The 144,179-nt window shown below is 45.1% G+C and overlaps 1 protein-coding gene across 4 annotated transcripts; it reads left to right on the top strand.

Annotated features, from left to right (window-relative positions):
* Positions 1 to 52,363: 52,363 nt before the first annotated feature.
* SLC16A1 (solute carrier family 16 member 1) lies at positions 52,364 to 107,924 on the top strand. 4 transcript variants are annotated; one of them, XM_033919402.1, is made up of 5 exons: positions 52,364 to 52,477; positions 80,470 to 80,725; positions 98,086 to 98,229; positions 101,470 to 102,324; positions 106,890 to 107,167. In XM_033919402.1, exons 2-5 carry the CDS (start codon positions 80,509 to 80,511, stop codon positions 107,165 to 107,167), a joined length of 1,494 nt encoding a protein of 497 aa, XP_033775293.1. In that variant the 5' UTR covers positions 52,364 to 52,477; positions 80,470 to 80,508. The 4 variants fall into 4 exon arrangements, with proteins under 4 accessions (XP_033775293.1, XP_033775295.1, XP_033775296.1 ...); XM_033919404.1 differs by lacking the exon at positions 52,364 to 52,477 and adding an exon at positions 70,385 to 70,516; XM_033919405.1 differs by lacking the exon at positions 52,364 to 52,477 and adding an exon at positions 77,156 to 77,345.
* The last annotated feature ends 36,255 nt before the right edge of the window (positions 107,925 to 144,179 follow it).

Raw genomic sequence — 144,179 nt, 5'->3', positions numbered from 1 at the left:
TGGTATTAGGGTTTGAGGAATTCCAAGAAAGAGGGATAAAGGGAGGGAGGATACCATATAGGATTTTGAAAGTTAAACGGGCACATTTATAGTGTTATAGTATAGTATATATTCTATCCTGTTCCTTGCCCATTTTTGTCTAGGAACTAAATGGTAAACTGCATATAATGAACTGTAATAATCAAAAACTGTTCCTGCTTCCCTCCTCCAATTGCAAACTGGCTGACTGATTATACTCCTGAATTACATCCTGGAGGTGGATGTTTGCCTGCTTCTGAAGTAATGCACATTTTGAGATTCATTTTCAGTGAAAGGCCCTTATAATTCTTTATCCTGCCTTGGCCCACATCATATTTCCCACTAATTTGTGCTGGTGTGATAGCAACTGGCAGGTCTCTCCTGTAAAAGCAAACTATTAGTGTTAATTGGTTTAATTTACCTTCAAAAATCACTCAAATATGCTTGTTTTACAAGACTGCCAGAAAACCCATCAGTCCTCCTTTCTCGATTTCATAAAGGCTTCTGTTTTAACTGCAGCGCTATTAAGTGTATTTAATGACCGGCCACAGTGAGGTTTTTTTAAATTGTGAATTGAAATATAATTCACAGCAAACATAGGCCCTCTTTTACTAAACCATGTTAAACATTAATGTACACCTAGGGCAGTGGTCTCAAACTCGTGGCCCGGGGGCCAGATGCGGCCCGCCAGGTACTATTTTGAGGCCCTCGATATTTTTATCACAATCACAAAAGTAAAATAAAACAGTTTCTTGATTGTATGTCTCTTTAGCTATAAATGACAATATTATTATTAAGACTTAGCCAAAAGGAAAGATTTATAAACTATAAAGAGTTTTACCTCATGCAAAATTGTCATTTCTTTAATAAGACATTAACTATATTTTTTCTGCGGCCCTCCAAGTATCGACAAATCCAAAATGTGGCCCTGCAAAGGGTTTGAGTTGGAGACCACTGCCTTAACTGTATCCATGACATCCTGTTTGTCTTTGGGAAGCAGAGCTGAGATTGTGATGTCATAATGCCTCATTCCACCAATAAGAGCCAACCTCATCGGTGATGTCACAATGGCTTGATTGTCCTGTTCTCCCCTCTGCCCTCCAACCCAGCCAGCAGATTAACTGTTCCCCTTAACTCAGTTATCTCAAAATCACGGCCTGGGAGCCACATGCAGCCTGTCAGATACTATTTTGAGGCCCTCGGTATGTTTATCATAATCACAAAAATAAAATAAGTCTCTTTAGCCAATCATGACAATATTATTATTAAAACTTAGCCAAAAGGAAAGATATATAAACTATAAAGAGTTTTACCTCATGCAAAATTGTCATTTCTTTAATAAGACATTAACTATATTTTTTCTGCGGCCCTCCAAGTACTTACAAATCCAAAATTTGGCCCTGCAAAGGGTTTAAGTTTGAGACCACTGACCTAGGGTTACCAGTTTTTCCAAATGGAAAATCCCACCCATGGCCCCACCCCCAGGCCCGCCCAATGCGCCACCCCCTTTGACCTGCACGAGCAACAAGTGCCTCAGACTTTTATATTTGAAAAATTTCCAGGGATCATGGGCCTTCATATTGCATATTGTTTATAGATGTCTTTATTTATTTAATTCTGTTTATAGTCTGCACGATCTAGAAATCCTCGGTAGATCACACTTAATACATACATAATCATGATAACATCTTAGATTGGTGCGTTAGAGCCTTAACGCGTGGAATAACGCGCACTAAAATGCCATGCTTGCTAGCCGCTACCGCCTCCTCTTGAGCAGGCGATAGTTTTTCGGGTAGCGCACGCTAATCCAGTGTGTGCGCTAAAAAACGTTATACCGCTATACGCTTTGTAAAAGGAGCCCTTAATCATTATTAATGGACTCTAACTTACAAAAAAAGTACATGAACCTGTTGAAACCACATTGTTTTAAATTCTTTTTTAAACGTCTCCACATTCTGTATCACTCTTAAGTTTAATGATAAGGAATTCCAAAGTGGACCTACAATGCTAAAAATGGCAGAGTGATATTCGAACACAAAATTGAGGGGACCTCCAACGGGGCCACCTTGGCTGATCTCATTGCCCTGGGTGGCTGGTAAATGTGTAAGCTTGCAGAGATAATTATAGAGACATTATTACCAAAAATAATATCTTGAATCTAATTCTCTGTAATTAGCCTCAGAACAAAAGTTTAATTGCTGCTAATTTATTATTCAGTATCCAATTTAGCAAAATCGTTAATTCTTGAATACATAATCCATTTACTAATGTAAAAAAAAAAAACAACCCACAGAGAAGGAACTGTAAATATGTCTGCTAGCAAAATCTTCACTGGATTAACTAGACAGTTCTCATAATGTTTCAGTCTGATAATAAACCCATATCTACATGTTAAGAAGAAAGTGACAGGAGCAGAAGTTGGAGTCCTTTTTACTAAAGGGCATTAAGCCCTTTATTTATTTATTTAAAACTAGTCTTATAGCCCGTTACATTAACGGGTGCTAGAATATATGTGTGTGTGTCTCTCTTTATTTCTTTCTCTCTCTCTGTCTCGCTTTCTTTCTTTCTGTCTTTCTTTTTCCTTGGCTGTCCATCACCACCCCTTGCCTGCTCCCCCTGTCCATTCTCCCTTCCTTTTACCTCCCCTGTGTCCACCACCACCCCTTCACTGCTCTCCTTATGCAGCAGCAGCCCTTCTCCCTTTGTTTTACCTCCCCCTGTCCAGCAGCACCTTCTTTCTCCCCCTATTTAAAATATTTCTAATCTGCTTAAATTAAGCCACTCACAATATCACATTCATAATATCATTAGACAAAACTCCATAGATCAGGCTTTACAAAGCCACACTTAAAATTCTAGCCCTGTACAAAGAAATCCAAATTCTACACAAGCTTTTTTTTCTATATCAGGTTCTTCCATCTCACTTCTAGGCATATATTACTAATATCAATTAAAAGCCTGGACAAAGAAATATGTTTTAAGCAATTTCCTGAACTGTAAAACATTTTCACAGAATCGTATCACTCCAGGTATCTCATTCCATAAAACTGGACCTGCAACTGAGAAACAGGATTTTCTGGTATTGGCATATTTCACTTTGTCCCTTTTTTGTACATCTAATAACATATAATTTTCCAATCTTAATGTTACCCGGTCTATACATTATCAGACATTTTCTCAAATAGTCAGGTATAGTTTTGTAAATCCCTTGTTGAATTATTTTCAAAATTTTATATTGTATTCAAAATAGTTTCAAGTTTATTTAAAATGTCATATTCCGCCCAATCAGCCTTCTAGGCGGTGTACACTGTCTTAAAAACATATATGAGATAACAATACATCATTTAAAACAATAATAGTTATTAAGAACAATTTAAAAACAAACAGACTTTCCTGCTTGCCGCCCTTCCCTGCAGCACGAGTCTGTGGTTTCAACCCGCTTTAAACCCACGGGCTCACAAGTAAAAAAGCACGGACAGGAAACGCATGCACAGACCATCTACAGGCAAAGTAGATGGTCTGCGCATGTGTTGGGATCGCTCTCCAGCGATCCGTGTCATCGGTGAGGGACGTGCCTCCGATCGCCCCCATTTGCATGAGGGCATGTTGTGGATCAGTCGGCCTGCCTCAGATCGCCCAAAGATCAGTGGGCTTGGTGAATCTCTAGCCCGAAGTATTAAGTGACTTGCCCAGAGTCACAAGGAGTTGCAGTGGGAATCGAATTCACGTCAGCATGCTCTAACCACTAGGCCACTCAGAAAGGAGGCGGTTTCCTATATATGGCTGCCCTGGATTGGCACAGATCACTTTCCTTTGGCCTAATACCAATTTGTCCACAGGTATACAAGGTCAGGAAAGATGTGTCTGATCTTTCATATGTAAATATTGATAGTTAATGAGTTATAGCATGTAAAATTAGTGTAGACAGGAGAGCAGGAGCTGTCATGCATTTTGAAAGAGGAAATTAGCTTCTGTACAGTATTTTAATGCCAAATCATTGCATGGCAGAGTAACCTAATTAGGTTTAAATGAGTTTCCCCTATTTACAGGTTCCTGTTTGAAATCTCAGTTTATTAAATAAAGTAGACACGTACAGTGGAAGGTAAAACTCAGACTCTGGTGAATAAAGATTTGTATCATAGGCAGAGGAGAAACCATTTAACATGGTCAAACATCAATAAAAGTTTTCCAAAGGAGGGGAAAGTTCCCCAAACAACTGTCAAAATCATATCATTAAGCTTCACTTTAGTATGACTTATTCAGACCGGTCCCAAGTTTGAGAAGTGCTTTTTCATCCTTTCAATTAGGGATGTATATTTTAAATTTATGAATACTGTAAAATGTTTACAGTTCTCTACCTATAGTCCTGCGTGTGTGTGTGTGTGGGGAGGGGGGGTCGGTTTTGAACTTTCACTGTCACATTTTCATTATTAAGGGACAGGAAAGCTGTGCAGGACTCCAGGGAACTTGCCTGTTCCTAACATTTGAAAACACAATCCTGAAGCACTGCCCCCTACTGGCAGCAATGCAGTCGGAGGACTTCTGTTTAGCTTAGAGCAGGGGTGTCAAAGTCCCTCCTTGAGGGCCACAATCCAGTCGGGTTTTCAGGATTTCCCCAATGAATATGCATAAGATCTATTAGCATACAATGAAAGCAGTGCATGCAAATAGATCTCATGCATATTCATTGGGGAAATCCTGAAAACCCGACTGGATTGCGGCCCTCGAGGAGGGACTGTGACACCCCTGGCTTAGAGGGAACAGTGGTGGTGTGGGTGTGCTCTGCTGTTTCTGATTATTATTCTCTGAGCCCCATCCGTTCTTTCTACTTCCAGCAACATGAAGGTGTTTCATGGAGAGATTTCACATAACTGAACCAACTACTAGTTGACCAGTTCTCTTACATTAACTCATTTTAGGTCCCTCCCCTCTCTCAAATTTTCTGTCTTACCTGTCAAAGCAGGGGTAGGAAACTCTGGTCCTCGAGAGCCATATTCCAATTGGGTTTTCAGGATTTCCCCAATGAATATGCATTGAAAGCAGTGCATGCACATAGATCTCATGCATATTCATTGGGGGAATCCTGAAAACCCGACTGGAATAGGGCTCTCAAGGACCGGAGTTCCCTACCCCTGTGTCAAAGCATCTTGTTGTCTGACTTTATGCTTTAGTACAGTGGTTCCCAACCCTGTCCTGGAGGAATACCAGGCCAATTGGGCTTTCAGGCTAGCCCTAATGAATATGCATGAAGCAAATTTGCATGCCTATCACTTCCATCATATGCAAATCTCTCTCATGCATATTCATTAGGGCTAGCCTGAAAACCCGATTGGCCTGGTGTTCCTCCAGGACAGGGTTGGGAATCACTGCTTTAGTAGACCCCCAAAAGTGGCTTATTAACTGAGCTAACGAGGAGCTTGATAATTAAAACACAGTAGCAAGCTAAAGGGAGTGGCAAGAGGCCAGCTTGGCCAGAAAAACTGAATATGCTGCAGGGTTGAACTGTTGCTATGGCGCCAGCTGTGCTGTCCATCATGTTAATAAGGTGAAGGCATTAAGTATTCTGAGAGAAGGACATGCCCCAGCCCCTACGTAATTAATAGGACAGTTGCACTTCATTTACTACAAAAGAAGAAGCCTGAAACTTAACTATGGTACGTGGGTACTGGGAGTCGATTCTGCTTGGCCATAGCTATGCAGAACCTAGGAAGAGTGTGCAAGCAAAGATGCTGAGTCATGGCAATGGGCATGCGCACTGCTGAGCCGTCACTTCCAGAGCTGACTCTTTGCCTGGAATAAGTTGATCTGCTCCTCATCAACGAGGAGAGGGTCTCGCACTAATCTACAAAAGCTTCTTTGAAATCACCTTAACAGTCTCGTCAATCCATCCTGAACTGGAATGCATGACATGTAAATTAGAAGACATATACCCTAACCATGTAGGAGCTCTACTGGTATATCACCCCCCCCCACACACACACACACCCAGGGCCTCAGACACATGCCACAGAACTACAAGAAATTATATCAAACCTTACCTACCAATAGAAACATGGCGGTAGATAAAGACCAAATGGCCCATCCAAGCTGCCCATCCACTATCCCCTCCTCTCCCTAAAACAATCCATGTGTGTCCCCCCCCATTTAGACACAGTCTTTGTCTCCACCACCTCTGTTGGAAAATTATTCCATGCATCTACTACCCTTTCTGCACAAAAGTATTTTCTTAGATTACTCATGAGCCTATCACCTCTTCACCTCATTCTATGCCCTCTCACTCTGGAGTCTCAGTTGAGACTTGCCTCATGCATATTTTTACAGAAACTTGCAAAAAGACTAACAAAAAGGCAAAAATGGTCAAGGGTTCCAAGAGTGGTAGAAGAACAGCAAACACCACAAAAAGTTAAATAAACAACTAGCGTTGAATAAACAAACGCTTAAATGTGAATAACTTAAAGAATTTTGTGAAATTTAGGTACCCTCGGTGTGAGGGGTCAGCGACGGGAGCAATGCTCCAACGCTTCACGCAACAAGGTGGCGCCTAGAAGACCACCACCTACACACCATCATAGGGTACCTATGTGTGTTTTAAATCAAAATAACACTACCACCATCAAAAACAGTGTAAAATAAACACAGGTGAAATCGGTTACAACCACCACTCTGGGAACCCCCCAGCCAACTCCCCAAAAGTAAAAACAGCACAACTTAGCTTCAATAAATCTTCATCCGATGTCCAGGGGAAGTAGGACAGGGCAGATGGAACGCCACAGAACTAGGTTCATGCATATTTATGCCACATAGGTATTGAAACGTCTCTATCATATCTCCTCTCTCCCACCTTTCCTCCATAATATACATATTGAGATCTTTAAGTCTGTCCCCGTATGCCACACTAGTGTGAATCCTGAGATTTCAGCTGTGCCACGGCACACTGGGAAGGAGGAGAAGCGCTGGCTGACTGCCTACAGGACATGCAGTGAGGGGAACGTCCTGTAGGCAATCAGCTGATGCCAGCGCCTCTCCTCTCTGGCCCTCTTCCCTGCTGGCACTCTCCACCGGCGTCTCATGGCCTGTCTGGAGGGCCTACGCGCATACGTGGACGTTAACATGATGACATCACACGTGCACATGACATCATCACAGTAATGTCCGCACACTTTGGCTCGAGAAAGTCTGCGGGACACTGATATAGAGTATAGACCAACAAGCCAACACAGTGGAGAAGATGTTGGTGTGCAAATTTATTCAACAAATCCTAAAATCTCGTGCGACGGCTAGACACGCACGTATTTCGGCCTGTGGCCTGCCTCAGGAGCCTTTATTGAATCAACCAGATGCGAGTGATGTAATCTGGCTTGATACGCAACATGGCAATGCGGACTTCTGAAACGCACAAACCGCACATCCAAAAGAATGAAACCGACCACCAACCATTTTAGTTGCCTTCCGCTGGACCAATACCATCCTGTTTACATCTTTTTTCAAGGTGCTGTCTCCAGAATTTAACACAATATTCTAAATGAGGTCTCACTAGAGTCTTATACAGGTGCATCAATATCTCCTATTTTCTACTGGTCATACCTCTCCCTATGCACCCAAGCATCCTTCTAGCTTTCGCCGTCATCTTTTCAACCTGTTTGGCCATCTTTCCATTGCAAATGCAAGCAGTGTCTCACTTCCGGTTCACCACACAATTGTTTCCCACGTACTCACCTTTATAGGACCCCCAGGGACCCCTGAAGAAGACTTTTTGTCGAAACGCGGACCGTGTTGGGTCCTGTATCCCTAGCGGACTAGGTCCTTTAAGGCTCTTATGTGGATGATTTACTTTTATGTGGATGAAATTATTTTATGTGGATGATTTCAGTGGACCTTTGGAACTTTGACACTTTCAAATAAAGTCCATTTAGGAACATCGTCACTTCAGAGGTTTTTTTTTTGTTTTCTCTGGATTTTCTTCTTTGTGGATATTTCGGGGTCAATTCCTTTTGTTTTTTGGTCTAAAATTCAAGGCAAATATATTGCAAGCAGTGTCTCACTTCCGGCTCACCACACAATTGTTTCCCACGTATTCACCTTTATAGAGACCCCTGAAGAAGACTTTTTGTCGAAACGCAGACCGTGTTGGGTCCTGTATCCCTAGCGGACTAGGTCCTTTAAGGCTCTTATGTGGATGGAATTATTTTATGTGGATGATTTTAGTGTACCTTTGGAACTTTGATACTTTCAAATAAAGTCCATTTGGGAACATCGTCACTCCACAGAGTTTTTTTGGTTTTCTCTGGCCATCTTAAAAACATCACCTACTATCACACCCAAATCACATTCCTCTTTTGTGCATGAAAGTTCTTCACCCCCTAAACTGTACTGTTCTTTCAGGTTTCTGTAGCCCAAATGCATGACCTTGAATTTCTTAGCATTAAATCTTAGCTTCCAAATTTCAGACCATTCCTCAAGCTTCACTAGGTCCTTACCCCTCTCCCCAGCAGCAACTCTGCGCAGGGATGGGCCATGCCGCATACAGCGACTCACACATTGCATGCGGCCAGCCCACAAGCCTTCCTCTGAGGTGAATTGTTTAGGGGAGGGGGCAAACTTTCAAGGGGGTGGGTGGTGTTGGCAGGAGGGACTTGGCATCCCTCCTGCCGGTGAACTTTTTTTTTTTTGGGGGGGGGGATTCGTGGGATGTCGGCAGGAGGGACTTGGCTCACTTTTATTACATACAAGGGAGTGCTGAAAAGTTCTCAACATAACCAGCCAACTTCCTAAATTCTGAGCATTATTTTGTCACTGTAGCTGAAAAGAGTACTATCTTATTTTGTTAAGTGCCAACTTGCGGAAACAAAATTCTGTGATTTTGACAATGTTTCTGATCATTGATTGAACCATACCCAAGTCAGTCTCTTCTTGGTTGGGCTGAGAACTTTTAAGCACCTCCTCCTAGAGTGTGAAGACTTTCAGGCTCTGGTAGCCAGAGCTGAGATTGTGATGTCATAATGCCTCATTCCACCAATAAGAGTCAACCTCATCAGTGATGTCACAATGGCTTGATTGTCCTATACTTGGTTCACTTTTATTATATTCTAGGGGGTGCTGAAAAGTTCTCAACCCAACCAACCAACTTTGTAAATTCTGAGCGTTATTTTACCACTGTAGCTGAAAAAAGTGTTATCTTATTTTGCTAAGTGTCAATTTGCAGAAATAAAATTCCATGTTTTGACATTGTTTCAGAGCATTGATTGAACCAAATTCACGTCATTCTCTTCTTGGTTGGGCTGAGAACTTTTCAGCACCCCCTCACAGCAACATTCCAGAACTAGTATTGTGATGTCATAAAGCCTCATTCCACCAATAAGAGCCAACCTCATCAGTGATGTCACAATGGCTTGATTGTCCTATACTTGGCTCACTTTTCTTACATACTAGATGGTGCTGAAAAGTTCTCAACCCAACCAACCAACTTCGTAAATTCTGAGCGCTCTTTTGCCACTGTAGCTGAAAAGAGTGTTATCTTATTTTGCTAAGTGCCAATTTGTAGAAACAAAATGCTCTGGTTTTTAACATTGTTTCAGACCATTGATTGAGCCATTTCCAAGTCAGTCTCTTCTTGGTTGGGCTGAGAACTTTTCGGCACCCTCTCGTACAGAGTTGACCCAATTTTGGTAATCCTTCTCTATATCCCTCTAGAGATGCAGTACACCAAACCTCACTAGGACCAAATGGAAAACAGAGAATTGTCCTTAACACTTTCTCTTGAATTTGTATAATATTTTATAAAACATCAGTTCCATTTGATGTCGGGCCAAACTGTTCTCCTATTAACTTTATTTATGGTTGATTTTGGCACTAAGCCAAGTATTCCAGGATGTTGAACAAGAAGTGGGATCAGATGTAGCATCTTTTGTATTCACTGCTGTTAGGCTTTTGTGATAAGGTTTCCGTATATACCTCCTGTAGTAAAAAATCTGTTTATTTCATATTCTTAACATGCAGATTAACAGATAATTCCAAAAGTGTGTGCAAGAGACTGAAATCAATGGCAAAACAATGGTCAGACTGTCTGAGTGCCGCCAAGATCATATTCCATAGTTTCTAACTACAATAAAAGGCCTCCAGGGAGGAAAACATTGTGGTCATTGAGAAAACTCTTGTTATGGGAAAGCCCCTCGTTAAGGTATGCTAAGCCCAGATTCTAACATCTTTAGTAAAAGGGATCTTTAATGCTTTTGCATCGGGACAATTTATCTGGTAAAATTAAAACTCAGAAATCTTATTTATAAATAGTTTTCTTGCGTGAGATGTACTATCAGCTCCTAACTCCCACTCACCGTGAAAGTACCTATGTCCATCCTATCATTCTCTTTGCAAGAAACTCCCTGACCCCGGTATGTCTTGTCTGTCTGACTAAATTAGATTGTAAGCTCTTCAGAGCAGGGGCCATCTATTACAAGTCAAATGTACAGTGCTGCATACGCCTTTCAGCACTTTTAAGAACATAAGAACATAAGAAGTTGCCTTCGCTGAGGCAGACCATAGGTCCGTCCTGCCCAGCGGTCCGCTCCCGCGGCGGCCCATCAGGCCCATTGCCTGAGCAATGGTCTATACCTATCTATACCCCTCAATCCCTTTTTCTTCTAGGAATCTATCCAAACCTTCTTTGAAACCATTTAATGTGTTCTTGTCTACAACAGCCTCTGGAAGCGCGTTCCATGTATCCACCACCCTCTGAGTGAAAAAGAACTTCCTAGCGTTTGTTCTAAACCTGTCCCCTTTCAATTTCTCCGAGTGCCCCCTTGTGCTCGTGGTGCCCCTTAATTTGAAAAATCTGTCCCTGTCTACTTTTTCTATGCCCTTCAGGATCTTGAAGGTTTCTATCATGTCTCCTCTAAGTCTTCGCTTCTCCAGGGAGAAAAGTCCCAACTGCTTCAAGAATGTTAAATAGTAGATTTATACCAAGAGTTTATTCTTGTTTTAATGATGTGACTGTACATCCTATATTTTGTCTCTATATATTTATATTCTTAGGTATGCTTTATAATGATTTTAACTTTATTGTAATGATTCATATGTTTTTCACTACATTGCAGTGCTGTTTTAGATTCTGCTGTTTATAAATATTCAAATATCTTTAAAACAGCAGAGGATTGCAAGGATTTGCAGAAGGATCTTGGGAAACTAAGAGACCGAATATCAAAACGGCAGATGAAATTTAGGGCCCTTTTTACAAAGCCACAATAGCATTTCTACCTCACAAATGTACTGAAGCCCCTAGGAATTGAATGGGGGAAGCACTGCGGCTTAGTTAAACTATTAATATGTGTTATTCCCCTTATAGATCAATATAAAGGTCGTCTTTTCCTTATAATGACTGGGATAGCCATCCAGATGTTCACTCGAAACTGGAAGAACTTCTTTAAAGTTTGTTCAAATTGTATTGGACTGATTGAGGTCTGTATTTCAGTATTTCCTTCACTGTGCTGTATGATATAAATTGAAAAGTTAAATAAAAATAAAATAAAATAGTGAAACTTAGAGCTCCTTTTACCTAGGTGCGCTAGTGTTCTTAGCGCGCGCAGGAAATTACCGCGCGCTTCACCGCACGCTACGTTTCTAGAACTAATGCCAGCTCAATGCTGGCATTAATGTCTAGCGCGGGGGACAATGTAGAGCACGCTATTCCGTGAGTTAAAGGCCTAGCGCACCATAGTAAAAGGAGCCAATAGATTTTTTTGCACTTAATTTTGAAAGAGTTGTTGATTGGTTTTCACTTTATGGTGTTGTGTTTGCTTTAGTTCTTCAGTGACGACCGTGTTCTTGAAGCTATTATGAACATTCTGATTGAATCAGTGCTAATTCCGTTCTCTTGCACTTCCGGGTCGTCTCCAAAAGGAACAGGAAATGAAACAAGACAAAAAAACTGGATGTGGTCAAAAGATTGTAAACTTTTATCTGGAAGGGCCTGTGAAAGGCATGTGAGGTGTTCAAGGAGTGCAACCAAACAAGTTCTCTGCAAAAAGCCTTTGGCTAGATTCCCTGAGTACTTCCCAAGAAAATTGCTCAGTAATTCTAGGATACTGACCTTGAACCACCTCAACATGTCTCCCAGAGCCAAATATTTTACCTTATATGTTTACAGGGATTCATTTATGAGTTTTGGAAGTTATAGTCCTCTAGCTGTGAAATGGAACAATTGTATGAATGGACCACTCAGTGTGAACAGCTGATCCAGTATTCCTGGATGGGCATCCATTTCCCTGGAACGGAAAATGGTTGCCTTGGTTACCCTAGTATCGTTCCCAGCTGTTGTTTTAACTACTACACTTACTGCCAAAAGTCAATGGAGTGATTCCACTGGCTAAAACATTAGACTTTCATTCAGGGCATGAGTTTGAAATGTCCCATCTGCGTGATCTTGGAAAAGTCGCTATTTCCCCAGATCTCCAGATGTTGAATTTTTGACATGTTTTGGACATCTAGAAGTGGGTAGTAACATTTATGCCCTGATTATGATTAGAATTGGCATATATGCACATATAGAATTATCACAATTCTATCTATGCACTATTCTGTAAATATGTTCATATCATACATGTAGAGTGGCATAATAAAAAAAAAAATGTCTAAGTCCGTTTTGGGCCTAGAGTGCTTGTCGCTGGCGTTAGTTTTTTCGTGTAGCACGGGGGGTTAGCGTGCGCTAATCTGCAGCGCACGCTAATCACTGCGCTATACGAAAAAACTAACGCCAGCTCAATGGAAGCGTTAGTGTCTAGCACGCACGGCAATCTAGCGCGCGCTCCAAGCTTAGAAAAAGGAGCCCATAAAGAGCTGGTATTTACTTGTGAATACCAGACTGCGTGTTAGCCCAAACAATACATCTCATGCATATGCATTTTCATTGTAGAAATACATGCAAATCAGGTCACTGCCTGACTTAGTTCAATCCTGGACAGTCTATTCCAGGGATCTCAAAGTCCCTCCTTGAGGACCACAATCCAGTCGGGTTTTCAGGATTTCCCCAATGAATATGCATTGAAAGCAGTGCATGCACATAGATATCATGCATATTCATTGGGGAAATCCTGAAACCCCGACTGAATTGCGGCCCTCAAGGAGGGACTTTGAGATCCCTGCTCTAATCCATCTCTGGGTCTGCAGTCCTGGCTATTCTAGCAAAACTGGAACTACAGATCCAGTTATGGGGCAAAGCCAGAACTGGATCAGCTTATCAAAGCTGACCTGGGGCCAAGTTATGATATTCATAGAGCGATCAAAGGAATCAACCATGGCTTGCTGAAAACAGCACCTATAGAATTTCTATCATCGGAGTTGTCCGCCATATCATTTTTCCCCTGTAGAAATGAAGCCTGGCAGACTGTGGTTCCTCCTCTCTTGGGATTTTCTTTGCCAGGTTTGACAGAATGTTTAAACAGGAGGAGGAAGGTTCATATCTGCACTTGCTTGTCTGAAGTGAAAGGAGATGGAGAAGTGACAGCAAATATCTGTTTACTGGAAACTGATGCCCACTTTTCTTCTGGGGCTTTGTGGTGAATCGGTGGATGGAAACAAAAATAAATAATTAAAACCTCTCCGTCAAAACAGAAACTGGTTTTCTACGCCTGCTGTAGCACTTGTTGGAGAAACATTCAATGGTTAGAAACATAGAAAAAGACGGCAGATAAGGGCCGCGGCCCATCCAGTCTGCCCACCCTAATGACCCTCCCCTATTTAACTCTGTGCAGAGATCCTACGTGACGATCCCATTTCTTCTTAAAATCAGGCACGCTGCTTGCCTCAATCACCTGAGGTGGAAGTCTATTCTAGCGATCAACCACTTTCGGTGAAAAAGTACTTCCTGGTGTCGCCGTGCAATTTCCCGCCCCTGATTTTCCATGGATGTCCTCTTCACTCAGGAAACGGTTCTAGCGTCTATGACAGGGGTTCTCAGCCCAGTCCCTGCGGCACACCCAGCCAGTCAGGTTTTAGGGATATTCATAATAAATATGCATTAGATAGATTTGCGTGCATTGTCTCCAGTGTAAGCCATTCGATCTCATGCAACCTGACTGTGGCTATTCTGCGGTATATTTCCTTTCAAGGAAGCTCTTTTAGATCTATTGATAGGTAAGATCAGTGACGTGGCGAGGGTGAGAGGTGCCTGTGGTGGAGAGGCACCGCTCCCCTGCCCTTATCTCCGCCCCCCCCCGCACCCCCTTTCTCTTCCTACCTCTAGTCGTTCACTGCCCCATGTAACAACTTCAGTATGCTCCTCGCGACCCCGTCGGCTCTCCCTCCGAAGTCACTTCCTAAGTGCGGCACCTGGAAGTGACATCAGCGGGAGAACTGACGTAGTTGCAAGGAACCCGTTGAAGTTGTTGCTCACAGAGGTAACCAGAGGTACGGGGGAAGGGAGGGAGAGGTGCGCGCGCGGCAAGGGGAGGCACAGGATGAGGCGGAGAGGAGGGTGGGTGCCGACGCCCCCACCAACATGGCACCCGGGGAGGACCGCCTCCCCCTCCCCCCCCTGTAGCTTAAAATTCAGCTTAGAAAATGTGAAGGGAATATTGTCCTGAAATGTGCAAAACTTGTGCCTCCCTGAAAGCTCCCTTTTAGGAGGAGAGAGGGATTAGAATTCCCTACTTGATCGCTAGAACTATCAATCACTAAGTCTGTACTTTGTTTATTCCATTCAATCTGTAACATTTCTAATCATTGTAAACCGCATAGAACTTCATGGTCCTGCGGTATATAAACTGATATTATTATTACTTAAGAGTATTTTCTGGAGGAAAATGACAGAAAATTAGTGACATTCCGTAGTCAAATAAGCAAGGAGATGCTTCTTTGAAGAAGGTAAGTGGAAGAAATCTGTATTTGATTCCTGCCTGGCTGAAGTTGTTTTAACAAGACCAGGGAGGAGAACTTGAAGTGGTAAAGCCAAAAGAAGAGGGTTCTTTGCCTGAGGAGAAGGGGCAGGAAAGGAGAAGGAATTTAGTATTACCACTCACATTTAGCAGGGAAGGAGAAAAGGATAAGGAAGATATTTTGGTGGTGGGGGAAGGCGGACCAAATTAACATTAGAACCTGTAACATTGGAGGAGGGTTGTACTGCCCACCCTACACTACTCCTTCTGAGCACTCTAGAGAGGAAGGGATATAAAAGGAATTAAATCAATAAAACCTCTTTCTTCTACTATCTCATGGCTAACCAGTCTCGTTTCCTGCTCCTGTGGAAAAACCTCTCTCAGCCCATTTGATATATACCAGAGTGGTTTACGTAGCTTAAAAAATAAGGAGAAAATAGAGAGGAGCTCCATTTGCAAATAGTAAAACAAGGAAGTAAGACCATCCCAATGTCCAGTGACCGAGATTCCCCAGTGGCAAAGGATGAAGAGAAAGTTAAGGGCCAAAGGCATCCCAGAATAGGAAGGTTTTAAAAGATCTTTCTAAATGGAGCTGTAAGGGAAGTGCATTCCATAGGGTTGGACTGATGATACTGAAAGCTTTTGATTGACTTTAATCAAAACATAACCATTGAATGAAGAGATAACTAACTTAATGGATTGGGAGGATCTCGAGGTTCTGGAGGGAATGCAAAGGATCCGGTGTCAAGTCATACATTATCCTCTCTCATTAGTTTAGGGAATGTAGCTTTTCAGCTTGCAGGTAGAATATAAGAAAGGAAAGAAAATACAGTAGACTCTCAGCAAACCAGCACCCATGGAGATTGCTAGATGCCAGATAAATGTAGCGTCTGGTTGCTTGAGAGTTGCTATTAAAATTAGGCCTAACTACGGTAATACAGTACTCCCCTGAAATTTGCGGGGATTCCATTCCAGGAACACCCGTGAATTAAAAAAAACTGCAAATGTGGTTTTTCGCCTGTCAAAAGGCAGGGGAAGCAGGAGAGGGCAGCTGGAGCGCCGGCGGGTGAAGAAAATCACTCGTGGTCTGCTCCGACCGCCTCTTCCTGTAGTAAAGTCGGGCTACACCAATCAGGAACTGTTTTGACACGCAGATCCTGACTGGTGTAGCCCGACTTTTCTACAGGAAGAGACGGTCGGACCGTGTATATCCTATACCAAGAGTTGGCAATTCCAGTCCTCGAGAGCCGGAGCCAGGTCAGGTTTTCAGGATAACCACAATGAATATGTACGAGATGGATTTGCATGCACTGCCTCCTTGAGATGCAAATCTATCTCATGCATATTTATTGTGGATAGCCTGAAAACCTGACCTGGCTCCGGCTCTCGAGGACCAGAATTGCCTACCCCTGTCCTATACTATGCCATACCATAAACTGTTTCAGACAAACTACTTGGCATGTGGTAGCCAAAGCATGGACGTACTCAGATGTGGTGTGCCAAGTTTACACTTAAATTTCTGCCAGAAATTGATTTCATTTTTATTTAAAGAATTATAATATTTCTTAGATTTTTTTTTCTGGTTAATTGAGTTCCAGTTGACAGAGAATCTACTGTAAAACATAAAAACAAATCTTGCTAATTGATCAGGACAGTACTCCTGCAGAACTAAATCAGTGTCCAACCATCCCTTTTGTCTTTGATGGCATTGCGCTCTTCAGTGCCCCTGAATAGTTTTCCAAACCGTAATTTTGCAATCTTCAGGCTTCTGGAATGTTCTACTGAACCAACATCCAAGCTATGCAGAGGTACTGGAGTGCTTTAGCGTCACCTGTTAGGTCTCTTTCAAAGACATTTCTTATGCTAGTCTGAAGGTCCTAACTGAGGGTATATAGGTGCAGCTTCTTTAGCTGAACTAACAGAGATCCCTGTGCCTTGTGTCTGCTCCGTAGAGTAGAGGGATCCTCCTCGACAGTCGTGTTCTGTATATGCTGGTCTCCTGAGCTGTTCTGGAAAATTATTGTGGAGCTTAATGAACTGTTAGACATGAACATAACATCTGGTTATAAAGACCAGTCATCCTTGAAGAATTCTCCGTTTCTTGGCTGAAGACAGTGAAACATGTCTCCAGCAAATATGTTACACCGTAGAGAATGTGGAAACTGGGTTTTAATATTATGTGGCTGGAATAAAGTTTGTTCTAATTAAAAATCTATAGTCAGTGTTTTGTCAAGAGTGATCAAGAAAATGCATGCAAGGCTGAATGATCTTTTGTGTTTTAAATTGATCTGCTGAGACCTAGTCTGCAAACTTGCCTGACAAAAAACAGTCCTTGCAGGAGAATCTACAAAGGCTATTTATTCTGAAGATCTATCTATGAAGAAACGAGATATTGCTTTCCTTGTGACAAGCTGGTTATGTATGTGTATATGTAGTGGCGTAGTAAGGGTTCCCGGTGTCCCTCCCCCACACTCCCCTGCCCCCACCTGCCAAGCGTGCACGCCCCCTTCACTTTCCCCATACCTTTTTAACTTCTCTGGCATGAGCAGCATGCCCACATCAGTTTCCGCTCGCCCTTTGACGTCACTTCCTAGGTGCGGGTCCCAGAAGTGATGTCAGAGAGAGCGCCGATTCCGATGCGGCAGAAACCTCGCGCTGGGGAAGTAAAAAAGATACGGGGGAAGGCAAAGGGAGAACACGGCAAGGAGAGGAGTGGGGACAGAGAGGAGGAGAGGTGCCGCGCCCTTAAGAAGACCGCGCTGGGGGGAGGACCGCATCCTCCTTACTATGCTACTGTGTGCATGGCTGTGGGTGAGGATGGGGGAGGCCATTTGGGATTTGAAGATATCTACAATACATATGCATGAGATAAATTTGCATATATTGCCTCCCTTGCATGAGAATTTATCTCATGTATCTTCATTGCAGATATCTTGAAAATCTGACTGGCTGGGGGGTCCCCAGTCCAAGCTTGGGAACCACTCACTGCTATAGAGGAGTAGCCTAATGGTTGATTGTGATCCCGGGAAACTGGGCTCAATTCCTACGGCAGCTCCTTGTGACCCTGGGCGAGCCACTTAACCTTCAATTGCCCCAGGTCCAAAAATAATACCACCTTAGATTATGAGTTCACCAAAGACAGAGGAAGTTCCTGCGTATGATGTGTATGGCGCCATGTACTTTTAGTAGTGCTATAGAAATTAGTAGTAGCATTCCGCCTATCCTCATACCCTCACAGGAACAGGAAGTGATGTCAGAGGGAGAGCTGAGGCTGGCGTGAGCAGCATGTTTGAGATGCTGCTCACTGCAGGCAATCGTTTGTAGATGTACGCTGTGGGGACACGTGCAGCGGGGAAGGGGCAGCTGGGCACCACCGCTCCGGGTGCTGCTTTCCCTCACTGTGCTGCTGTGTGGTATTTGTTGCCAATTGGTTATGTTTCGCATGCAACTGGCCCTATTCTATTACTGCGAGCCCAATTGCGCACCTAGCTTTGTGCACCATTTATAGATTAAAACTGAATCAAATGATAGAAAGGAGTATGTGGCAGTTCCCTATTAAAGAGGAAAGTGCACAAAGCACCTGTATTGCCCCCACTCAAGGAGCCAAAGGTGGGATGGTCCTCCTAATATAGAATTTATGAGCTCCCAATTTCTAAGTTTACACTCCAGTGGCTTAGATCCCAGTGGCATGGTCCCCCCCTGGGCGCCAGCTCCCCTCCTCCTCTTCCCACTCCTCCCCTCGCCACACACACGCCCCCTTCCCCTATACCTCTACTGTTCATCACCATGAGCAACAACTTCAGCATGCTCCTTGCGACTGCATGGTCTCTCTCACTGACGTCACTTCCTGACGCTGCGCTTAGGAAGCGATGTCAGAGGGAGAGCTGAAGTTCTTGCTCGTGGGGATGAACAACTAGAGCAAGGCTGCCCAAGTCCGGTCCTCGAGATCTACTGGCAGGCCAGGCTTTCAGGATATCCCCAATGAATAGGCATGAGAGAGAGATTTGCATACCAAGAAGGTAGTGCATGCAAATCTCTCTCATGCATATTCATTGTGGATATCCTGAAAACCTGGCCTGCCAGTAGATCTCGAGGACCGGACTTGGGCAGCCCTGAACTAGAGGTACAGAGGAAGAGAAGGGAAGGGGGCACATGTGCGGCAGGGGGGTTGAAGATGAGGATGGGGGATGAGTGCCACTGCAGGTACCTACTTAGAAAGACAATAGATACGCATGTGCAAGAGGGAACTTTGTGGCGTTTCTCCTTATGAAAAGTTTGACTTCTGGCATCACAGATCTAACTAACTTCAACGATTAACATTCTTACCAACAAAAATACTGAATTGGTCAAGGGCGGCATCCAGAAACTGCACCTTGTGAGTTAGAAGAAACTGTGTCTGTAGACTAAAGATCGCCCGAAGCTACATTTTCCTTACACCTGCTCCAAGTTGACATATAAAACATAAGACAATATTTGCAGTAATAGAAAAATCACTGAGCAGTAAAATTGTCTGGATCCTGCCCAGCTTTACTTGTTACCAATCGTCAAGAGAGAGATTTCCTTGCCATGCAGGTAAAGCTTCCGGAAGAGGTGCTAATCCCCTTTATTCACGCTTAATTGACCGGTCTCCGGATGCTGCTAGAAAAAAGGTATATCTTCATGGATACTTTCTAAAGTTTATAAACCTCATTAGTGTCGGCTGCATGAAAACAAACTTTCTTCCATACAGACGAGTGACACGCTGAGATTGATAGGGCAATTTTCTTCCTTAACTCATGTAGTATAAATAGTCATACTCATCTCAGTCTACGCGGGTGGGGACAGCACTCCGACATAGAAACTATGTTTCGCCCTAATCGGGCTTTATCAAGGAAAGTCCCCCTATAAAGTGCAAACAGCAATTCAAGAAGCAATAAATATACTTTTAAATAACTCAATAGCATTTTATAAAACCTTAACAAGTATAAATAGATAAATAAATAAATACCTTATGCCATACAGCTCATGCTCCCCGCGCTAAATTGTTCAGTCAGCTAGGGAACATGGCGGGACGAATGAGCATTATGTCATCATCACATGATCTGTCTGAAAGAATATAAATTGAGAGAACGCAGCAGCCATGTTCCCTAGCTGACTGAACAATTTAGGGCGGGGAGCATGAGCTGTATGGCATAAGGTATTTATTTATTTATTTATCTATTTATACTTGTTAAGGTTTTATAAAATGCTATTGAGTTATTTAAAAGTATATTTATTGCTTCTTGAATTGCTGTTTGCACTTTATAGGGGGACTTTCCTTGATAAAGCCCGATTAGGGCGAAACATAGTTTCTATGTCGGAGTGCTGTCCCCACCCGCGTAGACTGAGATGAGTATGACTATTTACACTACATGAGTTAAGGAAGAAAATTGCCCTATCAATCTCAGCGTGTCACTCGTCTGTATGGAAGAAAGTTTGTTTTCATGCAGCCGACACTAATGAGGTTTATAAACTTTAGAAAGTATCCATGAAGATAAACCTTTAGAGACCATATATACTAATAATATTTATTGAAACACTGGGTCTCTTGACATACTATTTGGAGTTATTTGGCCTGTGCTAGAAAAAAGGGTCATTATTGCCTTGACGTAGGGCAGCCACAGAACCAGAAGAATTGTTCTTGTTATACATTTCAGGCCGCTGTATTTGTGGGATGACTTACTTCTTCCAACAGCAACTGGGATGTTCGGACGATGATACTGAGCCTACTTATGGATTTATTGGGATTTATTAATCGCCTTTATGAAAAGATTCGCTCAAAGCGGAGTACAGCAGGTATAATTCAACATAAACTTACAATTTTGTGAACAGCATAACTAGTAAAAAGACCAAATATATACATTCATGCAATGAGAACCTCTTCTGATATGCTGCGGTAAGGTTTCTACTGTGGCCCAGAGCGCTAAATGCTCTGATGCTGATCTGACGCTCATAGGAATTACAGTCAAACTTCGGTTTGCAAGTAACACGGTTTGCAAGTGTTTTGCAAGATGAGCAAAACACTCTTGCAAATCGTGCCTTGCAAACCAAGCGTTGATTCGATTTGTGAGCCCCCACCCCCGAGAACTGCCATCACCCGCCAGCCCAAACCCTTACCGCGATCTGGCACCGACACGCAGCACCAACCCACAGGAAGCTTGCCGCTGATCTCTGCTGGGCCTTGAGCATCTGCGCACTCTCAAGGCCTTCTGGCTCTCGCTCTCTCCGAGATTCTAATGAGGTTCTCGGACAGAGCGGCCCCGTGAAGTATTTTGTGCGTCCAACATTGGTCTCCCTACCTAAAAAAGGATATAAAACTGCTGGAGAGGGTGCAGAGACGAGCAACAAAACTGGTGAAGGGTATGGAGAAACTGGAATACGAGGACAGACTTATAACACTAGGATTGTTCTCCCTTGAGAAAAGGAGATTGCGTGGGGATATGATCGAGACCTTCAAAATACTGAAAGGAATCGACAAAATAGAGCAGAGAAGATTATTTACATTGTCCAATTTGACACGGACTAGAGGACATGTAATGAAGCTAAGGGGGGACAGGTTCAGGACTAATGCCAGGAAGTTCTGCTTCACTCAGAGAGTGGTTGACACCTGGAATGCCCTCCCAGAGGAGATTATGACGGAATCGACCGTCCTAGGCTTCAAGAGCAAACTAGATGCATATCTCCTTAAGAGAGGCATATAAGGATATGGTGGACTATAAATTACTCCAGGTGTACACCTGGCAGGGCCTCCGCGTGTGCGGATCGCCGGACTTGATGGACCGAAGGTCTGATCCGGAGATGGCAGTTCTTATGTTTCTTATGTTTCTTATGTGCGGCCCCAGTCAAGGGCGATGCAGTGTTTTCCTCTGCTGCCCCCGGGTGTTTACCGTCTTGCCAGTTCCCTCCTCTGTCTTGCTGCAGCATTTGCGCGGCCCCAGAAACATTTTTTTGGGCCAACGTGGCCCAGGGAAGCCAAAAGGTTGGACACCCCTGGTGTCTATGAAAGCACCTTGTATATTTTAACCAATCAGAGGAAATCTTTTTTCACTCAGAGAATAGTTAAGCAATCTCCCAGGAGTGGTGGAGATAATAAAACTATAACAGAGTTCATGAAAGCTTAAGATAAGCCCAGAGAATTGCATGAGGTAAGCTGGTGCTCCCTGATTCATAGGTGGGGAAAGTGACTTGTACCAGGCAAAGAGCGTTTAATGGCTGGGCAGCTGCTCAGTTCTGGAATGTCAATACAGAGAAACTCTATCCAGGCCTGCCTCAGTTCTGAGTGTGAAGATGTCTTGGCTCAGGAGTTGAGTTATTTTTGTATGAAATCTAAACCAATCGTGATGGGGGGGGGGGAGAGAAAAAAAATAAAGACCCACAGCTTCCGTTTCCAGTTATCTCAATTTGCAGCCCGCATTATAAATCTTCCTTTTTGCTAATGACACTTTCTGTCTCTTGATTAGTTGTTGGGAGGGGGGGGGGGGGCTTTTTCATAGCTGACCAGTCCTTCAGCGAGGGGTGGTTATAAATCACTTTCAGAGGCAGCGACTCTGATTTGATGAAAAGCAGGAGCACTTCAGTTTCTGCCCTGACTAATGAGAAAGCCTTCTAATGTCACGTCTCCTTGACTGAAGATCATCGTGGAAGGTCGTTAATCAAAGACTCTTTACTTACTGTATCCCCATCTGTGGTTGTTTCATGAGTCCTGGTAATCTAGTCACCAGCTACAGTGCTGGAAGGTTCAAATTAAGGCAACATCATCCATTGTGGAGTATTGAAAAAAACCCCAACGATGAAATGGCATCCGTCTACGTACGTGACGGGGTGAAATCTCAAGGACATTCTCTGTATTGATCTTGGGTTCCATCTCTGTGCCCCTAATCTACAATCCTGAAGCAATCTGTGGAACAAATCCATGACATAAAGCGATGGGCTCATTTTCCCAACAATCTGACCTTTTAATTTAATTTCCTAAAGCAGTGATATAGCCTGTCTTGCTTGAAGAACAATTCCTTCAGAATAAACACTGAATTGACTTGAAGTCCCAGCTTCAACAGAAGATCCCTTTTAAACAATGTTTTAACTCAATACAAACCTCGTTCCAAAATAACTCACCTAATAGACCCACCCCGATCTCTTCTAATTAAAAGCAATGATCCCCTTATTATCCACCCGCCTCACCATTTCTCAACACCTTCACCACCCTAACGTCCCCTCGTCTTCAGTGCCATCACTTCCATTTCTCAACCTAACCACAAAAGGGAAAAACTTTTATGACAATTTTAAACCTATTTTATACAGATGCACTATAGAAGCCTTGAAAAGAGGAGACTGAGAGGGGACCTGATCGAAACATTCAAGATAATGAAGGGAATAGACTTAGTAGATAAGGACAGGTTGTTCACCCTCTCCAAGGTAGGAAGAACGAGAGGGCACTCTTTAAAGTTGAAAGGGGACAGATTCCGTACGAACGTAAGGAAGTTCTTCTTCACCTAGAGAGTGGTAGAAAACTGGAACGCTCTTCCGGAGTCTGTCATAGGGGGAAACACCCTCCAGGGATTCAAGACAAAGTTGGACAAGTTCCTGCCGAACCAGAACATACACAGGTGAGGTTGGACTCATTTAGAGCACAGGTCTTTGACCTTATTTTAGGAGCTGTATTTCAGACATCCGAAACCCAGCATTTAGATGTCCACATTGAATGGATGTTCAAATGCCAATTTTAATAAAACCAAGATATGGACGTCCAGAACAGCAGTACATGCTAATAGCGTGTTTTGGGTGGGACAAGGTAGGGGCCAAACTCAGAAGGGGAAGGGAGATTTATGACCAAAAAGATGGATGTTGCTCTTTAGACCTGGCATCCAGCACATCTACCCAGCGCTGGTATCTGTCCTCCTCTCTCTCCCCCCCGCTCTTTCCCACTCCTCCCCGCACCATGCACACGCCTTCACTCGTACCTCTCTTTCTTCGCTGGCGCAAGCAGCAACTCCATCCTGCTGTTCACACCAGCATTGTCTCTCCCTCTGATGCGGGCAGCAAGTTGGCGATGTAATATTAATATCTTGCATAACCTTTGTTCATAATATAGTTATTTATCGCTGTTCTATGCACTATGTTTTGTAAAGTGGCTTTCTTGGAAAAATGACACCGAAATCAAATCAATTAAATTAATTAGAGTTGATTTTGTGAGCCAACTTCAGCCTAATGCAATTCTGAACCAGTTTAACCTGTCTTACCAAAATCCAAGCAAACTGTGACTTGCCTGGTCTGTTCCCTCCAAGTTTGATGAGCTGGGGGGTGGGGGTGATTCAGGGTTAGATACTCAAATGCCCTCTTGTTACTGAAAGACTGCAGGTAAAAGTCACCGAGTTTAGGCATGCAGAGGACGGACACAAAGCAGTTTGTTTTATGAACCTTCTTCCCATATAAAATGCTGATTTACACATAAAAAAGGTCGGTTATGAAATTATACCAGGCCCAAAAGTATGTGTGATATAAGAGGGGAGGAGTTAAGGCAGCGTACATTGTCCAAAATATTTTTATATATTTATTTTAAAATTTTATATACTGCCTAAAGTCATTCAAAATAAATAATAACAATACAACGTATACTCATAAACGCTCCTACATCCTCCACTATGAACAGACTCATTTCGTTCACATAAATACATTGTCCTTTAACTAAATCTTCATGAGTTTTTTAAAGTATCACAGAAATACACTGACAAACAATGGAGTCTTCAAAAGTTTATCATAACTGACCTGTCATTGAGTTCCAAAATGTCATCCCTACTATCAAGAACATGATATATACTTTATAATGAAGACCACGTATCATTTTAGTAGCCTTCCTCTGGACCGACTCCATCCTTTTTATATCTTTTTGAAGGTGCGGCCTCCAGAATTGTACACAATATTCTAAATGAGGTCTCACCGGAGTCTTATACAGAGGCATCAATACCTCCTTTTTCCTACTGGCCATACCTCTCCCTATGCACCCAGGCATCTTTCTAGCTTTCACCATCACCTTTTCAACCTGTTTGGCCACCTTAAGATCATCACAGACTATCACACCCAAGTCCCACTCCTCTTTTGTGCACAAAAGTTCTTCACTCTGTAAACTGTACCGTTCCTTCAGGTTTTTGCACCCCCAAAAAGCATGATTTTGCAAGTCTTAGCATTAAATTTTAGCTGCTAAATTTCAGTCTAGTCCTCAAGCTTTATTACAGGGGTGCCCACACTTTTTGGGCTTGCGAGCTACTTTTAAAATGACCAAGTCAAAATGATCTACCAACAATAAAAATGCTAAACATATATATATTTATTTATTTATTTATTTATATATACATATATACACACCGAGTGTACTTTGTATTTATGTTCAAATATTTTTTTATTATACAGCCCCCCTCCCCTGAAGGCCTGACCCCCCCCCCCGAAGGTCTGCACATTCCCCCTCAAAGGTTGACTCCCCCCCTGAAGGCCTGCACTACCCCTTGAAGGACTGCACCCCCCCCCCAAAGGCCTACCCTCCCCACATCCATTTACCTAATTCCAGCAGAGAGCAGTCTGCAGAGAGGATTGCTGGTACTTTAGCGATCCTTGCAGGTTGCCATAGGCCTCAGGAGCTGTCTTCCCTCTGCCCCAAGCCTTTCTCTGACTTAGAGGAGGGGCAGGACCACGGCAGAGGGAAGACAGCTCCTGAGGCCTATGGCAACCTGTAAGAATTGCTAAAGTACCACCTGCCACCGGCCGTCTCCCATTCGTCCCCTTTGGAGATCCCCACAGGAATAAGGAAGTTAAATTAATAGAATACTTAGGCACAGAAAAACAAAGAAATACCTCCAAGAACTGCCCCATAAGAACTGCCTGTCACAATGCTCATTAGTTGAACTGAATAAAAGACAAGTGGATTTAGAAGGGGGACGATCCGCCCGGGTGCACGGCTTGGAGGGGTGCACAGCCAGCCAGGTCCGGGTCATCCTGCCTTTCTTTTCCCCCGGTCCGCGCTCGGGGCTTGCACCTGCCTGGTCCTGTGCCGACGCTCGAATGGTGCCGTCAACTCCCGCGAGTCTCGCAATAACCAACAGCACCATTCGGGCGGCGGGTGTGAGCCCCGTGCGCAGACCGGTGGAAAGGAAGGGCAGGAGGACCCGGACGGCTGTGCATCCCTCCAAGCCGTACATCCGGGGCGGGGGCGGGGGCGGACCGCCCCACCTCGGTACGCCACTGATTGGGAGGCCGATTTTGGGGTTTTTAAAATTGTATATCGGGCAGCATTAGGCCTCGCTCTTACCTCAATCATTACAGGCGCTTCTATTTCTTGTGATGCGCTGAACTCCGTCCCCCACCGACCTTCACCCCGCCCTTCCAGCACTCTGATTGGCCAGCGTTCTTTAAGAGGCGAGCCAGTCAGGAGGGGAAAAAAAGAGAAGGGAAGAAGGGAACCTGCTGTGCGATCGACTGGGGTCTCCTGAGCGAACGACCTGTCGATCGCGATCGACGCGTTGGGCACCCCTGCTTTATTAGGTCCTTCCTCATGCTTTCCACACCTTCAGGGGTGTCTATGCTATTGCAGGCCTACATTAGAGGTTTTCTGACTCCTATCTGCGGAGATGTGTACTGATGCTTAAGCTTGCCCAAGGCCACTTCTGGGCAAAACCACACCCGGGTTCCAACTTGGGCATGCTTAAGTGTACCTGCGTGTCTCCTTAGATGCACCACAGATGCCCTCCTCGCAGGCATCCTTCCTCAGCAGCAAATTTCTAAAAATGTGCATCCCGATGCCTTCTGGGACGCACAGTTCGAGAATCAGCTCCTAAGATTCCAGTTTCTGCAGTCATGGTTATTTACACCATCCATTGACATGGCGTAAATGGGCGTGTCTACATGTTCATGCATAATTGCCCACTTATGCTAGTTTTATATAATGGCAATTTTGTGCATAATCAATGATATAGAATTCGCGCATAGAGTGCAGCATCCTAGTGTCTAAATTTGGCGATCTTCTCAGATTGGCTCCGTAAGAGTCTTTCTGTCCATTTGGTTATTACTGAGCAGGCTCACTTGCAACGCCAACCTATAGACTTGAAAAAGAAACACTGAACTTAATGGCAAAACCTGAGTCTGCAATAATGATTTGGAGATTTAATTGAACAGTAAAGATTATGATTCAGTTTGAAAACATTTTACAGACACTGCAAAACTCCAGACAAGAACTGGACGAAGGCTAAACTCATCCACCTTGAAAATGAGTCAAACTGTGCTAGCCCTACTCAATATGACTCTTAATTCGCCAGTGCGTATTCTAAATCCTTACAATAATATCATCTGGGCATGGTAAGAAGTCACACAAAGCTGCGTCCGGTTGTGGTTTGTTTGGAATATTAATTTGTCTCCGGGGTCTTTTGTGTTTGAAAGATCTGAAAGTGTTTCAGAGAAATACCTACTTCAGCTCCCACTGCCCATTTGTATACATCAAGCAATATGTTTGTAAATGTATGGCCTACTGCATGTTTCTCTGCATTTTGAGAGCAGCGTGCCTTGCATTGAAGTTTCCAATTGTTCTACTAGATATGGGTTACTGAGCTGGCTTCCTGTGTTCAGTGATGTACCTGGGCCTCACTGATTTTCAATTGTTTTAGCTCCCCTGCTGCTAAAGGCAAACACAGGAAAGCCAATGAAGAGGAAATCAGCATGAAAGCTTGACGCAACAAAACCTGATATGCTAAAAGTCAGAGCCCCCCCACCGCCCCTGCCCACATCACAGGTCCTGAATGAGAAAAGAATTGGGCGGGTGGCACGTACCAGAACAAGCTCATGCAATGCAGAGATGCCAAGGGGTACCCATTCTAAAGAGTGAGATTTACAACCATGATGGAAGAGACAGTGGTGGAACTAGAAGAGATTTTTTTGGAAGGGCCTGTGGTTAACATGGGTGGGCAATAGCCAGTGCAGATTTGCAGCTACTCCCATTCTCAGAGATGCTAAGGGTGAACCATTCCAAAAAGTAAGATTATACCACACTAAGGAGTGTGATTGAAGGCCAAAAAGCAAGATTTTTCAGATGATACTTCAAGAGTATAAATTACATTACATTACATTAGAGATTTCTATTCCGCCATTGCCTTGCGGTTCAAGGCGGATTACAAAAGAATTACAAAAAATGTATTACAAGAAGAAGATATCTGATAATTTCTAGAGGAGATAAAGAGTAGATGAGGTTGCTTTGGGGAATCGGGAAGGTTTTGGGAAGTGGGAAGGAGCTAGCGGTATTAAGTCGTTTGCAGGAATTTCTTGAAAAGTAGAGTCTTTATTTCTTTTCTGAATGTTTTGTAGTCTGGGGCCATAATCAGAGATTGATTTAATTGTAGTATTGCTTTACATATGAATCAAGGATGATATTGGCTTTTCTTTGGAGCCTCTGAAAGAATACAGACAAAGTGGGGAGCGATTTGGGTACATTTTTTGAGCTGAAAATTGTCTTCCACCCAGTAAGTAAAAGTATGTACTTTGGTTTCAGATCACATGTACTTGCATTAAAGGGAAGAAAGGACAGGACAAGAGGAAACAGTAGGCAAGAAGGTGTGATCAGTTGTCTTCTACTGGTTACCATTTGGTTTACTACGCTACAAGAATGGAATTTAAGACCAATGAGTTAGACTTTCTCCATGAAGAGTCAGGTGTATACAGGTACTTGTACTTTCCTCTGCTCCAAAACAATTCCTTCAGTTTGGCCTCAGTCAAGTTCCATCCTATGGCAACATCTCTTGCCCTCAATCAATTCGACACTCCACTTAGTAAGCCTTCTTAACCATTCTCAGCAACTTGACCCCTCTGCCCTCAATCACACCTCTCCAGAAAACGTGGAAGGCCATTTTCAAAAAGGATGTCTAAACGTGACTTGGATGTTTCCCTCAAGACGTCCAAAGTTAGGGGTAGAAAAATAGCCATTTTCGAAATGGCTGGATGTCCAAAAATGTATTTTTTGAAAATCATCTGCTTGGACGTCTTGGCTGCCTGGACCACAGAACTATCCAAGTTGAAAACATCCAAATTTAGACCATTTGGAAGTGAAAGGGAGCCAGCATTGTCAATGGGCTTGCCACATGGACATGTCAATAGAGCAATGGAGCACCTTAGAAGACACTGCTGTCAACTTCACATTAAGGGTGCCATGTGTACAACTCACCATAGCCCCCTTATAATTTATGCTGATCCCTCCAAACACCCCCAAAACCTTCTATACCCACCTGTCTACACCACAATAGCCCTTATGGCTGCAGGTGGCACTTATATGGCAGTATAGTAGGGTTTTGGTGGGCTCATACTTTCCACCATAAATGTAGTGATTAGAGGGGCTTATGGGTCTGAGTCCTCCTCTCTATGGCTCATTAACCCATCCACTAGGCTACTTAAAACATTTGTGTGATGCTCTACTAACCTTTCCCATACTAGAGATAGGTATATACTGTTTCATTCATATTTTGGGATGGGGGGGTGGGAGGGGGTTAGTGACCACTGGGGGAGTGGTTGTGGTGGTGGGGGGATCATTACTTAATCTCTCCAGTGGTCATCTGGGTACCTTTTTGGCACTTAGACACTTTTAAACAGGTGTAATATAGAACATCTAAGTTCTGCCCATGACATTTTGTGAAAGGGTCGATTATAGGTGCAAGACGTCCAAGTTTAAGCACGCCCAAAACCTGTCCATAATACACCTTCCAACATGCCCCCTGGATCTTTGGACGCACAGCAACTTGAACATCTCATAAGACATCCAGAAAGATGGTTTTGAAAATTGGCACTTGGATGTCCCAGCAATTAGAGACTTGGGAGTACTGGTCAACAAGTCATTGAAGCCGTCCGTGCAATGCGGCGACAGCGAAAAGAGCGACAGAACGCTAGGAATGATTAAGAAGGGGATCACGAACAGATTGGAGAAGGTTATCATGCCGCTGTACCGGGCCATGGTATGCCCTCACCTGGAATACTGCGTCCAGCACTGGTCACCATACTTGAAGAAGGACATAGTACTACTGGAAAGGGTCCAGAGAAGAGCGACTAAAATGGTTAAGGGGCTGGAGGAGTTGCCGTACAGTGAGATATTAGAGAAACTGGGCCTCTTCTCCCTTGAAAAGAGGAGAATGAGAGAGGACATGATTGAAACATTTAAGATAATGAAGGGAATAGACTTAGTAGATAAAGACAGGTTGTTCACACTCTCCAAGGTAGAGAGAACGAGAGGGCACTCTCTAAAGTTATGTACAAACATAAGGAAGTTCTTCTTCACCCAGAGAGTGGTGGAAAACTGGAATACTCTTACGGAGGTTGTTATAGGGGAAAACACCCTCCAGGGATTCAAGACAAAGTTGGACAAGTTCCTGCTGAACAAGAACGTGCACAGGTAGGGCTAGTCTCAGTTAGGGCGCTGGTCTTTGACCTATGGGCCGCCGTGTGAGCAGACTGCTGGGCACAATGGACCACTGGTCTGACCCAGCAGTGGCAATTCTTATGTTCTTACAAGTCATACAAGTGCTGACTTATGACGGTTTTTGGATGTCCTTATTTTTTATTTATGAGCCCCATAGTCACATAGGAAATGTCGGCAGATAAAGACCTGCAAGATTTATCCAGTCTGCCCAACAAGATGTCTACAATTGTATCTGGCACTCTGGACAGGTTCCACTTCTTCATGATTAAACATTGGCATCATTAATAGGGCAGTCAGCAACTGGCCTCGTCAACCTCATATGGGCAGTTATAGGATAGTCTTGTCTTCCCCTCCTCCACTGCCAACTAGTATCATTTATTCACTAATATCAACTTTATGATCCTTCCTCTATGGAGACATACAGCACCTACAATCATAGTATATGCTTTGAATGTGAGAGATTAACGGGCATTTTCAATATGAAGTCTAAATCCAATTTTCGACATTTTGGGAAAAACGTTCAAAAATCAAGTAGAGAAAAAGGCCATTTTCAAACCAGAAAATCGACCAACTTTTTGTTAAGAAAATGGCCATTTGCTAGAGCTAGACGTTTTGAGGTTAGCGAGTCTATCTTATAGGAATGTGAGGGAGTGAGGAGCACTCAATCACTGATATTGCAATTACACCACTACATAGCAAGGGGTGCTAGCTCCCAGAATGGAAGAGTAAGACATCTTAGACTAGGTGTGAGCAACCCTGCTGAATCATGGGGGCGAGACTCAGGCAAGGAGGAGCTCGTGTGCCCTAGAGTGGAGTCAGTCAGAGAGACCCCGCAGGAAGGAAATCCCAGAGAGGGGCTCAGAGACTAAAGGTCTCAGAGAGCAAGGGACTTCCAGAGAGAAGCTTGGAAACTAGAGGTCTCCAGAAGGAAAAATTTTCCCTAGCTGTGGGCTGAGGGGAAACAGGGTGAGCAGAGTGGCCATTAAGTGATTGTGAGAAAGGCTGGCAAGGTGAGACATTTGTAATCTGCTTGGCTAAGGTAAGCCACCCTTATTATGATAATTCTATATGTATTTTGTTCTGGAGTTTGGCTGGGACCAGACTGTGGCACTTGACTAAAGAGAGACTGTTTGCCTTTTTTGAAATGAGACACTTCTTTCCTTTTTTCTGGGCTCAGTTTATGAACTAATAAAGAGCTTTGTTGCACCTGTTATGTGTGTCAGTCCTGAATTCTTCGAGACCTGACATTACCAGATCCACCCACAAACTCAAACTATCTTTCCCCTCATTAAAAGGCATCATGTATGCAGGTAAATTAGGGCAATCCCTTTTCTTCAAATTCACTGAGATTTGGAATAACCTCCCTGCCCCGCTGCGGAACCTAGACTCATTCCAATTATTCTGAAAGCATTTGAAAACCTGGCTTTTCTCCAAAACGTAAAGCTATCTATTGAAAATGTAAAGCTAGCTATCCTCTTCATAACCTTTAATTTCTTATTATGTCCTTCCCTCATTTATTGAATTACCTGTAAACCGTGCCGAGCTCTATCTTTATGGAGATGATGCGGTATACAAACTTAAGGTTTAGTCTAGTTTAATTTCTCTTCCTCTCTCTCTCTCTCTCTTTTTCTCTCTCTTCCTCTCTCTCTCTCTCTTTTTCTCTCTCTTCCTTTTCTTTCTCTCTTCCTCTCTTTTTTCTCTTTCTCTTCCTCTCTCTCTTTTTTCTCTCTCTCTTCCTCTCTTTTTTCTTTCTCTCTTCCTCTCTTCATTCCTCTCTCTCCTTTTCTCTCTCTCTCTCTTTTTCTCTCTCTCTTCTTTTTCTTTCTCTCTTCCTCTCTTTTTTTTCTCTTTCTCTCTCCCTTCCTCTCTTTTTTTCTTTTTTTCTCTCTCTCTTCCTCTCTCTCTCCTTTTTTTCTCTCTTTCTCTCTCTCTCTCTTCTTTTTTTTCTCTCTTTCTCATTAAAAGGCGTCATGTTTGCAGGTAAATTAGGGAAATCCCTTTTCTTCAAATTCACCGAGATTTGGAATAACCTCCCTGCCCCGCTGCGGTACCTAGACTCATTCCAATTATTCTGAAAGCATTTAAAAACCTGGCTTTTCTCCAAAACGTAAAGCTATCTATTGAAAATGTAAAGCTAGCTCTCCTCTTCATAACCTCTAATTTCTTATTATGTCCTTCCCTCATTTATTGAATTACCTGTAAACCGTGCCGAGCTCTATCTTTATGGAGATGATGCGGTATACAAACTTAAGGTTTACTTTAGTTTAGTTTAGTCAGTCTGTGTACACTGGCTTAACTACAAAATCTGCTCAGAATGCACAAAACAAGCCGTTAAGGTGTATGGGAGCCATCATTCAAGTTTCAAGTTTATTTTTGATTTGATAAATCGCTTATTTACATTTACTAAGCGAGAGGCAGTGCATGCAAATAGATTTCATGCATATTCATTGGGGAAATCCTGAAACCCAACTGGATTGCGGCCCTCGTTGCCCACCCCTGCTCTGACCACTGCACCACTCTTTGATAGCAGCTGTGGTGACAGGATGGTTAGGATAGTCTGGAGTGGGCTTCAGTGGCACCTCCAGCAGTTGAGAACCTAAAGACAGTAACAGACGGACTTCTATGGTCTATTGCCCATAAATATTACTGTATAATGAGTGTGACTATTGGCAGACTGGATGGACCATTCAGATCTTTATCTGCTGTCATTTACTATGTTTTTGCCATTAGACTCTCGAAGTCTGTCTGGCATTGGTCTTACTTCCCAGAATCTGGAGCCGCCATCAAAGCTCACTCCAGCTATGAGGTCATTTCTGTCTTGTTTTAATTTGATTCTATTCTTTTTCTAAATAGTATTACTCTGTGTTTATCTCACGCATTCTTGAATCCCGTCATCGTTTTTGTCTTCATAGCATCCCCTGGGAAGGCATTCCAGGCATCCACCACCCTTTCTGAGAAACAGTGTTTCCTGGCATTTCTCCTGTCTCCCATTGTGAAACCTCAACTCACAACCTCCAGTTCTGTCATTTCCCTGCATTCAAAAAATATTAATTTCCACTTTAATACCTTTAAATGTCTGTATCATATCATCTCCCTCTGGACTCAATAATCCCTTTACAGCCGTTAACTCCCCCTTCCCATATAAACATCTATGCTCCCTATAGGATTCCTGCTGCTCTGAGGCCTCTTTTTCATTTTTGCATGGGGGAATCCTGCAGCTGCTCAGTGCAAATGTTAAGGCCCTTAGCCAATAGGGAGATAATGGATGCTGCAGATGGGCCATTTGGTCTTTATCTGCCATCATGTTTCTATGTTTCTATAACTATAAAGCTCTATGACCTCACAATGCAGGTATAAAGAGCCTTAGCCTATAGGAAGAGGAGATGCAAATGTTAAGAGTCTTAGCCAATAGGGAGAGGAGGAGATACAGGATGCTCTGGATGGGCCATTTGGCCTTTATCTGTCATATTTCTATAACCATAAAGCTCTATGACCTCACAATGCAGGTGTAAAGAGCCTTAGCCTATAGGAAGAGGAGATGCAAATGTTAAGAGCCATAGCCAATAGGGAGAGGAGGAGATAGTGGATGCTCTGGATGGGCCATTTGGCCTTTATCTGCCATCATGTTTCTATAACCATAAAGCTGTATGACCTCACAATGCAGGTGTAAAGAGCCTTAGCCTATAGGAAGAGGAGATGCAAATGTTAAGAGCCATAGCCAATAGGGAGAGGAGGAGAAAGTGGATGCTCTGGATGGGCCATTTGGCCTTTATCTGCCATCATGTATCTATAACCATAAAGCTCTATGACCTCACAATGCAGGTGTAAAGAGCCTTAGCCTATAGGAAGAGGAGATGCAAATGTTAAGAGCCTTAGCCAATAGGGAGAAGAGGAGATAGTGGATGCTCTGGATGGGCCATTTGGCCTTTATCTGCCATCATGTTTCTATGTTTCTCTGTTTCTAAGTTAGGCAGTGAACATCCAATTAAGTGCAATTTATGTCATTTAAAAGATGCTGATTTTCAATTATTGGTGACAATTAAGTCAATTAAACAATTAAGTTAGACGCCTACATTGACTAGGTGTGCCGATGTAGGTGCCTAACTTTATGTGGAATATATAGAATTTGCATGTTAGTGCCCACAGGTTGTTCACCCTCTCCAAGGCAGAGAGAACGAGAGGGCACTCTAAAATTGAAAGGGGATAGATTCCATACAAAAGTGAGGAAGTTGTTCTTCACCCAGAGAGTGGTGGAAAACTGGAACGCTCTTCCGGAGTCTGTCATAGGGGAAAACACCCTCCAGGGATTCAAGACAAAGTTAGACAAGTTCCTGCTGAACCGGAACATACGCAGGTAGGGCTAGTCTCAGTTAGGGCGCTGGTCTTTGACCAGAGGGGTGCCGCATGAGCAGACTGCTGGGCACGACGGACCATTGTCTGACCTAGCAGCGGCAATTCTTATGTTCTTACAGTTACCCAGTTCCAGGAAGAAAATTTAAAGCCATTCCTAGATTTCAAACAAGCTCATCTTAGCACATTATGGGATCCACAACACTGATTTCAATAGACCAGGGGACTAGAAAGCCTACACTGCTTTGGGATGTAAGTTTAAGACCAGGCAATGGCATAGGGAGGGTGAGAGGCGCCCCTCCCCTGTCCTCATCTCAAGCTCCCCTCTCCTTTCCCGATCCCGCCTGCCATGCGCGACTCCCCCCTTCTCATCCCTCATCCCTCTAGCTGAAGTTATTACTCATGGCGGTCAACAAGGTGCTGCTCGTGATGCTAGAAGTGACATCAGTGGGAGAGCCGACGGGGTCACAAAGAGCACATTGTTGACCGCCACAACCAACAACTTTAACCAGAGGTACGGGGGGGGGGGGGGAAGGGAAGGGGGTGCGAGCATGGAGAGGAGGAATGGGAAGAGGCGGGAGGGCAAAGAGGCCATCGCCCCCACCAGCATGGCACTCAGGGTGGACCACCCCCCTTGCCGCACCACTGAAACCAGGACTGGCCAAAAAGTCTCCCTCCTGGAACTGGGTAACGTGGCAACACTGCACTAGTCCAGTCACGGCAGCAACAGTCCTGGGCTGAGGACCATGAACCGGACGCTTACAATCGTGGACCCTTCAGAAAACCGGGACACCGCCTCGATTATGCTAAAAGGCAATGTTTGACCTTTGAAATCAAAATAATAAAATATTTTGAAACCTGCCAGACAGGACTTAAAAAAGATCTTGGTTTTATATCGCATTGCAAACCATAAAACCATTACAAACCATAAAATGATACTGTTTTATCACCCTCTTATCACCTATCCACCTTTCCCTGTCTCTCACCCTCCAAGCTCTCCCTGTTTCTCACTTTACCCAACCCTTCCCTCTTCCTGCGAGACTGCCATTGGAGTTCTTTCATGTTTCTCTTATATATACTGATATTCGTCAACATTTGCTTATTTCTGATCCGAAGAAGGGTTACCTTTAAAAGGGAATTAAAAAAAAATACATTCTTAGTCCAATAAAAAAAGGTATCAACCTATTTTCATGTACCTTTAAAAGTGGACTAACATGACCATTATACCATTTTACTCAATCCTGAACTGGAAATCGGGTCACTAGGAGGGAGACTTTTTGGCCACTCCTAGTTTTTAAACTCACGTCCCAGAGAAAACAGTGCTGCGGCTCCCATAATGCATCAGGATGATATTAGCAGAAATCCAGGGCCGGCTTAAAATCTCCCTCTCGGAACTGGAAAACCTGGAAGTTCTGCTTAATGCAGGGGTGTCAAAGTCCCTCCTCAAGGGCTGCAGTCCAGTCGGGTTTTCAGGATTTCCCCAATGATATGCATGAGATCTATTTGCATGCACTGCTTTCATTGTATGCTAATAGATCTCATGCATATTCATTGGGGAAATCCTGAAAACCTGACTGGATTGCGGCCCTCGAGGAGAGACTTTGACACCCCTGGCTTAATGGAATTTTTGCTGGATGTCTTCACAACTCCACAAACTTCGTAACTGGTTACCTAAGAGTAAATAATTCTGAATTCTTACTGGAAAGCTTGAAAGCATCTGAAGCCACATTTACACCTTTCGCTCTAGAGCAGGGATAGGCAATTCTGGTCCTCGAGAGCCACAGGCAGTTCAGGTTTTCAGGATATCCACAATAAATATGCACGAGATAGATTTGCATCTCAAGGAGGCTGTGCATGCAAATCCATCTCATACATATTCATTGTGGATATCCTGAAAATCTGACCTGCCTGTGGCTCTCGAGGACCGGAATTGCCTACCCCTGCTCTAGGGTCTAGAATTCAGGGGTCTCAAAGTCCCTCCTTGAGGGCCGCAATCCAGTCGGGTTTTCAGGATTTCCCCAATGAATATGCATGAGATCTATGTGCATGCACTGCTTTCAATGCATATTCAAGGAGGGACTTTGAGATCCCTGGCTCTAGATTGAGCTTGACTTTTCTTTTGTTTATCTATTCAAGGCCTGGATAGTTATGACAGCTTGGCAAGGATTCATTAAAAACCATCTTGTTTTAAATTGCAGAGTGCAGCGAGTGTGTTTGGACGGGGCAGAGTCTGGCGTCTTTCAAATGAAATAATCCTGGATACAGTTCCAGGAGGCAGATTTTAAGCCACTAAATTCAGGGCTCCAAATGCCACACTGCCTCCTGGAACTGGGTAAATTGGTAACTGTCTATGGAGGAAATGCCTCTCCCTACATTACCAACCCACTCATGTTGACTTTGGTTTGGCCCTGGAATTTTATTTGGCTCAGAGCTGGACTGCGGGATTTAAGACTGTGCTAGTGAAGGGTTTTCTGTATACAGTAAATCTCCCTTCTAGCTGAGCTCCTATGCAGTCAGGCCTGTTCCAGATAAACTTTTAACCAGTTCCATTACTTTTCCTGCTGCAGTTCAGGGCACTTGAAAAATATTTTTTTTTTCCTGGTCACTTTCCCTCTTCCTAGATGGCAGAGGTAAGATGTTTTTGTCTCTGAGCTCTGTTCTGTCATTCCACCACCTATGAAGGTTTATTTGTTCCCAATAAACCGGGAAAATGTAATCTTTTACTATGTCAAAACAGCAAAACAAAAAATAGAACTGGCAAAATACGTTATCTCATATATGCCGAAGAGCATATTAGTGAATTCGTTATCATATACTGTATACTGGGGCAAAAATTGAACGTGTGCAATGATCGAGACTCAAAATACAGACTTTATATAGTCCGGGCTTGACCCAAAGTTTGGTCTGACATTTCCAGCTGTTCCAGGTTTATTTGTTCCTACATAAAAGTTCACTTACAAAACCTGTAATCTGGCAGGACTTTCAAGTTTCAAGTTTATTTTTATTTTTGTAGTTCAAACATTGTATATATTTTATATAATTGACAAAGGAAATCAAAAGATCTATCTATATTGTACATTATGAATCAGTATACATTGTTCACAGCTACAACAGAGAACAATGAGAACATAAACAGTACTTAGAAAGAAAATAAATGAATGGATTCCAAGAAAAAGGAAAGATTGTATCCAAATGGAATATCAAGGATTACAGTTGACCCCTCTTCTACGAAACTGCTCTAGAAGTTTCTAGCGCGGAGAGCCGCGCTGAATGTGCTGTGTTGCTTCCGACGCTCATAGGAACTCTATGAGCGTCGAAACAGCACCGGCCATTCAGCGCGGCTCTCTGCACTAAAAACCACTAGCGCAGTTTCGTAGAAGGGGTTCAGTTATTAGCAGAACGGTCCACTAGTTTCCATATTTTTCAAGTTTAATCTTATTTTGTATACCTTGGGCTATGCCTTCATGACAGTTTATAAGGATAAATGTCAGGGGACCTTTTACTAAAGCTTAGCGCAGTAACGCGGTGGGCACTGGAGGATTAAGTGACTTGCCCAGGGTCACAGGGAGCAGCACCGGGATTTGATCTCCCAACCTCTGGGTGCAGAGGCAGCAGCTCTACCAGTGAACCACACCTTCAGTCTGTCCCAGTATAGCAATTCTTATGTGAGCCGAGTATAGGACAATCAAGCCTTTGTGACATCACTGATGAGGTTGGCTCTTGGGCATTGGTGGAATGAGGCATTATGACATCACAATCTCAGCTCTGGAATGTTGCTACTCTTTGGGTTTCTGCCAGGTACTTGGGACCTGGTTTGGCCACTGTTGGAAACAGGACTTGATGAAAAGGAAAAGGAATGTGGTCTTGTATACTGCCTTTTTGCTGCTTTTGACATTCAAAGTAGAGAATGACATGGTGACATAATTCATCACCGTTCCAACTCCCCCATCTTCTTTGTAAGCTTTTAGAGTTTTGAGAGCAATTCTTGGAGCTTTATTTTTCTACATGAATTTGGTTAGTTATTTTTAATGATCTGTGTATATAAAATGATTTAGGCCATAAACCTGGTAACATCATTAGAATATAATTAATTTGGGTTATTAGGATCATTTGATTGTTTCAGCTCTGTTCCACCTTAATATAGGAAGTGGAGACCATTTTGAATTGCATTTTCTATTATGTTTTCAGTTCTTATCATATTTTTTTTTAATTGGGATTTATTAAGTCCCTTTTCACGAAGAGATTCACCCAAAGTGATTTAAAATACATTGATTACATTACATTAGTGATTTCTATTCCGCCATTACCTTGCGGTTCAAGGCGGATTACAAAAGAAGTGATCTGGCCATTTCCAGAGGAATTGAAGAGTAGAGCGGGTTGCTTCAGAGAGCTGGGATGAGTCTTGTGGTGTTAGTTTGTCTTCAAGGATTTCTTGAATAGCAGGGTTTTTATTTCTTTTCTGAACGATTTGTAGTCTGGGGTCGTTATCAGTAAATTGGAGAGTTGGTAGTAGTTTTGCTGCTTGTGTGGTTAGAAGGCCATCGTACAGTTTTTTTCGTTTGACGCCTCTGATTGGGGGATGCGTGAACGGTTTGTGGGTTAGCGCTGTGTTTTGAACTGCCTACTATCTGAATAATCAGGTCTTCTTTAAGTATTTTCCCCATTTGCCCTAGCAAGCTCACAATTTAACTGAGGTAAGAACATAAGAACATAAGAAGTTGCCTCCACTGGGTCCATCCTGCCCAGCGGTCTGCTCCCGCGGCGGCCCATCAGGTCTGCGACCTGTGAAGTGGTTATTGACCACTTCCATAACCTACCTCAAGTTCTATCTGTACCCCTCTATCCCCTTATCCTCCAGGAACCTATCCAAACTTTTCTTGAACCCCTGTACAGAGTTCTGGCTTATCACCTCCTCCGGAAGCTTGTTCCATGTGTCCACCACCCTCTGGGTAAAAAAGAACTTCCTAGCATTTGTTCTAAACCTGTCCCCTTTCAATTTCTCCGAGTGACCCCTAGTGCTTGTGGCTCCCCACAGTTTGAAGAATCTGTTCTTATTCACTTTCTCTATGCCCTTTAGGATTTTGAAGGTTTCTATCATGTCCCCTCTAAGTCTCCTCTTCTCCAGAGAGAACAGCCCCAGCGTCTTTAACCTGTCAGCGTAGGAGAAATTTTCCATACCTTTTATCAGTTTAGTCGCCCTCCTCTGCACTCCCTCGAGTACCGCCATGTCCTTCTTGAGGTACGGCGACCAGTATTGAACACAGTACTCCAGGTGCGGGCGCACCATTGCGCGATACAGCGGCATGATGACTTCCTTCGTCCTGGTTGTGATACCCTTTTTGATGATGCCCAGCATTCTGTTTGCTTTCTTTGAGGCTGTCGCACATTGCGCCGATGGTTTCAGTGATGTGTCAACCATCACCCCCAGATCCCTTTCAAGGTTACTCACCCCTAGCCGTGTTCCCCCCATTTTGTAGCTGAACATCGGGTTCTTTTTCCCTACATGCATGACTTTGCATTTCTCTACGTTAAAACTCATTTGCCACTTATTTGCCCAGTCTTCCAGTCTCGTTAGGTCCCTTTGCAGGTTTTCACAGTCTTCCGTGTTCCTAACCCTGCTGCAGAGTTTGGTGTCATCAGCAAATTTGATAACCTCACATTTTGTCCCCGTCTCCAGATCGTCAATAAATATATTGAACAATAGAGGTCCCAGCACCGACCCTAGGGCAATGGAGGTTAAGTGACTTGCCCAGAGTCAGAGGGAACTGGCTGGGTACTGAGGCAGCAGCTCTAACCACCAGGTCACTCCTCCCCTCTGATGTGGGTCTTTATTAACAATGGGTTCTTTTAACGTGGGACTTTCCTGTGCACTAAGCCCATTTCTAGTGCAGCGATACTGAAGACTTTTTAAATTATTTTCTTTCAGGTCATGTGCTAATGTCTTCTGACCCTGGTCCTGAAAATACAGAAAATCCATGAGGGTCACAAACGGATTAAGTTTTCAGCATATCTCTAATGAATATACATGACAGAAATGTGCATACATTACATACCACCTCCATTGTATTCACATCTGTCTCATACATATTCACTAGGGCAGGGGTAGGCAATTCCGGTCCTCGAGAGCCAGAGCCAGGTCAGGTTTTCAGGATATCCACAATGAATATGTATGACATGGATTTGCATGCGTTGCCTCCTTGAGATGCAAATCTATCTCATGCATATTTATTGTGGAGATCCTGAAAACCTGACCTGGCTCTCGAGGACCGGAATTGCCTACCCCTGCAGTAGGGATATCCTAAAAACTTGCCCCTCTTGTGAAAATCACTGTGTTAAACATACAAAATAATTCAACAGGACAGGAGAGGCTTCTGCTCAATGAAATCACCCTGAGTGAGTTGGGAGCGGATATTCAGTTACACTTAACTGGACAGTGCTGCTGACAATGCATACTGACTTGCGGCAGAATTTACTGCTTTGAGCCAGGTGGTCCAGAGCAGAGCCTGGATGCAGCGGGGCGTTATGCAAGAACTGGCAATATGGCGTGCCAGCATCCAGGACAGCATAAAGGGCAGTCCTAGCTTTGCTCAGGTAACTATGGGGGATGCTGCACCAAATATATCAGCTGGACCATAGGAGCCAGCTCAGTGAGTGCCAGTGGGTGCTGAGAACCCCCAGTATTAGGTAACCTCCTTCACTGTGTCCAGGGAGAGGTAATTTGTATTGTGTTGGCATCCCAATCATTTTGATGTTGGCATTTATGGGATCTACCCACAAAGCTTCTGAGAACTCAAATTTTTTATAGACCTTTTAGTTAAAATGCTGTATTTTTATTACTAATATTTTGGATTTCACTGACTGTCCAGTTGTTTCTCTTTTATTTAAACTGCCTAGAAGTCTTTTGATTGTGGCGGTATAGAAAAATAAAGTTATGTTATGTAAACATTCAGATAGTCAGTGTCAATGCTGGTGTTTTAAAACTCCTAGAGCAGAGGTGTCAAAGTCCCTCCTCGAGGGCCGCAATCCAGTTGAGTTTTCAGGATTTCCCCAATGAATATGCATGAGATCTATTTGCATGCATTGCTTTCATTGTATGCTAATAGATCTCATGCATAGTTATAGACCTGCACTTGCCTTGAAGACTTGCTGGTAATAATTGAGTTTAAAATCCTGATGGGCCATGAAGCTGAATGATAACCCAATTTACAAGTGACAAGAAGGATTACAGTCCATTCTCGTTATCCATGCATTCACATTGTGCAAATTTGCATATCCACGGTTGCATCAAATGCAACCAATATTCCCCCTTCATGCCACTGTTTTCGAGTATTCGCAGATCGGTGCTCACAAAACCAGCTTTCTTTGCTTTCACTTTCAACTCATGGCCAGGCTTTGCTTCCAGATAGGGCCCCCATGTGTCCGGAGAGTGAATTACAGGTACTTCAAGTGTCCTATGCAGGAACCTAACCTTATTCTCCCAATAGGATTCACTGTTCAATTTCTGTGATTTTGAGGTGCAACATATACTGCTGGAACCTAACCTATTTTTCCCATAGACCAAGGGTGTCAAAGTCCCTCCTCGAGGGTTGCAATCCAGTCGGGTTTTCAGAATTTCTCTAATGAATATGCATGAGATCTATTAGCATACAATGAAAGAAGGCATGCAAATAGATCTCATGCATATTCATTGGGAAAATCCTGAAAACCCAACTGAATTGCGGCCCTCCAGGAGGGACTTTGACACCCCTGCCATAGACTCAGCATTTCATTATTTGTGATTTTGTGGTTCACGAACATTTTCGCAAACCATACTACCGTGAATAACATGAATGGACTGCTTGCTATTTTATTGTTTTAATATATTCAAAGCACAAAAGTAATAACAAAACACAGCAGTTCTCAACCCAGTCCTGGAGAGACACTTTGCCAGTCAGGTTTTCAGGATACCCACATTAAATATGCAAGTAATAGATTTGCATAGCATGGAGGCGGTGCATGCAAATTAGAATCGCTGTACTGATACAGACCGAAGGTCCATCAAGCTCAGTATCCTGTTTCCAACAATGGCCAACACAGGTCCCAAGTACCTGGCAGAAACTCAAATAGCAGCAACATTGCAGAGCTGAGACTGTGATGTCATAATGCCTCATTCCACCAATGCCTATGAGCCAACCTCATCAGTGATGTCACAGTGGCTTGACTATCCTATACTTGGTTCATATAAGAACATAAGAATTACTATACTGGGACAGGCTGAAGGTCCATCAAGCCCAGTATCCTGTTTCCAACAGTGGCCAACCCAGATCCCAAGCACCCAGCTAGATCCCAAGTAGAAAAATAGATTTTATGCTGCTTATCCTAGGAATAAGCAGTGGATTTCCCCAAGCCATCTCAATAATGGCCTATGGGCTTCTCTTTTAGGAAACTATCCAAACCTTTGTTAAACCCCGCTAAGCTAACTGATTTCACCACATTCTCCGGCAACAATTTCCGAGAGTTTGATTGTGTGAAGAAATATTTTCTCTGGTTTGTTTTAAATCTTCTATTTACTGTGTTTCCCCCAAAATAAGACAGTGTCTTAAATTAATTTTGGGTCCAAAAAATGCGCTAGGGCTTATTTTCGGGGATGTCTTATTTTTTTCATGTACAACAATCATCTCTCTCTTCTTTTCCTCTACCTCAATTCTTACTCTTTCCTTTCTCCCCCACCCCATGTGCAGCATCATTCCTCCCCTCTCACCCATACCCTTATGCAGCAGAACCTCACCGACCCTCCCACCGTGAGACTGATATAGCTCCACTCCAAGGCCTCCTAAAGAAGCAGGGGTGGGGGGTTACTGAATTGACGAGTCCAATTTTTTTCAGCAAATCAGGCAGCACTGGTGTCAGGGACGGAGTCGGGGAGTGTCTGGGTGGCTTCGGGGATCGATCCGAGGCAACATGGCTTTACGAAAGTTAAATCGTGCCAAACGAACCTGATTGAATTTTTTTGATTGGGTGACCGGAGAGCTGGATCGAGGACATATGCTTTTGGGTCGTTATCTGCCGTCATCTACCATGTTACTATCTTAACTAGGGTTTATTTTTGGGGTAGGGCTTATATTAGGAGCATCTTTAAAAACCATGCTAGGGCTTATTTTCGGAGAAACAGGGTAGTAGCTTCATCACATGTCCCTTAGTCCTAGTATTTTTGGAAAGAGTGAACAAGTGATTCGCATCGACCCTTTCCACTCCACTCATTATTTTATAGACCTCTATCATATCCCCTCTGAGCCGTCTCTTCTCTAAGCTGAAGAGCCCTAGTCGCTTTAGCCTTTCCTCATAGGGAAGTCATCCCATCACTTTTATCATTTTTGTCGCCCTTCTGTGTACCTTTTTAAATTCTGCTATATCTTTTTTGAGATATGGCGACCAGAACAGCACACAGTATTCAAGGTGTGGCCGTACCATAGAGCGATACAAGGGCATTATAACCTTTTCCTCTTTGTTTTCCATTCCTTTCCTGATTCCTATTTGCTTTCTTAGCTGAAGCACATTAAACAGAGTTCAATGTATCCTCAACAATGACACCTAGACCCTTTTCCTGGGCAGTGACTCCTAACACAGAACCCGGCATCACGTGGCTATACTTTGGTTCCTCTTTCTCACATGCATCACTTTGCACTTGCTCACATTAGACGTCATCTGCCTTAGATAAATAACATTCAATGTGTTTTTATACTGAGTAGGATCGTGGGTTTTGCCTACTAAGCATGACTAAGGAGTTAGAGCTAGTATCGCACTTAGCCAGCGCTCGCTCTCTTTGAAGACATTCACAGCAAATAAAATGCTTGCATCATTCTTGCAAAAATACTCAAAGGACACAGTTTCTTTCCTGCTAGATCATACCCCAGTGTCTGTGCAATATTTTCCAAATTTGTTCTTTTGAGGTATAGTGTTTTATGATTAAATAGGTCCAGTTTTGAATCTTCTTTAGCAGCTGTCAAGATATTATTATTATTATTTTTTTTTTTTTACCATAAAATCATCCATTCTGCTCTCTTTCTGTTATTTTTTTTGTTGTTGTTGTTGTTGCAAAAGGTTTCTAGAACTGGGTTTTCATGCCACAGATATTACAATACAATAAGCTTACGGTCATGTTTGTAAAGCAGCATCACCCGGAGTTCGTAAAAAGCCAGTGGCTTAACCACATCACCTCTGATTCAGAGACTGGGGAAAACAAACATTTTGCAAGATTTTGTATCTGTTACTCCAAAATGATAAAGACAAGCCCAATCCTTGTTGAGTGGAGCAGTGGTTAAAGCTTGAGGTTGTGGGTTCAAACCCATGCTGCTCCTTGTGACCCTGGGCAAGTCACTTAATCCCCCCATTGCCCCAGGTACATTAGATAGATTGCGAGCCCACCAGGACAGACAGGGAAAAATACTTGAGTACCTGAATAAATCTATGTAAACCGTTCTGAGCTCCCCCGGGAGAATGAATAGAATACTGAATAAATAACTAGTGTGGAGCGTTTCAGCCTCTGATAACCAGAGCTAGCATTGTGACGTCATAATGCCTCATTCCACCAATAAGAGACAAGCTCATCAGTGACGTCACAATGGCTTGATTGTCCTACACTTGGCTCATTTTTACTACATTTTCATTTCTAGAGTGGCGCAGTGGTTAAAGCTACAGCCTCAGCGCCCTGAGGTTGTGGGTTGAAACCGACGCTGATCCTTGTGACCCTGGGCAAGTCACTTAATCCCCCATTGCCCCAGGCACATTAGAGAGATTGTGAAACAGGGGAAAATGCTCGAGTACCTGAATAAATTCATATAAACCGTTCTGAGCTCCTCTGGGAGAACTCTATAGATGACTGAATAAATAAATAGTGTGAAAAGTTTCAGCCTCTGATAACCAGAGCTGGTATTGTGACGTCATAATGCCTCATTCCACCAATAAGAGCCAACCTCATCAGTGATGTCACAATGGCTTGATTGTCCTTTACTTGGCTCACTTTTACCACATTTTGATTTCTAGAGTGGGGTAGTGGTTAAAGCTTCAGCCTCAGCACCCTGAAGTTGTGGGTTCAAATCCACACTGCTCCTTGTGACCCTGGGCAAGTCACTTAATCCCCCCATTGCCCCAGGTACATTAGATAGATTGTGAGCCCACAGGGACAGACAGGGAAAAATGCTTTAGTGCCTGGATAAATTCATGTAAACCGTTCTGAGCTCCCCTGGGAGAACGGTATAGAAATAAAATAAATAAATAAATATTACAGCAAACAGTAAAAACGAAGACTCAAATATAGAAAATATACCGGTATGTATTATTTATTAATTAAAATATGGTTAACCAGTCAAATTATACAACCCATGCAAACATACCAAAATCATAAAGGGGCTCTTTTACTAATCTGCGCTAGCAAATGGGCTTTGCGTGCCCTTATGCGGGTCTTTCCCATGCGCTAAGCTCATTTCTAGCGCAGATGTAAAATGGTTGAACTTCTGGCCATACTTCACAGTCACTTCAAGAAATAAACACGGGGCACTTACTGACTCCTATTTAGAAGGCGCTAAGAGCTCCCGCGTCGTCTGCATTATTCAGTTAATGCGTGCTGTCAGTGTGCCATCTGGATAGCGCTTCCGTGCCCATTCTCAGTCCTAGACCCATGCCCTCTCCAAAAACGTATGGTGCTCGTAATTGTGCGTGGAAATGTGGACATGCACCCAATTTAATTGATGAACGAGCCAACTAGCGCTAATAATGTGGCATTACTAATCACTGGCACTAATTTTCATTAATTAAAATTTGCACGTGCATCTTTAGGCGTTGGGATCCGCTTATAAACTTTACATGCAGATCAGAGGGAGGAGCGTGGGCGGATCAGGGGTTGTTCCTGGAATTTGCGCGCAGTCTCTCCAATTTTATTTCCTTCTTCAGTCTCAGCTCTTCTTTATCTGAACATTTCCTTCCTCAGTCTGTCCAATTGCAGCTCTCTTGCCCTTTGGGAGGGGGGGGGGGGGTGTTAAAGAGTGCTCCATAGTTGTTCCTATGTAGCATTTCTTGACCCCTAGCAGTAGCCTTTTGGTACTGCTACTTGGGATCAAGCTGAGCTGGTGGGAAATGGGGCAAAGGGAAATCTGATTTAGGGTATGGGGTCTCCTGCTCCGTTTTCCCGACAAACCTGCGACTCCAGCAGCGTGTGCAGCACTCTACACACGCTGCTTCGGGGCCTTCTACTGCCCTGATTTAGTCTGGCACGTCCCTGATGACATCATCAGAGACGCGGCAGAGCAAATCAGGGCAGTAGAAGGCCCCGAAGCAGCGTGTGTAGAGTGCTGCACACGCTGCTTGAAATCGGCATTTGGAGTCGGGACCGCGAAGAAAGTAGCATCTGGAGTCTTTTTTCTGCGCTTCCCTTCCCGCCCCTTGAGGTGTTGCCACGGCTCCTCTCGATCCCCGCCAGCGTCGGTAGCCTTCTCCGACGCTGGTGCGGCTTGTGAGAGGAGCCGACAGGAGAGCAGGATGTCCAGCGCTGGGGTCCAGTCCTTCCGGCGAGTGTAGGTAGGTGCTGGGGATTCGCGCATGCGCACTCCTGCAGCCACAGATCTACTGATCATGGAAGCACACCGATAGGAGTGCACATGCGCGGCTAGCGTTTTATTATATAGGATTCCACGGAATCCTACTGCATCAGTTCTCTTGCTGTGAACCGCCTGGAACTTCTAGTTGGGCGGCATATAAGAACATAAATTATTATTATTATTTTACAAAACCGCGCAAGAGGTTTTTAGCGCTGGCCAACGTGCTGAACGCTCTGTGCTACACCGACGCTCATAGGAACTCTATGACCGTTGGAGCAGTGCAGACCATTCAGTGCGCCAGCTGGCACTAAAAACCTGTTGCGCGGTTTTGTAAAAAAAAAAAAAAAAAAAGGGGGGGGTAATTAAAAAGGCCCCCAAATCAAAACAATACTAAGGAAAACAAAAGTTCAACAGAAGATGTCAGCTGTGCTGAAGGCCTGAATAATTCGCTGCACTGTTCCCGCTGAGCTGAGCAGGAGTCCTCCAACTGCGTTGTGGACAGTGGGGGGCAGTGGTGCGTCAACGTTTGGTTTTCAATCACTAGGGTCAAGCAGGTTCCCTGGAGTCCTGCAGAGCTTCCCTGTCCCTCACTATTGAAAATGTGATAGTGAAACAGCGCCCCCCCACTGGCAGGACTATAGGTGAAGATTAAGAATGTCCACTCAGAGGGAAGTGATTAGCCGCACCTTCCATTTTTTCTCCCTAAAAAAGACAGGTAAGGATAACAGATGATAGAAAGTGGAGATCTCTAGAAAGACTATTCCACATTTTTGGAGCAGCATTTTTATTAACATGGTACTAAGCTATTTTTGTTTTATCTTATTCTCTTTTCAGTTTTTGTTTCATTCAGGACATTCTAGATCTGCCCTCAGACACACCCAGCCAATGTGCATGCGCCGTATCTAGCGTATGCAAATCTTTCTCATGCATAGTCACTGTGGCCTGCGGGAGGAGTGGCCTAGTGGTTAGAGCTGCTGCCTCCAAATCCTGAATTTGTGACTTCAATCTCAGCCAGTGGTGCAGTAAGGGGGGGGTGCTCCGCCCCGGGTGCTGTCTTGGTGGGGGTGCTCATTCCCCACCCCCCCATTACCTTGCAAGCGCGTCCCTTCTCTTCCCCGTACTTCTTTAACCAGTGTTGGCTGTTCCTCTGATGTCACTTCCTGGACTCACGCCTAGGAAGTGATGTCAAAGGAAGAGCCGATGCTGGCGTGAGCAGCTGATTGGGGGTTGCTGCTTGTGCCAGGAGCATTAAAGAGGTACAGCAGAAGGGAAGGATTGCACGCGCGTGGCAGGAGGCGGTGGGGAAGGAATGGATGGGGATGAGGGCGGGGGAGGGGCCTTAAAACCCTGCATTGCCGCAGGAACCACAGTTCGATCATGAATCTGCCAGGGCAGATAGGGAAAATACTTCACAGTACCTGATTACTATTTAATGCATTGAAAACTTCTTTGGGTGAATTTGTTCATGAAAAAAATAGAGTTAATCAATCCCAATAATACATTTCTTGAAAACCTGGCTGCCTGTGTGTCCTGAGGATAGGTCTGAGAACTGCTACTTGACACTGTACTTTGTAAACTGTCCAACTTGGAAGAAGGTTGGTATGCTAATGAATATATTTTGTTTATAGCTATAAGCTGCTTAATGCCTTGCCACTGGCAGAATGTCAAATTAATTAATCACAGGGAATCCTTCAGTTTGAACAGTCTCGGGAAACCCTGGACTGATGCACCTGTTCCCTTCGACGCAGAGCTCGGTGGTCACTCCTAGCTTCCCGTCGCATTTCACTGACGTGCCCCCGAGTACCAAAACTTTGTGCTAAAGAAATCCTTGGCCAGTTGAGGGGTATTCACGGAGAGCCTCAAGGGCCACAAACAGATCAGGTTTGCAGAGATTCCTGATAGGACTTTCTAACTGTCCCACCTTTAAGCTGTGCTATATTTGGAAATGTAACGTGACCTTTTGGGGAATTCTGCACCACAGATGTTTCACAGCGACACAGTAAGTGACGGCAGATGAACACCCGTCCAGTCAGCCCAAGAAGGTCAAGTCTCCACCATGCCATACAGGCAGCCAGATATGATGGAGATAAGTGGTTATAACCAAGTTTCCAGGCAGTGGCGTAATAATGGCAGAGGGGCGGTCTGCCCCAGGTGCCTTCTTGGTAGGAGTGCGACACCTGCTTCCTCTCTGCTCCCGCTCCTTCCCCCATACCTCTGTAACATTCGTGGCGTGAGGAGCACCCCCCAACCTAATGTTTCACCTGCGTTGGCTCTTTTTCTGACATCACTTCCTGGACCCGCACCTAGGAAGAGACGACAGAGGCAGAGCCCACACAGGCGCGACAGCAGGTTGGGGGTTGTGGCTCATGCCAGAAATGTTACAGTTGTGGCAGGGGGGGGGAAGCATGTAATAATAATAATTTATTTATATACCACAAAACTGTGAAGTTCTATGCGGTTTACATCATTTAAAATACAATAGAATTGATGAGAATTAGAAAGTTAAAACCGATGAGTAAAAAACTCTAAAAGATCTGATTATTGCACAATAAAATTTTACAAATTAACTATCTAAATATTTCAAAAACAGATGTGTTTTTAAATGTTTTCTAAATTCCCCATAAATTTCAGTAAGCTGCTGCCTGGTATGAAAGAAGAAGCTGGTGATGTTTTTGAAGTTTACATCAAAATTCAAACGTGAGCTTCTTTTATGTCTATTAGTTGTAAAAGAAAAAAAGCTCATTTATGTATTTGGGGGTCAAACCAAATAGAGCCTTAAAACAAATGCAACCGAGTTTGAATTTCACATTCACCTCCACCGGTAACCAATGCAACGCCTGGTAAAGGGGTGTCACGTGGACATATTTCTTTAACCCCAAAATCAGCCTGACCGCTGCATTTTGCAATCGTTGCATGAATTGGCAACATTGCAGTAGTCAAGTTGGCTTGATATAAGAGATTGCACCAAAACTCTAAATGATGAAACATCAAAGTACGCCTTAATGGACCGGAGCTTCCAGAGAGTGGAGGGCAGCGGAGGGGTGCCACCTCTCACCCTCACTCCGCCAATGTTCAACGTACCAGTCAAGATATCTTCCCCTCCCCCCTGAGCCCAACAGCACTCACTCGCAGCAATAAAGCGATCTTTGGCGCTGGAGTTGCCGAATCTTCTTTCACTCTGTTGCCATTTGTGGGACAGAGACCACAGAAGTCGTTCTGGCATCGGCCTTGGTTCCCCCAGTGCTGGAGTTGCCGAATCTTCTTTTATGGTCTTTCCCCATTTGCGGGGACACAGACTAGAGAATGACACGGTGACAAAATTCATCACCTTCCCCGTCCCCGCGGGAAACACAGACCACAGAAATTTCACACATGTGTATTTGTTAGTGCCTGCACACTCCCTAGGGAAGGACTGAACATTATCCACCAGATTCTATATGTGATGGTGACATTTTGGCACAGGTCCAAGCTGCATGCGCAAACAATGGTTTAATGAGCTGTTCACTATCAATTAAGTGATCTTAATCAATTATTGAAGTGAATCAGCACAAATTTGGTCTTCAATAACACCGGGCACTTAAATCCCTTAGCACACCACCTTAGGCCGCCACGTTCTACCCCCTAGCCACACTCTTTTTCACCCCTAGCCCTGCCTCTAGCCCCGCCCCCGTAAAATCTCATCTTTGTTTCCCGACCTCCAGGCCACATCTGGAGGGTTTCCACAGATGTGTGTGACATCATCCATGCGTGCTCAGAGGCCCTCCAGACGTGGCCGGGAGGTCGGGGCTTTCCAAAACCCGGATAAACTATCAGGCCCCCAGGCAGTCCTCTAAAACAATGGTTCCCAACCCTGTCCTGGAGGACCACCAGGCCAATCGGGTTTTCAGGCTAGCCCTAATGAATATGCATGGAGCAGATTTGCATGCCTGTCACGTCCATTATATGCAAAGCTCTCTCATGCAAATTCATTAGGGCTAGCCCGAAAACCCGATTGGCCTGGTGGTCCTCCAGGACAGGGTTGGGAGCCACTGCTCGAAAAAGATGGAGCAGGTAGGGCTAGAGAAATAATTAATAGCAGCAGTAATCTTTATCTGCAGTCCCTTTGCGCCAGGGGTCTCAAAGTCCCTCCTCGAGGGCCGCAATCCAGTCGGGTTTTCAGGATTTCCCCAATGAATATGCATGAGATCTATGTGCATGCGCTGCTTTCAGTGCATATTCATTGGGGAAATCCTGAAAACCCGACTGGATTGCGGCCCTCAAGGAGGGACTTTGAGATCCCTGCTTTGCACACCTCATTATTTGCATAGGAGCGGATCATATTTGTGCTGCACAATTTTTGTGTTGCATTCCTCTAATCCCTGCATTTTTTTTTGCATGGAAGGAAAGCGAAAGGGACTGGGACTTGATATAGCGCCTTTCTGTGATTACAATCAAAGTGGTTTACATATTATATACAGGCACCTCATTTTTTTTTTTATATACCTGGGGCAATTGAGGGTTAAGAGACTTGCCCAGAATCCCAATTACATTGTGTTGCATTGCTTTGTGCCTTGCCTTACTGTATGACAACAGAGACGATTTGAGCTGCATCCGTCAGTAGATAACTTATTGCATCTCGCCCTCTCCAATTTGCAAACCTCAGTGCACTGGATTATTTGCACAGCAAGTCGATCAAGCAGCATCCAATTGTGCCATGCTTTATTTGCATTCTGCCCTGGGTTGTTTACTTGGCAATAGAGCCTTGCATGATTTGCATGCGAGTACTAATGCATCCTTCTGTTCCCTGCATTATTTGCACACTAGTCGATCGTGCAGCATTTTAATGATGTTGCATCGCATCGTGCTCTGTGTTATTTGAATGGATGCATCACACGCTTTCTGATGCATCCCTCAGTGGCCTAAGGCATTTGCACTGCAACGTGCCCTGCAATTTTTTTTTTTTTTTTTTGCATGGCAGTGTTGCAGCCCGGTGTTGCACCGCTGCATTTGCGATGCGGTGTTGCACGGCGGTAGATGACGCCTGGCCCCGTCAGTAGCCGCTTTGTGTCTGGCAACCCCTCGGCGGGGCTCGAATCCGCCTAGCCCGACCTCCTTCCGGGGCGGACCGCGCAGACTCCCGGGCTGATAAGCTCCCCACCACCAAAGTTTGAAGGCAGTGAGGAGGCGCGCGAGCCCGGCAGAGGAGCCCGGGAGGTGGGGGGGACAGCGGCAGCTCGAGCCACGTGAGTACCGGAGGGGGGGGGGGGAGGCGATCAGATACTCCACCGGGGATTGCCGCAGCGCTGCTACAGCCGCGAGAGTCCCGGGCACCGGATCGGTGCCTCCACGTGTTCCTTTCGTTAGAAGAGGTGGGGGCGCGAGATCCCCCCCCAGTAACGTGGTGCTGGGGTGGACTGGGAATCGCGGGTGGTGGTGGGGGGGGGGGGGCGATCATAGGCTGGTTTAAAAAAAATTGTCCTTGATGCCCTTCTCGAGCGTTTCCTCGCCGTTTCAATCACTAATTCGTGTCGTTTCGTTTCGTTTCGTTGGAACTTTGGGAAACTTTCTGCAGGCTCGATCTCGGGATGTCCGCTCAGTGCAGGCATTTTCACCAAACCACCTGGATGGTCTCCTTGACCCCCCCTCCCCCCCGATCTGTGACCTTTTGCTGCTGCCACGTTTTTGTGAGTCTGGGCTGTCTCGTTGCCAGCTATTTCTGTACTTGCTTGATCCAGGGAACGTGACCAGCCTCCAGACAAGCGGGGCACCTTTCACACCCTCCGGTTTGGGGGGCTACTGAAACCCAAAGAATGCAAAGTCACCCACACAAGGACAAACAGAGGCTGCGTGACTTACTGCATGGTTTATATGACTCACTTTGGGCCTTAAGCTAGTCATGTTTCTCACCTATCTTCTCTCAATTCCAGCCAGTCACCCCATTGTTGTCTATTCAAATTTTTTTTGTGTTCACATTAGTAGTACTTTTCTATGTTAGGATGAGTACTATTATGAGAATTTTTTTTTTTTTTACTGTATTAATCACATACCCCCAGATTCTATATAAGGTACCCAAATTTGGGCACATGCAGTGGGTACAAATTAATTGGCTAACAAGCTTTATCAGTAAATAAATAGTCTGCCCATTCAGTCTGTGATGGGCAGACTGGATGGATTATTTGGCTTTTGTCTGCTCTCATGTTTTTATAATCATAAAGCTCTATGACCTCACAATGCAGGTGTAAAGAGCATTAGCCTATAGGAATAGGAGATGCAATTGTTAAGAGCCTTAGCCAATGAGGAGAGGAGGAGATAGTGGATACTCTGGATGGGCCATTTGGCCTTTATCTGCCATCATGTTTCTATAACCATAAAGCTCTATGACCTCACAATGCAGTTGTAAGAGCCTTAGCCTATAGGAAGAGGAGATGCAAATGTTAAGAGTCTTAGCCAATAGGGAGAGGAGGAGATAGAGGATGCTGTGGATGGGCCATTTGACCTTTATCTGTCATAATATTTCTATAACCATAAAGCTCTATGACCTCATAATGCAGGTGTAAAGAGCCTTAGCCTATAGGAAGAGGAGATGCAAATGTTAAGAGCCTTAGCCAATAGGGAGAGGAGGATATAGTGGATGCTCTGGATGGACCATTTGACATTTATCTGCCATCATGTTTCTATAATATACAGCTCTATGACCTCACAATGCAGGTGTAAAGAGCCTTAGCCTATAGGAAGAGGAGATGCAAATGCTAAGAGCCTTAGCCAATAGGGAGAGGAGGAGATAGTGGATGCTGAAGATAGACACACTGGATTTGGCCTTTATCTGCTGTCATGTTTCTATGTTTCTAGTGCTAACAACCAGATGATGTTAACTAGCACTTATTAAAATTGTCAAGCCATTTTATAAGCTAAGAATGGTGTTGAACAGGTAGATGTTTATCGCTTGTTTACTCTTTCCAAAAATAGAAGGACTACGGGGCATGTGATGAAGCTATTAAGTAGTAGATTTAAAAACAAACAGGAGAAAATATTTCTTCACTCAATGTGTAATTAAAATCTGGAATTCATTGCCAGAGAATGTGGTGAAAGCAGTTAACTTAGCAGGGTTTAAAAAAGGTTTGCATAATTTCCTAAAAGAAAAGTCCATAAACCATTATTAAGAGGGACTTGGGGAAATCCATGACTTATTCCTAGGATAAGCAGCATAAAATCTGTTTTACTCTTTGGGATCTTGCCAGGTACTTGTGACCTGAGTTGGCCACTGTTGCTGGGCTTGATGAGCCTTTGATTTGCCCCAGTATGGCAGCTCTTATGGATGCCCAAACTCAACCAACAGGAACAGCCCTCTTGAGATTACATGCTAAGCAATATAAGTGTCAGATTTATAGAACAGCGCCTAGCACCTGCGCCCATAAAGTGCCAATTTATGGCATAGGTGCAGCTATTCTGTAAACGTAACGCATAATTTGGCACTTGGACTTTAGGGGTGCCTTATAGAATTGTCTTTTTAAATGTTGAGCTTCTGTGTGTGTGTGCTTGTGTTTTTATAATGGTTGCAGCATGCAAAAAAGAATTGGGTAGGTCCTCTCCAGCTGTGCACAGCTGTGGCCTGTTGAGGCATGGTACGATGTCAAATTAAAAGATAGAAGCCAGACTTCCTTATGGGCCCTGTTTCAGCAATAAACAGGTGAGCACAAGCTAAGTGAGTGGCCTTCAGGAGAATCTGTAACTTCAAAGAACTAGTTTGTCACAATACCTGTTTGAGATTCGTTTTCCTCCTCCCTGTATCCAGCTCACCCCATTTAGAAACATAGAAACATAGAAGATGATGGCAGAAAAGGGCTACAGCCCATCAAGTCTGCCCACTCTGCTTACCCACCCCCTGTCTATGCCCTAATGACCCAATTTCCTTATCTTGACCCTCGTAGGGATCCCACATGGGTATCCCATTTCTTCTTAAAGTCTGGCACGCTGTCTGCCTCGATCACCTGCACTGGAAGCTTGTTCCAATGATCAACCACTCTCTCTGTGAAGAAATACTTTCTGGTGTCTGCAGCAGCCACTCTCTCCTCCTCTCCCTATTGGCTAAGGCTCTTAACATTTGCATCTCCTCTTCCTATAGGCTAAGGCTCTTTACACCTGCATTGTGATGTCATAGAACTTTCTCATTATAGAAACATAGAAACATAGAAGCTGACGGCAGAAAAGGGCTACAGCCCATCAAGTCTGCCCACTCTGCTTACCCACCCCCTGTCTATGCCCCAATGACCCAATTTCCTTATCTTGACCCTCATAGGGATCCCACATGGGTATCCCATTTGTTCTTAAAGTCTGGCACGCTGTCTGCCTCGATCACCTGCACTGGAAGCTTGTTCCAATGATCAACCACTCTCTCTGTGAAGAAATACTTTCTGGTGTCGCCATGAAATTTTCCGCCCCTGAGTTTGAGCGGGTGCCCTCTTGTGGCCGAGGGTCCCTTGAGAAAGAAAATATCATCTTCCACTTCGACACGTCCCGTCAGGTACTTAAATGTTTCGATCATGTCTCCCCTCTTCCTACGTTCCTCAAGAGTGTAGAGCTGCAATTTGTTCAGTGATTTTAGTGATTGATTATGCTCCATTTTCTTGTTTCTTGGAGTGCAATTCCCAAACTTTGTGTCATGATCCCAAATGGGGGTCACAAAATCTTCATCTGAGGGGGTGGGGATTCACAACTTCGTCTATACCAAAAAAATAAAAGACAGAACAACAACCTCATTGACCCACCCACGGCAACTGGGCTGAACGGGAGCCGGGTATTAGTCTGGAGCAGTGGCACCGCAGGAAGGAAACGTAGTACCAGAACTGAGGTAGGGGATGGGGGTCATTGGAGAAAAGATCAAGAAGTTCTGGCTTGGATGATCTGTGCAGAAGTGGTTGCCCCTGCCCTGGCTGCTGCCAGGAGGGGTTAGGGACCGGTCTCTTTCTTGGTTTTTAATTCACCTGCTCCCTTCTCTCTATTAGGAAAGAGGTTCAGGGGATGTGTCCTTCAGCCGAGGTTGAGCACACCCAATAGAGCAGGAAGTGACAAGACAGGACCAGTTTAGAGAGTCCCTTAAAAGTCAGAAGAGAGCAGAGTGCTTGAAAGTGGGAATTTTTTTTTTTTTGTGGGGGGGTGTCCTCAGAGCCTGGGTCTTTGAATATTTACTCTACGCTGTATCTGTTTCCAGCTGTTTTGAATCTGCCAAGGTTAAAAGGTTGCATCTGTTGTCCTGTTATCTGAGGATGGTCCAAGCAGCAGACTTGTGTAGTTACACAACCAACATTCAAAGTGGTTTACACACGGGTACTCCAGCATTTTCCCTATCTGTCCCAGTGGGCTCTTGATTTATCTAATGTACCTGGGGGCAATGGAGAATTAAGCGACTTGCCCAGGGTCACAGGGAGCAGTGTGGAATTTGAACCCACAACCTCAGGTAGCTCTAACCACCGCACCACACTCTCATCACTGAGGAATTAAACAATTTGACGTGTCTGTATACAAATGCTGTAAGAGGAGATTTAGAGTATATAGCACTGAATGATGAGGTAGATATAAGCATCTCAGACCTGGTAGAAGTTGGACAATCAATGGGACACTGTGTTACCTGGGTACAAATTATATCACAAAAGTAGAGTAGATCAGATTGGAGGAAGGGTTGCGCTATATGTTAAAAAGGGAATTGAATGAAACAAAATAATCATTCTGCACGACACAGATAGCAGTGTGGAATCCATTGGGATAGAAATTCCATGTGTGAAGGGAAGGAATTTATGGATAGGGTTATACTACCGTCCCCTGGGACAGAATGAGCAGTTCAGAGATTAGGAGAGCTGGAGTATAATAATGACTGATTTCAACTACCCCAACATTGACTAGATAAATGTTACATCAGGGAGTGCTAGGGAGGTAAAATTCCTAGACGTCATAAGTGACTGCTTCTTGGAGCAACTGGTCCAGGAACCGACAAGAGGGGGAGCTATTTCAGATTTGGTCCTTAGTGGAATGCAGGACAAAGTACAGGAGGTAACTGAAACAGTGATCATAACATGATCAAATTTGAGCTGATAACTGGAGTGACATTGCTAAAGAAATCTACTGTAGCAGCATTTAATTTTCGCAAGGGTGCCTATGATAAAATGAGGAAAATGGTTAAAAAGAAGCTAAAAGGGTCTGTGGCAAGGGTCAGAAGTATAAACCAGGCGTGGATGTTATTTAAAAATACCATCGTGGAAGCTCAGACCAGATATATTCCACTTGTTAAAAAAGGAGGAAGGAAGAGGAAATGAGAGCCAGCGTGGTTAAAAGGTGAAGTGAAAGAGGCTATTACAGCCAAGAAAAAACTTCCTTTAAAGAATGGAAATATGATCTCAATGAAGAAAATAAGAAGAAACATAAGCACTGGCAAGTTAGATGCAAAGCATTGGTAAAGAAATCTAAACAAGAATATGAAGAACAACTTGCCAAAGAGGCAAAAACTCATAGTAACAATTTTTTTGGGTACATCAAATGCAGAAAACATAGGAGGGAATCAGTGAGACCGTTGGATGATCAAGGAGTAAAAGATGTGCTCGGGGAGGATAAGGCCGTAGCGAAGAGACTGCATTATTTGCTTCGGTCTTTACGGAAGAGGATGTGAGAAATCTCCCTGAACCGGAAGTAGTTTTCAAGAGTGATGAATCAGAGGAATTGAAAGACATCTCGGTGAATCTGGAAGATGTACTAAGCCAAATCGACAAGTTAAAGAGTGATAAATCACCTGCACTGGACGGTATACATCCCAGGGTACTGAAAGAACCCAAACAAGAAATTGCGGATCTGTTTTTAGTGATCTGTAACCTGCTAAAATCATCTGTAGTACCTGAAGATTGGAGAGTGGCTAATGTTACGCTGATTTTTTAAAAAGGTTCCAGGGGAGATCTGAGGAATTACAGACTGGTAAGCTTGACCTCAGTGCCAGGCAAAATAATGGAAACAAATAAAAATAAAATTGTGGAACGACAGAGTCAGCACGGGTTCAGCTGAGGGAGGTCCACAACTATGGAGATGGTGCGGTATACAAACCCAAGGTTTAGTTTAGTTTAGTTTAGTCTTGCCTCACCAATTTTTTTGACGTCTTTGAAGGAATGAATAAACGTGGATAAAGGTGAGTCGGTCTAGATTTTCAGAAAGCTTTTGACAAAGTTCTTCATGAGAGGCTCCTGAGAAAATTAAAGAGTCATGGGATAGGTGGCAGAGTTCAGTTATGGATTAGGAATTGATTATTGGATAGAAACAGAGGGTAAGATTAAATGGCCATTTTTCTCAATGGAGGAGAGTAAATAGTGGTATGATGCAGGGATCTGTATCGGGACTGGTGCTATTTAACTTATTTATAAATGATCCGGACGTTGGAAAAACAATGCGCGGCGGCAGTGAAGAACGCGAATAGAATGCTAGGCATGATAAAGAAGGGAATCATGAGTAGATCGGAGAAAATTATAATGCCGCTTTATAGAGCGATGGTTAGACCACACTTGGAATACTGCGTCCAGCATTGATCTCCATATCTAAAGAAGGATATCAAACTGCTAGAGAGGGTGCAGAGACGAGCAGCAAAGCTGGTGAAAGGTATGGAGAACCTGGATTACGAGGAAAGACTTAAGAGACTGGGGTTGTTCTCCCTTGAGAAAAGGAGACTGCGAGGAGATATGATCGAGACTTTCAAAATACTGAAAGGAATCGACACAATAGAGCAGGAAAAAACATTATTTACAATGTCCAATGTGGCACGGACAAGAGGACATGGACTGAAACTAAGGGGGGACAAATTCAAGACAAATATCAGGAAATTCTGCTTCACGCAACGAGTGGTGGACACCAGGAATGCTCTCCCAGAAGAGGTAATTGCGGAATCCACCGTTCTAGGATTTAAGGGTAAGTTAGATGTACATCTCCTTATGAGAGGCATAAAGTGACATGGGTAAGGGTAATCTAGATGCACTTCTCTTTTCGAGAAGCTTAGAGCGATATGGGGACCAAAACTATGCCAGGGTACACCTGGCGGGGCCTACGCATGTGCGGATCGCCGGACTTGATGGACCTAGGGTCTGTTCCGGAGATGGCAATTCTTATGTTCTTATGAATGAAGTCATTCAATTTGCAGATGATACTAAACCGTTCAGGGTTGTTAAAATGCATATGGCATGTGAAAAACTGCAGGAAGACCTTAGGAAATTGGAAGATTGGGTGTCCAAATGGCAGATCAAATTTAATGTGGACAAGTGCATATTAGGAAGAACAAATCATAGTTACCAGATACTAGGGTCCACCTTGGGGGGGTCAGTGCTCAAGAAAAAGATCTAGGTGTCATCATGGACAATATGCTGAAACCTTCCGCTCAATGTGCGGCAGTGGCCAACCCCCCCCCCCCCTCAAGATGCTAGGAATTATTAGAAAAGGGATGGTAAACAAGACTAAGAACGTTATAATGCCTCTGTGTCACTCAATGGTGCGACCTAACCTTGAGTATTGCGTTCAGTTCTGGTTTCCTTATCTTAAAAAAGATATAGCGGCACTAGAAAAGGTCCAAAGAAGAACAACCGAGATGAAAAAGGGAATGGAAATCCTCTTGTATGAGGAAAGATTAAATAGGTTTGGGCTCTTCAGCTTGGAAAAGAGACAGCTGAGGGGGGAACATAAGAGTTGCCGCTGCTGGGTCAGACCAGTGGTCCATCGTGCCCAGCAGTCCACTCCCGCGGCGGCCCTTAGGTTAAATACCAGTGCCCTAACTGAATCTAGCCTAACCTGCGTACGTTCTGATTCAGCAGGAACTTGTCCAACTTTGTCTTGAATCCCTGGAGGGTGTTTTCCCCTATGACAGACTCCGGAAGAGCGTTCCAGTTTTCTACCACTCTCTGGGTGAAGAACTTCCTTACATTTGTACAGAATCTGTCCCCTTTTAACTTTAGAGAGTGCCCTCTCGTTCTCTCGACCTTGGAGAGGGTGAACAAACTGTCTTTATCTACTAAGTCTATTCCCTTCATTATCTTGAATGTTTCGATCATGTCCCCTCTCAGTCTCCTCTTTTCAAGGGAGAAGAGGCCCAGTTTCTCTAATCTCTCACTGTACGGCAACTCCTCCAGCCCCTTAACCATTTTAGTCGCTCTTCTCTGGACCCTTTCGAGTAGTACTGTGTCCTTCTTCAAGTACGGCAACCAGTGGGGGCGTACCATGGCCCGGTTAACGGCGTGATAACCTTCTCCGATCAGTTTGTGATGATCCCCTTCTTAATCATTGAGCATTTTGTTTGCCCTTTTCGCCGCTGCCTCACATTGCGTGGATGGCTTCATCGACTTGTCAACCAGTACTTCCAAGTCTCTTTCCTGGGGGGGGGGGGGGTCTCTCCGAGTACTGCGCCAGACATCTTGTATTCGTGTATAAGATTTTTTTTACCAACATGCATCACCTTACACTTATCCACGTTAAACCTCATTTGCCATGTCGCGGCCCATTTCTCAAGCGTGTTTAGGTCACGTTGCAGGTCTTCGCAATCCTTCTGTGTCTTCACTACTCTGAATAATTTCGTATCGTCTGCAAATTTTATCACCTTGCTCGTCGTACCAATTTCCAGGTTGTTTATAAATATGTTGAAGAGCATGGATCCAAGCACCGAACCCTAAGGCACTCCACTCGTGATGCTTTTCCAGTCCGAGTGGAGATATGATTGAAATCTACAAAATCCTGAGTGGTGTAGAATGGGCACAAATGGATTGATTTTTTTTTACATTCGATGAAGTTACAGAATAATACTTTTAAAACCAATAGGAGGTAATATTTTTTTCACTCAGAGAATAGTTAAGCTCTGGAATGTGTTGCCAAAGGATGTGGTAAGAGTGGTTAATGTAGTTGGCATAAAAAAAAAAGGTTTGGAAAGGTTCCTGGAGGAAAAGTCCATAGTCAGCTGTTGAGATAGACATGAGGGAAGCCACTGCTTGCCGTGGATTGGTGGCATGGAATTCTGCTACTATTTGGGTCTTTGCTGATACTTGTGATTTGGATTGGCCTCTGTGAAGACAGGATAGATGGAGCATTGGTCTGACCCAGCAGTAACTTGTTCTTATGATTTGCTGCTAGGGGCTGTGTACATCTCTGTGAAATATTTCACCCCAAAAAGTCAAAGTGCTGGGAGACACAGGAACTTTTAACTGTAACAGAACCTCTAGAATATTTTTCCATACATCAAGGAATCCTCAATTTATGTAAACATAGTTATTATATATATTTATAGAAACAGAGTCTACAATTTCTTGAGCTTCTGAAGAGAGCTCAAAGAACCCAGTTTCGCAATCACTGCAGGCAAACCCTCTCCCTCAGACTTTGGCTGGTTCTGGTACAACATTTTCTATCCTATCCTGTCAGCTAAGACATATATTTCTAAACCTAGTCGGTGCTAAAGATAATCTGATCGATATGTCCCACAGAAAGACATGTCCTCTGCCTCATTCTTACAACATTTTAATTATTTTTAGTGAGCTGAACTTGTTTTTCTGCATTTTTTTACTTCTGTTCCTGAAGTTGCTCACTCTGGTTTGTAGATATCAGGAAATAGACTTTAGACTTCGCTGTGGATTGTCGGAACCTGTGTTGTTCAGATTGGAGCTTTGATTGGGTGCTTCCTTAGATTGATGACCCGGTATATAAAGTTAAGCTTTGTGTTTGGAGTGGAGAGGGATATTTTTTTTTCTTTTATGTGTGGGTATTAATATCTATTTGCTTATCAGAAACACTTTTCAGGGACAGGTGGGTGCCTTAAATGTAACCTTCCCCGTACCACTGGAGTTCGCAGGCAATGTGGTGAAAGTTTGGCAGACTTGACTGTTTCAGGAGTGGTACCTAGGACCCTGAGGCTCACGGAGAAGCCATGTGACCGAACCCAGTGCTACCAAACTACTCCTTCACTTATAATTCTCTGGGGATGGCATTTGATGTAGCGGGACATGTCAGGATAGGAGTTAGGGGCAGGATGGGAGGATGGCCTTCTAATTTCAACCTTTTGACGATTCCTTTTTTGCTTAGACTGCACCTGAAAGCCACATGTTAATCTGCCTTTAGTTTTCTGATTAATCTGATCAAATTTAAAACACCTTATATACTCAGATTTTTGGGCCAAAACATTGGCCTAAAAACGTGGGTCTTTGTTTATATTTGAGTCCACACTTGAATGTAAGCCTCTCTCCAACTTTCGTATAAAAAATCTCTTATATCTGGCATCCCAAGTCCTCTAAATATTCCTCACACTTTTACCTCTAACCCTTTGTTGTAGTTCCTTCCTATTTCATCTACTGTAAACCGCGCCGAGCTCTACAAACGTGGAGATGATGCGGTATAGATTAGATTAGATTACTTCTCTAACTAACTAAAAAAAAAGGTAAATTTAAACCTACTAAGGGTCTCTGACTGTGGGGAACAGAGTTGCGGGTCCGGGGCAGGCCCAAAATTCGAGGCAGGCATCTGATTCCTCCCATTGGCGACTGGGGCTGCGGTCCATGCTGTTTGCTGGCTGCCGGGAAGAAGGGGGAGTCAGGAGTCGGAGGCGCATCTGGATTGCGATGAGCCCTACCTTCGGTCCCGTTCCCGCTAAACCGGCTGGCAATGAAGAACCAGACGCCTCGGGGTGGGGGGGGGGGTCTTCCCTCTTGCCAAGTCACTCAGTCTCAATCCCGCCCCCTTCCTGATTTTGAGGGGTTTTTAAACAGGCTGCTCAAGATGAACAGAAAAATAAAATCGCCAGATAACAAAGGTGGACGATGGTTTTTATTTACAATTTAGGGACTGAAATATTGCCAACTTTGAAAATTTACATCTGTTGTATTTATGTTTTGGACTGTTCCGGAAGAAATACATTGCTCTCTATTTCTCTTCTGGTGTACTGTGTGCAGAGTCTGGCATATTAGGGTTTTGTTTGCGTACAATAGTACTTTTAGGGCTCCTTTTACGAAGGTGCGCTAGCGTTTTTAGCGCACGCACATGATTAGTGCACGCCAGCCGAAAAACTACTGCCTGCAGGGCACGCTAAAACCGCCAGCGCACCTTTGTAAAAGGGTTTGTATTTAAAAAAGGGGGTTTTTTCTTCCCCTGTGTGACTGAGGCCAGGTGTTCTGGTGGGGATGACAAATGACACTCACGTACTCAAATTTCTAACCTCAGTTTATATTCGACTCAACCGTTTTCCCTCCATTTTGGGGGAGGGGGGAAAGGTTGCCTCGGTTTATGTTCGGATCGGTTCATAGTGGAGCATATATGGCATTTATTTCTGTATGTTATCTTCAAAAGTAGACTGCCACAGCTGCCACGCCGTGTCACGGCAAATAATACAACCATGTTACACGCCATTGTTAATGCACCTTCAGTAGCTTTCAGTTCAATACAGAGCACGGTTCAAGATTTTCACCTTAACCCACGATGTGTCACATACAGGATCTCCCGCTTAGCGGCTTTCTTTAATCACTTCCTGTACTCCGGCCCGACTGCTAGGCCCAGAAGCACGAATCCTGTGCACGTGTTCCCCCCCGCCGCTGTGCCGCTGCTCTGGGTTGCCCACCTGTTCAGCTGTGCCTGGAATCATCTTTTAAGTAATTTAAGGCTGCACAAAATCTCTTCTTTTCACTCAGGCCTTTGGGATTTTGTCAGAGAGTGGCTTGTACTATTAAGGGCCGATGTCCGTGCCTAATTCTTATAAGCTCTTTATGCTTTGAGTTCTTTGCAGTGACCTGGTTCCCTTTATCTCTCGTTCCACTGGCCTTCCTTTCATTCTACTGTAGGGCATATACTGCTTCGCTGTGCATGTCAGGAAAGGCAGTATGGCAGATTTAGGGGCTCATTTTCCAAGCATTTAGACGCACAAAGTACCACAGAAACCTCTGGTACTGTGTGTGTTTTAAATGCTTGGAAAACGAACCCCTCTATATACATTGAAAAAGGTAGCACATGAAGTCAATAAACCGGCAGAGTCTGAAAACTTTAGGTGGCGGGGGCAGAAGAGGGTTGGCAGAAAATGATTTTAGGTAAAGGCATTATCAGACGCCACAGGGGTAGGATTGCCTGAGGAAAGTCACAAGCCTGATAGATAAGTCCACGGATGGGTGACAGGAAGACACTTCATCCCCTCTCTCCAGATTGAGGCTATTTCAGAAGGTTAAAAACAGTGCAGAGACGTTTAGGAAGTGTTCTAATGACTTCTCTCGGACTCTGCTTTTTTTTTTTGTTTCACATGATAAAATGCAGAGTCAGCTGCAAAATGATACTCTTCCGAGTAATGTGCTTGCCTGAGTTTATTGGAAGGAGAGGAAGATAGATTTCTTGGCTTGTTTAAACCTCTTTTCATGCCAGCTAATGAGAGCCAAGATCATGCTGGGCCCTTGTGGGTCAAAATCTAAGAACGCTTAAGTCACTTATTAATGTTCAAGTGGTTTCCCGTCTTTCTTTTCTCTGCCTCTATACTACAGTGGGTTTCCAGCAATAAAATGGAACGTTGTTAGCGTGTCTGCTACAGCCACCCTCGGTTCCCTCTACTGGAATCTTAATGGCACCCAAAAGGCTTTGTGGAGTCCTGAGCTCATTTGGGCATTTTAAATTTTAGAATGGTTTAACGCTTGGCAGGAGAAGTTCCTGGGTCAGCCCCTGGGCTTCCTGGTTGGGTCACGGCAGACCTGAACTGAGATACCGGTTGCAGATTTCAGCTTCTGGGCCTGTTGGGTTTGAGGTCACAGTTATGTTTGCAATTGAAATCCTGTTTTGTGTGGTGGTAGAGTGTGAAAAAAATTGCTTAGTGTGGGGGCTTCAAAGGACAGGGTTCAGAGGGTCCTCAGGGGCCACAGGGAACTCCTCAAGCCTTCGACATGGAATCTCCTTCCTCATTCTCCTCATTTTTAACCTTGGGCTGTATTTCCATAGAATGGTTTTGAGATTGTACGTCTTTATGTGGTACTGTTGCCACGTGTCTGTGTCCCACCCTCTCCACCTCCCACCTTCGGCTCAGATAAAGCTTTGGGTACAGGTTTGAAAGCCTGGAGGTGCAGAGTGGTGGTGTATGGGAGAAAGATTTGTGGATCTGAGCTTGTTGGGGAGGACGGGATATAAAATTAACCAAATAAATTGAGGAAAAAGAAGAAATTGAATGTGACGTTATGAAGAGTCAGAGTTAGAGCTCTCTACAGTCTGTAAGTTTCTGTGTTGGGGTTTTTTTTTTTGTCTGTTACCTTTTTAATCTTTTATTATGCTCCATCTTTCAGTTTTCTGTCTGTCTCTTGCCTCAAATCTTCGGTTTATCCCCCACCATCCCTTCTTTTAACATGGTGGTTAGAGCAGCAGGTCAAGGACTGGGGAAGCCAGAGTTCAAATTTGCTTCTCCCACTGACTCTCCTTGAGACCTCTGGCAAGTCAATTCACCCTCAGTTGCCTCGGGTATAACGAAGACTGTAAGCCCTCTTACATAGAAACATGATGGCAGATAAAGGCCAAATGGCCCATCCAGTCTGCCCATCCACTATCTCCTCCTCTCCCTATTGGCTAAGGCTCTTAACATTTGCATCTCCTCTTCCTATAGGCTACGGCTCTTAACATTTGCATCTCCTCTTCCTATAGGCTAAGGCTCTTTACACCTGCATTGTGAGGTCATAGAGCTTTATGGTTATAGAAACATGATGGCAGATAAAGGCCAAATGGCCCATCCAGTCTGTCCATCTGTAGCATTCACTATCTCCTCCTCTCCCTATTGGCTAAGGCTCTTAACATTTGCATCTCCTCTTCCTATAGGCTAAGGCTCTTTACACTTGCATTGTGAGGTCATAGAGCTTTATGGTTATAGAAACATGATGGCAGATAAAGGCCAAATGGCCCATCCAGAGCATCCACTATATCCTCCTCTCCCTATTGGCTAAGGCTCTTAACGTTAACATCTCCTTTTCCTATAGGCTAAGGCTCTTTACACTTGCATTGTGAGGTCATAGAGCTTTAGGGTTATAGAAACATGATGGCAGATAAAGGCCAAATGGCCCATCCTGTTTGCCCATCTGCAGCATCCACTATCTCCTCCTCTCCCTATTGGCTAAGGCTCTTAACATTTGCATCTCCTCTTCCTATAGGCTAAGGCTCTTTACACCTGCATTGTGAGGTCATAGAGCTTTATGGTTATAGAAGCATGACGGCAGATAAAGGCCAAATGGCCCATCTAGTTTGCCCATCCTCAGTAACCATTATCTCTCTCTCCGAGAGATCCCACGTGCCTATCCCAGGCCCTCTTGATTCAGACACAGTCTCTGTTTCTACCATCTCTTCCGGGAGACTGTTCCACGCATGTACCACTGTTTCTGTAAAAAAGTATTTCCTCAGATTACTCCGGAGCCTATTACCTCTTAACTTCATCCTATGCCCTCTCATTGCAGAGTTTCCTTTCAAATGAAAGAGACTCGACTCGTGCGCATTTACATTACGTAGGTATTTCAACGTCTCTTGGTCACGAACCCACCACTTGTTCTTTCACCTTGCACGCAGATTTGGAAATGACAAGTACTTAAATCTAGAGTCCAGCGTTCGTGCCAGCATCTTAGTAGGGGCTTACCTCTCCCTTGTATGCATTTGAAAATGTTTGGTTTGATATTGGTTTGGCACATACTGCTACTACTGTATATTATTTCTATAGCGCTACCAGATGCATACAGCGCTGTACATTAAACACGCAAGACATGGTCCCTGCTCAGAAGAGCTTATAGTCTAATAATGACAGTGACAGAGAACAAAATACATGTTGTGTAACTACAATCAGTAGAAAAATGCAGTGCAAGTATTCTCCTTTTTGCAGGTTTCCTGCCTGGAGGTAAAGTTGTTTGCTTAGTAAGTTCCAGTGCTACCAATGTCGTGCACAGAATGCTTGGGTGCCCTGGGGAAAAAGAGGGGATGATGCCCTTGAATTAAGTCTCTGGTGTTGCCCCATTTGGAATCCTTCATGCAATGCTGGAAACTCCACCTGCACAGGGCAGTGGAGACCTGACTCTTAAAGTGTGCCATCCCTGCATTGCACTCTGGGCCTGTTTTACAAAGCCACGTTAGCGGCTGCAGTGCGGTAACGGCCCCGAAGCCCATAGAGATTTAAAGGCCTTCGGAGCTGTTGCTGCCCAGCTTTGTGAAACAGGCCCTCAGTGTTTTGATATATCGACCATCCTTGCCGAGAAACACATTCTACTCTTTGCTGCTCTGAGTACATTCTTGGAGCTTGGAGAAGGCAGGAGGCGTGTTGGCGGTTACAGTTTTTGCCAGGGCGATCTTAGTTTTATGATGAGGGTTTGCTTGTGATAACTGAAAGCACATTATATCCTTACTAATCTTCCCTATTATGCACTGATCCTGCAGCGTGGGAGCGAGATTTGTGGAAAACTAGCCTTCTAAGAAGGTGAAATATTTGCATGAGGGTTGGTCGAGGAGTGAACAAGGAGGCAGGAGGGGTAGGTTCTCATGTTTGCTTTTCATTGTGTAATTAGTGTTCTTGGAGCACGGTGCACGTTCTTCCTTATTCCCTCCCACCCCTAGATTTCACTATTTCACGATAGCAGGGATGCCTTCCTCACCACCCCTTACCCACAGGGCTCCGACTACTGCAGGGCAGCCTTGCAGGGTCCTGGAATCCAGGGCTGTGGAGTTGGAGTCGAGGAGTCGGAGACAATTTTGTGTGCATGGAGTCGGAGTCGTGGGTACCAGAGACTGAGGAGTCAGAGTCAAAGGATATCTACTGACTCCACAGCCCTGAGTAGGGCTGTGGAGTCAGAGTTGGAGTCGGAGTCGAGGAGTTGGAGACAATTTTGGGTACCTGGAGTCGGAGTTGTGGGTACCAGAGACTGCGGAGTCGAAGGATTTATCTGCTGACTCCACAGCCCTGCTGGAATCAAAACTAGATCTCACGTGATATTGCTAACCACTGAGAAAAGACACTGTATACCACCTGGTTGCTAGCCTTGTGTCTGTTTACCTGACCTTTTTAAATATTTAATTTTAACCCCCTCGGTGAGCTTTGCAGCTTTCTAGGTCTGAGTTAGCTGGCAGCAGTGACCTCGTTGAAACTCAGGGTAAAAATAATGGTCATGGTTGACTTGCGTACGGGTCAGTGAGGCCTAAAGGGAAGACTGAGTCCAAGGTTGAGCTGAGAATTAGAACTCTATTTTTGGCAGATTTGGATAAAATGTATTTTGCTCTTATGTACGATCTTAGTTTTGCTTTTCAGATTCTCTGCTGGGGAGGGCGGGGACGCCTTCGTTTTAACACTCTCTGTGTATATCTTTATCACAGCCATTATATCCCTACCCTGTTTATTTTTTATGTATTGTTTTTAAAGAGATCCTTCTACTAACAGGCATTGCTCTGGGTTTAACAAGCTATATGGCAAGATTTTTAATGTGCGGCAAGCCCAAAAACTGACGTTGCATCCAGAAGGGGCGTTTCCTCTATATTTAATGTGTTATCATTCACGTTAACATGTGATATCTGCTCCTGGCTAACCGTAGAAGCATTTAACTGCCTGCTCTTTAGGCGGTGGTAAGGGGGGGTCTCGCATTAACCCTGCGTTAGCCAGTTAACGTGTGGTAACGATAATGTTCTAGGTAGTGTTTCTTTGCCCACGCTGCATCCCTTAAGGGGGGAAAAAAAAAATCTGAAAATGCAGCAGTGCCCGGTTTAACACTTGGGGCTCCTTTTACTAAGCTGTGAGAGCGGTATTAGCGCACGCTAGATGCTAACGCCCGCATTGAGCCGGCGTTAGTTCTAGCCGCGTAGCGTGCGCTAAAAACAGTATCACAGCTTAGTAAAAGGAGCCCTCGGAAACAGGCAAACTGTCACAAAACACCTTAATACAGTCACACGGTCGCCTGTTTCTGTGCATTAAGGCCTCAATTCCGTATACGTCACCTAAAAAATCAGCACAGACTAATCTTTCGTTTAGCATGATTCTATAAAAGATAAACGCGGTGCATAGACTCAAGCTTAGTGCCATCTAAACCAGTGTTTTTCAACCTTTTTACACCTATGGACCAGCAGAAATAAAAAAAATTATTCTGTGGACCGGCATCGGTCCGTGGACCGGCCCATCTCTACCCAATCTCCACCCCAGACCCCGCCCCCATAATAGTACTAATTGCACCTTGCACGTCCCTTGCCTCATCTGGAGATCTATGTACATGCACTGCTTTCAATGCATATTCATTGGGGAAATCATGAAAACCCGACTGGATTGCGGCCCTCAAGGAGGGACTTTGAGATCCCTGCTTTAAAATCATAAATGTTTGAAGCTTGTGTGGTTAAGGTAGACGCAGGGGTAGGGAACTCCGGTCCTCGAGAGCCGTATTCCAGTCGGGTTTTCAGGATTTCCTCAATGACTGTGCATGAGATCTATTTGCATGCACTGCTTTCAATGCATATTCATTGGGGAAATCCTGAAAACCCCACTGGAATTCGGCTCTCGAGGACCGGAGTTCCCTACCCCCGAGGTAGAGCTTGCAGGAATGGGACAGGGACAGAACTCGGGGGGACAAATTTATCCCCGTGTCATTCTCTAATTGCAACTAGAATCGACTCATTAAATGAACTCATTAGTTTCCCCAGAATTCTATAGTTTCAACGGTTCTCCCTTCTGCTTCTATTTCCTATCTCCCCTCTTTTCAACCTTTCAAAGTCCTTTAGATCATTGTAGACTTATTAGAATGTTTATTTTCTTATTTTTCTCATCTATCTCTATTTTTATTTCTTCATTACTCTACTAATTGTCATTTTCCCAGGTACTTTAGTTAGATTGTGAGCCTTTGGGACAGTAAGGGAACTTCTAAGTACCTATCTTACTTATAATTTTAATGCACCCTATTGCCTATTTTCTGTAAACCGCTTAGAATCCTAATGGAATTTAGTGGTATTTAAGAAATAAATTACATTACATTACATTACAACTTAAGTCCAAATTAAAATGGAGGATGCTTAAAATGGTTTCAAGCTGGTCATGCGGTGGGATTTTCTATTTTCCTTGGCTGATATTTGCTACTGGTAAATGCTGTGACATGAGAGAGGAGGCAGCAATGATTTATTTTCTCCTTCTCCCTTCCCTGCCTCCTGCCAAAGTTCAGGATCCTTGTGGGAGGACTGACTGGAGGTGTTTTAAAACCAGGCTGAGGTCTGACATTGAGCATTTCTCGTTTTCTGCACCAGATGCTGGTCCTGTGTAAGACCTTGTACTTGAATTCGCTGACCGGGTAATTTTCCCATTGATTTTTTGGTTATCTTTACAAGTCAGGCCCAGTTATGCCAAATGGGGATAGTAAACCACCGCCACAGCCGTGTGTGTAATACGTACGGAAGGAGATTCCTGCTGATTGATGGCTTTGGCTGCTGTCTTGAATTTGTTTTATCGCTGTGCATTTATTTTGTAACAAACTGCTCTGTCTCGCCGCGAACTATTTTGGAAAGCTGAGTTATAAATTGAACTAAATAATTCATATCCATGTAGCATGTGCTGTGGGAAATGTTCCCAGAATGGCAGCTGAAAGCAGTGTCCTCTGAGTCCCGATTGGGGTGTCACTTTGATTCGGACAGGTCGCGGAGTTTGGCTGAAGGAGGGAGGGGGCAGATGATGGGGGAGCATTGCAGATGTGGAAAATGTGTGTGTGGGGGGTGGGCGTGAGGGAAACAAGTTCAGACTTGTATGACCTCTGTCACAGCCCCATCACCCGTCTCTGTCTTGCTTGTATGACCTCTGTCACAGCCCCATCACTTTGTCTCTAAAACATCTGTAAATCATGTGGGGGTTTTGGGGGGGAAAGAAGGGGGGGGGGTTGGGATAGGAAATACACATTTTATCTGTGGGATCTTGCAGTTGTGAGGGAAAGTTTTAGCATTTGGAGGGGCGTCTTCCTTTTTTCACAGAATGTTGACCTCAGAATATCACTTGGAGCCAGAACATGCCGGAGACACGACCCCCAGGGAAAAGCTGCAGCGGGGTAGCTGCCATCACCCTTAACCCTGCAAGAGTCTGGCATGTGACTTACCCGTGCTCCGGCTGTCATTGGTACACGAATGACAGATATGCATGATGGAAGCAGGGATTTGCAGAGCTGTGCACAGCAAAACGTATATTTCAGAGTCTTGCTTGACCTTCCTTTGAGCGTGCGGGAGGGGTTGAGCTCATCTTTTTTTGAACAGTGCACTGGCTAGTGGCTGCCTGTCTTGTGTTAATTTTTTGACCTCGGTAACAGATGATAGCTGGAAGGATAAATCCTTAGAGGCTGGACCTTACTTTTTAAAAACTGCTCAGCTGCTGTGTCGGGGATTCCAGCAGTCCCTCTTGTTTTGGACACCAATCAACATTTTCTCCAGCCAGGAAGATTATTTTCATTCAGTTGTGGGAAATGCAGAGCAAGGCAGCTGGAAGTTTTTTGGAATGCAAATTCAGGTTATTCTTTCTTTATTCAGTTTTCCTAGGGGAGCTCAGAATGGTTTACATGAATTTATCCAGGTACCCAAGCATTTTTCCCTGTCTCTCCTGGTGGGCTCACAATCTGGGGGATTAAGTGACTTGCCCAGGGTCACAAGGAGCAGTGTGGGCTTGAACCCACAACCTCAGCTTTAACCACTGCTCCACTCTGAATTCAAAATGGAGTCAAAGTGAGCCAAGTATAGGACAATGAAGCTATAGTGACATCACTGATGAGGTTGGCTCTTATTGGTGGAATGAGGCATTATGATGTCACAATACTAGCTCTGGTTACCAGAGGCTGAAACTTGTCACACTATTTATTTATTAAATTTCTATACCGTTCTCCCAGGGGAGCTCAGAATGGTTTACATGAATTTATCCAGGTACCCAAGCATTTTTCCCTGTCTGTCCTGGTGGGCTCACAATCTGGGGGGATTAAGTGACTTGCCCAGGGTCACAAGGAGAAGCATGGGATTGAACCCACAACCTCAGGGTGCTGAGGCTGTAGCTTTAACCATTGTGCCACACTCTCCCCCAAGGTGGCGTATGTCCCTGACCTTCACTTTTACCTGTAACTGGTATTTGGTAATGTAGGTAACATTTCATTTCTTCTTCTTGTGCTCAAACTGTGTTGCTGGATCCTCCACACCAGAGTTGGCTGCCTGTACATTTTCTAAATTATAACTGATTTGGGATTAGATTAGAATGAAACATGGGTGTCAAATCTGAATAAAAACATTAATGTAGTGTATGTGTTTTTTGGGGGTGGGTGGGGGTGAGGGTTTAGCAGAGGGGGTAGGTGTTGCCTATTTTCTAATGCTGTTCTGTCATGCACAATAATTTGTGCTGAGCGTAGAAATCTTTGCTAGATGCCATGAATTCAAACCAGCTTAAGTGAGACTGAGAAAAAAAAGATCCTGGTGCTTCCAGGGTATCAGAAGAGCTGGATTGCACATAAAACACCCTGGAACAATATCCCTTGTAAAAATATTCATTGAAGATCTGAAATCGCCTGACGTGGTCTTCTAAGGAAAAGCTATTGCCTTCTGTTTGACAAGTTTCTGCAGTGCAGGGCATAGAACTGACTCTAATAGTCAAGATAGGTGCAAATAATGCGTGCTGTTTATGAGTAAGGATTTTTTTTGCAACATTACTGCTGCCATTAGTTCTTGAAAATTTATATACCTCTGAAGCAGGCAAAAGCAGAAGTGCATCTGTGTCAGGTGATTTTAGCTCTGCAGTAAGTACTTCCAAATTCGATACTGCTCCAGAGTGCTCATGTTTGATCCACTCCTCTTATCCTGTGCTTGCTGGGGTAGGCCTCTCTCATAGCCTGAGCTAGCTGGGGTAGGCCTCTCTCTTATCCTGTGCTTGCTGGGGTAGGCCTCTCTCATAGCCTGAGCATGCTGGGGTAGGCCTCTCTTTTATCCTGAGCGTGCTGGGGTAGGCCTCTCTCATAGCCTGAGCTAGCTAGGGTAGGCCTCTCTCTTATCCTGTGCTTGCTGGGGTAGGCCTCTCTCATAGCCTGAGCATGCTAGGGTAGGCCTCTTTCATAGCCTGAGCTAGCTGGGGTAGGCCTCTCTCTTATCCTGTGCTTGCTGGGGTAGGCCTCTCTCATAGCCTGAGCATGCTAGGGTAGGCCTCTCTCATAGCCTGAGCTAGCTGGGGTAGGCCTCTCTCTTATCCTGTGCTTGCTGGGGTAGGGCTCTCTCATAGCCTGAGCATGCTAGGGTAGGCCTCTCTCATAGCCTGAGCTAGCTGGGGTAGGCTTCTCTCTTATCCTGTGCTTGCTGGGGTAGGCCTCTCTCTTATCCTGTGCTTGCTAGGGTAGGCCTGTCTCATAGCCTGAGCTAGCTGGGGTAGGCCTCTCTCTTATCCTGTGCTTGCTAGGGTAGGCCTGTCTCATAGCCTGAGCTAGCTGGGGTAGGCCTCTCTCTTATCCTGTGCTTGCTGGGGTAGGCCTCTCTCTTATCCTGTGCTTGCTAGGGTAGGCCTTTCTCATAGCCTGAGCATGCTGGGGTAGGCCTCTCTCTTATCCTGAGTATGCTAGGGTAGGCCTCTCTCATAGCCTGAGCTAGCTGGGGTAGGCCTCTCTCTTATCCTGAGCATGCTAGGGTAGGCCTCTCTCATAGCCTGAGCTAGCTGGGGTAGGCCTCTCTCTTATCCTGAGCGTGCTGGGGTAGGCTTCTTGTGTCTGTCTGATGCTTCATGGTTAGTAGACTGTGAGAATTTGATTATTGTTATTATTATTTTTTTTTTTAAATATCAGTGTTTTTTTCTGGTTGCTGTGTTGATCTGGTTCTGGTTTTTAAGTTTCTTTGAGGTTGTCGGTTATCTGTCGGCTTTGACACGCTGTCCCTGAGGACACTTCGCCTTTTTGCGCGCCTCCGCCACGGTGTGTGACATAAGCTGTGACCTCTGCACTGCGGTACTGCTGCAGATGAGCAGAGTGGGACAGTATATATCCCTGTGTAGCTTTTAGCTTGTGCTGAGAGGACCAAGGGCTCTGTGGGGACGGACACAGAGAGTGGGGAAGGGGGGAAGAAGGCACAGTAATGCTGCCAGATTCAGGGGAAAAAAATTTGCCTAGTTGGGTGATTTTTTTTTTTTTTTCAAGCGTCCTGGCAGGTTCATTTTGTAGCCTTTTCACTCCCAACCTCCTTTGCACTCCTCCAACTCCTTGCCAATTCTGTGGTATAAACAAAAAAAGACTTTTCCTCTCTCTGTTAGGTCCAAGCTCACGCTCGCTGTCTAATGCCAGTTCTGGCAGGACACACTTTTCAAATCTGACATTGTAATTGCAAAATAGAAAATAAAACTATTTTTTTCTACCTTCCACTGCCATATCCAACATTTGTTTCTTTCCCATTGTCTACTCGTTCTCTCTCATGCCCTGGGTCAAACCTCTTTGTTCCCCTCCATGCAGCATCTTTCCCTTCCTCCCATCCATTACCATGTGCAACATTTCTTTTTCTTTCTCCCCATGTACCACCTCTCCCTGCCCTCAACCTTATGCAGGAATTCTCCCTCAACAATTCTTCTTCTCTTCTCTCTACCCCCATGTGCAGCATCTTTCCACCCTTCCCTCCCAACCCCCTGTGCAGTAGTTTTCCATCCTTCCCTCCCATCTCTTTGTGCAGCGGCACCTCACCGATCCTCCCACCGTGAGACCTGCCATACCTTTGGGCCTCCCAAAGCCGCAGCAGCGTGGTGGTGGCTGGCCTTGAAGAGGCAGCACTGTGAATAGACTGATTGTGGCCTGCCTCACAGGGCTTCCCCTCTTCCATGTCATCAGTAAGATGGCAGAAGGAAGGTCCTGGTGGGACTAGCTGCGAGCAACCTGTACAGAGAGCTGCCTCTGCTGACTGGCCACCGCCTCTGCTGCTTTAGGAGGCCCGAAGGTATGTCAGGTCTCACCGGGGAGGGGGGTGCTTGATGAATTGGTGAGTCTGTATTTTTCAGACAATGAATCGATTTCACTCGATTTACCAAAGTGAATCGGGCAGCACTACTGCATAGATGGACAGAAGAGTTGCACTACTTGTTTAGTGCCTGACATCCTCTGTGTTTCTGCCTCTGCTGTTGCCCCAATATAGGGTTACCATATGACTCCAGAAAAAGGAGGGAAATAAAACCTGAATGTCTCAATCTGTTCTCCTTTGGTCTGGAGCCATAGGGTAACCCTACTCCCAGATCATAAACAAATGTTCTTTCTTAATACAGGAGATTACTGTATATACCCGAATAAAAATGGTCCAAAACTGGGGGGTCTCAGTTTATATTGAGTCTTCCCCTTCCACCGTTGCAGCAATCCCTCTGAACAGGCAGACTTTTGCTGCCGCGATCAGCGCATGCCCGCCCCCACCGGAATGTCAGCTAGTGCCCCCCTCCCTCCCAAGCAAGAATAACGCCCACGCCCCAACCAGAACGTCAGCTACTGCTCCCTTCCAAGTCAGAGGAACACCTGCATCCCTGACTACGCACCACCAGAACATCATAGAAACATAGAAAGATGACGGCAGAAAAGGGCTATAGCCCATCAAGTCTGCCCATTCTTCTGACCCACCCCATTAAGTCTGAGTGCTAATGACCTAGTTCCTTAACTCTACCCTCGTAGGGATCCCACGTGGATGTCCCATTTATTCTTAAAGTCAAGCACGCTGGTGGCCTTGATCACCTGCATTGGAATCTTGTTCCAGTGATCTACTACCCTTTCTGTGAAAAAATACTTCCTGGTGTCACCATTAAATTTCCCTCCTCTGAGTTTGAGCGGGTGCCCCCTTGTGACCGAGGGTCCTTTGGGAAAGAAGATGTCGTCTTCCACCTCGACACATCCTGTGATGTATTTAAATGTCTCAATCATGTCCCCCCTTTCCCTGCGTTCCTCTAGAGCACAGGTGTCAAAGTCGGTCCTCGAGGGCCAGAATCCAGTCGGGTTTTCAGGATTTCCCCAATGAATCTGCATGAGATCTATTTGCATGCACTGCTTTCAATGCATATTCATTGGGGAAATCCAGAAAACCCGACTGGATTCCGGCCCTCGAGGAGGGACTTTGACACCCCTGCTCTAGAGTGTAGAGCTGCAATTTGTTTAGTCTTTCTTCGTACGAGAGACCCTTGAGCCCGGAGATCATCCTAGTGGCCATCCGCTGAACCGACTCAACTCTAAGCACGTCTTTACGGTAATGTGGCCTCCAGAATTGCACACAGTATTCCAGATGAGGTCTCACCATGGTTCTGTAGAGTGGCATTATGACTTCAGGTTTGCGACTGACGAAGCTTCTACTGATACATCCCATCATCCTCCTTGCCTTGGATGAGGCCTTCTCTACTTGTTTGGCAGCCTTCATGTCTGCACTGATGATTACTCCCAAGTCTCGTTCTTCTGAAGTCCTAGCTAGTGTTTCTTCATTTACCGCGATCTCCTGGTGGTCTAGCGGGCGGGAGTGATTCCCTCTCGCTCCAACCTATTCTTTCTCCACAATAAAAATGGCCACAGCTGGGCCTTTCTGATGTGAAACAGGATTGAACAATGCTTCACCTTATTTCTGCTCTTCTTTCTTCCACCTTGAACACAGGGGCTGTGTAAGGGACCTGTCTGGGTATTTTTAGAGCACCGCTGAACCAAGGCTTTACCTAACATATTAAATACAGGCTGAACGAGGTCCTGTTTCAGAGAGCTTACTGTTTAAGTGGGCTTGTGAGGCGGGTCACAAAGTGTGACAGTGGTAGCCAGCAGCATTGAATACTTCTCAAGGTTTCCTGGTTTCAGCCTCCCTACAGCTCAGGGCTTCTCTTTCGTTTGCAAAAATTTTGGGTATATTTCATCCTGGAGGACTTCTGGTTCCCCTGGGTGGCCTGGGTCCTTCTCCAAAAAGCAGTCCTGCTGCAGACTTGTCACTGTGCTGAGAGTATCAGTCCTCTTGGATGTCCGCTGGAGGGGCGAACCAGTTCCTGAGCAGATCATGTGAGACCAGTTGCTGGCACAATGACATTCAGGGACGTTTTCCACTGATCACTGGCTCCAAATTGACCTTCAGAGCACTTTCGCTCAAACACATTGTGCTTTGAGGAACTTTATCTCCTGTGCTGGCCTTTACCATTAATCTGTAAGTTGCTTCTTTTATTTTTCTGCGTATAGTGACAATAACTTTGTACTCTCCTCTGTAGAAATATAAACTGGGGTTTAAGACATCTGTGCTCTCCACTTTATCATGTAATGCTTGCAGTGTGTTTCCTCTGTAAATGTTTCTGAAACTTCCTCATATAGATTTTTGCTTCTTTTTTTTTTTTTTTTAGTAGGTTTTGGAGGCTTCGTAATACCCTGGCAGAAGTTTTCTCACCTTTGGTTGCCCTTTGGAGCGGGTTCTCATGACGTAGCTAAGTGCGCACATGTTAAAAAGCGCATGCACGTGGGCCCGTTTGTAGATGGGTTCTTTTCTTGGGTTCATGATGTTAATTTGTTAAAGACCGTCTCAAGATAAATGGTGTGTAAGTGGAGTAAGTACTGGCAGATACCCATGTTTATCTTTCTAAAGCAGCGTTCTTCAATACAAGGCCCAGGGGCCAATGGCGACCCCTTATTTATTTATTTAAGGTATTTATATACCGCCTATCAAAGTTACTTAAGCGGTTTACAATCAGGTACTCAAGCATTTTTCCCTGTCTGTCCTGGTGGGCTCACAATCTATCTAATGTACCCGGGGCAATGGGGGGATTAAGTGACTTGCTCAGGGTCACAAGGAGCAGGGCAGGATTTGAACCCACAACCTCAGGGTACTGAGGCTGTAGCTTTAACCACTGTCCCACTCTAGAAATCAAAATGTGGCAAAAGTGAGCCAAGTATAGGACATTCCAGACATTGTGACATCACTGATGAGGTTGGCTCTTATTGGTGGAATCGGGCATTATGATGTCACAATACCAGCTTTGGTTATCAGAGGCTGAAACTTTTCACACTTATTTGTTCAGTTTTTTATATCATTCTCCCCAGGGAGCTCAGAACGGTTTACATGAATTTATTCAGGTACTCAAGCATTTTCCCCTGTCTGTCCCAGTGGGCTCATAATCTATCTAATGTACCTGGGGCGATGGGGGGATTAAGTGACTTGCCCAGGGTCACAAAGAGCAGCGTGGGTTTCAACCCACAACCTCAGGGTGCTGAGGCTGTAGCTGTAACCACTACGCCACCCCTTGAGACCACTGGCCCCCATTCAGTGGCTTAGCGAGGGGAGGGCAAGGGTGCCGGCCCCTTTCCGCCTACCCATATTTTCAAATTTTCGCTGGCAGCGAGCAGCATCTCCTGCCTGCTACTTGCGCCAGCCTCGGCTCGCCTGCTGACGTCACTTCCTGGTCAGAGAAGGAGAGGTGCCAGCACACCCGCAAAGAGGTACGCAGGGTGGGGGGGCATGCGGCGGAGAAGAGTGCCAGGGGGTGCACGGCAAGGCATCGGGTTGCAGAACTGCTCTATAACTTTGTAGCTGAGGCAACGGCGGTTTAAGTCACTTGCTCAAGATCTCAAGGAACTACCGTGTTTCCCCGAAAATAAGCCTTAGTCCCTGGATTCGCCGGCAGCAGCGCTTCCCCACCCCTCCTCCCCTACCACCACCGCGCAGCCGAACCCCCACTGACCCCGCCAACCCTCCAACCGCGAGAATGTAGAAAAATGCAAAGTGATGCACCTGGGCAGTAAAAACAAGGAGCATGGGTACAAACTGTTAGGTATAACATTGGGGAAGAGCGATCAAGAAAAAGACCTGGGAGTACTGATAGATAGAACCCTGAAGCCATCGGCTCAATGTGCAGCGGCGGCAAAGAAAGCTAACAGGATGTTAGGCATGATAAAGAAAGGAATCACGAGTAGATCAAGGGAGGTCATAATGCCGCTTTATAGAGCAATGGTCAGACCACACCTGGAATACTGTGTCCAACACTGGTCTCCATACCTGAAGAAGGATATAACACTACTGGAGAGGGTGCAGAGGAGAGCGACGAAGCTAGTAAAAGGTATGGAGAACTTGAGCTACAAAGATCGCCTCAGAAAACTGGGACTATTCACCCTTGAGAAGAGAAGACTGAGAGGGGATCTGATAGAGACTTTTAAATTGCTAAAAGGAATTGACATAATGGAGCAAGCTCACTCACCAACAGGGGGAAAGGATGGTGAGCAAGAAACAGCGTTATTCACATTGGCAAATGTAACCCAGTCTCGGACCAGAGGTCATGGCCTGAAGCTGAGAGGGGACACGGCCAAGACAAACGTCAGAAAGTTCTGCTTCACACAGCGAGTGGTGAACGCCTGGAACTCTCTCCCGAAAGAGCTGGTGGAGGAAACCACCGTTCTAGGATTTAAGGGAAAATTGGACGCACATCTTCTTGCAGAAGACATTGAGGGATACGAGTGACATTGTATTCGCCAGGGTGTGCCTGGCTGGGCCTCCGCGTGTGCGGAACGCCGGACTAGATGGACCCCGGGTCTGATCCGGTACAGGCATTTCTTATGTTCTTATGAGACCTACTACCTCCCTCCACAGAGAGCATCGGCAGCACTCTAAACAGGCTGCTTCGCGGCCTACTCCCGCCGAGGCATTCCCTCTGCCCCATCACTGATGATGTCATCAGCAACATGGTTCATGGAAGGCCCCGGTGGGAGAAGGCCGCAAAGCAGCCTGTTTAGAGGGCTGCCGAAGCTGAGGGAGGTATGTAGGTCTTGCAGTCGGCGGGGTTCGGATGGGAGGGAGAGATGGATGGTACGGTCAGTGGGGGTTTGGCTGCGCAGCAGGGAGGGATAGAAGCTGGGCAAGGGTTCTGCTGCACGAGGGATGGGAGGGAGGGATAGAAAGGTGCTGCAGAGGGAAGGCACAAGGGGATGGGTGAGAGGGGAGGAAAGAAGAAGAATTGGGGTGAAGGAGAGGAAAGGAGAGATGATCATGTACATGAAAAAATAAGCCCTACCCCGAAAATAAAACCTAGTGCGTTTTTTGGGCCCAAAATTAATATGACTGTTTTAATGTTTTATTTTGGGGGGAAACACGGTACAGTAGAATTTAAACCCTGAGCTTCCCTGGTTGTCAGCCGGATACTCTAGCACTGGGCTGATTCTCTGCTCATATTTCACTGTTGTGCTGATCTTTTTCTTGAAATTACATTTTATGGTTCTTTGCTGTAATACTGTAATAACTTAGTTCAAATAGTCCTGTGTTTAACATACACTTTTTTTCCTCTCCCTTCCAGATATTTTGAATCTCAGCTGAGTTACCCCTATTACTGAAAATGCCCGTAGCGCCTGGCGGCCCTCAGGGATATACCCCACCAGAAGGAGGCTGGGGGTGGGCGGTGGTGGTGGGTGCATTCATCTCCATTGGATTCTCCTATGCCTTCGCCAAGTCCATCACCGTCTTCTTCAAGGACATCGAGGTCATCTTCAATGCCACAAGCAGCGAGGTGTCCTGGATCTCGTCCATCATGCTCGCCGTCATGTATGGAGGAGGTAGGAAATGAGTCTCGTGCGTATTTTGTCCGCTTGCTGCAGAGATCTTCGCCCTTTTTTCAAGCGGGGACCAGAAAATGTTCAGCGAGAGAACCAAGACCTCACTGGGCAAAGCGGCAGATACCCTGTCCAGCTCCACCGTTCTATCTCCACCCCATCCTCTAAAGCTGGCTCTCCCCCTCTACTATCTCTGGAGGCTTGTCACTGGTGCCATTTGCACCACCTAACTCGCAGAAAATTTGAACTGCATGGTGCTCTCTTAATTTTATGAAAATAGAGTGGGATTTTGGGCAGCACTTAGCTCAATCTCACTGAAAGCTGCAGTGCAGGAATTAAACATAGTAAGGGGTCAACAATTAAAGTGATTTCAATGGCCAGAAATGGCTCCTGACCACTTAAATTGTTTGCAAAGGAGGTGGGACTTGATGTGCTGCGCTTTCTGTGTGGTTACAATCAAAGCAGTGTCACAAGAAGCTGCGGTGGGAACTGAACTCGCAACCTCAGGCTGCTGAGGAAGCTGCTCCAACCACTAGGCCACGCCTCCTTTGGGGCTAACTGGGCGTATTCAGTGGCATTTAACCGGAGAGTGCTGCCGAAAATGCGCAGGGGGCGTCTATGCTGAAACTAGCTATTTTAACCGGTTAAGTGCCGATATTCAGCTCTTAATAATAATAATAATAATAACAGCTTATATACCGCAATACCGTGAAGTTCTATGTGGTTAACAAAGATTAAGCAAAGGTACAAATTGATTGACTTTAAGAAGGGAGGAAGAAAGAGGGTTAATAGGACAGGAAATCCATTTTTGAGGAGAGAGTGATCAATAGAACAAGTTAATTGCTATAGAGGGGACTGACTAGTATAACTGACTAGTATAACTCATCAAACACAGTTGTATCTTCATGCAGTTCATTGTAGCTGGTTAAGTGCTGAATATACAAAGCTGGTGACAGACAAAATAGACTGACCTTACCAGATAAATATCTACCCCAATAAATGTTACAGAGATATGCCAGGAAAGGGTGGGAGGTGATTGTGTACCCAAATTTGTCCGCCACGCCCCTTCCCTTCCTTTGTTTAAAAACAGACTGAAAACCCACCATTTTGATATAGCCTCTAATCCATAACCTTCCCAGGAGGGAGGGGATTTAGGCGCCTGAGCCAATTGGGGCCTTAGGCTCCTCCCGCTGTATCCCAGGATGCACCGGGAAGGGAAAGGCCCGCCATGTTGTAGTGGCAGCCTGCGGAGTAGGAGGGACTGGGCATCCCTCCTGCCAGTTTTATTTTTTTTAAACAAAGGGGAGCGGGGACGGCTCGGGGGGAGGATCCTGGTGAGGGTGGGGGGGCATCCTATCTCTCTGGGTGCATTGCTGTCACAGGGATGAATATCATTGTCAGGGGGTTCAGGGACCCACAGTTTTGGGGGGGAGGCAGTGGCTCATCATGGGCAGGGGGGGGCTTGGCTAGCAGTGGTTTTTTTTTTAATGGGGCAGATATTGTGCATGTGTAACACACACACAGCATCTGTACCCATTAAAAAAAGGTATGGTATGTTATAAATATATTAATTTCAGGGCTGAACTATCGATAGGACAGGTATGCAAAAGGTCTTGACCAATCGCTTTTTTCGGATCGCTAAAAGCGATCTTTTTGTGCATCGCGAACCATGTTAGGGCATGAATCGTTCTGCTAGTTTACATGGCATTTCAATATTAATGATCTTATTTGCATGGCCGGATCGGAGAATGAGCGATTGTGCAAATCCGATCGTCGCTAAATCAGTCAAAACCAGTTTAGCGACGATCGTTAGACGATTGCTGACTTTAGTGCATCTGGGCCTGGTTGTTCTCCAAGAAATAGGTTGAGAACTCCTGCTTTAGGCTCATATCTGGATTTAAGCTCCTGGTGCAGGGTTCCAGAGTCTGCCGAGATATAAAATGAGGGAAAAATCGTGGGGCAATTCATCGCTTGACGATTGCAACCTTCTATATATCGATTGCACCGAAAACCTTTTGATTGTCTCCAAATCCTACAGATTGCTGCAGCTAAAATGCTTGTTGGAAAGAGTCGCTCAGAAAGGGCAACTCCTGTTTTGACTCAACTTCACTGGCTTTCTGTTCGTGCCCGCTGCTTAGTCAAGACATCCACCAACATTTGGATTAATACATAGGTTAACTCCAAGTTAATTATCTGCCTTATTTCTATCCAGTGGTCCCCGATTGAAAAATAATTTACTCCTTCTCTTCTCTTTGTCTGTAAAACATTTTTTGTTGCCGCCTTTTGCTTATCAAGCAGTAAAATTTTGGAACGCTCTATATTTGTTATTAAGAGCGGAACCCTGTTACTTAAGATTTAGAAAATTGTTAACGTTTTACTTATTCAAGAAATGTTTAAAGCCATTAAGTTTATTAATGAACTTTTTTATTTTGATTTATAATACCTTTGTATAATCAGCCAAGACTGTTTCCTTTTATTTCTTATGGCAATCCACACTAAGGGGCTCATTTTCGAAACAGCATTTTCCTCTCCAAAACGTACATGTCCCAATTTTCAAAATGAAATATTTAGACGCCTTGTGGGAAGTTCGCCCTCCAGGTCGTCTAAACCTTCAGGGGGCTTCTAAAAGGCGTGTTTTGGGCGGGAATTGGGCAGGCTTAGAGTTGGACGTTCTATGGCGATAAGCAAAACTTTCCCAAGGTGTCCTGAACTGAACTTAAGCTGTCAGGAGCTAGGCCTCTTTTAGAATGTCTAAGTGCCAAAAGGGTCCCAAACTGACCAGGTGACCACTGGGGGGACTAAGTAATGACTGGCCCCCTCCCTCCTGAATGAAACAGAACATACCTGTCTCTAGAGCAGCAGCACCTGTAGATCATCGCACAGGTGTCTTCAGTAGCCTGGTGGGTGGGCTAGTGAGCCATAGAGAGGAGGGCCCAGGCCCATAAGTCACTCTAACCACTACATTTATGGTGGAAAGTGTGAGGCCATATAATGATAATAATAATAATGATAATAATAACTTTATTCTTATATACCGCCATACCCAGTGAGTTCTAGGCGGTTCACAATGATTAAACATAGTTACATGCAGTTAATGTAATGTAATGTAATTTATTTCTTATATACCGCTACATCCGTTAGGTTCTAAGCGGTTTACAGAAAATATACATTAAGATTGGAAATAAGAAAGGTACTTGGAAAATTCCCTTACTGTCCCGAAGGCTCACAATCTAACTAAAGTACCTGGAGGGTAATAGTGAAGTGAAAAATAGAGTTAGAGGAAAAATAAAAATAAAATAAACATTTTAAAAAGACAGCATTGATCTAAATACTTTGGAAGGTAGAAGAGAGGAGAGAAAGGAATAGAAGCAGAATGGGTCAGCATCAGTGATGAAGTGGAGCAAGTAAGTTTAGGAGGAGCGATTGACGTATCCAGAAAGGGCTTCTTCTGGCCGACAGTCCCAGGATGCCTATGTCTCCTCCCCTGCGATGTTCTCCCATCCATGCATTCCCTCCCAGACACACTGCCCGTGCCCCAGCCGCTCCAAGGAGGCTGCCCCAGATGAGGTCCACGGTGAATGCAGGATTCTCTCCTCTGCGGGAAAGCCACCCGGAGCCGACAGTCGATCTTCTTAGCAGATTGCAGGGGGGGAAGAGTTCACACTCTTGGTAGGATCGGGTCTGAGTGCTCTCGGTGGTTGTGGCTGGTCTCATTGCTGCTTAGATGTAAAAGCAGTTGATCTCCACTGCTGCTGATATTTAAAATATATAAGTGCAATGGCTGGCTTAAGGGCTATTGGGGTGGTAGACAGGTGGGTCTAATAGGTTTTGGGGGAGTTTTGGAGGTGTCACCATAAATTTAGAATGGGGTTATGGTGAGATATACTTCTGGCACACTTTATGTGAACTTTACAACAGTGTCCGCCAAGGTGTCCCACTGCTCTGTTGGCGTGTTTATGTGACCAGTCCATCACGAGAAAGGCCACTCCCACGTCCAGACTGTTCACCCTCTCCAAAGTAGGGAGAACGAGAGGGCACTCTCTAAAGTTGAAAGGGGATAGATTCCGTACAAACGTAAGGAAGTTCTTCTTCACCCAGAGAGTGGTGGAAAACTGGAACGCTCTTCCGGAGTCTGTTATAGGGGAAAACACCCTCCAGGGTTTCAAGACAAGTCGGACAAGTTCCTGCTAAACTGGAAGGTACGCAGGGGAGGCTGGACTCATTTAGAGCACTGGTCTTTGACCTGAGGGCCGCCTTGTGTGCGGACTGCTGAACAGGATGGACCACTGGTCTGACCCAACAGCGACAATTCTTATGTTCTTATGTCTGGATTTGGATGTTTTCAACTTGGATGATCCTGTGGTCGAAAATGGGGTATAAATTTGGCCATCTTAAAGGTTGGATGGCCTAGACGTCCAACTAGGCAATTTAAAAAAAAAAAAAAAAATTGGGGGACATCTGGTAGTTTGACTTTTGAAAATGGATGTTTCTGTGATTCCAATTTTGGATGTTTAGCGAGAACTATTCAAGTTGGACTTAGAGATGTCCTTTTTGAAAATGGCCCTCCACGCCTTTGGGCAGCTTGCAAAAATAGAAGTTCCTGTTTTGTATTTTTATTGAAGGAGTGGCCTAATGATTAGAGCATCAGCCTCGGCACCCTGAGGTTGTAGGTTCAAATCCCATGCTGTTCCTTGTGGCCCTGGGCAAGTCACTTAATCCCCCACCTCCCCCCCCTATTGCTCCAGGTACATTAGGTAGATTGTAAACCGCTTAGATAACTTTCATAGGCAGTATATAAATACCTAAAAATCAATAAATACCTGATCCCAGCTGAGCTAAGAGGACAAAACAAAGGCAAGCAGAAAGCAGACTGGTCTGGAGCCAAAGATTGAATGGAAACAAATTTCAAATGACCCGACATCGGCTGTGTTTAAGCTACCGGGAAGTGTCAGCATCTGGGTCCATAGTTCATTAGTTGCAGAAACTGCAGGACAGTTGTAACCTGCTGGATTCACAACATATTCCTCTGCTGCTGTATTTTATGGCTGTCGGAGAAACGCCATCTCACTTGCAGCATCTACTTGGCCGGTGTCAGGTCAAAAGCGCGCCGGGACAAAGGAGCGCGCGCCGAATAAAATGACTGTTTTAAAGGACTCCGATGGGGGTGTGTGGGGGGGAATCCCCCCACTTCTCTTTATACAGATCGCGCCGCGTTGTGGGGGCATTTTGGGGGGTTTGAGGAGTTGTAACCCCCCCCACATTTTACTGAAAACTTCACTTTTTTCCTAAAAAACAGGGGAACAGTTAAGTTTCCAGTATAATGAGGGGAGTTACAACCCCCCACAACGCCGCCGCGATCTGTATTAAGTAAAATGGGGGGGTTCCCCAACAAAAACCCCCGTCGGAGCCCCTAAAAACACTCTTTTTCTTTGGCGGGCGCTTCCGTCTTGCGCTCAGTTGTCGGCGCGCGCCTTTGTCTTCGGCGCTTTTGTCTATGAACCACTTGGCCACAACATGGCTGTGTCAGGTCATTTCTTCAGTGTGTTGCTTATCCCACACTGCCTCTCCGCTTTCGACTCACTTTAACTTTGAATCGACAAACTTGGTTCCCTTTTCTTGGCTCCGGGTTTTCTCCTAGATGGGCCAAACCAGGAAAATACGTAGAGTAAGCATGAAAACAAGGAGAAAAGAGTGGGGTGGTGGGACGTTCACTTGCTGACATTCACGTAGTGTTGGCAGTTTTAACAAGGCCGACTGTATCTTGCCCATCACCTGATGTCTGCCCTTCTGGGCTGTGTCCCAGCATGTGAGCCAGTGTCTTTCCCTCCGCTGTGACCTTGACATTTGCTGGACAAGAGAGCGGGAGACGGAGCAGAATAACACTGTAACGTGCTATCCAGGATTTTATTGGTGGGGTTTGCACTTTTGGCTTTCACCCAGGTGCTGGGTGTGGCAGTATACGGGGGAGTATCACTTTTCTACGAGCGCTACAGCTGCATCCGAAAACGGATAACTCAGAAACGAGAGAAAATGACAGCAGATCACGATTGCGACGGCCTATCCAGTCTGTCCCTCCCTGGCATAGTGAGGAAGGGACGTGCCCAGGGCAGTGGCACCCTCCCACCCTCTTCTCCACCTGCCGTTCACGCGCCCCTTCCCTTCTCCCGTACCTGATTAGATTCCCTGACGCGAACAGCGTCGCCAACTTGCTGCCCACACCAGCTGTCCCTCTGGCGTCACGTCCTAGTCGCAGGACCTGGAAGTAGCGTCGGAGGGGAACGCTGAGGCCGGCGCGAGCAGCAGGTTGGAGCGGATGTTTGCGCCGGCAAAGAGCTAGAGGTACGGTGGGGGGGGGAGCAGTGAAGGCGCGCACGCGGCAGGGGAGGAATGGGAAGTAGTGGGGGGTGGGGAGGAGGAGAGGTTCCGGCGCCCCCACCAGGATGGTGCCCGGGGCAGTCCGCCCCCTCCTGCCTTACTTCACCACTGCTGTCCCTTCCGGCACGCCGACAAATTTGTGCATAAGAACTGTGCGCAGGCACACCAATCTGAATCTGCCATAAGTGGATATCTGGAAGGCCCTGATTTGCTCTGACTCCTCGGGCCCAGTCCCTTGGGAGGGATTTGAGGCGCCTCAAGCCCCTCCCAAGGGGCCCGAGGAGTCTGAACAAATCAGGTCCTTCCAGATATCCACTTATGTAAAGGGTTCCCATAATCATAATCTAAACCTTACCCTAACAAGTGAATATTTTAAGTGTACTGTGTGCACCTCCCATTTGTCGGGGCGCAATTGTCATGCATTTGACGGGTCGCCGTCCCTTCCTCCCCTTTAAAGATCCAATGTGCTTATCCTTTGCTTTCGTGAATTTAGATTCAGTCCTGCCTGTCTGTTTAGTGACCCAGCTACACCTCTCTTTGGGGTGGGGATTCTGGTGATGGTTAAAACTATGTAGTTCAGATTTTATTTAGCTTTTATAATGGTGAAGATGGAGCCTGCGAAAGCTTTCAAATCGATTTTTTTGCTTCTAGCAGGAAGAATGAAACCGTCCTTAATGTTTTCGTCAGTCAGCTGAAAGGAATTTTGCAGGTGCTGTGGTTTTCAATGGGTACTTTACACGTCTCTGAAGCGCTGTTAGTCTTTAAGCCTGCATTTGGAGAAGTCTAAACGGTTTGCTTAATGTAAGAAAGACGGGAGACCCCTTTTTGTAAATAGGGATGGTGCTGGCAGTCAGGTTGCGAGCCCTTTTCATGGACATGGCAGCCAGAAATCTATGTGTTGAAAGAAAGGCCCCCAGTTGCAAAGGTTTCACGTTGCTGAGGTTTGAAACATGCTGCCCCAGCTAAAAATATACAAAAAAAAAAAAGATTCCCTTAAGAACACGTCACTCCTGATGCCTTGGAAGACTAGCTGACCACTTAGAAAGCAGTTTTTTTTCTGGTGCTGTTGTTTGAACCTTGAGGAGACTTAGAGGGGATATGATAGAGACTTACAAGATCATGAAGGGCATAGAGAGAGTAGAGAGGGACAGAAAGAGAGAGAGAAAGGGAGACAGAGAGATAGAAAGAAAGAGAGAGAGAAAGGGAGAAAGACAGAAATAGAGAGAGATTGGAAAAAATGGAACTCTTTTCCCTGGAGAAGAGGAGACTTAGAGGGGATATGATAGAGACTTACAAGATCATGAAGGGCATAGAGAGAGTAGAGAGGGACAGAAAGAGAGAGAGAAAGGGAGACAGAGAGAAATAGAAAGAGAGAGAGAAAGGGAGGGAGAGAGAGAGATAAAGATTGGAGAAACTGTGACTCTTTTCCCTGGAGAAGAGGAGACTTAGAGGGGATATGATAGAGACTTACAAGATCATGAAGGGCATAGAGAGAGTAGAGAGGGACAGAAAGAGAGAGAGAAAGGGAGACAGAGAGAAATAGAAAGAGAGAGAGAAAGGGAGACAGAGAGATAGAAAGAAAGAGAGAGAGAAAGGGAGAAAGACAGAAATAGAGAGAGATTGGAAAAAATGGAACTCTTTTCCCTGGAGAAGAGGAGACTTAGAGGGGATATGATAGAGACTTACAAGATCATGAAGGGCATAAAGAGAGTAGAGAGGGACAGAAAGAGAGAGAGAAAGGGAGACAGAGAGAAATAGAAAGAGAGAGAGAAAGGGAGGGAGAGAGAGAGATAAAGATTGGAGAAACTGTGACTCTTTACCCTGGAGAAGAGGAGACTTAGAGGGGATATGATAGAGACTTACAAGATCATGAAGGGCATAGAGAGAGTAGAGAGGGACAGAAAGAGAGAGAGAAAGGGAGACAGAGAGAAATAGAAAGAGAGAGAGAAAGGGAGGGAGAGAGAGAGATAAAGATTGGAGAAACTGTGACTCTTTTCCCTGGAGAAGAGGAGACTTAGAGGGGATATGATAGAGACTTACAAGATCATGAAGGGCATAGAGAGAGTAGAGAGGGACAGATTCTTCAAACTTTCGAAAACTACAAGAACAAGAGGGCATTCGGAAAAGTTGAAAGGGGACAGATTCAAAACGAATGCTAGGAAGTTCTTCTTTACCCAACGTGTGGTGGACACCTGGAATGCGCTCCCAGAGGGCGTAATAGGGCAGAGAACGGTACTGGGGTTCAAGAAAGGATTGGACAAATTCCTACTGGAAATGGGGATAGAGGGGTATAGATAGAAGATTACTGAACAGGTCCTGGACCTGTTGGGCCACCGCGTGAGCGGACTGCTGGGCACGATGGACCTCAGGTCTGACCCAGCGAAGGCATTGCTTATGTTCTTATGTTATGTTCTTATATATGCCTCTAGGTATCCATTAATATCAGGTTCAGGTTGCAGCCTGGAACGGTTTCCCTGTAGTTAAAAGTCAAATGATTGGAGCTGTAGGTGGTGGGATTTTACTTGGTTCTTTCCTCACTTCAGTCTTTCTCACTTTCTTGGGGGGGGGGGGGTGTTTTTGGCAGAAGGGAGTGATGCTGGATTGGAGAAAGGATAAGGTTTGGATGAGTTTCTAAGGTATGGAAGCTGGGGGTGTGGTGGACCTAAGGAGGAGAATTGGGGATTGTTGGAGGGTTTGGGAGAGATTAATTTTGGGTAGTTTATTTAATTTTTCATTTAATTCGTTTTTCTATCACGTTGTTCCCAAAGAGCTTGGAACAGCTTACAGGTTAAACATACATAACATATAGCTGACAGGTTACAATTTGACATAAATACAGAACAAGTTTGCGATACAAGGTTGTCTCCGCACTTGATCTAAACTAGGGATCTCGTACAAACAATTAGAGTTTCCAGGTTACAGTTTGCATAAGTTATCCTTGGCAGTGTGTGTTTGTTTCAATACAAGATTTTATCCTAATGTGACACTTTTTGAGATTTAGGACCAATATACATTTCTCTGCAATCCATTTGTCGTGGGCATGCAACGGCCGCTTTGACTGTTCGTGATATGTTCCTTATCTTGCTTGTGGTGTCAAGGGCCGCCCCTTCCCCGCAGCATCCACCCTTCCCTCTCGCCACCTCACTGCCCTTTGGCACCCCATCTCCCTCCCTCCCCCTTACCTTTGTGGCGCGTTTTAAGATTTCAGAGTACTTGTTGAAAGCCGCCGAAGCCTACGTGCATCGTGTGCTTGTGTGAGCAGAAGCTTCTCTGACGCAACTTCCGGTCGCGTCAGTGGAGAAGCTTCTGTTCACACACGCACGTAGGCTTCGGCGGCTTTCAACAAGTACTCTGAAATCTTAAAACGCGCTGCAAAGGTATGGGGGAGGGAGGGAGGGAAGGGAGATAGATTCATAGGAAGGAGGGAGGGGGACGTGCGCGTTCCCTCCCTTAACTGCGGGGACAAGGCCATTTACCGCTCCACGGGACGGTGGATGGCCATGTCTCCGCACCTGCGGTGAGCACCTTTCCCCCCCCCTCCACCGTTTTGGCGGGTTACCCACGGCTACTCACGGCTAGCCGCAGGTAACATCAACCGTGTCATTCTCTAGTAGAAATGATAAATAGTCGTACAGCGTGTGCCTTGGAAAGGAATAGGGATTGCTCTGGGGCTGACTGAGGTCACTTGCACTCTCCAGCCCAGCCCATCTGAGGTCAAAGGAGAAGGCTGAGGAGTTAAATTGGAACGGGCAGCTGAGAACAGAAGTCAAGGGGTGGGGGGAGCACGCATTGTTTCCCCTACATGTGAGAAACTAGATCCGGCTGAAACGTCAGTTGCTGATAGTTCCTCATGCCGGGCTTTGCCGTGCAGCTTTTTCTAGTAATCACGCTGTTGCCTCTGTGTTTATAATGTGATCCGAAGCACGTACCGACACTGCCGTCTCCAAAATGCTCCTAACTGAGTCAGTCTGGGAGGAAGTGTTCTCCTCTGACTAAGGCAGGGCAGTCGGTTCACCTGCGTCTTTGAGCCAGAGAGAGAATCCTGCTTTCCTGTAGTGAGAATCTAATTCTGTCACTGCTCAGCCCTTCAGTGGATGGTGGTGGGGGGGTGGATTAATTTGCTCTTCAGGCAGACAGATATGTAGGACTGTGTTCCTGTAGAAGTGAAAATATTTTACAGCCGTGGTCTTCGTTAATTTTTAAGCCAGGGGCCGCCAAATATTTGACCATGTGAGGCCACGACACTGCTGATCCATCCTCACAAGCCCACCTTCAACCTTCACGGGGATGTATTCTCAAGGTCGTGAGCATTTCCAAATGCATTTTTCTTTCTCTACCGAGAACAGCCTTGTCTTTGAAACATGCGGTTCTCCCCCCCTCCCCCCAATCCACTTTCCCCTTTCTGTCCTGAGCCTGAGTAGAGAGGCAGAGTAGCAGAACACCCCATCCCCCCGAAAGACAATGGGGACTGCTTCAGAGGTCTCTGGGGCTTCCATTGACCCCCCCCCCCGGGCCTTGCATTGAAAAACTTTCATTTGATCTGAACTCTTTCCCCCGTTGCACCCCTGCATTGATTTTTCAGAGATGGCTAACCTCATTTATTTTAAACAGAGAATGACACGGTGACAAAATTCATCACCGTTCCCGTCCCCACGGATAACCGCGGGAAATAATCCCATGTCATTTTCTAGTGTCTATTTCAACCTCAGTCCTTCTACCCCAGCATTCTTCAAAGCAAAGCTTGCGGGTCAGTGGTTGTGGCCATTCATACTCTGATTCTTATGTGAGCCAAGGATAATGAAGCCATTGTGACATCACAGATGTGATTGGCTCTTAGGCACTGGTGAATGAGGCATTATGACATCACAATATCTGCTCTGGATACCAGAGACTGTCATTCTGTAGTGTCTGTTTCAACCTCGGCCCTTCTACACCAGCATTCTTCAAAGCAAAGCTTATGGGTCAGTGGTTGTGGCCATTCATACTCCGATTCTTCCCTCTCTCCTGCGGGCGGGTGTTGTGAGCAAACTTTTTTCACTGTGAGCTAAAAATATCGGGCGCCAGCAAGTTATGAGCCAAATAAATATGTTGTCAAGGCATCAGGCCAGCTTAAGTTCCAGGCCAGTTATGGAACTGAATTTAAGATTTGTAGGTTCATGGGGACATACTCTAGTCCAGTGTTCTTCAACCTTTTTACACCCGTGGACCGGCATAAATAAAATAATTATTTTGTGGACCGGCAAACTACTAAGACCGAAATAAAAACACATTTTCACCCAGTCTCCGCAAGCTCGGTCCCCACAAACCATCTGATCCCATCTGCACAAGCCTCAGTTATGATTTTATATTGAACGTATTTTATTAAAGTATAAAAAGAAACAATATTCTGTACAATTGTCATTTTATAAATATAAATATTCAGAGCAAGGACCAACAAAACCCCTGTCTCCCCTCCCCTTCACATATATCCCCTCTACTATCAAGAAAACTGAACAAGCCAAATTATTACAGAATGCTACACAGAAATATCATGCTAACAGAATACTGCAGTCAACACATGACAGGAATAGTATTAGGCTTTGCAGTCCCCAGTTATGTCTCTAGCAGGATATATATTTCAAATCTGACATATTGTAATGACAAAATAGAAATAAAATGATTTTTTTCTACCTTTTGTGGTCTCTGCTTTCATCTTCTTTCCACTCTTCCTTCCAGCGTCTGCCCGTTCCATCCACTGTCTGGCCTCTCCCCCTTCCATATGTATCTGACTTCTTTCTATGCCCCTCTCCCCTTTCCATCCAGCCTGTGCTTCCTCTCTCCTTTTTACATCATTCATTCCAGCTTCACTGCTTTCTTCATTTTTATCTCTCCTACACCAGATCTAGCATCTTTATCCCTCTCTCATTTCTCTGCTGACCCCCTTTCCAGCATCAATCTCTCTCTACTTTCTCATTCCTGTCTCTCCCCTTTCCCTCCTCTAATCTCCCTGCCAGCTGTTTCCTTCCTTTCTTCCTTCTCCCTTCCCTCCTCCCCCCTATCCAACAGCAGCTCTCAGTACTTGCCTGCAGAAGTGATTTCCTTAGGCAGCCTTGGGTCCGTTGCCGCCTCTGAGGAAAGGGGAAGTTGCCAAAGTGAATCACTGCCCTGGTAAGTATAGAGCTGCTAGGAGAGGAGACAGCCACTGTTGAAGGCTCCCTGCACATTCGTGACACCCCCCCCCCCCCCCAAGCCGGCAAAAACAGCTTTGCACTGCAGGCCCTGCCGCCCAAGACGAGCCGGAGGCCCCTATCCGCCGCATTCTGCACGTGGGCAGGCTTTCAGCACAGACGCTGCTGATGGCCCCAATCCACACGCTGCCCCCCACCGCGCACGCTGACCATCTCCCTTCTACTTGCAGCTTCCCCGCAGCCCTCTTCGGCGACTCGGCAGGGGCAGCGATCAAGACAGGCTGCAGACGTCGGGATCTTTCCTCTCTGAGTCCCGCCTATTTTGTTTCAACTTCCTGTTTCCGCATAGGCGAGACTCAGAGGGAATGCCCGACGTCGGCAGCCTGTCTTGATCGCCCGAGGCTGGGAGGAACAGAAGATTTCCGCGAAAACCACCAGGGCAGGAAATTTAACAACGACCGGCAGGAATTTTCTGCGGACCGGCGGTTGAAGAACTGTGCTCTACACTGTGTGCGCTGTGACGAGGAACTTGTGCGCTGCGTTGTAATATTTTGTGCGCCAGCGCATGCCAGCGCAGCTTAGAGGGAACACTGGTTTCCCGCGGTTATCCACGGGGACGGTGATGAATTTTGTCACCGTGTCATTCTCTAATTTTAAACTCAGAACTGGAATAGTATCCATATTTTTAAGAGCAAAATAACTTTCAGTGATTTCTTTGCAGCTAAAATAAGCCACCCTTCCCTGCCTTCACCCCCAGCTGATTTTTCGTTTTCTCTGCTGAAGCGGTGTCTGGATTTAGAACTTGATGGAAATGTCTGCTTAACCTGAGCAACATTATAACGAGGGAGGAGAGGAGCTGCTTTGTCAATATCTTGAGTCCCTTGCAGTGTTGCACATATGCTTATAAAACATGAAGACAGCACAGAGGGCTGAAGAGTAGATCTCAGAATCCCATGTAGCGGTATATAAGAAATAAATTACATTACATTACATTACATTACACTGACGCACATACAGCATGAAGACAGCATAGAGGGCTGAAGAGCAGATCTTCCTCAGATTCCTAGCACACTGATGCACACAAAGCATTAAGATAGCATGAAGGGCTGAAGAGCAGATTTTCCTGGTTCCTAGCACATTGATGCACAGAAAGCATGAAGACAGCATAGAGGGCTGAAGAGCAGATCTTCTCAGATTCCCATCACACGCACACAAAACATGAAGACAAGCACGGAGGGCTGAAGAGCAGATCTTCCTCAGATTCCCAGCACACTGACGCACACAAAGCATGAAGACAGCACAGAGAGCTGAAGAGCAGATCTTGTCAGATTTCCATCACACGCACACAAGAAGCATGAAGAAAAAAATGAACACCCGAGGAGTGGACCTGACAAGCTCAGAATAAAATCCTTAAAAAGAAAAAGGGGCCAAAGTTAAAGGAGGGACGGGGTTGCTATTCGGAGCACAGGCCTCACGTGATGCCCTGCAGCAGAACTCAGCACGCTGCATGGCAGAAAGGCGGCTGTTTCCCTGCCAAGGATTAACCGCTGGCTCCTGGGACTCTTCCTTGTGAAAGCAGTGTGAAGGATGACATGGGTGGAGATCAGGTTCTCTCTTTTTTTTTCCCCTTCTCTCTCTCCACCTTGCCCTTTTCCGAGGCCACTGCTCTGGTATTGCATCACTGCTTCTGTTACTATTTCAACAGCTTTCTAGCCATCTGGTGGAACTGAGGAAATATATCGATTCTCTGCAGCTAGCATAGGCTTGTGTGACTAGTCTTGTCTGAGGGGTTCATTATAGGGAAGATATCACACGGGTTCCTTGCTTCAAGTTGAGCAGCATTTGGTCTATTGAAGTGGCATCTCCAGTTTTTCAAAGTCATACATCCATTTTCTCGTCATTATTTGCAGGGTCCCATAAGTAGGTTTGCACCTGGTAGGATGTTGTGGTTGTCTTAAACTGCCTCAGATGCATTCGGGCTGGGCATGGGCATGCATTTTGAAATAATTCAGTGGATGAATTATTAGGTTCCTTCTACTACTATTTTTTTTATTTCTAAAGCATTGAAAGGCTTATGCAGCACTGTACATTTTAACATAAAATAGACGGTCCCTGCTCAGAAGAGCTTACAGTCTAATTTAGATGGGACATTTCGTGGTTGGGGCGATTATGGTAGAGGAAGTGATACAGTGGGTATAGGTATCTGACAGCAGGAGTTAGGAGTTGAAAACAGATTTTAAAAAGTGGGCTTTTAGCTTGGGCTTGAACGCTGCTAGGGAAGGAGGTTCTAAAGGTGTTCAAATATTGTATGGCATTCTTTGATTGTGCAGAATTTTATATTGAACTAGGGGGCAGTATTTCCATGATGGTAATGAACCTCACTGCTAAGCTAGGGTATATGCAGTATGATCTCAATTGCCAATATTTAATTACTTTAGTAATAAATGGATAATACATTCAATGAATGAATCACTACTTACTCCAGGAGAGCGGGACAGACACTTCTGCCCATGTTCTTAAGGAGCCTTGAACAGACATAACGTAAGAATTGCCATACTGAGACAGTGGCCAACCCAGATCCCAAGTACCCCGCTAGATCCCAAGTAGTAAAACAGATTTTATGCTGCTTATCCTAAGAACTAGCAGTGGATTTCCCCAAGCCATCTCAAGAATGGCCTATGAACTTTCTTAAGAAATTATCCAAACCTTTTTTAAACCTTGCTAAGCTAACTGATTTCACCACATTCTCTGGCAACGAATTCCAGATTTTAATTACACATTGTGTGAAGAAATATTTTCTCTGGTTTGTTTTGAAGCTACTACGTAGTAGCTTCATCGCATGCCCCCCAGTCCTAGTATTTTTGGAAAGAGTGAGTGAACAAGGGATTCACATTTACCCTTTCTACTCCACTCAGTATTTGATAGACCTCTATCATATCACCCCTGAGCCATCTCTTCTCCAAGCTGAAGAGCCCTAGCCGCTTTAGCCTTTCCTCATAGGGAAGTTGTCCCATCCCTTTCATTTGTTCTGGTTTGATCTCGTATTACCATAATGAAAAAGAAAATCCTGCAAATCAAAAGCTTTTTACAATTTTTACTACTGTATGGGTTTAGCAAAAGTTGTCAGGGAAAAAAGCCATATACATCACTCCTCATTTCTCCCCCTTAAAAATGTCCCTTTTCGCTTTAGCTAAAACATAGCGTATGCACTTTGCATGGTCTGAAAACCTACTTGTGCTGCATGGAGACCAGGCAGTGTGCTCTGAACCTGTTGCATGTGTATACACATGAGAAATACTTTTTAATTCCATGTTGTGCTCATTTAAGGTCGCTAAGGAGTCAGTTTTTTGATGGTATAATGAGAGTAAATCCTGAAGAAACAAAATGACCAATTTCATCTCCCAAAAGGGCCCTGCAAATCAAAAATTTTTTTTTGAGTGTGACATGCATGGGGAGTAATTTTCTAAAGTAGACCAAGGTAACACAGAGAAAATAACCTGTGTTTCAAAAGTGCGGTAAAACCAAAGCAAAAAGATGGACTAAAAGTTTCTGGATGTCACAGGAACCAAAAAAATATATAGCAACTGGGATGTCTTTGCTTCAAGGTATTATCCGGTCTAGCCCCTAAATATATAACAGATCTCTTCTCATTCCCAACCAACAGACATGAGAGAAGAGCACACCAGAAATTCGTTTCCCCACCAGCCAGAGGATGCAAATATAAGAGACACCATCAACAACTTCTATCATGCCAAGCAGCCTTATGGGGCAAAGACTTGGAAAAACTAATTACACACTCAAACAATTATGGTGAATTTAGGAAACACCTAAAAACATACCTGTTCTCGAAATACCTAGGTAACGAATCGGAACAATAGCCCCCATCGCAATCCCTCCCCAATTTAGATCTTGTAAACTGTTAACCTCTAATCTCTAACTATGAATGTTCCTCACAATTTATGGAATTTTTCTAATTCATAGTGAACCGCATGGAACTTCACGGTCCTGCAATCTATAAACTGTTGTTATTATTTTTATTGTTGCTACTATCAGATATTCGCCGCTACACTCTGTAATTCGATGTCTGTGCAATTTATCTTCATTGTAAACCGCCTAGAAGTCGCAAGATTGTTGGCGGTATATAAGAATAAAGTTATTATTATATGAGTGGAAACATATCGGACGCAACACGGTCCGTGTTTCGGCTATCCTAGCAATGCTCATAGATGATATTGATAAATCCGCAGCTGTTTGAATAATTTCACTGTGCATTATATACTCCGATTGTTCAGCATATTATCAGTTTCAATACTCAATGTTTGTCACAGTTCATACCTTCCAGTATGTTCATGGAACATTAGGACCCCTGACAAAGGCAAGGATAGCCGAAACACAGGCTGGGGGCCATGCTGCTGGCTGAGGCACCTCTACAAAAATGTGGGGAGGTGGAGGAAGGGGTGGGAGGGACCCAGCAAGAGACCCACTGCACCCCCCCCCCGAGGTTGGACGGATCCCCAAACAGGACCTGTCCAAGCTCCGTCCAGCACTGAAAAAGGAACCAGGAATCCTAAAACAAATTCCAACAGGCGTAACAGAGGGAGCCAGATTTTTCCTACCTCAACCTGCTGGAGACTGAGAAAGACTGGGATGGTAGAGGGAGCCTCAGCTAATATACTACAACCAAGTTTTGATCTCAGTCTCCACTTGCTGGTCACAGTGAGATATAACCCATCCGTAAGGACTAAATATACCGCTCTACAGGCTAACAGAAAGAAAATTAGCAGGTAAGAACCTAATTTCTCCTTTTGCATTATCTTGCAGGACCAGTTAGCAGTATCTTGGTGAACAAGTATGGTAGCCGGCCCATCATGATGGCTGGTGGCTGCTTGGCTGGCTCTGGGCTGATAGCTGCGTCCTTCTGTAATACAGTATCTGAGCTCTATGTCTGTATAGGGGTCATTGGAGGTGAGTTAAAAATCAGGAACCACTCTGATTCCTATGGGTTCATATTTGGTGGCACGTATCTAGGTGTATGGGACTTAGGGGTGTAGCTATCAATGTGGGCTACCATCACTAACTCCTGCCGTTTTATGCAGCCAGACCTAGTTACTAATAACTCAACTTGAAACTAGCCCACATTGATAACTTCTCCAATTCATTAAAGAAAAAGTAAATGTCTGGAAATTAAAATCAATGCTGTATGTAATAAAAGTGAGCCAAGTTAGGACAATCAAGCCATTGTGACACCACTGATGAGGTTGGCTCTTATTGGTGCAACGAGGCATTATGACATCACAATATCAGTTCTGGTTACCAGAGACTGAAACGCTTCATACTAAGGGGGAAAGTTACCTTTAAGACGGGTTATTTGACAAGTAACTCATGCTGGTTTGGTACAGCACTTTATGAATGTGATGATGTCATATATATTATGTATATTGTGAAATTTTAAATAAATAGTGTTTAATAAACAATTGATTTAAATTTAATAAGAGGGCATTATATATTTATTTACAGGCTTCTTTTTTACTGCCACTGTCCACTGCCACTGTCCACTGCCACTGCGATTTAAAAGGCCAGGTCCCTTTCCTAGCCTTTTAAATCATTTTCTGATATCAGGCTCCACATGTTTTCTGGCCAAATATCACAGCTTAAACAAGTTAATAGCTAAGTGACACCACTTGAATGACTAAATTTGGCTGTATAATGATTTGTAAGTGCAAAATGATCTGTGTAAGTGCTGTAGCTTTTTAAATATTATTCATACGGCAGCACTGCCGTTGACCATATAGTGTAATTGCTTTGCAACATCGGCCTTGCATTGTTTTCCGTTTTGCCATTTCTTCCTCTGACCACCTTGATTTTCTCCTATCCCTTCTCGTGTGGCCTGATGGTCTTCTCTTTGCAGCCTAGCCCTGGGCTCAGTGGCTGTACCTGGTCTGGCCTGGTGGCGGGCGACAGGTCTTGAATTTGAGGCACGTGGAAGAGCTGGCGCTCTGCTCTTTGTTTACCAGCTCTACTATAGTGGGATGGTGGAGCCTTGTGGCATTGCAGCAGGACCAGCTCAGTCCCACAGAGGTTTAATTGTAGGTTATAGTCCTGGTTTTGATATATTTATTAGAGGTCTGCACGGGAACGGGGATCGCGGGAATCCCGGGGGTCCCGCGGGAATCCCCCCTAACCCACGGGACTCCCACGGGGATGGAAGGCTTTGGAAGCAGGGTTCGTCCATATAATATAATGGACACATCAGCCTTAGTAAAAGAGGGGGTTTATAAGTTAATTACCTGAACAGAAAACAAAAAAGGGTTCCACCAAAGAGATTCCACAAGGAAAACAGCAGCGCAAACACAAAAGAAACTGTGGAATTGATGATCCTGTCAGAAGTAATTGCTGATTTTTATGGGGACGGGCGGGGATGGAGGTAATTCCTTGCGGGAATGGGTGGGGACGGAGAGGATCCTGACGGGGACGGGTGGGGACGGAGAGGATCCTGACGGGGACGGGTGGGGAAGGAGAGGATCCTGGCGGGGAGGAGTGGGGACGGAGAGGATCCTGGCGGGGATGGGTGGGATTTCTGTCCCCGTGCAACTCTCTAATATTTGTTTTAAAATTTTCTAGCCGCTTAAATCCTAAGCGGATAACAAAAAATATATACATAAATACAACACACTCTAAAAATGTATCAGCAATAAGATCGTGTCATAAAATTCATCATCTAATATCATTACTTATGGGAATACTCCATCATTATCTGCAAACAAGATAGCCCCTTGAAATGTATTTTTATTTAATTATTTATATTCCGCATATCCTACAATTAATTCTATGTGGATTACACATTATTCAGGTCCTCAAGCATTTTTCCCTGTCTGTCCCGGTGGGCTCCCACTCTATCTAATGTACTCGGGGCTCTGGGGGATTAAGTGACTTGCCCGGGTCATAAGGAGCAGTGCGGGATTTGAACCCACAACCCCAGGGTGCTGGGGCTCTAGTTCTAACCACTGCACCACAGAATAATATCAAACCAATATCTGGAAGCCCTTTAGACTTATCACTAGAACACTCCCATAACAACTTTAGTAAAAGAGAGACGTTTTGGCTGGATGTCAAGTTGTCCAGCTAAAACTTTACCGTAGAAAAGAAGAAAAGTTCCTCACTGCTATAAATAAATAGAAGGAGAAAGTTTCACCACAGTAAACATAGAAAAAATTCTAAACCTCAGACAGCTCTGTATATGGGTAAAAGTGAATCGATTTTTCACCCTTTCAAGACGTACCAAAAACAGGGGTCATGCAGTAAAATTGGTACCATAACTAAAGGGCGCAGGACATTGGCGCGCTGACAAACCCGCGGCGACATTTGCGTCCAGGACTAATGTACGCCACCGCTTCTGCCGGCTTCAGGCTCTCAGGTTTGCATTCTGAGGGGGGTATTAGGGGGAATCCCCCCCCCAGTATACTTAGAAGTCCTAGCGCTCCCGTTGGGGGGTGGTTTGGGGAGAAACCTCCCCCCCACTACACTGAAAACTCCTAAAGAATGGACAACGGGAGTTTTCAGTGTAGTGGGGGGAATGTTTCCCTCCGACCCCCCCCCAACAGGAGCGCCTGGACTTCTAAGTGTAGTGGGGGGTTCCCCCCCAAACCCCCTCAGAGTGCAAACCTGAAGGCCTAGAAGCGGCGGCACGCATTAGTCCTGCCCGTAAATGTCACCACGGGATTGTCAGCGCGCCAATGTCCGGCCATCTTTTGACGGGTCACCAATAAACTTGCATGGAAATACTTTTAGAAGAAATATTTTTTTTACTCAAAAGAACAGATACTGCCTTTATATGGTACATCCAAACCAGTTTACATTTCTTATATGCAGGAACTTCGTCCCTGGTGGGCTCACAATCTTTGTTTTGTACCTCAGGGTATGAATGTTCTGTCCTGAACACAAGCACTTGAGAATTTGGTAAACAATAAGCACTGCTCTGAAGAGGAAAGCAAAAGCTTCCTTTCCGACGTTAGTAAAATGCAGAAATTGCAGCCTGATGAAAGTCGAAAAACACAGCAACGTGGCCAGTTTTTCTGTGGGTTGCCACGTTGCAGTGTCATGGCTTCAGCATGCAGGAACTGTCATTGTGCCTAATTATTTTCTTGTTTACTAAATACTTCCTTTTAATATATAAATGCTAATGTTTTATTTATTTTCTTGTTGAAGGTCTTGGACTTGCATTTAACTTGAACCCAGCGTTGACCATGATTGGTAAATACTTCTTCAAGAAACGACCACTGGCCAACGGAATAGCCATGGCGGGAAGCCCCGTTTTCTTGTCGACACTGGCACCCCTGAACCAGTACTTCTATAGTATTTTTGGCTGGCGAGGCAGCTTCTTAATTTTGGGTGGCCTTCTGCTAAACTGTTGTGTGGCTGGGTCTTTGATGCGACCTATCGGTGTCAAGCCTTCTCCTGCAAAGAAGGAGGTGGCCCTGGAAGAAGCAGGCAAGAAATCAAAGGAGGAAGGTGGTGGTGATGCCAACACGGATCTTCTTGGAGGAAAGCCAAAGACCAAACTGACCCTTTTTCAGAGAATCAACCAAGTCTTGGATTTAACGTTGTTCACTCACAGAGGCTTTTTACTCTATCTTTCCGGTCATATGATCATGTTTTTTGGACTCTTTGCTCCCCTCGTGTTTCTTAGTAACTATGGCAAGAGCAAGGGCCATTCCAGCGAAGCATCTGCTTTCCTCCTTTCCATCCTGGCCTTTGTAGACATGGTGGCAAGACCGTCCATGGGACTCGTAGCCAATACCAAGTGGGTGAGGCCAAGGATTCAGTACTTCTTTGCTGTCGCTGTCCTTTATAATGGATTGTGCCATCTCTTAGTGCCTTTGTCCACCAGTTACGCCGGCTTCTGTGTCTACGCCGGCTTCTTTGGGTTTGCTTTTGGATGGCTGAGCTCGGTGCTTTTCGAGACACTGATGGACTTGGTGGGTGCACAGAGGTTCTCTAGTGCAGTTGGCCTGGTGACTATCGTGGAATGTTGTCCAGTGCTGTTGGGTCCACCGCTTCTAGGTACAGTAACAGTCTTTTTATACCATTTTACATAAGAATAGCCTTACTGGGTCAGACCAATGGTCCATCAAGCCCAATAGCTCGTTCTCACGGTGGCCAATCCAGGCCACTAGTACCTGGCCAAAACCCAAGGACTAGCAACATTCCAGAATCCCAAAGATTAACAAAAGATTCCAGAATCCCAGAGAGTAGCTGGAGGACCACCAGGCCAATCGGGTTTTCGGGCTAGCCCTAATGAATATGCATGAGAGAGATTTGCATATAATGGAAGTGAGAGGCATGCAAATCTGCTCCATTCATTAGGGGTAGCCTGAAAACCCGATTGGCCTGGTGGTCCTTCAGGTCAGGGTTAGGAACCACTGCTCTTGATAACAACGGCCGAAACCCAATAGGAAACAGCCACACACCATCATGGGAAATCAAACTCGTACTGCACCTCTTTATTGAACATTCTCCAGAGCTCATAACCTCACACTGGGGACGCTCCTGCACTGAGCGATTCTCGCAGTGTCAGCCACAAGGATTCATACAAGCTCCCCAGGTAAAGCCCTAATTGTTGCATTGGGCCTTAGGAAGGGAAGCCAGTACTTGTTAGCACTATGAGCGGTACGATATTTGCCCCAAAGTAATACGCTATATTCGGCAAGGATTTGGGGAGAATGGAGATCTCAGTCTTGCTGTTTGGGGTGTGGTTTCCAATCCAGTCCTCAGGACACACCCGGCCAGTCAGGTTTTCAGGATCCCCACAATGAATATATATGCAGGAGATAGATTGATGATTTCAGGTACAGTGGTACCTTGGTTTACGAGTGCACCGGTTTGCGAGTGTTTTGCAAGACGAGCAAAACATTCGCAAAATTGGCGCCTGGGAAACCGAGCGTGCCTCGATTTGCGAGCGGCACCCCCCCCCCCCCGCGATCCGGCACCCTCCCCCCGCAATCTGTCACCCCCTGCTGCGATTGGGCACCCCCCTGCCGCTTCTTACTGTCATCTGGGCACCGGCATTTCCTGTGCGTTGGTGCCGGTGCCCGAAGATCGGCCTCCTTCTGTGCTAGACCTCTTCTGTGCTCGGAGAGAACGTGAACCTGCAGGCCTTGAGCATGCGCAGATGCTCAAGGCCTAGCACAGAAGAGGAGGCCGATCTTCGGGCACCGGCACCAACACACAGGACATGCCGGTGCCCAGATGACAGTAAGAAGCGGCGGTGGGTGCCGAATCGCGGCAGGGGGGGTGCCGAATCGCGGGGGGGGAGTGCCGGATCACGGGGGAGAGGGTGCCGGATCGCAGGGGGGCCTTCGGGGGGAGCAGTGCCGGTTCTCGTGGAGGGGGGGATAGAGCAGCGCCGCTGGCCTCGGGGGTGGGAACTATCAAAGCGAGTTTCCATTATTTCCTATGGGGAAACTCGCTTTGATAAACGAGCATTTTGGATTACGAGAATGCTCCTGGAACGGATTATTCTCGAAATCCAAGATACCACTGTATTTCTATATCGCCTATCTAAGTGGTTTACAATCAGGTTTTTCTCTATCTGTCGCAGTGGGCTCAATCTATCCAGCGTGCTTAGGGCAACGGAGGACTAAGTGACAAGGAGCAGCGCGGGATTTGAACCTGCATGCACTATATCCACTGTATGCAAATGTATCTCATGCATAATCATTGTGGGTATTCTGAAAACTTGACTGGTTGGGTGTGCCCCGAATACTGGATTGAGAACTCATAGAAACATAGAAATAGACGGCAGATAACGGCCACGGCCCATCCAGTCTGCCCACCCTAATGACCCTCCCATACCTTTACCTTGTGAATAGATCCCACGTGTCGATCCCATTTGGCCTTAAAATCAGGCACGCAGCTGGCCTCAATCACCTGAAGTGGAAGACTATTCCAGCGATCAACTACCCTTTCAGTAAAAAAGAACTTCCTGGTGTCACCTCGCAGTTTCCCGCCTCTGATTTTCCACGGATGACCTCTTGTTGCCGTGGGAACCCTGAAAAAGAACTCCTGGGTTAGGTCTAGATTTAGTGTCATTGCCAATACAGGTACAAGATGTTTGATCCGAAATCCTTGCGACCAGGCATATTTCGGCTTTTGGAACTTTTCGGCTTTTGGAATGGTCATGAAAAAGACAAACCAGAAGACCATAAACTTGCCACCAGCCCTTTTTATTTCAAAGTAAGGCAAGCATTAAACCCTTCAAGCACTACAGAAACATGTCTTCATTGGCGTCCAGTTTATTTTAGAATTCAATTCAAATGTGCTTGCATCTCTTTTAAAATTTTATATGGAATTTTTATTCCCCTCGTTCCCTTATTATGGAACGTTTACAGATTCTTCTATGCAAGAGGCATCCAACAATTTAAACTCTCCCTTCCTTCCAGAAAAGAAATTAAAGGGAGTGAAGATCGTTAGTCAATCTTTGGCTTTTAAACTTTCGCAGCTATGGAATGAACTCCCCTTAACTCCTTTCCAATCCTTTCATAAATTTCTAAAAACTTTTCTATTTGCTATACGTTTTGAAAATTAACTCTCTTTTGAAACCTCTATTTTTTTTCTTTCAGTTCTTATTTAATTATTTTGTTTTTATAATTTTTTATTGATTTTTCAAACAACAATAGTGCAAGATACAAATATATAACATATAATAATCAATAAAAGCACATTCAACTTACAAATACTCTTCTCCCTCGCCATTCGCGGGGGATACGGGCAGAGCCGGACCGTGAATGCCGAAAAACCGCGATTATCCGGCTCTGACCCACCCCCACCTCCCTGCCGCCTTCCCGGCCTTACCTGGTGGTCTAGAGGGCTTTCGGGGCAGGAGCGATCTTCCTACGCTCCTGCCCCGTGCTGATCGCCATGAGGAAATGGCTGCTGGGAGTTCCTGTAGTCTCTCGAGCCATTTCCTGATGGCGATCTGCACGGGGCAGGAGCGTAGGAAGATCGCTCCTGCCCTGAAAGCCCTCTAGACCACCAGGTAAGGACGGGAAGGCGGCAGGGAGGAAAAAAAGATGGATTTTTTTTACATTAAGACTGTTTTTTTAAATTTTCCCCCTCCCCAGAAAAAAATCGCGATTATATGAAACCGCGAGTGCAGGAACCGCGAATGGGGAGGGGGAAGTGTATACATACCTAACCGTTTTATCCTCCCCCCACCCAATGCTCAGACCATAAAATGCAAAATACATAGGGCTCCTTTTACGAAGCCGCGGTAGCGACTTTAACGCCTGTGACATTTTATCACGCACTAAGCCCCGCGCTAGCCCCAGAACTACCGCCTGCTCCAAAGGAGGCGTAGCGGCTAGCGCATCGGGCAGTTTAGCGTGTGCTATTACATGCGTTAAACCGCTAGGCCTTCGTAAAAGGAGCCCATAGCTTTTCCCACTAACCTTACCCTGTTCAAATTAATATTATCCTTCAATCCTCCTCCCACCCTCCCCATATGTAAATACTCAAAGGTCAAGAATGGAACAGAAATACCCCCCCCCCTTCCCTGGATATGTATGAAAATCACTATATATTATTTATTTATTTAATTCTTTTTCAATTACAGTCAATCCTCGGTTTGCGAGTAACCCACTTTGCGAGTGTTTTGCAAGACGAGCAAAACATTCTCGCAAAACGAGTGTTGACTCGATTTGCGAGCACCCCCCCCCGAATAACCAGCATCACTGCCCCCCCCCCCCCGCTCGCAAAGGCCCCCCCATCCGAACAACTTGAACTTACCCTCACCCGCTAGAAGATCTTCCTGCCTCTGCCGGCGAGAGGGAGAATTAGAAGGCCTTGAGCATGCGCAGATGCATGCTAAAGACCCGGCAGAGGCAGGAAGATCTTCTAGCGGCACCGGCACGTCCTGTGGGCTGCGTGCCGGTGCCAGACGGGGGGTAAGTTCAAGTTGCTCGGGCGGGGGGTGCCGGTTCGCGCGGAGGGGGGGGGCCTTTGCAAGCAGGGGGGGGGAGCAGCGCTGCTGGCCTCGGGGGGGGGGGGCGCGGTGGGAACGTATCAAAGCGAGTTTCCATTATTTCCTATGGGGAAACTCGCTTTGATATACGAGTATTTTGGTTTATGAGCATGCTTCTGGAACGAATTATGCTCATAAACCAAGGTTCCACTATATATGGTTGGGAGGTTAGGTTTGTTAAGCATTGATGGAGGGCCTGGAGGCTATTGGTCCAATGCTTGCATCCAAGTGTTCGTAGTTCTTCTTTAATTGTTGTAAACCGAGTCGAGCTTCCTTAGGTTGATGACCCGGTATATAAACTTAAGCTTGAGTTTAGTTTTCAAACATAAATGAAGTGTCAAATTTTGGATAAAGGATCTTGCACCTGTACTTTGAATACCAAACAGATATGACGCTTGGGGCAGGGAGAGTGAGGCAGCTAAACTTCACAGAAATGTCTCTCGCACGCTGGCCTTGAAATGGAATTTTAAGAGTGGATGGATGGGAAAGGGAAAAAAATATTTCAAGCACTTGGTGATGTGCCTAGACCGGGATTGTAAGCCCACTTTCTGTACCCTGTGTGATGAGGTTTTTTTTTTTGTTTTTTTTTTAATTTGTGCTTTTCTAGGTAAGCTGCACGATGTGTACGGGGATTATAAGTACACCTACATGGGGTGTGGCATCATCCTGCTTTTCGCCGGCGTCTACCTCTTCATTGGCATGGGCATCAACTACCGGCTGACGGCGAAAGAGCAAAAGGAAGCGGAGAGGAAACGAAGCCAGCAGCAGGCAGAAGAAACTAACAAGGAGCAAGAGGACAAGCGAGACGCGTTGAATAGAGATGCCGCTGTTATACCTCTGAAACCTGTGGAAGATGGTGTGAAAGAGCAAGAAAGTCAAATCTGAGATCTGTTGGTAGAGAGAGAGAGAGAGAGGGATTTTTATTTTAAATAGGATTTCTGGGTACCGTAAACTATATCGGCATCCTGAGAGTGTGTATGTGTGTCCGGCCACCTGTGCCACAGCCCCGAGGACAGTATTTTAGTCGTCATAATATTGAGCGGGTCGTGTTTCCTGCCAGTCTTCCGTCTTCTCCTCCCCACCTCTCCTATTAACCTCCCCCTCCCACTAAACCTCCCCCTCCCACAGACCAAGAGCTACATCAGGATGTCCGTCCCCTTCTGTTATTTAATTTTCTTTGTCAAGGGAAGGAAGGAGGAGAAGGTTTTAGGCTCATTAACCATGGTATGACTTTTCTAAGCTGTGCCTTGGTTAGGATGCGTTTTCCCTTTGTTCACTGGTCTCTTTCTTTGCCATAAGAAGAAATGTTTGATCAGATTTTATTGTAAATGTACTTGCAAAGGGTTGAAATACCAGTCTCTCATCTGGCTTCGTTTTCTTAAAATGCAAAAGAAGTGAAAGCTAGTGGCGTAAAATTGGGAGAAACACGGAGAGAGCAGGTACAAGAGGCCCCCTAGAATTGAAACCTCCGTTGCAGTAAAACCAAGAAAGGAGAAAAGGTTATTGAGGGTTTAACCTTTGAGCATTCTGTGGTCTTAGGGGTGTCAGGTCAAAAGCGTGCCGGGACAAAGGCGCGCCCAGACAATTGAGCGCAGTGCGCGCCGCCGTGCCGCGCTAAATTACTGTTTTTAGTGCTCCGACGGGGGGGGGGGCGTGGAGGGGGAAACCCCCCCCCCACTTTACTTAATAGACATCGCGCCGCGTTGTGTGGGGGGTTGTAACCCCCCTACATTTTACTGAAAACTTCACTTTTTCCCTGTTTTTAGGGGAAAAGTTCAGTTTACAGTAAAATGTGGAGGGTTACAACCCCCCATAATGCCGGTGCGATGTCTATTAAGTAAACTGGGGGGGTTCCCCAACAAAACCCCCCGTCGGAGCCCCTAAAAACTGTAATTTAGAGCGGTGGCGCGCGCTACGCTCAATTGTCGGCGCGCGCTTTTGTCTTTCGCGCCGTTGTCTATGTACCGGTCTTAGGACCCCCCAAAGCTTCCAGCTCGGATAGCCTAACCGGGTCTTGTCTCTGTTCTGCGGCTCTGGTGGTTCTCTTTGAACAAGTTTGCCTACTTCTAGGGAGATATACAATATTATTCTTTGAACAAGTGTCATAGTTTTCTTTTAGGGGTTGGCTGCAGGCCTTACATTTTCTGGAGGTGGGGGGCAGGGGGCGTAGTGCTCCCTTCCACTGTCCTCTGTTGAAAAGATAGTAAGCACTCTGCTGGAACCGGTCCACCCTGACTGCGGGACTGAGTCCAGCAAGGCCATGGGCTGAAATCCATAAATGATTTGTTCTTATGTAATCCGCTTTGAACCGCAAGGCACAAGCGGAATAAAAATCACTAATGTAATGTAATGTAATGTAATGTGTTTTGGAAGCAAAGAATCAAGATAACAGGTTTAATGAAAATGCCAGGATTCCCAAACTAGACAGCTTGTACAAGCCTGTATCCCCTGCACCCTCCCCCCAGAAGGCATTTGCGTGATTGGCCGAGGGTAAGATAAGAAGGGGCCACCCTTATTCCAGGAATGTTCACAGCAAAATGAAGATGGATTACGGCTGATGACCCTTTTATACAGATCTCTGGCATACTTTCCGTTTTAAAGAATGATTGAATTGTTTTCATTCCGTGTTTTTAGTACCTAAATATTTTGCTTAGATCTGTAGAATACACGGAACCTGTTGCGCCTGTGGAGCCAGTGACACGCCCTGCGTGACGGATTTGTTCATATCTGCAGGGTTTGTCAAATAGTTCTTGGTGACCCCACTTCCACCCTCCTACCTCCAAAATAGAGAATAACACAGGAACAAATTTTCCCCCCCTCACCGCAGGAACTCTATTTCTCCATCCCATTCCTGTAAGTTCTGCCTTAACTGCACAAGTCTCAAACGCTTAGGATTTGAAAGTGTTTGAGGCTTGTGAAGAGGAGGACAGAGCTTAGGCATTGGTGGAATGAGGCATTATGACATCACAGTCTGAGCTCTAGAATTTTGCTACTTAGGATTTGAAAGTGTTTGAGGCTTGTGCAGATGAGGACGGAGCTTAGGCATTGGTGGAATGAGGCATTATGACATCACAATCTGAGCTCTAGAATGTGGCTACTTAGGATTTGAAAGTGTTTGAGGCTTGTGCAGATGAGAGCAGAGCTTAGGCATTGGTGGAATGAGGCATTATGACATCACAATCTGAGCTCTAGAATGTTGCTACTTAGGATTTTAAAGTGTTTGAGGCTTGTGCAGATGAGGCAGAGCTTAGGCATTGGTGGAATGAGGCATTATGACATCACAATCTGAGCTCTAGAATGTTGCTACTTAGGATTTAAAAGTGTTTGAGGCTTGTGCAGATGAGGACGGAGCTTAGGCATTGGTGGAATGAGGCATTATGACATCACAATCTGAGCTCTAGAATGTGGCTACTTATGATTTGAAAGCATTTGAGGCGCGGATGAGGATGGAGCTTAGGCATTATGACATCACAGTCTGAGCTCTGGAATGTTGCTACTTAGGATTTAAAAGTGTTTGAGGCTTGTGCAGATGAGGACGGAGCTTAGGCATTGGTGGAATGAGGCATTATGACATCACAATCTGAGCTCTAGAATGTGGCTACTTACGATTTGAAAGCATTTGAGGCTTGCGCGGATGAGGATGGAGCTTAGGCATTATGACATCACAGTCTGAGCTCTAGAATGTTGCTACTTAGGATTTAAAAGTGTTTGAGGCTTGTGCAGATGAGGACGGAGCTTGCAGGAATGGGGCAGGGATAGGAAAAGAACTCGATGGGATGGGAAAATGAATTCCCGTGGGGATGGGGAAAAATTTGTCCCCACGTCTTTCTCTGCTCCAAAAGCCAGTAGGGCTTTTAGGGTGCTCACAGTGAATATGCATGATATAAATTTGCATAAATTAGCTCTTTCAGTGTATGCAAAGTTGGTCTTATGCGTATTCATTGCAAAGATTCTGAAAAACTGCTAAGGAAAGCCCTAATCTCTTTGCCTCTTTGGGTAATTTAGGAGAAGCGTATCATGATGTTTTTACTTCAGGATTGTTTTTTTAATTGTGTCGGAGTACAGCTGCAGTACAGATGTTGGGGGTTGAAAGATCTTCAGCACTCTGCAGCTGATGTATGTTTTTCCGTTGAATGGTCTGCTTGGTATTGACAGTGGTTTCCAGATGTGTTTTAGGGGTCCCTCCTCAGCCAATCGGGTTTTCATGATATCCTCGATGAATATGCATGAGAAAGATTTGGCTGCATGGTTTCCATTGCATGCATATCATTATAAGTGAAATTTTAGAGACTTGATTTCACCACGGGGCCCTTTTTCTGGGCACCAGCTGTTCCTGTATAGTTATGGCACAGAGGAAGTACCACCCCATAAGAGTAGTGACGGCATAGATAGATCGTAGTATCTGCAGCTGTAATAGAGTGCAGTAAATTTCTATGCATTAACTGCAGTTAGCAGTCCATGGACTGCCCCATAACAGGGTATTCAAGTAATGGCCAAATTAGCACACGCTGTAATACCAGCACGCTAATTGTTATCGTGACCGTGTACTAATTCACATGCTTACTGCTTACCCCCGTTTGTGTAATAAATATTTTTTTAAATAATTAAACCACATTGTACAAAATAGCTGCCTGTTTTTCCTGGAGATAAATAGGTAAACGTATATTTTTACTTGTATAGCGAAAATTTGAAAAAAAATGTGAATAGTAGATGTGGGGCCCCTTTAACAAAGCCGCGATAACTATTCTTCCACGGCAAACGCACCGAAGCCTGTAGGAACTGAACAGGCTTCGGTGCTTGAATTTGCTGTGGAGGGGATGGCCACGGCAGCCTTGTAAAAGGGGCCTTCGGTGGTGTTTCAAAAGTCGGCGTTGGCCCGACTCATCTTGAGTTTGACTTGGCCTAACATTATTTTGGGGTTGATGAGTGGGCCGAGTGTTCCCACTGCCGAAACAGGCACGCGTGGACCTGTTGACTGGTGCGGCTTGAATTTATGAAATGACTTTAATCCTGCATTAAATCGTAAAACTGTTGCTGGCCTAGATGGTCCGACTTGGTCAACGTTGATGCCTGTGCGATGGATGAATGAGGGTGGTGGCCCTTATGCAGTTGGTGCAGCTCTGATATAGGTGGTTAGTGATTTGCCATTAAGAGACAACTTGAGCTGTGTCGCTTAGCTTGGAGGCTTTCATACTACGGTTTAAGATCTGTTTGTGGGTCTCAGACTGGAGCATGCTGTAGGATTTTGTTAAAAGGAAGACTGAGTGTCATAACTTGAGGGTGGGGGAAGGGAGTATGTCAGGACTGTGGTGTAGTAAGTGTGTGTGGGGGGGGGGTGCAAGGCACGGTATTCCTAAGGGCGTGGCGTCCCTCCTGCTCCTCTCCTTGCCACGTGGTGTGCCCCTTGCCTTCCCCGTACCTTTTTTTTTTTTTTTCTTCCCCTGCGCGGGGTTGCTGCCCGGGCCGGCATCGGCGCTCTATCTGATGTCACTTCCGCGCCTAGGACACGATGTCATAGGGTGAGCCGATACCAACGTGGGTACGCTGCTCACGCCGGAGAAGTTGAAAAGGTGCGGGGGAAGGGAAGAGGCGTGGTGCGTCGGGGGAGGGGCGCCCCTCACCCTCCCTATGCCACTGTGTCGGGACATTTTGGAAGTGTCATCTCGGTAGCGTTGACGTGATATCAAGGGCTCCTTTTACTAAAGTGCGGTAGCGTTTTTAACGCGCGCTAAACCCGCGCTAAGCGGCTAGAACTAACGCCAGCTCAATGCTGGCATTAGCGTCTAGCGCCCGCTAAAACCGCTATCGCAGCGTAGTAAAAAGAGCCCTAAGTGTCAATTAGCGCACGCCTCTGTGAAAGTACATTCCAGTATTATTCACCTACACAGTGTACAGGTGTCTTGCAACACACTTGCGTTTTTTAATTTTTACTTGACGGCCGACTGCAGTGACCTTTTGAACTTTTCATAGAATTTGCCATAATTCCTGTTTGAGGCTGCGAAATGGAAAATGCCAGATCTACTGAAATAAGCTTTTTTGTTGTTGTTGTTGCCGTTAAACCTTTAAGATAAAATGTAATTTGATTATTTCCGGGTTTCCTAAACTCTCCCGGGAAGAACCAAAATGGCGTTACTACAGTAATAATTATAATTAGTTGTGTTGCAATACATTTTCATAACATCTCGCTTAATCCAGGAAGGTTTACATCAAACAGTGTAATGCACTAAACCAGGGGTGTCCAATGTCGGTCCTCGAGGGCCGCAGTCCAGTCGGGTTTTCAGGATTTCCCCAATGAATCTGCATGAGATCTATTTGCATGCACTGCTTTCAATGCATATTCATTGGGGAAATCCTGAAAACCCGACTGGATTGCGGCCCTCGAGGACCGACATTGGACACCCCTGCACTAAACCAATACTTGTGTGTTTCATTGTAAATCAACAATAAATCTCTTAGTATCAGGGGGATCTGGAAACTCCAGGTTTTGTATGTTGCATTGATGAGTTGATTCTCTTTTTTTTTTTTTTTTTAAATAAAGGGCTCCTTTGACAAAGCCATGGTAGCGACTCCTGTGCGGCAAATGCAACAAAGCCCGTTCCGTTTCTATGGGCTTCATTGCATTTGCTGCGCTTTGTCAAGGGGTGGGGGGGGAGGGTCTCTAGCATGTTTTTTCCTAGGTTGTTATTTTTGCTGGTTTTCAATTGCCACCTAAAGATGCCCATTTGTTCTTTAAACTTAAAAACTTTATTTTAAAAAACAGAACCCAAACTCCTTACAGTAATGTAAGTGTTGGAGTGGATTCTGGGCTTTATTTTCCCAAAAAAAAAAAGAGGAAAATCCAGTGCCACAGCTGTGGAAAAGCTTTCTTCCCTAGCTGCGAATGTGGGAGGTAAGTTAAGTCTTTGGGATCGCCAGTTGAATTTAGAATTTGGTTCATTCTCTTGAATAGAGAGTGACACGGAGACACATTTTTTTTCCCCCTTCCCGCTGGAACTCGTCGTCCTGTTCCATCCCGAGTTCTTTTCCTGCAAGCTCCGTCCTCATCTGCACAAGCCTCAAACACTTTAAAATCGTAAGTGTTCCAGCTTTCTGCGGTTAAGGCTGAGCTTGTCCCCGCGCCATTCTCTACTCTTGAATTGTAACTCGAGGCAAATGACATTCAGTGACCGCAAGCCAAAGCCGCTCAGGTCTTCCAGTGCAGATGAACAAACTCTGAGAAATAATTCCAGATACTGGAAGCTTCCCCTGGCGGTTGGAGAATTTTCCGGTGTTGTTACCTGTGCTGCTGTGGCCAGTGAAACAACATATATTTGAACTCTCCCTGTAAGGAAAGTATTGATATACAATCTGGGTGTTGACTTATCTGGACTTTGCAGTGTTTCTCGTATAGTTGCATCCTGTGCTCCACTCAAACACTTGTAATGGACAAAGATAACACCTTTATCATATTGTGTAAATTCATACTCAATATATAAATACTATGTAGACGGATAATAATTTTGTAAAGGAACATTTACCTCGCAGAAGCCACTGTGAAGCCCGGCTCGGTCCGAGGGTCACGTGGCACCACAAGCCATGCATTCTGCCACCCCGCTTCCTCTTCAACACAAAATCTGCCAGACAGGCAGAATCCTCAAAATTAAAGCATTTGTAAAAGAAGATGACAAGTATTTTAAAGTTGGGTTGCACAATTTTTCGATAGTCCTGCTTTGTTTTGTTTAATTTTGGGTGGAATTTAAAAAGGAACATTTCAAAAATGATGGCAACCCCCTCCCCCACCCCCCCGTTTCCATTTTGAAAGGCTTCCCCTGGTGGGGGGTGGTTTTCAGGTCTTCACACCGGATCTCTGCAGATGGTCATCATAACGGTGTGTCCCCTGGGCTAACCTCTTCCTGCTTCTCCCCCCCCCCAATCGATTTATATTCATGGTAAGAATAACCAATTTGAGGGAGCCTTATAAAAATCACCGTGCACTCCTCATGAGCTGGGGGAGAGGATAATATCAGATAGATAAAATTCTTTTTTATTGCGCAAGTGAGTTGAAAGCAGCGTGAACATTTCATGAAGGAAAGAAATATTTGATTGAGGTGTTTTAGTGTGTGCGATAGCTTTGATCTAGCTAAGCATATTTGAGCCAGATAAATTCTCTACATACTTCAGGATTTTACCTGCCTCCGCATAGTTGTGGCGTAAACTTTTGTGCTGAGGCTATAGGTGCCTGTTACGTGAGGTAGACGCCACTCACGCCCAGCCATAGTTATGCAGACTGAGATTTGGGAGGTAGAATTATGCTACATTCACCTCCTCCCTCCCCCCCCCCAAAAAAAAACCCCCACTAATACAAATGTCTATTTTTTTTTTTTTTTTAGTAGAAACTTTTTTATTCACCAACATGAAAGATATACACAGAACAGAGAGAACACAATTATTTTCATTAGTCTGTTGTTTCCGTTTAGCCTTCAAAACAAAATTGTATTTTTTAATCTTTGGTGTTGTAGTTTCTGTCCCTCACAGCATTTCCCCTTTCTAGAAGGTTCTTTCTCTCATCGGTCATTTCAATTGTGGCAGCTTTGCTTGAGGAGGTTTTCCTATGTCAGTATCCCACTTCCACGGTACCGTCACAGTTGCCTTTGAATAGCAATAGGAATGAGGCCGGGTAGTATTCTTGGTGAGGGGGGGGGGGGAGAGCAACTTTTATTTTCTGAAAGGCAGTGAAATATTTTTGATTGTCATTTTAATGTACAGTGCAGAGTTGTGACATTGTAAAGAAAACATATTTTTTAAGTACCGAGTGTTTGTGGTTAGCTCATAGCACTGGGTCTGATTTCAATAAACTAACGAACAAACACATTGTGGTGTGGTCTGTACTTTCAAAGACTTTTTTTTTTTTTTTTTTTACTTTCTAGAGCACAGGTGTCAAAGTCGGTCCTCGAGGGCCAGAATCCAGTCGGGTTTTCAGGATTTCCCCAATGAATCTGCATGAGATCTATTTGCATGCACTGCTTTCAATGCATATTCATTGGGGAAATCCAGAAAACCCGACTGGATTCCGGCCCTCGAGGAGGGACTTTGACACCCCTGTTCTAGAGAATGTCTTTTTAACTTTGGCATAAAGTGTGAAGAATTCATCGACCGCTGGAAAAGAGTGTTCTTGCTCAGCTAAAGATTTGCATTCGAAGGGCTCTTCATTCCTGTCACCCCCACAGAGCTTGATTACCGTGGCGTTTGGAAGAGGGGGAGAGAGTGGCGCAGTGGTTAAAGCTACAGCACCCTGTGGTTGTGGGTTCAAACCCATGCTGCCCTGGGCAAGTCACTTAATCCCCCACATTAGAGAGATTGTGAGCTCATCAGGACAGACAGGGAAAAATGCTCGAGTACCTGAATACCTGACTGAGACTATCCCTATCTGAGCACATTCCGGTTCAGCAGGAACTTGTCCAACTTTGTCTTGAATCCCTGGAGGGTGTGTTCCCCTATAACAGCCTCCGGAAGAGTGTTCCAGTTTACTACCACTCTCTGGGTGAAGAAGAACTTCCTTACATGGAATCCCTGGAGGGTGTTTTCCCCTATAACAGCCTCCGGAAGAGCGTTCCAGTTTTCTACCACTCTCTGGGTGAAGAAGAACTTCCTTACATGGAATCCCTGGAGGGTGTTTTCCCCTATAACAGCCTCCGGAAGAGTGTTCCAGTTTTCTACCACTCTCTGGGTGAAGAAGAACTTCCTTACATGGAATCCCTGGAGGGTGTTTTCCCCTATAACAGCCTCCGGAAGAGCGTTCCAGTTTTCTACCACTCTCTGGGTGAAGAAGAACTTCCTTACATGGAATCCCTGGAGGGTGTTTTCCCCTATAACAGCCTCCGGAAGAGCGTTCCAGTTTTCCACCACTCTCTGGGTGAAGAAGAACTTCCTTACGTTTGTACGGAATCTATCCCCTTTTAACTTTAGAGAGTGCCCTCTCGTTCTCCCTACCTTGGAGAGGGTGAACAACCTGTCTTTATCTACTTTGTCTTGAATCCCTGGAGGGTGTTTTCCCCTCTAACAGCCTCCAGAAGAGCGTTCCAGTTTTCTACCACTCTCTGGGTGAAGAAGAACTTCCTTACATGGAATCCCTGGAGGGTGTTTTCCCCTATAACAGCCTCCGGAAGAGCGTTCCAGTTTTCCACCACTCTCTGGGTGAAGAAGAACTTCCTTACGTTCGTACGGAATCTATCCCCTTTCAACTTTAGAGAGTGCCCTCTTCTTCTCCCTACCTTGGAGAGGGTGAACAACCTGTCCTTATCTACTAAGTCTATCCCCTTCAGTACCTTGAATGTTTCGATCATGTCCCCTCTCAATCTTTGTTCGAGGGAGAAGAGGCCGAGTTTCTCTAATCTTTCGCTGTACGGCAGCTCCTCCAACCCCATAACCATCTTAACCTTTTTGTAATTATTCAACCACACTCAAAGTGGTTTACATACAGGTACTTCAAGCATTTTCCCTATCTGTCCCAGTGGGCTCACAATCTGTCCAATGTACCTAGAGCAGTGGAGGATTAAGAGACTTGCCCAGGGTCACAGGGAGCAGTGAACACTGGAGATATCTCCTGTTACCTGTGGTTTTCCATGAGAAGATCTGTAATATGCCAAAAAATGTATCACTACCAGAACGAAGGAGGTTATCCTGCCATTGTATCGAGCAATGGTGCGACCACATCTGGAATACTGCGTCCAATACTGGTCAACGTACCTTAAGAAAGACATGGCGATACTTGAGAGGGTCCAGAGGAGAGCAACTAGGATGATAAAAGGAATGGAGAACCTTTCATATGCCGAAAGGTTAGACAAACTGGGGCTCTTTACCCTGGAAAAGCAGAGACCGAGAGGAGACATGATACAGACATATAAAATCATGAAAGGCATAGAGAGGGTGGAGAGGGACAGATTCTTCAGACTAGCGGGGACAACAAAAACAAGAGGTCACTCAGAAAAACTGAGAGAGGACAGATTCAAAACGAATGCAAGGAAGTTTTTCTTCACTCAGAGGGTGGTGGACACCTGGAACACGCTTCCAAAGGAGGTAATAGGACAGAGTACAATACTGGTGTTCAAAAAGGGACTGGATGACTTCCTGGAAGTGAAGGGGATTGCAGGATAGATAGAAGGTTACTCTACAGGACAAAAGTGAAAAGCGTATGTGAGTTTTTGGGTAGGACCTGAGGCCGCCGCATGAGCGGACTACCGGGCACGATGGACCTCCGGTCTGACCCGACAGAGGCAAGTCTTATGTTCTTATATGTCCCAGTCTAATGTACCTGGCGCAGTGGAGGATTAAGTGGCTTGCCTAGGGTCACAAGGAGCAGCATAGGGTTTGAACCCACAACCTCAGGGTGGTGGAGCTGCAGCTCTAACCACTGCCACATTCTCCTCCAATATCAAAAGTGAGCCAAGAATAGAACAATGAAGCCAGTGTGACATCAGTGATAAGGTTGGTTTTTATTGGTGGAATGAGGCATTATGACATCGGAAAGGGATTGGGACTTGTATACCACCTATTTATACAAGAACTACACTCAAAGTGGTTTACATACAGGTACTTCAAGCATTTTCCCTATCTGTCCCTGTGGGCTCACAATCTGTCTAATGTGCCTAGAGCAGTGGAGGATTAAGGGACTTGCCCAAGGTCACAGGGAGCAGTGAACACTGGAGATATCCCCTGTTACCTGTGGTTTTCCATGAGAAGATCTGTAATATGCCATCCAAAGTCCAGTTTGCACAGCAAGGGGAGCGGGGTGTGGGCCGTAGTCCCCAACAACAGAAACCTATGATGCATTGGTGTAAAGAACTAATGATCCACGTGGAAACTAGCCCAGATATCTTCTGCTTTGCCACATGGCTAGGACCATAAAGCAGGTGGCCAGCTCATTCCTAACAGGAGGTCTCTGGCACATTCATGGTCACATACTGTCTTGAACTGGTAAAACCAGGGCACAAAGAGAAGGGTTATATGTTCGCTGGTAAGATGGCCGAACCTTCTCGGAATTCATCGGCTGTCTTAATGCTGGGGCAACCACACCTGAGAAAAAAAGAACTTGCTGGTTGTTAGCTGGGTCCAATCTAGTCCTCTTTCATAGTCAAGGTGCTGTGACCTGAAAGTTTGCGTGAGGTGAGTGGTCCGGAACTAACAATACTTTTGGCATCTCCTATCTTTCTAAATACACAACCAGGCAATGAATTTTTTTTAATGTGTGTAACCTCTTGCCTTAAAGAGAAGTCACCAGAAGCTGGATGCTCTTAGGGGGTCATTAGCATAATTTCTCTGGAGATCACAATTCTTGGGTTGGCTTTGTTGTTTCCTCTCGAATGTATGAAAATGAATGTTTTTCATTTAGCCCTCATTATTGTAAATCAAATGCAGGTTTCCAGGACGGAGTTGGGTGGTTTTTTTCACATGCTCGGTTCCAGCTGTAGTTCGAACGACTAAATTACTGTCCATGCCTGCGTGCATGGACAGTATATAAGAACCGAAAGAGTTGCCATATTGGGACAGACTGTAAACAGGATATTGGGCTTGATGGATACAACCGTGGCCAACCCAGGCCACAAGTACCTGGCAAGATGCCAAAGAGGAAAACATTTTGTGCTGCTTAACATAGGAATAAGCAGTGGCTAGTCCCAAGCTGCCAGTTCCCTAGGATCAAAGTTCACAGCACTAATCATTTGGCGGCTGTTCCTCCACGCCGATTAGCAATTGTGCACAACAGACCTTGGTATTCTATAAAATCTGCATGCAAAATCCTTAGTGTGCAAGGAGGTGTGGCCTGGGGAGGTACATGGACGGGTTAGGACCAAGGACTTATGCACATGTTAAGAACATAAGAAGTTGCCTCCGCTGAGGCAGACCAGAGGTCCATCTCGCCCAGCGGTCCGCTCCCGCGGTGGCCCATCAGGCCCATTGCCTGAGCAATGGTCCCAGACTATCCCTATAACCTACCGCTACTCTTATCTGTACCCCTCAATTCCTTTATCCTCTAGGAACCTATCCAAACCTTCTTTGAAGCCTTGTAACGTGCTCCGGCCTATCACAGCCTCCGGAAGCGCGTTCCATGTGTCCACCACCCTCTGGGTGAAAAAGAACTTTCTGGCATTTGTTTTAAACCTGTCTCCTTTTAATTTTTCCGAGTGCCCCCTTGTACTTGTGGTTCCCCATAATCTGAAAAATCTGTCCCTGTCTACGTTATAGAATTCTATGTTATAGAATACTGCCTACCATTAAGATGACATCAGCTTCTGAGCTGCTTTATATGCTCACACCTAAAGTTTGGTGTGTAATAGTGGAGTTATGCTAGTATGCCCCACATGGAACTGCCATTAAAGAGTTGATGCTTAGCATCCGAATTTGTGGTCCTTCATTTTAGGTGACCATTCTTGAATTTACCCCTATTCCTGTGGCATAGTTGTGGATGGACTCGGGCCCAGCCAACGGCGACACCACACTAGGGTTACCAGAAGTCCGGATTTACCCATGTTTGAGCGTCCGGACGGCTTTTCAAAATCCGGCACTCTTCAGATCGCGTTAGGAGGGGGCATCCATGGATGCAATGGTGCGTGTCATGCCACTGGGCATTACCAATAACAATTCTCAGGACAGAACCTATATAAAATTTTAAAAATAATCAGACTTTTAAATTTGATTCTTGCCTCAATTGGCAACTACTGCAATTCTCGTAATAGCGGAATGACATCATCAAATAAGTTTGGCAGCAACATTTTGCAAAATCTACAGTAGTTTCATCTATTTGGCAAGAAGACCTAGCAGACATACTCGCGTGTTGCAGTAAGTATTAGATATTGAATTATAACCTGCAAATAATTTCCTTCAAGCAAATATTTCATTCTGTGCATTATGGGCCCGATTCCAAAAATGTCGGTTTGAGTGCGTCGGTTTTACGTAGAGATGTTTTGTTTTAATCCACAAGTTCATTTTTAGGACCAGTAGGGACCCCTGAAGAAGACAATTATGTCCAAACATGGACCGTGTAGGGTCCATATGTTTCTAGAGGTTCCAGCCCTAGACGTATTTGTGTGGATTATTTGTTTGCCTTACTAAAGCCATCAATTTGGACATCGATTCTCCACAAGTTTTTGGGTTTCTTTGTGTGCTTTTTGTGGAGAGAATAGGGTCAATTTCTTTTGTTGTGTCATGTTTCTATAACCATAAAGCTCAATGACCTCACAATGCAAATGTTAAGAGCCTTAGCCAATAGGGAGAGGAAGAGATAGTGGATGCTCTGGATGGGCCATTTGGCCTTTATCTGCCATCATGTTTCTATAACTATACAGCTCTATGACCTCACAATGCAGGTGCAGAGTCTTAGCCTATAGGAAGAGGAGATGCAAATGTTAAGAGCCTTAGCCAATAGGGAGAGGAAGAGATAGTGGATGCTCTGGATGGGCCATTTGGCCTTTATCTACCATCATGTTTCTATAACCATAAAGCTCTATGACCTCACAATGCAGGTGTTAAGAGCTTTAGCCAATAGGGAGAGGAGGAGATAGTGGTTGCTGCGGATGGGCCATTTGGCCTTTATCTGCCATCAAGTTTCTATTAAGATATCCAACTGCAAGGAAGTGAATGGCAAACTGGAGACCAAGTCGTAGTATTGCAATAGCTGTGATGTAGCCATCCTCCTCTGCAATCAGTTTTGCAGTTTCCGTCAGCGTCCTTGCATTGCAAAGGGCTTCAACCACCTCAGCACTCACTTAGGAAGTCCTCTGGAAAGTTCTTGCATATTGACACTCCAGACAGCGTTAAAGGTTTGGCACAGGCCTGTATTACGACACTGGGTGTGCTCTCTCTGCATCACAAGGATGAGTGTAAAGTCAGGTTACATTGAGTGTCTGGAAAGCCTGTGTGGGACTGACCTCACCACTGTCTTGCAGCACTCCACATATATTAATAGAACATTTGTCAAGCTGTTTGTGGTTATGTTTTCAGGATGCGTTACTCCTACCAGCCGTGACTTATCTCTCTGTTCATTCTCTGTCCTCAACACAGACCCAGAATTGTTAACTTAGCACCAGGGAAACATCAGAGACCTGACTTGTGGTTCTTTGATTACATGTCTTCCTTATCGACTGGTTCATTGTCATTGCATCTCTTGGAGTCTCGGGGTGGGGGTGGGGGGGGGGGGGAGCTTGCCTGCGTGTGAAATGCTCTCGTTGCCCAGGAGATGCTTAATGCCGCATAATGAGGCCATATGAAACTGCCCCCCAAATCCCAAATTTTGGGTTCAAATTTCATTGCAGCTCCGTGTGACCTTGGGCATGTCACTTAAGCTTTCACGGTTTCAAGTACAATCAAAAATGATGAACCCCCAGGGTACAGGTAAATACCTTGTGTACCCGAATGTAACTCTCCCTCCGAAACCGAAAGAAGTGCGAGTTAAATCTGAATCTGAATTCCATTTCACTGAATTAAATTCCCCCCAATAGCAGTTGACTTGTTTCTCAGTGTCGTTGCGTCTTTCCTTTTTTTTTTTTTTTTTTGTCTTTCTTATACTGTAACGGTGTTTTAGGGATTTAAGCTCATCCCTGGCTCTTTCAAAAGCACTGGGATCCTTGGGGAGCATTAGGGGCTCTGCTGATGATCAGATTTATCTTGGGGGAAGGGATTTTGGATTTAATTCAAGGCTTTTTCCAGTTGTAGTTTAAGGTAAGTTTTATTCAGATCCAGTAGGGTTTTCCCTGTCCCCAGACGGCTCACACGTTGAGGACATGTGTAACAGCAGGAGAAAATATACAATATATTTCTGTGTGTGTATTTTTCTCCTGCCTGTTTCTAAAGCTATCGGTCCATATCCCGGCAGCTTCCTTAACTGACCGTTTGCAAGACATTATTAGTGCTGGGGGGGGGGGGGGGGGTTTGACCAACTACCTGCAACCTAATTCTTTTAGAAACATAGAAACGTGATGGCAGATAAAGGCTTCTACTAACTTCCAGAATTAGAGCCAATTAGAAGCCAAAGTAATTCTTGGGGTTTCTGAAGGGGTATTCCCGGTAGCAGAAGTTATACCTCCAAAGAGGATTTAAGCTCTACTGCTGGGGCCCAATTTGTCTTTGGAGCCTTCTCCGCCTTTGACCATACATCTAAGGGAGAGCCCCAGTATGGCCATGTCTGAAGTTGATGTCAGAGAGAGTTACAGATTCGGCCTGTCTATACACTACCCAGGTTGGCCATTACAGGCCCTTGATAGAGAAGCAAGGAATCGGAGATTGCTCTCCTGTCTTTCAGGTCTTTCCTTTTGCTTTGCTGTCTCTCTGTCCACTCAGATATTACCCTCTTTCTCACCCTTCTCCTTATTTTAACTTTTAAGCTACTTATCAACTTTCCATTTCCTAATTTCATCCCCAGCTCTCCCATTTCCCATCTCACTCCTTCCCTCACCTATTCCCTTCCTTCTTTCTTCCACTCCCCATTACCACATTTCTACCTCTCCCGCATAGTCCCAACATAGTCAACTGGGCAAATAGGATCACATGAAGAGCAGTCTTATCTTAGCCAGTTAGTTATGTGGCTATGGCATTGAACATCAGCACAACTTCCAGGTACCACTTGCTCATCCAGACATTTGGTGCTGGGTCCAGATCTGACCTAGCACCGAATCTCTGGGTCTGTATTAGCTGATGGTAGCCAGTGTTTCTAAGAACGGTGACCACCATGGGTTCAATATTGAGCTGTAAACATTTTTCTGGTATAGTCCCTGTATGCTTTTAGGCTTAGGGACTGTTTCTCTTGTTTGTCGAGTCTCTTTCATTTGAAAGGAAGCTCTGGAATGAGAGGGCATAGGATGAGGTTAAGAAGTGATAGGCTCAGGAGTAATCTAAGGAAATACATTTATACAGAAAAGGTGGTAGATGCATGGAACAATCTCCCGGAAGAGGTGGTGGTGACTGAGACTGTGTTTGAATTCAAGAAAGCCTGGGATAGGCAGGTGGGATCTCTCAGAGAGAGAAAGAGATAATGGATACTGCAGATGGGCAGACGGGATGGGCCATTTGGCCTTTATCTGCCATCGTGTTTCTATAATCATAAAGTTCTATGACCTCAGAATGCAGGTGTAAAGAGCCTTAGCCTATAGGAAGAGGAGATGCAAATGTTAAGAGCCTTAGCCAATAGGGAGAGGAGGAGATAGTGGATGCTGCAGATGGGCCATTTGGCTTTTATCTGCCATCATGCTTCTATAACCATAAAGTTCTATGACATCACAATGCAGGTGTAAAGAGCCTTAGCCTATAGGAAGAGGAGATGCAAATGTTAAGAGCCTTAGCCAATAGGGAGAGGAGGAGATGGTGGATACTGCGGATGGGCAGACGGGATGGGCCATTTGGCCTTTATCTGCCATCATGTCTGTAAGGGACTATTCCCTTAACTTTCTGCCACTGACTTTCTCCAGTACCTGGTTAGACATCGGATTATTTGGTTCTATTTTCTCATTTAACTTCTTTTATCTGGACATCTATAAGCGTCCCATGTAATTCTTAATTAATGATTAGTGATGGACTTTTAAAAAGCACTTTACAAATAAATAATGATTGTTAGAGCAGGTTAGTGATTTCTTCCTGATCAGCAGCTTACTGTATATAACCCAGTGATAAATCCCTTCAGAGGCTATCACTATAATATCCCTTCCCCCAACCTCAATTATGGACTGAAGTATTCAGGGTGGGAGTGGGAGGAGACATGGCCGCCTTGATGCAGCATTATGATGACTGTCTCATGGAGGGGGGGGGGGGGCACGGGGGATTGAAGCATTACAAAGTGTGGCTCTTTCCTCTCCTGGGCTCCATCATACACTGATTCTTTGTGGAAGTGCCTGATCATCCCATTCATATGAGGGGAGGCAGTGAATCAGAGTCCAACCCTTTAACAAAGATTTACGCTTACTTATGAGATGAAAATTGCAGTGCAAGAAGTTTACAGGATGAGTTTCTTAAGAACATAACACAAGAATAGCCTTAGTGGGTCAGACCAATGGTCCATCAAGCTCAGTAGCCAATCCAGGTCACTAATACCTGGCCAAAAACCAAAGAGTAGCAATATTCCATGCTACCGATCCAGACCAAGCAGTGGCTTCCCCCATGTCTTTCTCAATAACAGACTATGGACTTTTCCTCCAGAAACTTGTCCAAACCTCTCTTAAAACCAACTATGCTATCCTCTGGCAATGCGTTCCAGAGCTTAACTATTCTCTGAGTGAAAAAAAAATTTGCTCCTATTGATTTTAAGAGTATTTCCCTGTATTTCCCTTGCAAGGAATCTCTTTGAAGCTGTTAGGCCATATGGAAGAAAAAGCAAAACCTCTAAAGCAAAGTCCAGACCTATAAAGTTTGAGAAAAGCATGTGCTGGGTTGCACTACTTATTAAAAATTTATTTATATACTAAGTGGTTTACATTCAGGTACTTTATCCTATTTCCCTATCTGTCCCGGTGGGCTCAAACTCTATCTAGTGTACCTGGGGCAATGAGGGGATTAAGTGACCTGCCCAGGATCACAAGCAGCAGCGAGGGATTTGAACCTAAGACCTCAGGGTGCTAAGGCTTTAGCTCTAACCACTGCACCACACACCCCTAGGCAACCGTAAACATTTTACTGCGAGTTGCTAGGTGTTGAAATAACGCAGGGTTAGTCGGGGTGATCATATGAAACAGGCATGCTTGGAATGGAGTCAAAATAAAATTGCATATCCGCCTGGCTCATGATCGTGTCGTTTATCAGGTGATCCGCAGAGTACGTTTATCCAGTGTGAAGACCGATTCAGCCCATGCAGTCTATGCGCTTCAAAATGGGGAAGTGGTTTTTCTAAACCAACTATTTAGGGTCTGCAGGTACCACTTGGCCATGACCAAGGCTAAGCCATAAGAACATAAGAATAGACTTACTGGCTCAGACCATTGGTCCATCTAGGCCAGTAGCCAAAGTTTCCAAGCTTATTCTATATTTGATATCCCGACCATCAGCGTAAAATGACAATGTTAATTATAATATTAAAATATAGTTCTAAAAAGAAAAATCACATGCTAAATAATTACATAATTGACGAACAGGACTTAGACTGGTTTGATACATAAGGTAGGGGGACTAGATTGAGAGAATAAAATACATCGAAGTAAAAAAAAAAAAAATTAAATTAAAAGGACGGTGAAAAGGGGGAGGAAAGGAAACAGAAGGGGGGGGGTGTTGCTTCTTAAAAGGCCAGTCCAAGTTACAAGTACCTGGCAAAAACCCAAATAGTAGCAGCATTCCATGCCACCGATCCAGGGCAAGCCGTGGCTTCCCCCATGTCTGGATGTGTCTGGTGCATGGTCATTATGAGATGCCTGGAGACCATTGAGGCCTAGTAGCTTAATAGCTTATCTGAAAGAAGGGACCAGAAGTGTTGCTATCACACTAGTTGAGAGGGAAGAGTTCCCGAAACTGGAGTGCTGATAAGCTGTGATACCTTGTGGAAATGCTAAACAAACTGGAGGCGTAGAAGCGATGAGCCCATTCCGCTTTTTCCAGAACCAATTGGTCTTGCTCGAACTCTGCTTTCTCTACAGCACACCCTGTTGACTACACGACCTGCTATTCCCAGGTCATGTAGCATCTAACCGTGGCTCTGTCCCTCTTCATCTGCCAAAGCCAAAGTTAACCTAGCTGAAGGCTATTTATAACATCATGGCTCAAAATGAATGAGTCGGATCCAGTGTGAAATGAGGTCAGTCATGCGACCCTTTCATGCCCAGCTGGTTTCTGGGGCGCTGAAGAAGTACGAACCCTGCCTCGTGCTCAGCTGTTGAGGTTCCCCTTTCCTTACATTCTGTCTCCTAACAAATGAGAAGTTTGCAGGACGGGGGGGGGAGGGGGTCTGCAAGAGATGGGCCAGTAAAGCATCACCACAGTAAAATGCCTTCCTCCCCACACCAATTTACACAGCTCCAGAATTAATGAGCTCTTGATTAAAAAAAAAAAATCAGGTCTCAAGGTAACCTTGGCTGGTTGATGGCCTTCAAGTTTGATGGTGTTTGCTATAATTGCTCTCTTTTGTAGACATTAAACTTTTAAGCTGATAAGAGGCAAGCAAGACTGGGCTGGGCCACAGTTTGGGACAGCAGAAGCCTGTGTCTTGTAAACACACCTGAAGGATTATTGGCCTCCAGGCTTCAGCCCAGGGCCCCACAGTAATGTCTACCTGGCTAGAAATATAACAGCTTACGCCTGCGATAATGTTGATTACTCAGCCGAATTATCTACCCTTGTATTCCATGATGAAATACATAAGCCTTGTAACCAAAGTTTCCAGGTGACTCAGTAGCTGAACCACTTCCGTGATCTTCTGAGGACACTGGGTCACATCATTACGGATCTGTATGATCCAGACAGGGATAACTCTAGAGAAGAGCTTCACCCGACAAGGCCAAGATGTAAGGGCTGAAGGTTAGAAAAATGTCCCAAATCTGTCTACCTCCACAATGGAGTGGCCTATTCTATTCTTAAGATTTACTAATCTCCATCATAGATTCTAGACAGATAACAAATCAAGGATTCATTTAACACATATCAAACAATACAATCAATCAATGAAAACAGTTGGGAGGAAATTCTGTATAGGATGCCGGTTTCTGCAGCCGCTTAAGAAGTGGCTGAGAATCGCACACCGGGGCCCTATACAGAATCACCCAACTGGCCCGCTTTTCTAACCAGCCCCGATCTCCTTCTCTCTGTTCCGATCTCCTTCTCTCTGTTCCGATCTCCTGCTCTCTGTTCCGATCTCCTGCTCTCTGCCCCGATCTCCTTCTCTCTGTTCCGATCTCCTGCTCTCTGTTCCGATCTCCTGCTCTCTGTTCCGATCTCCTCTCAGCCCGATCTCCTGCTCTCTGCCCCGATCTCCTGCTCTCAGCTCCGATCTCCTGCTCTCTGTTCCGATCTCCTGCTCTCTGCCCCGATCTCCTGCTCTCTGCCCCGATCTCCTGCTCTCAGCTCCGATCTCCTGCTCTCTGTTCCGATCTCCTCTCAGCCCGATCTCCTGCTCTCTGCCCCGATCTCCTGCTCTCTGTTCCGATCTCCTCTCAGCCCGATCTCCTGCTCTCAGCTCCGATCTCCTGCTCTCTGCCCCGATCTCCTGCTCTCAGCTCCGATCTCCTGCTCTCTGTTCCGATCTCCTCTCAGCCCGATCTCCTGCTCTCTGCCCCGATCTCCTGCTCTCTGTTCCGATCTCCTCTCAGCCCGATCTCCTGCTCTCAGCTCCGATCTCCTGCTCTCTGCCCCGATCTCCTGCTCTCAGCTCCGATCTCCTGCTCTCTGTTCCGATCTCCTCTCAGCCCGATCTCCTGCTCTCTGCCCCGATCTCCTGCTCTCAGCTCCGATCTCTTGCTCTCTGTTCCGATCTCCTCTCAGCCCGATCTCCTGCTCTCAGCTCCGATCTCCTGCTCTCTGCCCCGATCTCCTGCTCTCAGCTCCGATCTCCTGCTCTCTGCCCCGATCTCCTGCCCTTCCCCTGGTTTTAACCCATGAGTTTAAAGCGGGTTATAACCACGGGCTTATGAAGAAAAAAAAAAAAAGTAAAACAGTAGAACAGCACCGGAGGCAAGAAGGGGAAGGAAGGCAGAAAGGGACACAGGGACGAGTTTAAAAAAAGGAACCCCCCCCCCCACAAAAACCAGACAGCAAACGCATGTGCAGACCATCTACTGGCAAAGTAGATGGTCTGCGCATGCGTCGGGATCGCTACCCAGCGCTCCATGTCGTCGGATGGGGGCGTGCCTCCGATCGCCCCCATTTGCACGAAGTTGGTTGGTGAATCGGTCGGCCTGCCTCCAATCGCCCACGGATCGGACAGTTAGTGAATCTAGCCCTGAACCTGTTCTGGAAAAGTGTGATCAACAAATCCTGTCGCTTTAACACTAGGCCCTTTCTTTTATTACCTTTCTCTCCTTTTCATCATTATACTGTATATATTATACACCCTTTGGAAAACTCAGTGGCTGATGTGGATTAAGTCCTTCCTCACTCTGGGCTCCCGAAATCTCTATTCACCTTCGAGAGAGTCTCCTGGATACCAGAAACAGCAAACCCTGCCAGCGAATCATAGTTCACATTCCTGCAACCCTTCCAATCTGATTTGTATTCATCCTGCCTCCTCCAATGCAAAAGGGCCTGGATGAATTTAAAGAACAGAGCGGATCCAGCAATGTTATTAAAACGCAGCTTTCAAAACAGTTTGGGCGGACAGGGAAGCTCAGCCCAAATCTTCAGATTACTCTTGATACGATACTTTGGTCTTGATTGCCCTCTTATGAGTGGGGTAAGGAAGAATTCAACAGCAGCCAGGACTATGCTGCAGTGTGATGTGGCCTTAGGTGTCCGCACGCCCGCTTGCCAGGCCTTTGAACGCACTTGGTTGTAAAGCAACTTTATCATGTTATAATGTTCACGCTATCGTGGTTTATTGCTGAACTTTCAAGCTCTATAAACATCAAAGTGTTGTGATGTCTGGGGTGAAAGACTTGACTTTATTACATAAAAGCAGTGAGGTGAGGGCACAGCCACTGTAACCAAGCAATCGTGTAAACACAGTGTCCCAATGCACTGGTGGGTCAGTAGCCAGTGCCCAGAAAAATGCCAACTTTAAGAGACTATGTGCTTCGGAACAGGGGAGGCCATAGGTACCATGGCCTCCCCAAAAACTCCCCAAAAGAGTCAGTCATGGCTCTATTGTCCCCCCCCCCCTCCCCATCTCCTCACGGCCACTGTAATTTTAAATCTTTGGGCAGCCCCCATGCAGAATGAAGACTTCCGAGGCTTGCCTGATTGTGGATGCTGCGCGGCAGCTGAGGAAGATTTTAAATTACAGCGAGCAGGGAAGGTAGGTGGGAGCGTTGGGAGCTGGAGAGAGAGAGGTCGTGCAGAAAAGAAAGAAACAGGGGGAAAAAAACAACACCACAACCACCAACGTGCAACAACCAAAGTGAAATTTGTCAATTTGATGTTTGAACAATAAAGATCATCAGTTCACCAGATGAATTGGAGGACAATTCTTTAATGCAGTGATTTTCAACCTTTTTACACCTATGGACTGGCAGAAATGAAAGAATTATTCTGTGGACCGGCGGTTGAAGAACACGGGGCTAAGTCGTGGGCCAGACCCCGCCCATCTCTACCCAATCTCCACCCAAGATTCCGCCTCCATAATAGTACTAATTGCATCTTGCACGTCCTGTGCCTCATCTGGAAGACTTCCCTCTGACGTTGCAACATCAGAGAGAAGGCTTCTGGTTCAGGCGCAGGATGCCCGTAGGAGCCACTGCCCGTGGCTTTGTGCACTGGATCAGTTAGGAAGAGGGAGCTGGCTTGAAGATAACGCTGCATCGATCGCACCATGGACCGGCAGTTGAAGAACACTGTTTTGGGTCTGATGCACATGCTGGCCCTGTGGACCGGCAGGAAATTTCTGTGGACCGGCACTGGTCCGTGGACCAGTGGTTGAAGAACACTGCTTTAGTGCACATCATTCAGTTTTAGACAATTCCACTTTGGTTGTTGCACACGAGAGAGGTCGTGCTACAGGATTTTGCTGGGTCTAAAGTGGAGCCTTTGCCCCCCCCCCCAAATGAAAGTGTTCTGCTGCCTATGCTTAAAGCAACAGATTTAGTAAATTAGCCAACACAAACAATACTAAATTGTTAAAGGTACCCTTATAGAGTTTTACTAACCAGGTCCACTACAAAACCAGCCCAAGAGGTGATTATTAGACCATCTTTCATTGGGTTCCAGACACCATTTAATACAGTATGTGTCTTCCTGCTAATTGTTGGATCCTACCAATTGTTGTCTTACCATTTGTCGCATCCTACCAGTTGTCTTCCTACTAATTGTTGGATTCTACCAATTGTCTTCCTACAAATTGTTGCATTCTACCAATTGTCTTCCTTCCTACCAATTGTTGCATCCTACCAATTGTTGTCCTACCAATTGTCTTCCTACTAATTGTCGCATCCTACCAATTGTTTCCTACCAATTGCCGCATCCTACCAATTGTCTTTCTTCTTACCAATTGTTGCATCCTATTAATAGTTGTCCTACCAATTGTTGCAATCTACCAATTGTATTCCTACTAATTGTCGCATCCTACCAATTGTCTTCCTACTAATTGTCGAATCCTACCAATTGTTGTCCTACCAATTGTTGTAACCTATCAATTGTATTCCTACTAATTGTCGAATCCTACCAATTGTTGTCCTACCATTTGTCGCAGCCTACCAATTGTCTTCCTACTAATTGTTGCATCCTACCAATTGCCGCATCCTACCAATTGTCTTCCTTCCTACCAATTGTTACATCCTACCAATTGTTGTCGCAACCTACCAATTGTATTCCTAATTGTCGCATCCTACCAATTGTCACATCTTACCAATTGTCTTCCTACCAATTGTTGCATCTTACCAATTGTTGTCCTACCAATTGTTGTCCTACAAATTGTCGCATCCTACCAATTGTTTTCCCCCTGCGAGTGAAGGCAGCTACTAACCAGCTAATGCCCCGGAAAGAACCAAGCCTACAGTTAGACAGCTAGATCCCTTTGAAAATCAGCCTTGTGCATGTAATGTTCAAACTTATAAGAAAAATAAAAAGGATTTCTATGTGCATGTCATCTGTGCTTCCAATCCTTATTATGTTTACAATTTAGGATCTCTGACAGTCAGCTCTGAAAGGCAAACCCCGGCATTCCACAGCACTGGACAAAGACAGCAAAAGGGTGAGAAAGAACCAGATTTGGAAGTGCAAAAGAAGCACATTTATGATGAAACACCAAGTGAGATTTTGCAATCTGCTGCCACAGTCTGAAGCAGACTTGGTACCATGACAAAGAGTTCTGAAAAAAAACAAAGCCAGAAAAGCCCTTTAAACAAGAACATCGGAAGACATCTGAATGCAGAGCCATTTACAGCAACCCTGACTTTCAGATGTATTAAATTATTATGAAGTCTGTTTGTGGTGTGCATATAAACCACATCCAATTATTGAAAGAAAAGGGTCAACAGGTTGTAGGTTATGACCAGATCTTGGGAGAATTTTGATCTTCATTTTCTTCACAGACCTGAAAAAGGGAGATTAACCCTTGAAACCTCACAGTCAGATTTCCCGCATATCCATAATCAACATGCATTTGAAGATTTTACCTATCTTAGAGACCTGATATGTGCAATCTTATCTTATGCATATTGTTAGTGGGTAGACTAAAACCCCAAAGGCTATGTGGTTATCAGGACAGATTTGGGAAGCCTGGGGTTAGGCTGGGGTAATAGCACTTTCTTTAGGGTTCCTTATATCAAGCAGCAGTAGAGCGTTTTACTGCAGGCCAGTGAGGTATAAGGAGTGTCAAGAGTATTTACTTCATCAGCCTATGGTTAAACGCTCTACCAGTGCTTGAAAAAGGAACCCTTATGTCATTCTGCTGACATGCAGCAGTCTACACTGCCCTCTAATGGTGGTCAGAAATATCAGCAGGTCTGAACCATTCCATATCTTGCTTAGGCTCCCATTTTGTCTCCAACTGTGTTAAAAACTTATGGGGAAGGGGGGAAGAGGAAGGTTTCATTTTTGATCTAAACATGTAGGTTCCAAGGCAGCATCCAACTTTTGCAACAATAAGAATAAAATCCTCAAACCAGAAAAGGCATTTTAACTGGCCCTAACCATAGGACGCATGACCAGAAGCAAAATGTTTCTTCCGGAGCAGAAGAGTTCTAGGCGGTTCACATTGGTTAGAACAAATTACAAGTGGTTACATGCCAAATTGATCATAGAGTTGCGAACAGCAAGGAGAAAGAAGTTACGAGTGGGTACATACCAAAATTGATCATAGAGTTGCGAACAGCAAGGAGAAAGTAGTTACAAGTGGTTACATTCCAAATTGATCATAGATTTGCGAACAGCAAGGAGGAAGAAGGGGGGAGAGGAGGGAGACGGGGGGGGAGAAGTTTCGGTAGGAGGGAAGAGGAGGATTGAAGAAGGGGCATTAAGGGTCTGGGTCTCGGAATAGGTGTGTTTTAAGTGCTTTTCTGAAGTCAAGGTAGTTGTGGGCTTTGAGGACCATTTGGGCCAGCCAAGGGTTTAGTTTGGCTGCTTGGAAGGCATAGGTTTTGTCAAGGAATTATTTTGAGTGGCATAGTTTTAGGGAGGGGAAGGCGAAGAGTTAAATTTTGCGGGAGTTCTTATTGTTGTGGTTTAGGGTGAAGTGAGGGGTGATGTAGCTTGGGGATAAACCAAATATTGTTTTGTAGCAAAAACAGGCAAATTTGCGTGTCAAAGCAGCTCCTGATTGGTGTAGCCTGAAGAGGCGGGTTGGAAAATACAAAGCATGATCCCGCATTCAATTTTCAGCACCCGCCAGCGCCCCAGCTGCCCTCTCCTGCCTTTGATCCGCTACTAAACCGCATTCGCGGTTTTTAGAAATTTGTGAGTGTTCCTGGAACAGAACCCCTGTGAATTTCAGGGGAGTCCTGTATTATTACTAGGTCTACAAACTCATCTGCAGATGTATGAATCTTTATCTTCTTGTCTGGAAAGCTCAATTTAGAATTCTCGTCTGTCCAATAAGAGAATCTAACTGTTTGCAATTTCTCTTAATTAAAACCAACAGAGCTTCACTATAATTATGGGTAATCATTAACACATGGGCACGGTACATGATATTGACCTAACAATCCATACGCTCTATCCAGTGTCTCTCAAAGCATCATTTGGGTATGCGGCAAGGTTTTGTTCCAAAGAATATATTACATTACATTAGAGATTTCTATTCCAACATTACCTTGCGGTTCAAGGCGGATTACAAAAGAAATAAAAAACAGAGGAAGAACATTTGTCCTTTCTAGAAAGGTAAAGAGTAGGTTATGTAGTTTCTGTGTGGCAGGAAGAGGGAGGGAGGAAGGACGGTAAGTTTGAAGTTAGGGCTGTTTCAGGAATTTCTTGAAGAATGTAGATTTTATTTCTTTTCTGAACGTCTTGTCGTCTGGTGTCGTTATCAGTAGATTGGAGATTTGGTTATCTAATTTAGCTGCTTGAGTGGCCAGGAGGCCATCGTATATTTTTTTCCGTTTTACTTCTTTGATCGAGGGGTTGTGTGAATGGGGTGTGTGTTTTTCTATGTCTGATTGAGGTGGTTTGGATGAGGCGGTTGTTCAGGTAGGTTGGGCTGTCTCCATTTAAGGCTTTAAATAACATATAGTTTCACTCCCATCAGGGCCTCCCAAGGTGGAGGGAAGGGGTAAAACGCGGACCTGACGGACCTCGTGGATCTAAACCCGCACGTCCTTAAAAATCTGAGGTCTGTGCCGCTTGTAGGTAGTTTCTGGCTCTGACAGACCTCGGTGACAGTTTAGCGCTGACGGATCCTAATACTTTCCCCTCCCTATGCTGAGCCGGATCTGTCAGCGCTAAATTGTCACCGAGGTCCGTCAGATCCGTGAGGTCCGCGTTTTACCCCTTCCCCAAGGTGGATCGGTTTCAGCAGAGCATCACCTATCTAGGCAGCAGCAGATGGGCAGTGTTGGAGGCGGAGGATCGCGTTTGATGCGACGGCGGCCACAAATTCAAATTTACATTGCGCAGAAGAAAGGCCCGGCAATCTACTTTTGTATTCTGCCACGAAAACTCGATCGTGTTCATCAGGTCGCTAGGACTCGAACACGAGTCGTTCGCACCTGGAAAGTCGCAAATGCCAACCGTTGCAGAACATCCTATAATTTTAGGAAACCAAATGGAGACAAAACAGAAAAATTGGCAGGAATGTTACTCAAGGTCAGCTAATTCCTTATAGGAATCCTTGGCTAGGGTTACCAGACGTCCGGATTTCACCCTTTTGAGGACATGTCCGAGGGTTCGGATGGCTTTTCAAAACCCAACACTTTGTCCGGGTTTTGAAAAGCTTCCCAACAAAATTGCATCGGGAAGGGGCATCGGCGCAGACGCAAACACGGTGATGTTACACGTGCGTGTGCATGTGTCATCTTTGCGTCACGTCCAGACAAGCGCGGATGCCATCTGGGGGCGGAACAGGGCGTGGTAGAGGCGGAACTGGGTGGTCCTGGGGGGGCGGGGCCATGGGTCCCGGATTTTTCAGAAGGAAAATCTGTTAACCCTATCCTTGGCTGTTTTAACCGGAGACAGGGATTGTACCCCATACCAGTTGTAATACATAAGGCTAAAAGGGCTGTCTTAATTTCCCCCCTCCTCCCCAAAAAATAGATTGCAATACTTTTACATGAGGAGGTCAGGAAAAAACACCACCTCTAGTTCTTTAAAGCTGTTTTTGCTTTTGCTGTGTTTCTTCAGAGTAGAGAATGACACGGTGACAAAATTCATCACCGTCCCCGTCCCCGCGGATAACCGCGGGAAACCATCTTCATGTCATTCTTTAAGGAGAGAGGGAAGAATCAGAGTATGAATGGCCACAACCACTGACCCGCAAGCTTTGCTCTGAAGAATGCTGGTGTAGAAGGACTGAGGTTGAAACAGACACTACAGAATGACAGTCTCTGGTATCCAGAGCAGATATTGTGATGTCATAATGCCTCATTCCACCAGTGCCTAAGAGCCAATCACATCAGTGATGTCACAATGGCTTCATTATCCTTGGCTCCCATAAGAATCAGAGTATGAATGGCCACAACCACTGACCCGCAAGCTTTGCTTTGAAGAATGCTGGTGTAGAAGGACTGAGGTTGAAACAGACACTACAGAATGACAGTCTCTGGTATCCAGAGCAGATATTGTGATGTCATAATGCCTCATTCCACCAGTGCCTAAGAGCCAATCACATCAGTGATGTCACAATGGCTTCATTATCCTTGGCTCCCATAAGAATCAGAGTATGAATGGCCACAACCACTGACCCACAAGCTTTGCTTTGAAGAATGCTGGTGTAGAAGGACTGAGGTTGAAACAGACACTACAGAATGACAGTCTCTGGTATCCAGAGCAGATATTGTGATGTCATAATGCCTCATTCCACCAGTGCCTAAGAGCCAATCACATCAGTGATGTCACAATGGCTTCATTATCCTTGGCTCCCATAAGAATCAGAGTATGAATGGCCACAACCACTGACCCACAAGCTTTGCTTTGAAGAATGCTGGTGTAGAAGGACTGAGGTTGAAACAGACACTACAGAATGACAGTCTCTGGTATCCAGAGCAGATATTGTGATGTCATAATGCCTCATTCCACCAGTGCCTAAGAGCCAATCACATCAGTGATGTCACAATGGCTTCATTATCCTTGGCTCACATAAGAATCAGAGTATGAATGGCCACAACCACTGACCATGGCTTTGCTTTGAAGAATGCTGGGGTAGAAGGACTGAGGTTGAAATAGACACTAGAAAATGGCATGGGGTTATTTCCCGCGGTTATCCGCGGGGACGGGGATGGTGATGAATTTTGTCACCGTGTCATTCTCTACTTCAGAGGTAATGAGGAATAGATGGACTTTAAGGTTAAGCAATAACTTTTCCCAGGTCTTGAAACACATCTGGAGGAAGTTGTCAAAGTGATCGTCAGGGTAGTAGAAGTACACTTCTCCCTCTGTATTCGCGGTTTCAGCATTCGCGGTTTCGATTATTCACGGTTTTTAGCTTGCTGGCTCCTCCCACCCTGAATTACATCAGTTTGCATTGAGAAATCGCTGATTCCAAGCGTTTACAGAAAAAATCGCTGATTCACGGCACTTTCTTCACCGTGTTTTGCCTCCTTCAGGAACAGACCGTCTCCAACCATGTTATTCGCGGTTTCACCCTATTCACAATGTTTTTTCATAGAAAACAGTGAGCAACATATGAAAAAGTTATTCACGGTTTTTCTGTATTTGTGGTTCTGTTAATCCCCTATCACAGCGAATACGGAGGGAGAAGTGTAGCCGAACAATGCAGCGTCATCTAAAACGCCCATGTCTTACGAGGAATCGCCTGAGCCCTGAGGTTCTCGTTGTATTACAGATGCCAAGTCTTTGTTCCAGGGATATTGAATCAACTTCAGCCAAGTAGGGCACTTGAGGGAAACTGAGAAACCATTAATTATACTGTAATTCCTTAAAGCATTTTCCAATAACATCATTTGCTTTACTGATGTCCTTTGATACTCAACTTCTGGAAATCCATTTGGGGGTCAAATTATTAAGATATTGGAAGTTCCTTTATCACTATCATATGACATAATATTATTTGGACCAATATTACCAACCAAGAAACCTATAAATGCAAATCAGAATAAATTGCTCCTCAAAATGACAGGAGTGGCCATGCAGATGATAATGAAAAATTGGAAAAATCGGAATAACTTGAATTATAGTTTTTGGTGGGAGTATGTACGTCAAATTTAGAAGTTTTAAAACATTTATTCTATACAGAGGGGACATCACAATAAATTTAAGGAAATTTGGGGGCCATTAACAAAATATTGCGAGTTATGATATTATTTCCCTTTGATTTATGAAAGATTGTTATGCACATCCAGGAGGGGAGGGGGAGAGGGTGGGTGGGATGTGGGTTCTACTAACTGTATATTATTTGATTGGAAGAGAGCGACGTATGTTATATTATATATGTTTGTTCATTTGTTGGCACTATGTATTTGATTTAAAATGAATAAAGAAGTATAAAAAAGCAAACAAAAAAAAAACCCGTCCTAAAATCCCATCCAACTACGACCATCAGGCTGATGTTCATAAGAAGCGCTGTAATATGTCCAGCAGTGACGGTGAGCCGCCCTAGAGCTTCCCCGTCTGTGGATTTTTTACTTCTAACAAGGCTCCCGCTTTCCCCCTGAAATCGCTGAAAAACTCAGCTGCACGACTTCTCTTCTATCAACCTCGCTCCACTCACCTGACCCTTCTCCTCAAATCACTCCACTGACTCCTTATCCAGTTCAAATTCCTCTTAGTAACCTACAAGTGTGTTCATGCCGCAGCCCCTCTGTATCTCTCCTCTCTTAGCTCTCCTTATATACCTCCCTGCGAACTCCATTCCGCAGATAAGCTGCTTTTATCTGTTCTCTTCTCCTCCACTGCCAATTCCAGACTTTGTTCCTTTCATCTAGCTGCCCCATATGCTGGAATAAACTACCAGAGCTCATCCGTCACGCCCCTTCCCTTCTTTAAAAGTAGACTGAAATCCCTCTTTTTTTGATGATAATAATAATAACTTTATTTTTCTATACTGCCAACACCCAAAGAGTTCTAGGCAGTTCACAAAGTAAGAAGACTGAACAATTCAGTGTTGAAACAGAACACATAAGAAGCCACAATACAATATATTGTTTTATAAAACTATAGTATGAGCACTATGATATAATCATCGATCAAGCCTCCAATTCATAACCCTACTCCCCAGTGCCCACTGCTCACCACTCTAGCCATCAGATTAACCATCTCCACCCTGGCATCTTATTTGTCTGTCTTGTCTGTTTAGATCAGGGATCTCAAAGTCCCTCCTCGAGGGCCGCAATCCAGTTAGATTTTCAGGATTTCCCCAATGAATATGCATTGAAAGCAGTGCATGCATATAGATCTCATGCATATTCATTGGGGAAATCCTGAAAACTCGACTGGATTGCGGCCCTCAAGGAGGGACTTTGAGACCCCTGGTTTAGATTGTAAGCTCCTTCAAGCAGGGACTGTCTCTTTCATGACTGTATAGTGCTGCGTAGGTCTGGTAGCGCTCTAGAAATAATTAACAGTAGTACACTTCCATCCATATTCGCGGGGGTTAAGTGCAAAGTTGGCCTGTGGATAAGAAAAATTTGCAAATAACTTTAGGGCTGACTCTGATCCACCCCCCCCCCACCTGCCTCCTGCCTTCCGGACTTCTCCACGTACTTATTTATTTATTTTTTTTAAAGCCTGGCGGTCTAGCGGTGAAGCAGATCTAGAGCAATCTTCCTACGCTCCTACCCCATGCAGAACCGTGAGCAAAAATGGCTGCTGAGAGTCCCTGCTATAGTCTCGTGAGACCAGGGGTAACTCACAGCAGCCATTTTTGATGGCGGCTCTGCGCGGGGTAGGAGCGTAGGAAGGTCGCTCCTGCCGTGCTTCACTGCTAGACCACCAGGCTTTAAAAAAGTAAGTAAGTGGAGCGGTTCAGGAGGCAGGGTAGGTCAGCGAGATAAAAACCGCTAATAATTGAAATTGCGACTGACGAACCCACGAATATGGAGGAGGACCTGTAGTAGATTTTTGGCCCTTATATAGGCCACAAATAATATGAATGGCTGATACTATAATGACCTAAGCCCTAGTCATATTTGGGGGGGGGTCTGAAAACTGGCATTTAGACATCCATATTGCCTGGGCGTCTGATTGTAGGCGCCGATAATTGGCACTTAGTTGAAAGTTACGCATCGAACTCGAAAAACACGGTTCTATAAAAAGTCAGCACCCAGTCCAAAGCGCCAACCTAAAAGTGGGCGTGGTTAGGGTGGACCATGCGCATGCTTTTGAGTTAAGCGCCTCTTTTTGAATTAGGTGCCATTAGACGCCTAATGTAGGTGCAGATATTTGGGCGAAGAAAACCTTGGCATAAATACGGTGTACCTAAAATGAGGATGCCCGGCGACACCTAATGCCGCTAAGCTGGCACTAAGCGTGATTCTATATAGTGGGTCTTTTATAGACTCGGGTTTAGCGCCAGTGGCTTAGTAAGGGGGGGGGAGAGGGTGGTCCGCCCCAGACGCCATCTTACTGAGGGCGCCAGACAATCCTGTAAAAAGAGGACCGGATGTCTGGTAACCCTACCCCTTGTTTTCTTTAATTCAGATACTGTCCTCATCTCCACCGAGAGTCTGTTCCACACTTCTGCCCCCCCTTTCCGTAAAGAAAATACTTCCTAAACTGGGGGTTGAAACTTGGGCCAACTCCCGTGAGTGCGAGAAGAGAAAGAAAAGTTTGTACTGTCATTCGTAAAGGACAGGCCTATTATCTGGCATTTAATATGCTTAGAATAATACGTAAAACAATAATTGGAGCCTCGTTAAGGCATTAAATTTGCATGGCACATGGAGTCATCTAATTGGCATTTAACAAGGCAGCCACAGAATGGACACATTTGAATAAAACCAACCTATTAAACATTTTTAAAACAGAACTGATAGAAAAGTTAATTGCTATAAATTGCCAATTTTTTTTTTTTTTTAATTTTTAATGCAAGAAATTCTTATTGTATGAGTAATTGCTAACTTCTTAAACAATGGAAGAAATGTTGTGTCCTAACCAGGATTGGATTTCGTTATAAACCAGACAAGCTCATATTTCACTAGCATCAGGACCTTCCTACTTCATTGAGGTGGGGGGGGGGAACTTCTTAAATGTTACAGTTTAGGGGGGGTCACAGAATGTATAAACCAAGCCCTGGCTATAACAAAGGTGGGGGGTCGGGTCAGTGTTAAGGGAGGGAACGCTGGGTCTCCATTGCCGCGGTATTACCATGGTGGCGGTTCCCATTCCCGTGGCAGTACCATGGAATGGCCAATTGTTACTGCGGCAGTATCAAGCAAATGTGGCAAAAGGTCCCGTTAATGGGGGAATTACTGCAGGAACCATGAAATTCCCACAGCGATGCTTACCATGGCAGGTGCGAATGATGTCTGACATCGCTCGCTGCTCGTGCAGGTCGAGGGGGCGGAGGCTAGGGGCAGAACGGGGTGGGCCTGGGGGCGGGGCCATGGGTCCAGATTTTCTGTTTTGAAAATCTGGTAATCCTGGTCATGAGAAGCCAGCTTAGGTAGGACAAGTTGTACTTTGGTTATAAGAATCTTGTTTAAGAGGTCTGGAGGGAGCCAGACTTAGGGTTGTAAACCCTACAAGAAGCTATACATATTTTATCTGTTTGGAAGGTCTAGAGCAGTGTTTTTCAACCTTTTTGCACCCGTGGACCGACAGAAATAAAAGAATTATTTTGTGGACCGGCAAATTATTAGGACTAAAATTTAAAAAAAAAACCTGTTTCCGCCCCATCTCTGTGAGCTCGGTCCCTGCAAATCATCTGATCCCATCCACACAAGCCTCAGTTATGATTTTATATTGAATGCATTTTATTAAAGTATAAAAAGAAAATAATACAGAGCAAGGATCAACAAAACCCCTGCCTCCCCTCCCCTTCACATATGTCCCCTGTACTATCAAGAAAACTGAACAAGCCAAATTATTACAGAATGCTACACAGAAATATCATGCTAACAGAATACTGCAGTCACACATGACAGGAATAGTTTTAGGGGAGTGCAACTAGGGTAACTGCCCCCTGGTCAGAGAGAGCCCTAAGCCACTGCCTGGGCTTTGCAGTCCCCAGTTATGTCTAACACCAGCTCTAGCAGGATATATATTTCAAATCTGATATATTCTAATCACAAAATAGAAATAAAATTATTTTTTTCTACCTTTTGTTGTCTCTGGTTTCTGCTTTCATCTTCTTTTCACTCTCTTCCTTCCAGCGTCTGCCCTCTCTGTCTCTTCAATCCAGCATCTGCCCCTTCCATCCACTGTCTGCCCTCTCCCCCATCCATCCAGTCTGTGCCCCTCTCTCCTTTTTACATGAATAATTCCAGCTTCACTGCTCTCTTCATTTTTCTCTCTCCTACACCAGATCTAGCATCGTGGTCCCTCTCTGCTTATTTCTCTGCTGACCCCTTCCCATCATCAATCTCTCTACTTTCTCATGCCTATCTCTCCCCTTCTCTAATCTCCCTGCTAGCTTCCTTCCTTTTTTCCTTCTCCCTTCCCTCCTTCTCCTGTCCAGCAGTAACTATCTTCCCTTCCTCCCCTCCCAGCAATATCTCTCCTTCTCCCTTTCCAGTATCAGCTGTCCCTTTTTTTTCCCCTTGCCCAGCAGCTTCCTAGATTCCTTTCCCTCCTCCCCTCCCAGCAGCATCTCTCCTTCTCCCTCTCCAGTAGCAGCTGTCCCTTTTTTTCCCCTTGCCCAGCAGCTTCCCAGACTCCAATAGTGGCTTTCTCCCCTCCCAGCAGCTCTCCTTACTTCCCAGAGCAGCGATTCAGGAAGGCAGCCTCGGGTCCTTTGTTGGGTCGTGCCGCCTCTGAGGAAAGAGGAAGTTGCATCATCAGAGGCAGCTGCGACTCAGCAAAAGCCCCAAGGCTGCCTTCATGAATCGCTGCGCTGGTAAGTAAAGGAGAGCTGCAGAGAGGGGAGAAACCCACTGTCGGAGGCTCCCCATGATCTCTCTGGCCCGCACCAGATGAAAATAACTCGTCGATCTTGCCGGCCCTGCGCAGACCGGCAGGAAATTGAAGTTAGTTAATCTCACCGGCCCTGCGCGGACCGGCAGAAATTTCCTGCAGACCGGCTGTTGAAGAACAGTGGTCTAGAGCAGTGTTTTTCAACCGCTGTTCCGCGGCACACTAGTGTGCCGCAGGGCTGCCATCAGGGCAGTACTACCAGTCCTGCATTCAGGGGCCCGGAGCTGACAGGGGGCCCGAGGCAGGGGCGCCAGTAGCTCGCCAAGGCAAAGTGAGTCGATCACCCAGGACTCACTTTGTCTTGGCGATCTAATCTATCGAGCCGATCAGTCTTCTTCTCCCCGACGTCAATTCTGCCGCCGGAGAGGAAGTTCGGGCCAGCCAATCGCTGCCTGGCTGGGCGGAACTTCCTCTCCGATTGCAGAATTGACGTCAGGGAGAGCATGCGTCGGCGTCGGCTTTGGGGCCTGTTATCCATTGGTGGGTCCTGTTCCCCGATGGCAGTGGCAGTGGCTTGGGGAACGGCAGGGAGAAAGAAAGAAAGGGGGCAGGCAGGGAAACAGAAGGAAAGAAGAGAAACAGAAAAAAAGAAAGAAAGGTCAGGGAGAGAGGAAGAAAAAGTTGGGGGAGGGAATGAGGTGTGGAGGAGAGAAAGCATACAGGCTGATAGAAGGGAAGAAAGATTGGATGCACAGTCAGAAGAAGAAAGTGCAACCAGAAATCACCAGACAAGGTAGGAAAAATGATTTTATTTTAAAGTTAGCAAAGTGGAGGCAGTATTACCACAGTTTTCAAAGGAATTTGCCCAAATAACTTAATAGTTAACTGGGTAAATTCCCAGAGATGAAAACTTCCCTTCACTTACTATGCACAGTTCTGAATTTATATCTGCTGTCTATATTTTACAATATGGTCACCTTTTACTAAACCGCAATAGTGGTTTTTAGCGCAGGGAGCCTATGAGCGTCAAGAGCAGCGCTGGGCATTCAGCGCAGCTCCCTGCGCTAAAAACTGCTATTGTGGTTTAATAAAAAGGATGGAGGGTATATTTGTCTATTTTTGTATGCTATAAAAACCAAATACAGAGAGAGACTGAGAGCTGTTGACGAAGAGCTACGTGTGTGTCTTTCTTCGATTCCAGCCAGAATATCAGCTTTGTGTTCAGCCAAACAGGCCCAGGTTTCGTACTGAATAAAGTATTTTATAATTTTTATAATTTTTATTTCATAATAAAGTAATTATAAAATACTTTCTTTGTGTTTATTTGATTCCTATTCAAGAGAATTACTTTATATATAGTCAATCTAGGCACAGAGTTAAATTTTTTAACATTTTCTAATGGTGGTGTGCCTCGTGATTTTTTTCATGAAACAAGTGTGCCTTTGCCCAAAAAAGTTTGAAAAACACTGGTCTAGAGGGAGCCAGACTTGTGTTTGAGAATCCTGTAAGTGGATATGCATTGAAAAGCTAAGGACTGTGGAAAGTTTGTCTCTGAACCCAAGGTACATTATTCTTTATTTACTGCATCAGTTTTGTGTAACTTTGCATCCTTGTCGGAATGTGTTTTATGAAGGCTTTGCCCTCATACTGTTCACACACACTACCACAACTATGAAACCTAAGATCTCCATGAGCAGTAGCAAGATTGGAACTAGAGAATGACAGAGGATGCGGACCGCCCCAGGCACCGTGTCAGTGGGGGCACCTGCATCTCTCTGCCCTGCCCCACCACACCACGCCACGCTCGCGCTACCCCTCCCCCCACCCCATACCTCTGTAGACCTTCACTAGTGCGAGCAACTTCTGCCTGTTGCTTGTTCCTTCCTGGTACCCCTCTGAATCACTTCTGGGTCACAGGGCCAGGAAGTGAAGTCGGAGGGAAATCCAACCCTGGCGCGAGGAGCATGCTGGAGAAGCCACTCGCGTCAGCAAAGATTTAGAGGTATGGAGGGAGGAGGGTGAGTGTGAGTGGGGAGTGGGAAGCAGCGGGGGTGCAGGGGAAGGGTGCAGCACCACCCCAGGCCCCTCCTACTCTTACTATGCTATTGAGACTAGCATTAATATATAAAAACTTAACACATCTTAGACAATTGGCAAACTAAATTTAATGATTAAAAAAACACTTGCAGAAACTGCTTTTGGATTTCAATGAGCTACTGTTGAATGACATCATTTGTCTGCCTTCCGCAATGTCCTTCCATCATGTGCCCAGCTGCTCAGGCATCTTACTGTTACTGCAACAGATTCATCCATGGTTGCTGGCCTCGAGGAACGTTTCCAACATTTAATAGACACTTATTTTCCTGTTCATCCACTACACAGTTTAGGTTCTCTTCTACATCCATGTCTGAAAGACGATCCAATCACCTTCCCAGATGATGTAAAAACATAGGCAACGGAATCTTTGGGAAGGTTGTACCAAAACCAGATCGAAATGGAAGGCTCTATTTGTGATTTATAAACAGTTGTACAAAATATTGTCCCGTTCTATACTTTAATAAAAAGATTTAAATATAAAATCATAAGTGTTCGAGGCTTGTGCAAGTGAGGACAGAGTCCGTGGGGACAGAGCTTGTGGGGATGGGGACAAACCGTCCCCCTGTCATTCTTTAATTGGAGCCCTGAGCTTTCCTGG

The sequence above is a fragment of the Geotrypetes seraphini genome, chromosome 13, assembly GCF_902459505.1.
Source record: "Geotrypetes seraphini chromosome 13, aGeoSer1.1, whole genome shotgun sequence".
In the NCBI taxonomy this organism is placed as follows: Eukaryota; Metazoa; Chordata; class Amphibia; order Gymnophiona; family Dermophiidae; genus Geotrypetes; species Geotrypetes seraphini.
Note: the sequence above shows the minus strand (reverse complement) of the source record. Positions and strands in the feature narration are given on the sequence as shown.

Coding starts and splice junctions, on each gene's coding strand:
- SLC16A1 (XM_033919406.1), top strand. CDS start 80,509: ATGCCCGTAGCGCCTGGCGGCCCTCAGGGATATACCCCACCAGAAGGA. Junction 98,230..101,469: donor CTGTATAGGGGTCATTGGAG/GTGAGTTAAAAA, acceptor TTCTTGTTGAAG/GTCTTGGACTTGCATTTAAC. Junction 102,325..106,889: donor GTTGGGTCCACCGCTTCTAG/GTACAGTAACAG, acceptor GTGCTTTTCTAG/GTAAGCTGCACGATGTGTAC.